The sequence below is a fragment of the Gasterosteus aculeatus genome, chromosome 12 (genome assembly GCF_964276395.1).
Source record: "Gasterosteus aculeatus chromosome 12, fGasAcu3.hap1.1, whole genome shotgun sequence".
In the NCBI taxonomy this organism is placed as follows: Eukaryota; Metazoa; Chordata; class Actinopteri; order Perciformes; family Gasterosteidae; genus Gasterosteus; species Gasterosteus aculeatus.
The window spans coordinates 4,443,162-4,583,577 of record NC_135700.1 but is presented as its reverse complement, the minus strand read 5'-3'; the positions used below and the strand labels follow the sequence as shown (position 1 = coordinate 4,583,577).

Sequence of the window (140,416 nt, the reverse complement as noted above, 5' to 3'; positions counted from 1 at the left end):
AATATTGACAAGAAGCAAGGGTTTGCGATCAGGAAATACCTGTTGACCCAAACCGGACAACATTATAAAAATGTCCTTCGAGCCGGAGTTGAACCAGCGACCTAAGGATACCTGCTAATTGCACATTGAACATCAGCCTACATTCCTCCGCTCTACCAACTGAGCTATCGAAGGGTAAAGAAAGAGACCTGCATTTTAGCGTGTATATTGAGGACGGAGCTGCCGATAAACCAAAGCTTTTTTGACAAAGAATGAATGGATTCTTAATGAGGAATATTGATGAGAAGCAAGGGTTGAGCTTGTTTTACAAAGGATGGATGGATTTGTTATGAGGAATATTGATGAGAAGCAAGGGTTGAGCTTGTTTTACAAAGAATGGATGGATTTGTCATGAGGAATATTGACAAGAAGCAAGTGTTTGCGATCAGGAAATACCTGTTGACCCAAACCGGACAACATTATAAAAATGTCCTTCGAGCCGGAGTTGAACCAGCGACCTAAGGATACCTGCTAATTGCACATTGAACATCAGCCTACAGTCCTCCGCTCTACCAACTGAGCTATCGAAGGGTAAAGAAAGAGACCTGCATTTTAGCGTGTATATTGAGGACGGAGCTGCCGATAAACCAAAGCTTTTTTGACAAAGAATGAATGGATTCTTAATGAGGAATATTGATAAGAAGCAAGGGTTGAGCTTGTTTTACAAAGGATGGATGGATTTATTATGAGGAATATTGATGAGAAGCAAGGGTTGAGCTTGTTTTACAAAGAATGGATGGATTTGTCATGAGGAATATTGACAAGAAGTAAGGGTTTGCGATCAGGAAATACCTGTTGACCCAAACCGGACAACATTATAAAAATGTCCTTCGAGCCGGAGTTGAACCAGCGACCTAAGGATACCTGCTAATTGCACATTGAACATCAGCCTACATTCCTCCGCACTACCAACTGAGCTATCGAAGGGTAAAGAAATAGACCTGCATTTTAGCGTGTATATTGAGGACGGAGCTGCCGATAAACCAAAGCTTTTTTGACAAAGAATGAATGGATTCCTAATGAGGAATATTGATGAGAAGCAAGGGTTGAGCTTGTTTTACAAAGGATGGATGGATTTGTTATGAGGAATATTGATAAGAAGCAAGGGTTGAGCTTGTTTTACAAAGGATGGATGGATTTATTATGAGGAATATTGATGAGAAGCAAGGGTTGAGCTTGTTTTACAAAGAATGGATGGATTTGTCATGAGGAATAATGACAAGAAGCAAGGGTTTGCGATCAGGAAATACCTGTTGACCCAAACCGGACAACATTATAAAAATGTCCTTCGAGCCGGAGTTGAACCAGCGACCTAAGGATACCTGCTAATTGCACATTGAACATCAGCCTACATTCCTCCGCTCTACCAACTGAGCTATCGAAGGGTAAAGAAATAGACCTGCATTTTAGCGTGTATATTGAGGACGGAGCTGCCGATAAACCAAAGCTTTTTTGACAAAGAATGAATGGATTCCTAATGAGGAATATTGATGAGAAGCAAGGGTTGAGCTTGTTTTACAAAGGATGGATGGATTTGTTATGAGGAATATTGATGAGAAGCAAGGGTTGAGCTTGTTTTACAAAGGATGGATGGATTTGTTATGAGGAATATTGATGAGAAGCAAGGGTTGAGCTTGTTTTACAAAGGATGGATGGATTTGTTATGAGGAATATTGATGAGAAGCAAGGGTTGAGCTTGTTTTACAAAGAATGGATGGATTTGTCATGAGGAATATTGACAAGATGCAAGGGTTTGCGATCAGGAAATACCTGTGGACCCAAACCGGACAACATTATAAAAATGTCCTTCGAGCCGGAGTTGAACCAGCGACTTAAGGATACCTGCTAACTACAGATTGAACATCAGCCTACAGTCCTCCGCTCTACCAACTGAGCTATCGAAGGGTAAAGAAAGAGACCTGCATTTTAGCGTGTATATTGAGGACGGAGCTGCCGATAAACCAAAGCTTTTTTGACAAAGAATGAATGGATTCTTAATGAGGAATATTGATGAGAAGCAAGGGTTGAGCTTGTTTTACAAAGGATGGATGGATTTGTTATGAGGAATATTGATGAGAAGCAAGGGTTGAGCTTGTTTTACAAAGGATGGATGGATTTGTTATGAGGAATATTGATGAGAAGCAAGGGTTGAGCTTGTTTTACAAAGGATGGATGGATTTGTTATGAGGAATATTGATGAGAAGCAAGGGTTGAGCTTGTTTTACAAAGAATGGATGGATTTGTCATGAGGAATATTGACAAGATGCAAGGGTTTGCGATCAGGAAATACCTGTTGACCCAAACCGGACAACATTATAAAAATGTCCTTCGAGCCGGAGTTGAACCAGCGACCTAAGGATACCTGCTAATTGCACATTGAACATCAGCCTACAGTCCTCCGCTCTACCAACTGAGCTATCGAAGGGTAAAGAAAGAGACCTGCATTTTAGCGTGTATATTGAGGACGGAGCTGCCGATAAACCAAAGCTTTTTTGACAAAGAATAAATGAATTCTTAATGAGGAATATTGATGAGAAGCAAGGGTTGAGCTTGTTTTACAAAGGATGGATGGATTTGTTATGAGGAATATTGATGAGAAGCAAGGGTTGAGCTTGTTTTACAAAGGATGGATGGATTTGTTATGAGGAATATTGATGAGAAGCAAGGGTTGAGCTTGTTTTACAAAGGATGGATGGATTTGTTATGAGGAATATTGATGAGAAGCAAGGGTTGAGCTTGTTTTACAAAGAATGGATGGATTTGTCATGAGGAATATTGACAAGATGCAAGGGTTTGCGATCAGGAAATACCTGTTGACCCAAACCGGACAACATTATAAAAATGTCCTTCGAGCCGGAGTTGAACCAGCGACTTAAGGATACCTGCTAACTACAGATTGAACATCAGCCTACAGTCCTCCGCTCTACCAACTGAGCTATCGAAGGGTAAAGAAAGAGACCTGCATTTTAGCGTGTATATTGAGGACGGAGCTGCCGATAAACCAAAGCTTTTTTGACAAAGAATGAATGGATTCTTAATGAGGAATATTGATGAGAAGCAAGGGTTGAGCTTGTTTTACAAAGGATGGATGGATTTGTTATGAGGAATATTGATGAGAAGCAAGGGTTGAGCTTGTTTTACAAAGGATGGATGGATTTGTTATGAGGAATATTGATGAGAAGCAAGGGTTGAGCTTGTTTTACAAAGAATGGATGGATTTGTCATGAGGAATATTGACAAGAAGCAAGGGTTTGCGATCAGGAAATACCTGTTGTCCCAAACCGGACAACATTATGAAAATGTCCTTCGAGCCGGAGTTGAACCACCGACCTAAGGATACCTGCTAATTGCACATTGAACATCAGCCTACAGTCCACCGCTCTACCAACTGAGCTATCGAAGGGTAAAGAAAGAGACCTGCATTTTAGCGTGTATATTGAGGAAGGAGCTGCCGATAAACCAAAGCTTTTTTGACAAAGAATGAATGGATTCTTAATGAGGAATATTGATGAGAAGCAAGGGTTGAGCTTGTTTTACAAAGGATGGATGGATTTGTTATGAGGAATATTGATGAGAAGCAAGGGTTGAGCTTGTTTTACAAAGGATGGATGGATTTGTTATGAGGAATATTGATGAGAAGCAAGGGTTGAGCTTGTTTTACAAAGAATGGATGGATTTGTCATGAGGAATATTGACAAGATGCAAGGGTTTGCGATCAGGAAATACCTGTTGACCCAAACCGGACAACATTATAAAAATGTCCTTCGAGCCGGAGTTGAACCAGCGACCTAAGGATACCTGCTAATTGCACATTGAACATCAGCCTACAGTCCTCCGCTCTACCAACTGAGCTATCGAAGGGTAAAGAAAGAAACCTGCATTTTAGCGTGTATATTGAGGATGGAGCTGCCGATAAACCAAAGCTTTTTTGACAAAGAATGAATGGATTCTTAATGAGGAATATTGATGAGAAGCAAGGGTTGAGCTTGTTTTACAAAGGATGGATGGATTTGTTATGAGGAATATTGATGAGAAGCAAGGGTTGAGCTTGTTTTACAAAGGATGGATGGACTTGTTATGAGGAATATTGATGAGAAGCAAGGGTTGAGCTTGTTTTACAAAGAATGGATGGATTTGTCATGAGGAATATTGACAAGATGCAAGGGTTTGCGATCAGGAAATACCTGTTGACCCAAACCGGACAACATTATAAAAATGTCCTTCGAGCCGGAGTTGAACCAGCGACTTAAGGATACCTGCTAACTACAGATTGAACATCAGCCTACAGTCCTCCGCTCTACCAACTGAGCTAACGAAGGGTAAAGAAAGAGACCTGCATTTTAGCGTGTATATTGAGGACGGAGCTGCCGATAAACCAAAGCTTTTTTGACAAAGAATGAATGGATTCTTAATGAGGAATATTGATGAAAAGCAAGGGTTGAGCTTGTTTTACAAAGGATGGATGGATTTGTTATGAGGAATATTGATGAGAAGCAAGGGTTGAGCTTGTTTTACAAAGGATGGATGGATTTGTTATGAGGAATATTGATGAGAAGCAAGGGTTGAGCTTGTTTTACAAAGGATGGATGGATTTGTTATGAGGAATATTGATGAGAAGCAAGGGTTGAGCTTGTTTTACAAAGAATGGATGGATTTGTCATGAGGAATATTGACAAGAAGCAAGGGTTTACGATCAGGAAATACCTGTTGTTACGGCTGACTCAAGGCCGCAACAAAAGAGGGGAGACCATGCCACGAGCAACGGTGCCAAACATAAGTTTATTGTGCCTCAAACACAACTTTAAACAACAAAACCAACGATGAGGTATGAACGGCAGTATCAGTGGTGTAAAGCAAGTGTAGGGATGTGTTGTATGTGTGGGAGCAAGTGTTGGTTGTAAAAATAAAAGACATAACCGCAAATAAACTTAAATGTGCATCTGTCACGTCCTTGGAGCCCCAAGCGAGGTATGGAGCCGGACGGGCCAACCGAGCGGCATCTGATCCCCCCGTCGCCAGACCAGCGCAGGAAGAAAAACCTCATGCAGCAGAGAACCTCCCATTTAACCCCCATCGTCCCAGGTGTCCGCAATTAGGCCTGAAACGAGAGGAGGGGCAGGAGAACGACCAGAAACAGGCCAAGGGCCGTAACACCCCCCCCTAACAAAACAGGGACCACCTACGGGTTCCCTTGAGCTGCAGGTATCCTATGAAACTACGCAAATTTTTAGGCGGCATATCTTACCCAACACATTGGAGACCGGGACAACGCGTCTGCCACCACATTGTCCCGCCCCTTGATATGTCGAATGTCCAAAGTGTAGGACTGGAGGTGGAGAGCCCAGCGCATCAGGCGCTGGTTAGGAGTCTGTAGAGTGCTGAGGAAGGTTAGAGGATTGTGGTCAGAGAAAACTACCACCGGACCGGAGCCCAGATACACACTGAAATGCTGTAACGCCAAAATAAGCGCAAGCGTCTCTTTCTCTATGACGGAGTAATTTCGCTGGTGGCAATTAAATTTCCTGGAAAAGAAACACACAGGCTTGTTAATCCCCTCATCATCCTTCTGCAGCAACACTGCCCCAGCCCTAACCATGCTGGCATCCACCTCCAGGCAAAACTCACGATCCCACCTAGGAGCCACTAGAACCGGAGCATTCGATATCAGAGCTTTTACCCTCTCGAAGGACTGCTGGCATACCGGAGACCACACATACTTCGTCTTCCCTTTCAGAAGATCAGTTAGAGGTGCGACCACTGTAGAGAAATTCCTGCAAAAACACCTATAGTAGCCCACCATACCGAGAAATCTCATGAGCTCCTTCTTTGTCGTTGGTGTTGGGATGTCATCAATTGCACATACTTTAGCACGCACTGGTCTCACCGACCCCTGGCCAACCACACGACCCAAGTAGACCACTGTGGCCCTAGCAAATTCACACTTTGCCAAATTCACTGTCAAACTAGCATGAGCTAGACGCATAAACAAAGCTTGAACACGCCCCAAATGCTGTTCCCAGTTGTCAGCGTATACCACCACGTCATCCAAATACACTGCACATCCTTCCAGGTCACGCACCACCAAGTTCATTAGGCGCTGGAAAGTTGCCGGTGCATTCCTTAAACCAAAAGCCATAACATTGTAGGAGTACAGCCCCCCTGGTGTAATAAAAGAAGCAATCTCCCTTGCCCTGTCTGTCAATGGCACTTGCCAGTAACCTTTAAGTAAATCCAGCTTAGTCACAAATTTCGCCCCCCCCACTTGATCAACACAATCCTCCATACGAGGAAGAGGGAAGGAGTCAGGCTTGGTAACTGCGTTCACTTTACGAAAATCTGTACAGAACCGAGGAGTATTGTCTGGCTTTGGGACCAAGAGACAGGGTGAGGCCCAACTAGAGTCAGAGGGAACTGCTATTCCATTATGAAGCATGTATCTAATCTCATCCTCCAGGTTTTTACGCTTCTCTGGGTGAACACGGTAGAATCTTTGCCTAATGGGCTTCGCACCTCCAACGTCTATATCATGCTTTAGTAAAGTTGTACGTGACGGCGTATCTCCAAATAGGCAAGAGAAACTTCTAATCAGTTTAACTAGCTGTACCCGCTGACCAGACTCTAGATGACCTAAAACGCTTTCCAGTTTATCTAAAGCTTCCTTATTTCTTAGCCGACCAGAAAACATAACCTCATCAGGCCCTGTTAGATCCTCCACCTCTAACACAACTGAGGACGATGGCATAGCCAAACAGACAGGACGAGCTTCAGACAACTCCACCTCCCCCTCACTCCCAAATGATGCACGGGAGACATCAGGCTTCAAAAGATTAACATGACAGAGCCTGGCCTTGGTCCTACGAGCGGGAGTAGAAATTAAATAGTTCTGATCAGACAGCTTCTTCAGCACCGAAAATGGTCCCGAAAATCTTGCTTGCCACGGAGAGGTAACTATGGGCAACAGAGCCAAAACCTGGTCACCTGGGAGAAACTCTCTACGCTCAGTTCGACAATCATAACGTTCCTTCATTTTAGCTTGTGCCCTTGCTAAATTCTTCTTGGCCACCTCCTGAGACATATAGAGCCTATACCTGAACCCATTCACAAAGTCCAGTAGGTTACTTGGAGGCTGAGCCTCCTTCCAGTTGTCCTGCAACAGAGCCAGAGGACCCCGCACTTTATGACCAAAGATCAGATCATTAGGGCTAAATCCTGTACTTTCTTGGATTACCTCTCTAGCAGCCAGCAACATCCACGGTAAAGCCTCTTCCCAATCACCCTGCATCTGAACACATAATGAGCGCAGCATGGACTTAAGTGTTTGGTGAAACCTCTCTAAAACACCCTGGCTTTGAGCATGATAGGCAGACGCCAAATTATGAACTATATTCAACTGTTCTAGTACTTGAGCAAACAATTTTGAACAAAAATTTGACCCTTGATCTGACTGAATGACCCGTGGAACTCCAAAAATAGAAATAAATTGGGACAATGCACGAACCACCGACTTAGACGTTATACTACGCAGTGGGTAGGCTGCAGGATACCTAGTACTTTGACACATCACTGTCAACAAATATCTGGAACCTGACTTTGACGGAGGCAATGGACCAACACAGTCAATAATTAGATGCTCAAATGGTTGACTTATAGCTGGTATTGGACACAGTGGAACGGCCTTCAAAACCTGGTTAGGCTTACTTGTCAATTGACAGGTGTGACACGACTTACTGTACGCCGCCACATCCCTTTTCAAACGAGGCCAAAAAAAATACAGCAGAACTCGGTCATACGTCTTCCTGACCCCCATATGTCCAGACTGGTCATGAGAAATCTGCAACACAATATTCCTATACTTTAAAGGAACAACCACCTGATAAATCGGATCACCCATAAACCCCTCAAACTGAGGCGTCCATTTTCTCATCAAGACATTATTGTGCAAAAAATAACAACACGACCGATTTCTGACCTCTTCAGGGGAACAAACCCCACCCATACAAGACTTCAAAGTGCTGTCAACTTTCTGCTCATGCATCAGCTCATCATGAGAAACAGACCAGGGGACCACAGGTAAAAGTAGGCGAGGACTGGAGGCCACACTTTCAGAGTGATCACCATCCACACGCTTTGAACGAGTTACTGCACAGGCCCTGAACACATCAGGGAAGTGTACCTCACTCTCATCAGGCTTACTGCACACCAGAGGAGTCACCGTCACTCTGGCAGGCGGAGATACATCAGCCCATACTTTATCACCGGCTATGTCGTTACCCAGGATCATAGCAACGCCATCCATCGGCAACGCTGGGCGCACGCCAACGGACACCTCCCCCTGGAAAAGATCACAGTGCAGCATCATTTTGTGTTGTGGTACCTTCAAAACCTTTAAACCCATTCCCACTACAGGAACGCTTGAGCCCAAAAAGGTGTCATTTGAAAATGGCAAAGTTGCAGCTGCAATAAATGAGTCAAACGCACCAGTGTCACGTAAGATCTTTATGCGCACCTGCTCTTTGCTTCCCACTAACGAAACAACACCTTCTGTAATGAAAGGCAAGTAAGATTTCAACTCTGAATTGCCTTCTCCAGTGATTCCAGCTAATTCCTGGTCCGTAACAGACGCAGCACACATCACCGGATTAGCCCTAGGAAACGCTTGTTTTGGACGAGACTTCAGAGCATAACAATCATTTTTCCAATGACCTCGCTTGTGACAGTAATTACAGACTTTTTCTGAATCCCCTGAAACACGACTACTTTTATCTTCAAACTGCCTACTTGCTCTTGCTTCATAAGGGCCAGCACCATTTCTTGAAGTCTGAATTAAGAAATAATCGTCAGCCAGCGCAGCAGCTTCACCAACAGACTTGACCCCACGCTCACTAATATAAGTGGCAACGCCTTCCGACACAGAGTTTTTAAACTGCTCCAAAATGACTAATTCACGGAGGTTTTCAAAGGAGGCAACCCCAGCCGCTGAGCACCAACAGTCAAAATGTCTAGCCAAATCACGCATAAACTCTAAATGTGACTTATCGCCACGTCTCCCACCTCGAAAACGCAGTCGGTACGCCTCTGGCACAAGTTCATAAGCTTTTAGAACAGCTGTTTTCACCACCGAGTATTTACCACAATCAGTGCTGCTTAAAGCTGAAAATGCCTGTTGTGCTTTTCCTGTTAACACACACTGCAACATTAACATACGCGTAGAATCAGCCCAACCTCGAACCTCTGCCAGACGCTCAAACAAGGAAAAAAATGTCTCTGGGTTCTCCTCATTAAACCTGGGAACTAATCTCAAATCACTCAAGTCATCTTGCTTCATGCTCACCATCGCGGGTCGGTCAGCCCGGAGTGCCTCGCCCTCCAGCTTACCTTCTCTGATCAGCGCCAGTCTTTGTCTCTCCACATCTAACTTCTCCCGCTCCAAATCCTGCCTCATTCTTTCCATCGCCTGCTCTTTCTCCTGTTCAGCTTTAATACGTAACAAAAGCAACTCTTTCTGCTGCTCAAACGATAAACCAACTGGGCTTCCTCTTCCCGACAGAGATGATTCACCCAAAGTGTCAACCTTACCTGGCATCAAAACCCCATTTTCCAACAATTTCGCTTTCAAATTACCTTTAACATAGTCCTTTGTCTTTCGGCTATCCCCAATATCAACCTTAAAATACTCAGCAATCCTGATCAATTGTTTCTTAGTACAAATATCTAATCCACATTCCTGTGGCGATTCAATAAAATCTTCCACCACTTCATCCATGGCTAACAAATTCACCAATAGAGACGAAGCTTAAGTGACAAATTCATCAGTACACAAAGGCTTTCAGTTTCAACCACAGCCCCAAGGACGGCGTTTCCCCGCTAACTACCTATCCCAAACGCTAACTTACTGTACCCTAGTCTTCGTGAGGCGTAGCGGTGGGTTTTTATGCATTTACAACCCGATGGTCCGGTAAAGGCGACCAGCAAACTGGCAACCCCCCTGAAACCACGGACATGCTCCCAAGCCGATGTAGGGAAAGGGAAAATGGGAAGCTCTACCCGCCGTACCTCCACACTAAAACAATAACGCAGCTAACCCCCTATTGGGACACGCTGCTAGGCCTACAAGGAAAAACGCCAGCCCACAACTTAAGTGCACTTTAACAAACTGTCACTTACCTTCACACGTCTCCAAAAACAGCCCCCCACGGCCAAAACACACGCCCAATCCTTCCCACTCGAGTACGCCAGCACACAAATTACAACTAATCAAACTCAGGCACGTCTCCCAGAGCGCAACAATTAACCATATAAGGGCAACGGCGTCACGGGATTTCCCCTCACCCGCCAATCAACACGCACGGAAAAAGTCACCATTCAAGTTCTCATATGCCCCTCAAGCGCTCATATACAAATTACTAAATCCAAACACAACGCTCACTAAACAAAACCAAATGACTAGCATAAATCACGCGGATCCCGGACGAGCCCCCAACTTGTTACGGCTGACTCAAGGCCGCAACAAAAGAGGGGAGACCATGCCACGAGCAACGGTGCCAAACATAAGTTTATTGTGCCTCAAACACAACTTTAAACAACAAAACCAACGATGAGGTGTGAACGGCAGTATCAGTGGTGTAAAGCAAGTGTAGGGATGTGTTGTATGTGTGGGAGCAAGTGTTGGTTGTAAAAATAAAAGACATAACCGCAAATAAACTTAAATGTGCATCTGTCACGTCCTTGGAGCCCCAAGCGAGGTATGGAGCCGGACGGGCCAACCGAGCGGCATCTGATCCCCCCGTCGCCAGACCAGCGCAGGAAGAAAAACCTCATGCAGCAGAGAACCTCCCATTTAACCCCCATCGTCCCAGGTGTCCGCAATTAGGCCTGAAACGAGAGGAGGGGCAGGAGAACGACCAGAAACAGGCCAAGGGCCGTAACACTGTTGACCCAAACCGGACAACATTATAAAAATGTCCTTCGAGCCAGAGTTGAACCAGCGACCTAAGGATACCTGCTAATTGCACAGTGAACATCAGCCTACAGTCATCAGCTCGACCAACTAAGCTATCGAAGGGTAAGGAAAGAGACCTGCATTTTAGCGTGTATATTGAGGACGGAGCTGCCGATAAACCAAAGCTTTTTTGACAAAGAATGAATGGATTCTTAATGAGGAATATTGATGAGAAGCAAGGGTTGAGCTTGTTTTACAAAGGATGGATGGATTTGTCATGAGGAATATTGACAAGAAGCAAGGGTTTGCGATCAGGAAATACCTGTTGACCCAAACCGGACAACATTATAAAAATGTCCTTCGAGCCGGAGTTGAACCAGCGACCTAAGGATACCTGCTAATTGCACTTTGAATATCAGCCTACAGTCCTCCGCTCTACCAACTGAGCTATCGAAGGGTAAAGAAACAGACCTGCATTTTAGCGTGTATATTGAGGACGGAGCTGCCGATAAACCAAAGCTTTTTTGACAAAGAATGAATGGATTCTTAATGAGGAATATTGATGAGAAGCAAGGGTTGAGCTTGTTTTACAAAGGATGGATGGATTTGTTATGAGGAATATTGATGAGAAGCAAGGGTTGAGCTTGTTTTACAAAGAATGGATGGATTTGTCATGAGGAATATTGACAAAAAGCAGTGGGTTTGCGATCAGGAAATACCTGTTAACCCAAACCGGACAACATTATAAAAATGTCCTTCGAGCCGTAGTTGAACCAGCGACCTAAGGATACCTGCTAATTGCACATTGAACATCAGCCTACAGTCCTCCGCTCTACCAACTGAGCTATCGAAGGGTAAAGAAAGAGACCTGCATTTTAGCGTGTATATTGAGGACTGAGCTGCCGATAAACCAAAGCTTTTTTGACAAAGAATGAATGGATTCTTAATGAGGAATATTGATGAGAAGCAAGGGTTGAGCTTGTTTTACAAAGAATGGATGGATTTGTTATGAGGAATATTGATGAGAAGCAAGGGTTGAGCTTGTTTTACAAAGAATGGATGGATTTGTCATGAGGAATATTGACAAGAAGCAAGGGTTTGCGATCAGGAAATACCTGTTGACCCAAACCGGACAACATTATAAAAATGTCCTTCGAGCCGGAGTTGAACCAGCGACTTAAGGATACCTGCTAATTGCACAGTGAACATCAGCCTACAGTCCTCCGCTCTACCAACTGAGCTATCGAAGGGTAAAGAAACAGACCTGCATTTTAGCGTGTATATTGAGGACGGAGCTGCCGATAAACCAAAGCTTTTTTGACAAAGAATGAATGGATTCTTAATGAGGAATATTGATGAGAAGCAAGGGTTGAGCTTGTTTTACAAAGGATGGATGGATTTGTTATGAGGAATATTGATGAGAAGCAAGGGTTGAGCTTGTTTTACAAAGAATGGATGGATTTGTCATGAGGAATATTGACAAGAAGCAAGGGTTTGCGATCAGGAAATACCTGTTGACCCAAACCGGACAACATTATAAAAATGTCCTTCGAGCCGGAGTTGAACCAGCGACCTAAGGATACCTGCTAATTGCAGATTAAACATCAGCCTACAGTCCTCCGCTCTACCAACTGAGCTATCGAAGGGTAAAGAAAGAGACCTGCATTTTAGCGTGTATATTGAGGACGGAGCTGCCGATAAACCAAAGCTTTTTTGACAAAGAATGAATGGATTCTTAATGAGGAATATTGATGAGAAGCAAGGGTTGAGCTTGTTTTACAAAGGATGGATGGATTTTTTATGAGGAATATTGATGAGAAGCAAGGGTTGAGCTTGTTTTACAAAGAATGGATGGATTTGTTATGAGGAATATTGATGAGAAGCAAGGGTTGAGCTTGTTTTACAAAGAATGGATGGATTTGTCATGAGGAATATTGACAAGATGCAAGGGTTTGCGATCAGGAAATACCTGTTGACCCAAACCGGACAACATTATAAAAATGTCCTTCGAGCCGGAGTTGAACCAGCGACCTAAGGATACCTGCTAATTGCACGTTGAACATCAGCCTACAGTCCTCCGCTCTACCAACTGAGCTATCGAAGGGTAAAGAAAGAGACCTGCATTTTAGCGTGTATATTGAGGACTGAGCTGCCGATAAACCAAAGCTTTTTTGACAAAGAATGAATGGATTCTTAATGAGGAATATTGATGAGAAGCAAGGGTTGAGCTTGTTTTACAAAGGAGGTTTTACGACGGTGTAGTCGTGGCGCAGGAGTTAGAGAAGGTGTGCTGTGAAGCACAAGGTCGGTTGTTCGAGTCCAGGCTGACCATGTTCCATTTTGAAGTGTCGCTGAGCAAGACACCTAACCCCTAATTTGCTCCCTGCTCAAAAAGCCATGGGTTTAAAGTGTAATGTAAGTTGCTTTGGATAAAAGTGTCTGCTAAATGAACTGTAATGTAATGCCTTGTTCAAGGGAGTTTCAGTTCAGGACATCTGTGCGGTGCCGAGTTGGTCCTCACTGCTCACTTTTGTCCGTTTCTATATGCTGGACGTTTCCGCTCCGTGCGTGGCACGCGCTGTTTTGCTGTCCTGATTGGAACGGATTATTTTTCCCTGAGGTTGGTGGACGCTAGATAAGCTTGTTTGGCAATAAGGGAGCAACCACATCCCATACTAAGACATCGAACGAAGTATTATGAAAGAGAACTTCTCTGAGTAATATGAGTGAGATGTCTCACCAGACAACTCTTCTTGCTTGGGCCAGTGAGAAGAGGTGCTTATCTACCTACTTTTGTTCAAGTAATTATTGCACACTTTCTGTAAACCCTATCAACTTCCATTCACTTCTTTAATATCCCTTCGTTTGTCTGCTATATGATATATTTAATTGAAATTGCTGTTCGGAACCAATGATACATAAAGGGAAACCTTGAAAATGATCAGGGGTGCCCAAACTTTTTCACACCACTGTATTTAACAACAACATACATATACATATATACATATATATATATGTTGTTCTTAACGCAGAGACACTGCTGAGGCTCGAGGGTTCAATCCCATTCAAACAAAGTAAAGTACTTTATTAAAGAAAAATACCAAACTGTTGACTTGCTTTAGCTCTCTGATGTCATTATATACAGAACATCGTTGGACCGTCTCCTTTATGACGTGTTGCCAATAACCAATCCCAACCCTTCAATGAGCAGAGCAAGGCATCACCAAAGGCAGGGTTTGAATCCCAGCTGGACGTTAAGAGACGTGTCTCACTGAGGGACATGGAGGACATGGGGAGATTAAAGGGACAGTTTGTAGCATTCGGGGAGAATATATTGAGTGTAATATTAAAAAGGGCAGTTTTCTATCAACTGAACATGAGAATCGTTGTCTTTTCGTCACTTCTGGGATTCATGTCCTCGTCTACTGACGGGCGTGACGGTGTCCTTCGTCCTCCTGCTGGTCGGCTACAATCCGTTTACTGAAACCTCCACGCCGGCCCGCCCGCGGCCTGATGGCCACTTCTTCTTTGAACGAGGCTCGTTTTGTCTTAATGTCCGGCCCCAACCAAGGATGTTAACCGCAGAAGTCGTCCTTCTGTCCTCTAAGTTGACCTCAATAAGAGAAGATATTCAGACTCCGATACTGAACCGTGTCCACCAGCTCCGCTGCATTTTACTGACATGTTTATGACGACGTGTCCACTTTTTATCTACTGTATGAATTATTATATGATTATCACTACTCAGTATATTAGAAAATGCTGTTTATAATTCTGATCCAATATTTGGAAGCTCAGTTACTACAATGTAACGATAAAAGAATAGAACCACAGAGGGTTTGGTCTATAGTTTTACTCTCTGACGTTCTCTAATCTACAATTAAATACAAATATGCAGATGCAAAAAATTCATTCAGAGGGAATATTTACTCCTGTTGGCAGCTCAGCTGATTTTATTACCGAAACAAAAAGAGAGGAAGTGATCTGATCGCTAAACGTCTCTGAGCCTCACGGACGTGTAAGAGGAGGAAGCAGACTCGCATCTCAGTGGTGTTTATAAGTCGCCAGAATTCAGTTTGTTTGTGCACCGTGTGTATATAAAGTGTAAATGTTGATGTGCATAGTTTTTCTCTTGGATGTAATGTAAAATATTGACATTGATGTGAGTAAAGGGAATGTACCACAGCGCCCATTAGTGTTTTTGTATCAACCCACAAACACACATTATCTTGTTTAACCATAGATCACATTTCTTTATTTTAAGTGGAGTTATGTCCTCCGCTGGTTGCCAGGCAACCGCTTCATGACGAAGACTTGAAATGACAAAAAAGGAAGGAAGTTCTGTGGTGTGAAAAAATGCATTAAAAATTAAAATTAAATTAAAGTGACACCAAAGAAGTTAAAACACTATATGAGTATCAAACAAGATGAAACTCTTGATATTAAAAGTTATAAATGCCTCGAGTCAAAAGGTGTTATGACCAAAACAGTTTGTTGCTTAACAACATAACACCTAAAGGTTTATCATTCATTACGTCATGTGGTCAAGTGATGGAGAGGTCAGGTGGAGCCTGGAGGCGAGTGGACGCCAGCTCCACCTGGACGGGTTCGCTCTTTGGAGGCAGGTCCCAGGGAGTCGCGTCCCCCCAGGGAGTCGCGTCCCCCCAGGGTCTGCTCCGAAGGCCTGAAGGGAAAGTCGTACAGAGGGACGCCCAAGTTATGCAGCTTCTCCTTGCAGGTCTGCAGCAGCTCGTCGTACTCCTGCAGGTCCCACACACACAGACCCACAACTGTCACTCAGCTGACTGCGACCAACTGTAACACTTACATGAATACGATGAAACCCTTTTTCGATGGACTGACCTTACTGTCTCGAGCCAGGTCGCCCTGTAAGGCGTCGATGGTGGCTTGTTTGGACTTCAGCATTTCCTGCGAGCAGCGAAACATCCAGGAGGTTGATCAAGGAACAACACAAGGAATGAAAAGCAGCTGAGTGTAGAACCTGCCGGCGTCCCCTGCAGTGTGCTCAGCTGTTGTAGCCGTGACATCATTTAGGTGGATTAAACCAAAACGATCCGCCCCACCTGGAGTTCGTCCGCGGCCCGGGCCCGCGCGCTCGGCTCCACGTCGGAGGTGGCCAGCGCGGCGAACAGCTGCGCTTCCTGCTTCTCGGCGGCGGCGGTCAGCGCCGCCAGCTTCCTCTCCAGCAGCAGGTGCTTCAGGCCGCTCCTCCGCCGCACCTCCTGGATGGCCTCCGTCTGCTTCTCCAGCAGCTCGTCGCGCTCCCGCTCCACCTGAGGGAAGCCGACGGGGTGAGCGGAGGTCGGAGGTCAAAGGTGAAAGGTGCAGTGGTTTACCTTCTCGAAGCCGCACTGCAGCAGCTGGTGCTGCAGGGAGAGGTCGCGCAGCTCCTGGTCCAGGACCTTCACTCGAGCTTTAGACGCCTGAAACGAGATGTTTTAGGGCTGCTGGGCTCTTTATTTTGTGGTAAACTATTATCAGCTAATTCTTGGTACACCGACTGTCATCAGTCTTAAAAAAGTCTAAATGTAAGGGTGACAATTGTACAGTTTCATAACTAAACATTTTAAAACGATGAACCATTCTGACTATGACGTGAAGTTAATGCTCGTGTGCTTTAAATCTCAGTTAATTACAGAGATGTTGAAACTAATGTGAAACCAGGACAAATGTACTTAAACATCTTTTTAATTTAATACCACATTATTTGATCAGCTTGAGACCAAAGCGTGTCGTCTTTCAGTATATTTGTAACTGTTTTATAGTGAAGCTTGAGTCTGGGAACCCACCACCATCTTGCTCTTGGCCTCTTTGTGTTCTTGCAGCTGTTTTTGTAACTCCAGAAGCTTCTGCTGGGCTTCCTGCAGAGACGTCTTCAGAACTTGGTTCTCCCGCTGAGCTGCTGAAAGCTCCCGGTCCTTTTTCAGCTGAAGCTTCCTCGCCTGCCCCAGTTCATCCTGAGGGAAAGCACAGGGGCCGTGTATCGCATAAAACAAGCGTCCCCTAAAATGAAGTCAGTTTATGCGTCAAATAGGTTATTGCAAATCTATTTTGAAAGCCAAATTCAAAACATCTTTGTCTTTGTCAAAACATATTTTATAAACTTTTCAACAAATTCACATATGTTATTGTGAGACATTTCTCAAAAATGATCAAATATAAATTGAAACAATGTGAAATAAATTTGACTTTTTTGCACAGGGAACCTTTACTGTGCGGGCTAAAAAACATCCATTTTATATTTATATTTATACAATGTTCTGTGAACATTTACCATTGAATAGTTCAACCAATCTAGAGCCCGAAACAAATCTACTAAACAAAGTAAAACTACATCAATTGTGTCACATTTATGGCATTTAGGCCATGACGAGTTAGTTTGTATTTCGATCTGTTCAGCTTTCCGTGTCTGTACCTTCAGCTTGGCCTGATCCTGCTGCAGTTTTTTCTGCAGCTTGGAGTAGTGATCCACTTTGTGTTCGAGAACCGCGTCGTGCTCCTCAGTCAGATTATCAATGCGCTTCTTCATCCTGCAGTTGATTTGGGAGACCTCGTCCTGCCGCTTCTTGGCCTCCGTGTCGGCCATCAGCTGCCTTTGCTTGTGATATGTCACCTGCAGCTCTTATTTGAGAAACAGTAGAAGGGAAAATGTTAATTTAAGTTTAAGATAGGAGTTCGTGAACTTAGGACACTGGATTTATTCACCTGTGAATCTTTTCTCATAGTTGTTTTCCAGCTCCATTAACTCCACTTGGTGCTTCTGTTGGGAATCAAGACAACGGTTCTTTGGTGAAGAGACTAAATTATAGGTCTCAAACTAGAGAACATTTTTGAAAAAGAAGCGCGTCTCACCAGCTGCAGCTCCTTGATGAAGTTGTCGTTGTGGAGCTTCTTCTCCATGGAGTCGGCCTGCAGGACGTGCAGGTCGCTACGGAGGCCGATCTCTGACTGCATGTGCTGATTCTTGACCAGCCCGGCCGATGCCACGCCGTCTGCCTTCAGCCCAAAGAGCGCGTTGTGGTGCTCAGACAGTACGTGCTTCAGCTTCTGCTTGTACACCTGGATACCGGCCGCCAAAACGTGTTGTATAACAAGTAAATTTAGAAAAGTAAGGAATAATCCAAGGTATTTTTTATGTTCAATTAAACCTCCATGCAAAAAACAAGTATACGACAAAGTAAATGTATTTTTACATCTGGATATTTAATTTATTTTTCTTTGGTTTTGGTTACTCTCTGTTTCTCTAAAGCTTGTAAGTTAAAAGGCTTTTTGAACGTGTGTCGTGTGCGTGCGTGCGTGCAGCTCACAGTAATCTCCACTTGGTGGCGCGCCTCTGCCTCCTCTCTCTCCCTTTGTCTGTTCCTCAGCTCAGCCTTCTCCTCCTCCAGCTTCCTCTTGGAGATTTCCCAGGAGGCCTGAATCTTGTCCCTCTCCAGCTGGAAGTAGCTCCTCTCCTCCCGCTCCCTGTCCAGATCCTCCCGCAGGCGGACAATGTGCTCCTCCAGCTGGAAGGCCGAGTGGACATCAGTGTGGGTTTTGTGGGGCCAATCGGTGCTCCTGTACAGCTCTACATGTATTATTATTGTCCAGATATTCTATTGCTGACGTTCTCCCTAACAGAGTCTGATCTTATTTTAATTTCTAGTATATAATTCTTTATTTTCTCCGTCGTAACATGGCTGCAGAGTGCATACTCGGCCTGCAGTAACTTATATCTACTTTATACATGTTTCCTGGCCGAATAGATAATCCAGCACCACCTTTGTTACTGCTTTTCTGTAACATTTTGTGAAGCGCGTTGATGTGGATCTCTTGGGGTGAGGAAGCTAAATTGGATATTCTGTGTTCATCAGATGTTTACCTCATGCGTGACCCTGAGTGGAGATTATGCTGTTAAATCGTGTTAATCATGTTAGATCGTGTTGCAGGTGCGCTGTGCATCCGTCTCCCTGTTACCCTGCTGATATACGATACAACATTGTTCTCTGCCCCTTGTGAGCTGTACTTTTGGTATCACACATAAGATAAGGACCGGGATCCTTTTACTGCACAATGAGAACTTTCACTTTGGTACCACAACACGCTTTAACTTAAGTTTTGAATGCAGGACTTTCACTTTCACAGTACTTTCACAGTGTGGTATTAGTACTTTACTGAAGGCTCAGAATACTTGACTGATACTTGAAGTGAGTATTTTTATAGTGAAACCAACACCAACAGATTAGCACCCTGTTGTTTTAAAGAAACGGTTAAAGTGAAATAAATGTATTTCTTAAAGTCAGTGAACCCAGTTTCGTGGCTTCGAGGCTAAAGTTAGCTGTGTTAGCATCGGCTAACAGCTCTGACCTGGTCCCTGGACATCTCCTCCGGGGACAGGCCGTCCACCACGGTCTTCACGGCCTTTTTGTTTTTGGTCTTCGGCGGCTGGGGGTGAAACAGATCGACATGTTTCTTCACAATAAAAGTCACTTCCAGTCAATGCTAGCTAACCTAGCGTAGCTTAGCCAGTTTAAGAAGGTAACATCTGGCTGCGGCCACGATATAATAGACTCTTTTTAAAATTAAAATAATTGACTCACCATTGTCAGAAGTCCCACTCGCTCCCGTGTGTCTCTATTGGAAATAAACGGTAGTTTGTGAGCTAACACGACTCCTCGGCTGGAGGCTAAACCCGAAGGTACACAGGAGGCGTTGTCATGGCGACGCCTTTTTTTGTGGATAAGTAAAACTTTATTGACTTCCTGAGATCAGGCTGACACATGAAACAGGGCGAGTAATAAACAAATAAAATAAGTACGAAATACGAAGCCATTTCTTAGACTGGAGCTACAAGACATCCATCAACTACTAACTACCTGTTTGTTTGTTTATTATAATTGTTTTTTAGCTGATTTTACGGGTGGTTTTAAAACGCAAGTAAGGAAGTTCTGTTGTGGCTTTTCATACTCAGGTAATAAATTCAATAGTGAAATATATGTTAATTTCTGGTTAAAAAACAACCTGTGTCTATTTTAGAGACATATTCTGTGACTTTCTTTGCCTTTTTAACGGGATAATTAACAGGAATATGATCGCATTTTTTGATATTCAAATATTTTTCGAACGAAACCAAAAACGATCTTAGCGATCAGTTAATAACAATCATTGCTACACAAGTGCCAACTGCAATGTGGAGATAATTTAAGTGTATATATTGATATTCTTTGTATTTTAAGCGACCTCACTACATACAATGCCTGTTCTGAGTAATTATAGTAATAATAACAATAATATAGTCCTATTATAGAAATGCTTTCTATAAGTAGCTTTATGTTTGGATTGAATCAAAACAGTCTAATGTAAATATTCTGATTGCCTGAATAATACAATAATAAAATAGAAATTCTAAATAGAATCTTATGAATCTGATCATATTTGTTGTTGACATTTGATTAAATTATTTATAATGAGGTTCTCGGACCACTATAGCATTAAACCAACTCATTTAACTAACGGCTATCTAGGTTAGTTAGCAGTTATATTTCTCTAATCAATGTTCTCAACGTCCAAGACCTTTTTTCTGTTAAACACATTTGCACAGTGTGTATCTAAATGTGTATTTTTCAATCTAAAGTGTCTCAACGATCCATTGGTTGTCCAGTTGAGCCTGAACGATGTCCGTCCTGGCCAGTGGCCTCCAGCAGTCCCGTGGACGTGGAGGTCACGCGGAACGAGTCCCAGCTCATCAGAGCAGAATGCAGGACGGCCGTCACGGAAATGGACACCGCATGGCGGCGCATGCAAAGCGCTGTCACCGAGCGGCTGGGTGAGTGAGGGGGACACAAGGGGGACCCAAGCCATGGACCCGTGTGTTTCAGCTACAGCTGGATGCACGGAGGGGGACCGTAGTGGGAATCCTTGATCCTCGTGCTCCTCAGATCAGCGAGTCAGAGACATCCAGTTTCTGAGGAAGGATTTGGAGTGGAAGTTGGAGCAGATAACCGGGGAGGCGGACGACCTCTTCAAGATGTCCAGCAGACTGGCGAAAGCCCTGGAGGCCTGCAGACGACGGCGCTCCAGTGGAGCGGAACGTCCTTGTCCGCCAGAAGCCAGACGGGGGACGAGCTGGCCAAGGTGGGGGAGAAGGTCGTGGGCCTTCAGTGAGGACGCACAGGCGGGTCATCGCGTCAGCAGTTTAAGAAGCAGTGATCATTTCCCCTCTAATTCACCATAGAGTGAACTCGGCTGACGAGGCACCTCCTTCCCTCCAGATTCTGGTCGAGTTCGCCAGCCAGCAGCGGATGAGCGAGGATCTCCTCAGGGCCATCACAGGGAACCAGCGGGGGCTGAGCTGGGCCCAAACCCTCCTGGCCGTGCGTCGCCCGAGGCCTTCCAATAAGCAGTGCCACGCCACGGTGCAGCAGCTCCACGCGCTCATCGAGACGATAATGAAATAATAATTCATTAAAACGTGTCCCACACATCTGTATTCACTGAGATCGTTGCCATATTTAGACCAGGGGTCACCAAACTTTTTTCTCTGGGGGCCACATTATCGTTCCTGACTGTGACGGGGGGCCGGAGCCGGGTCAGCTATATAACATAGAATTGTAGGACCCAGATCAAAATGACCACCAGCAGGCCTCGTTGTGTAGTAGAGATTACTAGCCTGGCACAGCCATCCCCACTACTATATCCCCACTACTATATAAACAACTACTATATCCACACAACTATATCCACACAACTTATCAACACAACTATATCCCCACTACTATATAAAAAACTACTATATCCACACAACTATATCAACACAACTATATCCACACTACTATATCCCCACTACTATATAAACAACTACTATATCCACACAACTATATCCACACTACTATATCCCCACTACTATATAAACAACTACTATATCCCCACTACTATATCCCCACTACTATATAAACAACTACTATATCCCCACTACTATATCCCCACTACTATATAAACAACTACTATATCCCCACTACTATATCCCCACTACTATATCCCCACTACTATATAAACAACTACTATATAAACAACTACTATATCCCCACTACTATATCCCCACTACTATATCCCCACTACTATATAAACAACTACTATATCCCCACTACTATATAAACAACTACTATATCCCCACTACTATATCCCCACTACTATATAAACAACTACTATATCCCCACTACTATATAAACAACTACTATATCCCCACTACTATATAAACAACTACTATATCCCAACTACTATATCCCCACTATATAAACAACTACTATATCCCCACTACTATATAAACAACTACTATATCCCCACTACTATATAAACAACTACTATATCCCCACTACTATATCCCCACTACTATATAAACAACTACTATATCCCCACTCCAAAACCCCCACTATATAAACAACTACTATATCCCCACTACTATATAAACAACTACTATATCCCCACTACTATATAAACAACTACTATATCCCCACTACTATATAAACAACTACTATATCCCCACTACTATATAAACAACTACTATATCCCCACTACTATATCCCCACTACTATATAAACAACTACTATATCCCCACTACTATATCCCCACTACTATATCCCCACTACTATACAAACAACTACTATATCCCCACTACTATATAAACAACTACTATATCCCCACTACTATATCCCCACTACTATATAAACAACTACTATATCCCCACTACTATATAAACAACTACTATATCCCCACTACTATATAAACAACTACTATATCCCCACTACTATATAAACAACTACTATATCCCCACTACTATATCCCCACTATATAAACAACTACTATATCCCCACTACTATATAAACAACTACTATATCCCCACTACTATATAAACAACTACTATATCCCCACTACTATATAAACAACTACTATATCCCCACTACTATATAAACAACTACTATATCCCCACTACTATATAAACAACTACTATATCCACACAACTATATCCCCACTACTATATTCAATTGAGATCATAATGTAATAGTTTGTGTGAATAAACACCAAAGGTAAAACATCGGAAGAATAAACGTGTACGTGACGTTTCTTTGTCGCTTTGCATGCTGGTCCGTGTAGTCAAATGTAGTTCTTCCTCCACTGTCGCCGCAGAGCTCAGTTGCTACGTCTCTAATGAACTCTTCGGGCTGTGCAGCCATGGAGACAGCCGAGGCTGATAGCGGAGGTTTGTAATTCCGTTCGAACATCGCACACAGATGCTAAACTCTTTGGTCCTAACGTGGTCGAGTTACACGAGTTAACGTTAACCAGTGTTACCAAGTTAGCCGTGTCAGCTAGCTAGCATGCTAACGCGCTCTGCCTCTGTTGCTATGTTCCTGGCGTTATACAGCCACTGTTGCCACGGACGTTGGTGTTACATCTTCACGGAATTACATTGAGTCTCATCTGTCCTTCTCAGGTAACAAGAGGACACCGTGTCCCTTATATGGCTGTAAGCGAGTGTACTCGGACACGAGGGCTCTGGAGAGCCACGTCAGAGACCATGAGATCTCCGCTCAGTCTCTACCAGGTGAGCCCATCAGGTCCACAGATACTTCACTAGGTTTTTAATGCGACCATCAACATGTTAGAAAGGAACCATCACTGTTGGCACAAACGTTTAATAAGTTTCCCTAACTCGATCTTGAGGAAAAAGCAATATTGGTGTGAATTGTTTTTTTTCCCAAATTAAATGAGTTATATTGAGCTTTAGCTAACTCATGTTCATGGTTAACATCGTCTCACCTCAAATTAAAGGACTTTTGAGCGAGAGAGAGAGAAAAACAACACGAATATTAATATATACATCATATATGAAAATCTGATTTGGACAGGTTTCTGCAGCTGCTACAGACTCCACCACTTGGCCCTTTTCAAGATTTTGAATGTGGCTTCATTTTATTTTTGTATTTGTGTGATAAGCGCTGAGGAGGGGGCGTGTGGGGTGTGAACATTGTCTCTTTTCCTCACCCTCCAGGAAAGGTCCTGTTGTGCTCCACTTTGGGATGCAGTGGTTCCTTCCCAGATATGCAAAGACTGATGGAACACATGAGGCATCATCACAAACCCAACATTTTCTTCCTGTGAGTTCTTGGTTTTCACTCTTCTTGCACTCTCATGTTGATCGGTCCATGCAACGCGTCGCTTCTTCCCTCCCCCAAAGGTGCGAGAGCTGCCGCACAAAGTTGCGTTCTTACCGGGGCCTCCTGACTCACCTCCACACCTGCTCCAAAGTGTCCCGGGGGAGGCCAAGGACGGCAGACCCAGGGCCCCCCCCGCCAAACGCCGCCGTGACCGACCTGGACGAGCAGCCCCCGCTGCTCGACCGGTTGTCCACCCCCCAGCTGCCGCCCTCCGAAATCCCAACCACGGAAGGTTCCTTCCTCGCCGCCGTTCTGGAGGCGGAGCCTCCCCCTCCTCTCCACGGCACCTCCTCTCCCCTCCTTGCGCCACCCCAGCTCAAAGAGGCGGCGTCCCAGCCCTGGGTCAAGAGCGAACCCTCCGATTTTCTCCTGCCTTCCAACCCGGATGGCCACGACCGCAGCGGCGAATGCTCCGGTTTACCACCCGACACAAACCAGGTGTCCTGAGCCCGTCCACGTGGAGGCTTCGGTTTCTCCTGTGACCACCGCCGTCTGGAAGAAGAGTCTGTGGATTTAGCATAGGTTTAGTGTTTAGCTCCGCCAATGTGGCGGTGGTTAGTCATCGGTTAACGTGTTGGTGTCAGCCAGCTTTGAAATGGCACATCTGCGGGTGGTTCAGTTGGTTACAGTCTTGACATGATGTGGCTAAATCTCACACTGCTGCTCCTCGTGGGTAAAGTGTTCATGTTTCTGCCTCTTAAAAGGATCAGTCATCCAATCCAATGAAAAAGACCGCAACCAACAAGGTCACCATGCACATTTATTTATAAAAGACTCCGTATTGGCTGGTGGAATCAGTGAAGTTGTTGGGACTGTTTGCATCAGTGGAATTAATCCACATTTGGGACTCTATTAAATCAAATTAAACGTGTGTTTATGGTGATGAAGCAACAGTGTGCGTCACTGGATGATGAACTGAATGGCTCAGAAGAAATCACACGTACACACTGGTTTGTCTATGTCATGTGATTAATTTACAATAACAGATTTTCTTTAAATAACCAATTGACTGGAACATTTATCTTCTCCAAACACTAACAAGAACGACAAAATAAAGTTTTTATTTTATTTTATTATTTGGGTCAGTCAGAATGAGTTGATACAAGCACTTGGCTGCTCAGAGCCCAAAGCGTGCTGGCCACACATCCAACACATGCTCCCCAACAACCATCCCCGGGGGGCTTTCGCCCGCCGTTACACTAGAACTCCCCCGCCGAGCAGCGAGCTTTGTCATTAACACATCGAGACACTAGCACACAATGACGGTCCCACTTGGTCACCAACTTCTGAATTATTAGACATTACCACATGCAGACTGAGGTGCACTTTCCCACAGAAACAAATCCCATCATGAAGGAGCGTCATTGTCGATACTCCATTAGAAAGAAAACACATGGGGGGGGGGGCTGTCACACTGATCTGTCATAACTTAGCTTTGACAGCATGAACCACCCTCCGTTCAGATTTAGTACACATTTTCAAAATGATTATTTATTTTACAGCCCTGCAGTTGCCACCTGTTAATTTCTGTTAATAAAACCGAACCTGCTGGAAATTAATGTGTTTTTTATTTCACATGATGGCAGGTTGAGAAAAAATAAAATAGTAAACAAATGCATGAAAAAAAAACAAGATTAAGTGCCAGCTGTCCAACCTCTAGATCAGGCAATGTTGATTTGTTTTATTATCACAACTATGTTCAGCTCAGTTCCCCTGAGGCTTTAAAAAAATCTGTTCTGGTCAACGGCGTAGATCTTTCCTGCCGGAAGCTTCCGGAAAAATAGACTGTTGCCTCTGCTCATGTTGCCCTGGACAGAAGAGAAGATACAAGGGTTTAGTACCGCGACACGAGGCAATTATAACTACTTAATTCCAAAAACACACGTGACAAGAAATCATTTAGCACGAATCGGTCATCTCTGTTGCTACAGAAGTTGTCTTGATTGGGGACAACTGGGTAGAGACGTGAGCAAAGCGCTAGTAGCGGTGAGCTAACCTACGGCCACCGAGACCCTCAGGCTGCCCTCGTCCGAGCAGAGGAATGTGCCGTTGTGCCGTCGCTTTGTAATTCAAAATAGAAGCCGGCCTGGCGGGAGATCTTTATGCCGTTATCTGTACCTACTTGATCTCTGCCCTCTAAAATATGTCCTGGACCAAAAAGCACGTCCACGTGGCGCTTACTGAGGACAAGAAACATCTGCATCCCACATGTGTGGACAGGTGTCGGGGTGCCATGCGTTTACCTCTCTGCTTAGATGCCTCCAGCAGTCCACCCAGGTGGGACACACCGACGCGTAGGGAGGCAGGCCTCCGGCCAGCCTGCAAGGGCAAAAAGAAACCAACTGTGTTCGAGTCGGTGACGTGCAGGGATCTGCAAAACAACGCCCGAGCTGCAGACTCACCCGCAGTTGTTGACAGCCATGAGGTTCGACACCAAAACGAACGGGTACGTGAGCATACTCGCGAAGAACTGGAAGGAGAGCAGAGCAGAGCAGGGCGATCTTGATTGAAACGCAAGCTAAAATGTTGTAAACAAACAACGCACAGCGTCGGTTACACGTACCCCGGTCACAGCCTGAGAGCAGTTCTTGATTTCCCCTGTGTGACTCATCTGGAGAAAAGAACAGATCAAACAGTGGATTCCGAATCGGTGACCAAAACAGCGACCCGCAATCGTCTGAGCTTCTTTTTTGGTTAAAAAAAGGGTCAAACACTGAGTGGAATTGCAATGTTTTTTCAAGTCTAAAAGAATTTTGAATGCTACGTTCATTATAGAAACAATTTGCAGGTATTTCTAAATGATTAGCTTTTATTACTATATCCAATATTGAAATAAAAAAGGTCATTACCCTCCTGCTTTGTACGAGTTGGAAGCTCTTTGTTGCATTACAAACGGTCACAAAAGCCTGAACTGAGCCGAGCTTTGTGAGAGAGGAATTGCTTTGCATACCGAGTCATCAATGGCGTATGTGTTGATGACGTGAGCCAGCAGGTTACAAATCCACAGAGACAGAACGTCACCGAGCAGGCGAGGAATCAGACCACTGAACGAGGAAACACAGCAGCATTTAGGCTTTAAAACATAGAAAGTATGAAAGGCACCGTTGTAGATGAATAAATCAAAGAGTCTGTTATTTTGGGGGCTGATGAGTCATCACGCGCACCAGGGATGGAACTTTTTACGCTACGGCCTTAACTTAAAAACATGTCTATTTGAAAAAAAAGAAAAAGAGAGACTTACAGAATAACTACTCAGTGTTTAACAAAGCATGTGGAGAGATGTGGCCCTTGTGGTTGTCAGTCGTTAGTAGCAACATAGTGTGTACTGGACACATTGATAAGCACCAGGCAAAACTACCTCCTCGAATTCTAAGCGAACCTTCGAGTCAATGCACAAACAATCGGATGTAAAGTGACGAAAAGAAATAAGACCAGGAGTGTCAAACTTACGCGAAGAAGCCCAGTAAGCCTTCTTCTTTGTAGACCGTGACTACGGAGTCAAACACCCCGCTGACAAAGAAAGAAATGCATGAACATTTGTAAGTTACAAACGACTGATTGTCTTCTCATTGAGGTCGTGGGTCTAGAACATGGAGACTGTACCTGTATTTGGTTTCCCTCCCAATAAACTGGACCATACATCGCAAAGTAATCACTGAAAAGCAAGTTGGAGGGAAGAACAGACTTGACATGCTGACTAGTGTCTCTCCAGCCACACACACACACAAATGTCAGATTTAAGCGAAACTACTGCTGAACAGCATTGCCTGCATAACGCTGTAGCGGGCGTGTAAAAGCTCACCATGGAAGGGATGTGTGACAATGGTGGCGCAGGATCGGGCGATCATCTCTTTGGTTGTCTGTGGAGGAGAAAGCAAGCAACTGAGGTGTTTGTGTACGGTGCGTAACAATAGAGCATTATTCCACACATGAGCCCCGCTCGATTCTCAAAAAGTCATTAGAAAAGGGCCGAGTGCAGAGAACTACAGGATACAGTGGCGACTGATGACACTTGGACACCATGTGTAGAATAGACGTAATGCGCTGCAGCGCAATGAAGACGTTACCTCGTTAACAACGTGCTGTATGGATCCCTCCGCAGCCTTCTGCTGACCTCCCAGCGCCTGGTCGACAGAATCAGACCTCAGCTCCAACCGGCTTTGCTCAATATTAACCTTAAAGTTTAAACAACACGACCGGGAGAAGAAGCGCTTACCTGGAGCGTCCCGTGTTCTTGACATTTCTGAAAGAAACTAGAGGTTAACATGATAAAACTGCCCTTGTGAATAAAAGACATTTACATTTACGTGAATCTTACTTTTGCACCTTAAAATAAATGCTACGTATGTAATGATGTACAAGTATCACATGCTTTCATCTGAAGAATACGCTGTAGGACAACATACTTCCCATGGTGCACTTCTCATGGCCTACCTGCAAAACGTTGCTGTGAACAATGGTGCCGATGGAGCCGGCGCACAGCCTCGGGCCGATCCCTTTGAAGAGACCCGCTTTTCCATCGATCTTCATGATGTGCTTGGCTGAAACAGTTGGAAAACAAACGGCACAAGTTAGACACAGCCTAAAAACGGCACAAGTTAGACACGGCCTAAAAACAGCACGGGGTTCATATCAAGGGATTCATGTAATTCGAAACACTATAAATTGAGATCACAGATTGTTAAGTTTGCAAACTGTTGATGAACACGTATAAAACTAAAGAACCAGGCTTTAAACCACACTCAATATCACAGGAGACAGCTGGACGCCACAATCTGGGAGGTGTTTAGGACAATAAATAAAGCGCTGTACCGACTGTATGAGAAATAATGAATGTTAGTTTTAAACTTGTTTGTTTATTTGAATCATTACAGTTTTTAAGCTTTAAGAAGTGCATCAACTTTTAGGGGTGTACATGTGGTAGGACAGGAAAAGGAGTGGCTGTCAGTTGTCAATCCGGTCTCCAAAAACAGGTCCAACGCGGCTCAGGGTGGACAGATTTGTCTCACTAGAAGCACGAGCTACAATAGATCAGACACCCACGGAGAGACAGTGAAAGCCGCCCTTTGTCCCTCCCACTTCAGAGTGCTGTGAGGAATGTCCCAGAGACCCACCGTACGCGAACAGGCCGGGCAGCTGGTAGACTTGTCTGCCGAACAGGTTCCTGCCCAGGGTGGGCGCGAGCGGCTCGTGTCCCACCTGACAGCACACACGAGAACCACCGTGAAACACACCGGGACAAACACGTGGGGTCTTCTTTCACACACTTTGACAACCTTTGTTATTTTGGTCTAAATGTTGTGTTCACTTCCGTACCGCTGACGTCATATGCCGACGTAATGATTATCGGCGGCTTTAGCTAGCTAATTAGCAAGCTACTTTAGTAGGCTAAAGGACGCCGGTCGGTAAAGAGCAGAAGACGTACTCGCCACGTGCGTTATTACTGCTGTACGAGTGTGTTATTCAAGACATATAACTCAATGCACCCAGAACATGTTAAACAATGATAACATGCAGGTTATAGCAAAGAAAGAACTATTCGCTGGTCCGACCTTTCACTTCCTGTTTACGCGGGTCAACAACGCCCACTTTGAAAGAATTAAAAATATGACTTTATATCACTTTGTCACTTCGCTAAAGTGTTTTCAAAATGTAGCAACATAGAGGTTGTAAGGTGGGATCGCTGCTGGGCTGACAGCTAACGCCAAGTAGCGCTCATCTCCCCACGACAACACGAGCTCGTTAGAAAAATCAGATGTATTTGAGTTTCTGGGAACTTGCCAGAGGACGTGCACAGAAAATGAACACAACAGCACGATCGTTACAGTATGAACCGTGAAAACCGTCTGTCCCGCCTCACTTCCGCCGGGAATGACAGAAGGTCACAGGGACAAGAGACAGATCGATCGTGCAGTGAGGGTTCTTGTCATAGCGAGTGCTGCTGTGCGTTAATCCCACATCCGTCCCGAATTAAAGAGCCAATGGACGTTAACGGAGGGGCTTCAGTTGTGCTCATTGATTCAGTCACAGTCGAGGCTGTTTTCTAAGAGCATTAGCGGTTTCTTCCTCAAGCTGCTAGCTAGCTGGCTCGTGCCGTATTTACGTCATAACCGCTAGCTAACCGTGACCCGAGCGGCCGCGTCACCCGGGACGTCTCCTCCAGGCCCGAACGCTCGTCCCCTTACCTGGATCAAGACTTTAATGTACATCAGAGGGTGGGAGAGGACGGTGAGCCCTGATCCCAGCAAAACCTGTCCACACGTGTCCGCCATCTTTACAGATACACTGGAGTCACGCGGAAGTCTTTCTCTTTCTTTTTGAGAGGAGTCGACAGCGGCCTTTTATGTTGGTGCCGCCATCTAGTGTTCTGCCCGGTGTACTGCGCGTTCATCGCCAGAAGCCTCTGCGTTTCAGTGGCCTTTGGTGTTTCATTAAATACGTTATGAAACGCGTCGCTTTTGTTATTTGGTCGCACGCTGATATTCCCTTTCTAGGCTTATCATCCACTCTTACAACACTTAAGTCCTGTGCATTGTAAATACCGTTGTTTTCAATGTGACTCCATCCATCCTTTTTTTACTTTACAAAAATCATTTCTGTCTTTCATCTTTAAATATGTTCTACTTTATTTGATGAACTTTACATCTTTCCATCCAATAAATGATAGCATTTTAATTGTGAACCATGAGATACGTCCTTTCCTTTGGAGATGTGTGTTTTATCATCATCATTATCTCTTTGTGGGAGGCCGTTGCATTTATGGCCAATGGTTCTAAAAAGGATGTGCAGCTGGCTGGTTTTAAGACTTTGATACTTAAATTCAACTATGTGCAAGTTCCTTTTTAAATATTTAGTCTTTCACACATTTAAAGGTGCTCATACCAGAATAAATAGATGAATGATTGAATATACTGTAGGCTCAGAAAACCTACACGGGTGGTGTAGCTCTGTCCAGTCAAAGTGTCTTTATTGTCAGATCTTTAGATGTGCAGAAGAGTTCACGTCTGCAGCTGCCTGCTGTTCAGAGAGCACCAGGAGACAATCTTCCGTCCTTCTGCGTCCTGTCAGGACATCCGAGCGTCCTTCTTCTGTAACGGCAGAGAGAGGATCAGGTCAAAAGGTGAGTGATGGACACAGACTGCAGAAGGCAGCAGCAGTAACATGGATATTCACAGAGGGCTCATGTGGACACTCACAGCAGCTGTAGAGCGCGTTGAGCCTGGCGATGTCGTTGCGGCTCATCTCCTTGGCGTTGCCGAAGGACACGTTGGCGTTGGGGATGGGGACCATGGTGGGCTGGTTGTTCTTAGAGAAGGCGTACCTGCAAGAGGACACGGAGCGTTCAGGGGGAACAGAAGTGCATGCTGCACACACACACACACACACACACACACGTGTGTGTGAAAACACAAAGCAGTGCAGAGGTGGAGCCGTTTGGTCTCACATGTGGTACTGCATGACAGAGCCGTAGTCGTAAGGAGTTCCCTGGTTCAAGGTGGCGATCTTGTTAAAGTTGTGCTCCATTCCTGGAAATCAAGAAGAAGAAGAAGATGAAGAAGAATCTAGTTTCATTGTTTGGTTTGAATTCACTCCGACTGTATAACTGCAGTGACACAACAAGCTCCTGCTTCATGGAGGGTCAATGTTGTGTGTCACCAGAGAGCGACGTACTGCCACTCAAAAGCAGGAAAGTAAAGCAAGTTCATTGGTTTTATCATTTCTTAATCCTGAACAAGTTTGAACAAGTGTTATCTCTTTAGAAGTGAACTCTTTCAAGATGCTACGCAGCGTTTCAAAGTCACTGAGAAACGTGAAGGGGCTGTTGGGCCAGAGACACCACCTGCTTCCCACCGCGACGGCCGACGTAGGACCAGCAGCTGGACGGGGTCAGAGATGGGTGGATGGATACGGGAGTCTGAGGACACGCTGTGGACTGTAAGCGGCTCCACGTCGTCTCTTTCTTACCCGTTCTGGGACTCGATTTGCAGCCAGTCGCGGTCGGTGCTTCTGCTGGGCCTGAAGCGGATGCAGGAGAATGAAGAGAAAGACTCCAGTCCACGCGTGATGATGGCCTGCTCACGGGAGGCTGGCAGGACCGCAGCACACAACATTCAGCTGTTAACCGTGAAACCCAGAGGACCGTGTGGGCCCCAAAATATCTGTGCGTGTGTGTGTGTGTGTGTGTGTGTGTGTGTGTGTGTGTGTGAGGGCCTCGCAGGCCTTTGTGTGGCGCTTACAGAAGTGGTTGGTGATGTAATAAGGAATGTAGACCTTCCCGTCAGTGAACTTGCCCCACTTGCAGCCTCGGCTGGTGCAGGGGTCGGCGTTTCTCTCGGCCTCGCTGTCAACGGCGATGTCTCCTCCGATCAGGACGGGGTCACCGGCGGAGCGGACTGAAACACATTACAGCAGCAGCTCAGACGCCCGTTGAAGCGCTGCTCATGAATATCTACAGAGTTCTGGAGGAACACGCGGACCTCAGCAGCTCACTCACCCAGATTACTGTTGGCTCTCTCCAGCAGCTCTGAGACAGAAAGCTCCCCGGAGTCCTTCTCTGCAGAGACACAACAACACACAGCTTGACGTTGTGTACAAATACAGCAGTCACATACTGAGCATGCAGGTACATCAGCTCTGATTATCAGGAGAGATCACGTACCTGCCTGCAGGTCCAGCGTGGGATCAGAGGGGGAAAGAAAAACACATTAGACACAAACTACATGACTTGGTGTGACGTTGACTTTTATCTGTAGCTCCGTTTCTTATAGTGCCGTGTTCACGTAGACCGGTCAGAATTAGAGATTGTGGGACAAAAGTCCATCATTGTAGAGAATGAAGCTTTGTGGATAAAGTGCATCATCATCTGAGAGAGATGAAATAATACTCAACACAGTGAACAAAGGTGCTTGATAACTCAGCACAGGCGTAAATAAATTCACTATTCAACCTCCTGACAGCGTCTTTGTGAATGTGGAGAAGACAACCGGCTTCATACGTATATATGAGACGGTTTGTGTTTTGATGGTGACAGAGGACGCTCAACGTGCATTTCTTTTCAACATTAGTCAACAAGTGTTGACTAATAACCAGACGCCTCCCTGCGCTGCCATCGCCGCTCCTCTCTCCCGTGGTCCTACCTCATCGTCGGCCCAACAGCAGGCGGACAGCAGCAGCAGAGCCACAGCTGAGAACCTGAACACGGACATGCGAGCCATCCTCAGTAGACCTGTGGGACAGAGACAGGAGTCAGCTTCAGCTCAGAGGAAAGATCCAGTGTGAGAACCAACAAGAAATAAAAACCGGCCGCAGAAAGAAAGGGCAGACTTCTGTGTTTCACATGAGCTGCAGATATTTACAGCTGAACTCACCTTGGATCCTTTGGGGGACTTGTGCAGCTCAGGTTTCCTTCCAGGTTTTTATATGTGTGTTTGACTACGTCATTGAGACCAAATATGGATTATCTTGTTTTAAAGAAAGCAGAGACCGCAAAATCCACAGGCTTATCAGTCATATAACGTCCATACACATGCATCTGAAAACTGTACAGACTGGGGGGAATTGAACACTGAAAATAAGTTGTTAGCATTCAGCAGTGTGTCTGATTTGAGAAGAAATGTTTGGAAACTTTACAGTAATTATCAAAAGGTGAAACACTATATATTTAGATATTTTGTAAATGGGTATTGCTTTAAACCTTGTTCAGTTGTATAATGTATTTTGATCAAAAACAAAAAGGAAGTTAGTTGATCACTCTCAGTTAAAGTTCACGGTTTTGCAATTATAAAAATAATTGTTCCAACAAACCAACCTTAATGCCATATCTATCGTGTAGTCCGATGAAGATGTATTATTTATGTTTTTACATTTCCAGAGTGACCCAGCAAGAATCCGCACTCTGTTTGTTGGACCCATAAGAACTATGGACTAAAAACTCCCAACAGAGGCCTAAAGACCAAATCAGCAATATGTATTTACAAGATAAAAGACAAGACTTGTGAGCCCTGTTCCCCAACATCGTTGTCATCAATAAAGTGCACAAATGACACATTCATATTCATGTCAGCGTGGAACAGCCGTCAGTGGAATTTCTTATTTGCATTTCGAAGTGGATGAGCTCCTCAGCAGACGAGATCTTCGTGTCCCGTTAGCAGGGAGGGGCAGTAGACTCTGAGACACAACACGGACTGTAGAATAGGGCATTTTGTCCAGATTGTAAAAGAAATGTAAATGTCAAACAATGGTGGTTATTTCTTTTCTGAAAAAATAATCTGCAAAAATAATCTTTTGGTTGGTCAGAAGAAAATTGTAAATTGTATGTTTTTTCTCTTACAATGTGATGTTGCTGCACCTCTTTTTATATAAAGTCAATAAAATATGTTACTAAAACACAGAACGTTTTTCTCACCAGCTCTTACAACAACACAAATGACAAATCCACAACAGCTCGCTGTGAAGAGAAGTTGTTGCAGCAGGCGGGTTACATGAAGTCCCAACTTCAACAGCAATATGTGGCGACACAAAAGACACTTTAACAAGGTTTCATTCTATGTCGTTCACTGATTTCTTAGAAGTTATGTTTTTCTTATTTTAGATCAGTGATCAATCCCATTAAAAATCACTGATTTCTGAAGACTATTCTGTTATTAAGGCAGTCTCAAACAATCCTTAATTCAAGCTTCCATTTTTTGTAAGAATGTGTTTGCCTCTTGCTCAATTAATAAATCTATCTGTTAATTTATGAAATCCTTTCACCCTGATTATTTTTCCTTTCCTAACGAGTAGATGTATTAAAAGTATAATGTTTTATATAATAGAAAGTGGAAGTACCTGAAATGTATTCAAGCTTTTTACCTCATAATCTTTGTTCCTTTTTTTAAGGCATTGCAGGAATGTATTTCAGACACACATTGCAACCTAGCCCACATTTTGGAGAAGTCTTGTAAACACTGTGAAAAGATGTCGGCACGCAGAGGGATGATGTAAATATCAGTTAACCGCATTGTCCTCAAAGGAACCACATTCATCACTCAAGTGTCAGCAGCACGACTCGTGTTCTTCTCGTGGTTTTCGTTGTCACCAAGGAGACGAGACACTTAAACTAGAAATGAAAACAGTTGAAGAATTTTCGATATAATCTTGGACAAAAAAACACCACCCTTAACAATAAAACACTTTTACGCTTTTTTGATTTTGTTTTCAACACCTAACTTGTCCCATAACAGTCAATACATTAATCCCTGTGCTTGACTTACAGTCCACAATGAGAGAATATAGGAAAATGCGCAATTTTATTCACGATTAACCCACAATTCCTCCTCTCGTCTTGAGAGACTGGACTGGTTTGCAACAGCTTGGAATCAGACGTAGGGCCAGAATCACATGATCTGTTCTACTGAGGATGAAGGCAACTTTACCAGAGTTGGCCGGCATCAGCAGGAGCGGATTTAGGCCACAAAGTGAAAAATGACATAGGCCATTAATTTAGGAAGATGACGGTATGCAAATAATTAGGCATACATTTATTCAGGATTTGCTCATTTGCACACATGTCCAGAACCAAAAGCTTAATAGTGAATAAAGCAAGTTTGAAATTCTTGTTTGATTTTTTTGCCACTTTAGAGCCAAAGGTTTTTTTTACCAAGGGAATTATGGATATCTCTTTTCATCACTCCACAAATCTGGCTATAAATGATACGTGAACAAACACCTTTTGAGATGAGAAATCAGGTTCATAAATATTTTGACCAGTGCATGACCAAAAATACATGAAAAAGTAATTCTTAAGTTGAGAAATCAGGCACAAAATCGTTTTTTTGTGATAATTTCCATACATTTTGCAGACACAAAAAATAAATAAGTAATAGATACAATTAAACTGACCTAATTGATTATATTTTTTTGTATTAAGTTAATAAGTTTTTTGGAAATGTTTTGTTTAAAGGTGCAGATGGGACATTATACCTTTGGGGAATTAAGGACAAATTATTCACAATATTCATGGTGTGTCTGTTGCCCGTCTACTCTCCGAATTGGTTGAAAGGGCCCTGAATTCTTTACTTATTTCGATTGTGTTCTTATTCCTAATTAGCTTTATATATTATTATTTTTGAATCAATAAATAAACTTAGTTAACAGATATAACGTTAATTTAACAGACTGCCAGCCAAATGTAGCTTCTAAATGGATGTTCTCCCTTTTAAGCACTTTTAATAAAAACACCCCAAAAACATTTTTAAATGAAATAAAGGTGTGTTACTTTAATCTAGGCCAATGAATTAAAATAACGAACAGGATGATAAGTGTATTCTTAACTTTGTGCCACACTGTAAATCATTGAATCAAATAACATTTCCTTTACACACTTTCCATTTTGACGGTGCCACACACATTCACACAGGCCTGGTTCGATGCTCGGGATAGGAGAAACCAAAATGTCAAAAATGACAGTACACAGGGTGGTACCGCTCCTCTGAAATGATGCGGTCCAGCAAACAAGGTGACCGGTCCACAGGAGCACGATGCAGGGGGGGGGGGGGGGGGGGGTATCTTCACGCAGCAGGTGGTTATCCAGTGTTATAATACAGGTAGGGTGTGCATAATTGTATCTGTTCACATCGACCCGAGTGTTCCATATGACCGCGCACTCAAAGTAACAGGTTAGATTTTTTTTTTTTTTAAAAGGCACCACAAATGATCGGTTTCGGGCCCGGGGGGGAACAGCAGGCAAGAAACTACGGACATCCACGACAATAGACAATGACGCGACAAGTGACACACGGCTTAAATACACAAGGGAGGTGCAGGTGATTGGACACAGGTGGAAGCTATTAGACGATCACAGGGGATGACGGGACAAGGCAGGAAGTGAAGTTACCCTGGGACACGAGAGGCAGAAAACTACAAAATACAACAGGAAGTGAACCACACCGTGACACATACAGGGAGTCCACAAATGATCTTGCTGATAATTCATACTTGATGGAAAAACTATTTATCAATACTGGATTTATGCATGTCCAACGCAATATGAATGTTGTAATGGGTGAATGGATCAATTTGATCTGTTTCTTTTTTTCCTGTTCCTTCCCGTGAACAACAACAAAGTCAACATCTTACACAAACCAAAGTCTTTTAAGCAATAACTGACACTCTATTCAGACTGTATTTGTCATCCAGTCTTCAGTTAGCCATATTAGGGGGAAGTTGGTTGTCCTTTCCTCCTATATAAGTTTGGAACACCTCTGGTAGCTTTACTTTGGTCCGGTGCTGCTGTCCTTTAACCAGTCATGATCCTCCAGGCTGCTGCGCTCGGTGTCCTCTTCTGCTCTGTCCAGACTTTTACTATACAGGTAAGCATCGGCAGACAAATGAGGTGTCAATAAGTAGATAAATACTTCTTTTTTTAAGTTACATTTCAAGTGAAATGTGAAAGTTTTTATGTAGAGAAAAGGAGATTTTAAAAATGACAATAATAATTCAAGGTGAAAATAGTTTCTAATCAAAGACGATTTGATAAGTTGCTCAAAGCTTAATGGGATTCTGTTTAATTTTATACTTACAGTGAAGTGTTTATTGCATTACCTTTTTATCTAAGGCAAGAAAATTTACCTGTTTTAACAATGATAGGAAGTACCAGTTTCCAGCATGCCCTCATTTCCAGCTACATGCCTTTTCTTTGGAACCTGCAAAGTCTCAAAGTATCCTCAGACAGAAGTTAAATCCAAGCTGGAACATACCTGGATTTACATTGAAGCAAATTTTACATCTTTCATTTTTTTGTCTTATCACAGGGTCCTTTTGAAAATGGCGAGGAGTACTCTGGTAAAGATGTGGCTACGTTTTATATGATGACATGATGTAAATACAAAGTGCTACATGAAGTAACTGATACAAATTGTTTCTGTTCTACAGGCCACACGGTTGAAGATGACGAGTTCAGTGTCTCCACGCTGTTAGAGAAGGCCAATGTTAATGTTGGTATGTTCATCACGGCAACTGCTTCATTCTTTTTTCATTAAAGCAAATAAAAACTGCTAATAATTATCTATTAAAATAAGAGAACAAAATATTAGAACGTTAATACATAGGCGTCATAGCAGACACTTACTTACTTTTGTGTCCCTTGTCAACTATGGGGCGCCGTTTGTAAAATGTCGCACGTTCTAAAATCCTGCGCAGTTTTGGTACATTCAGCATCATCATATGAAATAAAAAGTGCGACAATAGTCACTTTATCAAACATTTAGAGAGAAATCCATGTAAATTCATGAAATAACTTTCCAAGGATAAGGTTTGGCAGTAACACAAAGTTGTTAAATAAATTAAATGTTAAATCTAAATCTACATTTTACATTTAAACATTTAAATTTAAATGTAAAATGTTATATCAAAATGTTAAATCTAAATGTAAATGTTAAATGTTATATTTAAATATTAAATATAAATGGTAAATGTAAATATAAATATTAAATATAAATGTTATATCTAAATGGTAAATGTAAATATAAATGTTACATTTTTACTCTATATATCAGACTTGACGACTGAACATTACAATGTTTACGGTAATTCACGCCGCAGCAAGACAAGCTAACAAGTCTGAATGAATTAGCTCTTGTTATAGAACAGGGGTGTCAAACTCATTTGAGGTAAGGGGCCACATACTGACAAATTACACACACAAATTAAAATGCCAGCAGTTTCAGCAGTTGAATCAAGAAAACAAGGAGATGTATGTTTTTTCATTCGTCGTCATTTTGCAGGAAAGAACCTCGACGAGCCCCTGGTGATGTTTGGTGACATAGCGGTGCCTACGGGTCTGCAGAACGCTGATCCCTGCGTTACACGAGGCTGCCTGTGGCCAAAAGCCACTGATGGCAACGTCTACGTGCCCTTCCGCATCGACAATAGCTTTAGTAAGTCCTAAAGGAAAGGTTCTCTTTTCACCAGCTCTTTAACCTTATGAGTATGTGTTATTGTAGTGTAGAAGCAACTACCACAAACGTGTGTTTTAGGTACTTCAGCTTCTGTACTCTCGCCAGTGATAGTACACACTCACAGTATTTGAAGAGAGTGCAAATAATCACATTTTACTGTGATGTAGAACATGAAAGCAATAAAAACCTGCTAAAAGGATAACATGATTTTCTTTATCGTTTTTAACTGTCAAGGCCAAAGACAGAGAAACACCATCATTGAAGGTCTGCGTTCATTTGCTGCGTCTACCTGCATCCGCTTCACTCCCCTCAATCGTCAGCGGGACTTTGTGGACATCCAGTCACTCTCCGGGTACGGGCCACTACATATACAGCATACATTCATTAACACAATCATATAATAATAATGTGATTCCTCTTTACACCTCGGGTCTTACAACTTGCATCCGACTTGTCATTGAACAGTGTCAAGGGAAGCAAAGTAACTAATTTCCAATGTTGCTGCTTAATGGATTTTACTGTCTGGATCATCTAGTCCTCTCTTTCAGGTGCTTCTCATTTGTTGGACGTCGCGGTAGAGGCCAGGTAGTGTCTTTGAGTCGCCAGGGATGTGTTTTCCGGCAGATCATCCAACACGAGCTGCTGCACGCCCTGGGCTTCAACCACGAACAGACTCGGTCCGACAGGGACCAAAATGTTCGCATCTTGCTGGAGAACGTTATTTCTGGTAGGTCACAAGCTTTTATTCTGACAAAAGCAGACGGAACTTTGTAAAAGAAAGCTAGAAACAATTCATAGAAACCACCAAAATGGGGTCTCTCAAGTAGCACAAGAGAACCTATTTAATCTCATTCTCTGACGTGACAAACAGGTTTGGCCTTACTATGTGTAGTGGGCTCAACCAGTGAGTACCCGGCTACAGGGACGCTGCAAAGAGGGCAAGACGCAGATATGGAAGACCGTAAATGATGACCAATCAGTACAGCCCATGTGTTTTGTCGGGAGGGGGCCTCAGACAGAAGAAAGAATGAGAAAAATAATGGAGTTGCTGAACATTGAAGCGTGTAAACATGTTTTGATTGAAACCCCAAAATGAATTATGAATATTGATACGTTCCAGATGAGATAAGTACAAATGAAAAGATCACAATATCATTTGACTTAATCATATTAACAGAACAGGGTGTATGGTAGAAAAACCTCTGACTGATCTGTGTGATCTACAGGAATGGAATCCAACTTCAGGAAGATCCAAACAATGAACCTTGGCACTCCTTATGACTACAACTCGGTCATGCACTACGGAAGGTACCGTCTCTCATGTGTCATATGATTTTCTCTGCTGAAGCTGTTAAAATATTTAACAAATTAAGTGGATATATTCTGTTGTTTAATGCTCTCTTTTTGCTACCATCCCTCCTCATAGGTTCGCCTTCTCTAAGAACAGGCAGCCGACCATCGTTCCCATCCCCAACGCCAATGTAGCCATCGGCAGGGCCACCCAGATGAGTCCCATAGACATCCTTCGGGTGAACCGTCTTTATCGCTGCAGTACGTATCTTTTAAAACAAAACTTCTCTCCTACTAGCTGGCCACTCCCACAGTAGTGTACTTTTCCCTTTGCCCAACTGGAGGAGCAAAGCCAAAAGTATCAACCGGCCCGAGTTTAAAAATCGGAAAAACGATTTAATAACCAACAGAAGCAAATACAGTTAAAGTGAAACACCCCATTAATAGTGTAATATTTCAAGAAATAGAGAATCTCTTTCCCCACAGTGGATTCTGACCTCAAAGTGTGGATCTCCAGAGATTCTGGCCGTCTCTCCTGTGGTGTATTTTTTTTCCGAATCTTGCGAATCTATGTGATTGGCTGCACATTCAAACGTAGGTCATTGTGCCGTTTTTCGACGCCCAGGCATTTTATGACCTTCCCAACTGGCTCCATCCAGTGATCAAACCTGGAATCCCTCTCTGACCTGACCTCATCAATATTAGAATTAGGGCTGTCATCATAAACGCGTTAATCTATGCGATTAATATGGCCGAGCAGGAGAGAATTCCTTTTTATTAACAACAACATTGTATTAATTGTATTGATTAGTTAATTTTTTTTTATCTATTGACAGTCCCAATTAGAAAAGATTTAATGATTACACCTTTGGTCTAAAGCTTCTTCAAGTAAACATATTATGGCATGCATAACATCATCATTAAATATAATATGTAGTACATTCTGAGGATAACACATTACATCACATTTCACATTTCATAACATCATGAACACAATATTTGAGTCATTACATCGTCTATAATCATCTTTACAATTCGAACACCTACAGACACACGTACATACATAAGTTGGAATGAACACAGATAAAAACCTGGATTTGTTTATATCCATTACAGCAGTCGCATAAAGTTTGCCGTCTCTTTGAATTTATTTCAGATTCAACTGCGTTCAGGCCTGACCTGAAACCCATGCAGAGAAACCATTTCCTCTAGAGATGAAGGTCCGCCGTGCTATTGCCAACGCGATGTAAAGTAAGTGTCATATTCAGATGTGCCTGTGTGTATATTCTCTTTGGGAGTTTTCAGGAGCTTTTACTTATTGCTTGTTCATTATATTGTGGTAAACAATCGGTTGACAATAAGCTGTCAACATTTTCTATCAACCTGTGATGTAGGAGTGTATGTCAATTTGTACATGAGGTGCCTTGAAACTGCTTTCTTCAGTTACTGAGAGGTTGTAAGCAAAGCCCCTCGGTGGCATATGAATTCATTAAAACAATTACACAAAAGAATGACAATATATGTCTTTCATCCCTCCAACATAATGGGACTTTATGGCAATAAAGAATTATTCTTGGCATTTTTAAATGTATTTACCCAATATTTAAGCTGGTCCCAACCAAACGGCACTACATTTAAGGGGGAAACACACGATTTTTGTTGTAAACAGTACCTTTAGGAACATCAAGCCTCTTTAGTTTTGAGCATTGCCCACGTGGTGCTGGGGAGCGGGGGCCACAAGGACTTGGACTCAAACGCAGAGTCGCAGCACAGGTCAAAAAAACAACGAGAGAGACTAACTGGCACAGAACAAGCAGTCGACACAGACTAAATACACAGAGGAACGAGACACAGGTGGAAACAATAAGGGCGGGGCTTGCAATCATCGAGGGCGGCAGCCCACAAGGTGGGAGGTGTCTGCAACGAGAGGCCGGGTGAATGACAGAAAACACAACAGAAAACAAACAGCGAACTAACGTCTCAGATTGGGTGGGATGTGCGCAGATTCATGCAACAATTTGAACAATCCCCTTTTTCTTCCAACAGGAAATCAAGACGAAATGAGGCCGTGTGAAGCAACTTCTTATTCAAGCAAAAGCAGATATACGTCTTGTGCTTAATGAATTTGCTTTAATTAAGAATTTAATCAAATTAGCTTGTGCTGTCCTATGAAGAAAAAAAAGGTTCCATCAACAGAAATGTCCCCCTCCATAACTAACTGCTTCTAAGCTTGATACTTCTACTAATAATGAATAAAACATGTATTCACACATCTTACGTCAGCTCGTGTGTGTTTGTTCCATGTTTCAATGTTGAACCCAAGCATATGATCTTGTTCACAGCAATTGCCAGTAGCAGAGATGTTATTTTATGGTAAAATATTTTCTACCAACACATTACTTTCTGATCTGCCCAACTTTGCCTGTGAACAAGACTAGTGGAGGTTAAATAGGATTTCAACTCAGATGTGGATGTTTTCATGAAAAAACTTGCTCTCATATAGAATTACGGTGTCCTGACTGTGGGAGATAAAAACACTTTAAACACGTTGCTATGTGTTACTCTTACGTAACTAACAAAAATATTACGTAATAATTTTTCGAAACACAATAGGGCTTTTGTCTAACTTTCAGTTGGCTCAGGCCCTAGTTAATGTTTTTTTTCTTACATACTTTTAAATCCATATTCTGCTTCATGAAACCCTACTGTTGTACACACACTGTACACACTGATGTTATGTGCCGATTATTAATGTGATGTTGCAGCACCCTTTATTTATAAAAATCAATAAAATGTCTCACTAAAACACAGACAAATCCTTAGAATTGAATACTGAGAACTTTCTTCATCACCAGCTCTTACAACAACATAAATGTCACAAGACAAAGCCACAACAGCTCGGTTCCCACCATTTGGCAACGGCTCGCTGTGAAGATAAGTTGTTGGAGCAGGCGAGTTACATAAAGTCAGAACTTCAACAGCGATAGGTGGCCACACAAATTAAAAATTAAAATCACTTCTTTCTGAAGACAATTCCACATATTCTGGATATGTGGGTACTATGAAATGATACCTTAAAAAGGCAAAGTAAATGCATCAAATAGATAAATATGATAGAGTTATCTTAACGACTAAAACAAAGGACTAGAAGCAGCTGAACTGACACCAAGGTCCATTTCGTCATTTGGACAATATCCAGGAAGTTTGCTCCTTGGTATAACCCTCAAACACGGAACCTAAAGCAAACTGTGAGCAACGATTATGGCGTTCCACCAAATCAGAAGAATCTAGGCTAGTTTGGCAAGACAGCCTTAAAACATATAAGAAGGCTCCCCGTAACGCAAGAGCATCTTATTAATCATCATTAATAGAGAAAAATAAAAACAACTCCAGGTTTCTCTTCAGCACTGTAGCCAGACTGACAGAGAGTCACAGCTCTGTCGAGCCGTGTATTCCTTTGGACCTCACTAGTAACGACTTCATGAACTTCTTCAATGATAAGATTCTGACTATCAAAGAGAAAATTGATGGTCTCCTGCCTTCAACCAGTGCCGACCTGTCCTCAGATGTAGGAACCTTGGATGCAGCAGTGGGCCCTGATGCCTGTTTGGATGCCTTCTCTTCCATCAACCTTAATCAACTGACTTCTATCATTTCGAAGTCTAAATCTTCTACTTGTCTCTTGGATCCGATTCCGACTGAGCTGCTTAAGCAAGTTTTTCCTTTAGTTAGCAAATCTTTATTAGATATTATGAATCTGTCTTTGTTGACAGGACATGTACCACAGTCCTTCAAGGTAGCTGTAATTAAACCTCTTCTTAAGAAACCCACTCTTGCTCCAGAGGTGTTGGCTAACTACAGACCTATCTCTAATCTTCCCTTCCTCTCTAAGATCCTTGAGAAATCAGTCGCAAACCAATTATATGACTTTCTACAAAACAATGTTTTGTTCGAGGATTTCCAGTCAGGAATTCGAGCGCATCATAGCACAGAAACAGCACTGGTGAAAATTACGAATGATCTTCTACTTGCATCGGACCAAGGACTCATCTCTTTTCTTGTCTTGCTGGACCTCAGTGCCGCATTTGATACCATAGACCATTGTATCCTGTTGCAGAGACTAGAACATTTGATTGGTATCAAAGGAACTGCACTCAGCTGGTTTAAATCCTACTTATCGGACCGATCCCAGTTTGTGCTTGTAAACGGTGAATCCTCGAAGACGATACTCAACTGTATCTGTCGATAAAAACTAGATAAGACCGACCAGCTAGTTAGACTTCAAGAATGTCTTGGAGACATCAAAACTTGGATGACTGGCAACTTCCTGATGCTAAACTCAGAAAAAAACAGAAGTTTTCCTGATAGGCCCAGAGCGCCTTCGAAGCAAGCTGTCACGTGATAGTTTTTATGGATGGAATTGCTCTGGTACCCAGCAGCACCGTCAGGAATCTGTGAGTTCTCTTCGACTAGGATATGACCTTCAACTTGCATATAAAGAAGACTTCAAGGACTGCCTATTTCCATCTACGTAACATATCAAAAATCAGGAACTTCCTGTCTCAAAGTGATGCAGAAAAAATAGTTCATGCGTTTGTTACTTCTAGACTGGACTACTGTTATTGTTTGTTATCAGGCTGCTCTTGTAAATCTCTTAAGCCTCTCCAGTTGATTCAGAATGCTACAGCACGTGTATTAACAAAAACTAAGGAAAGGGATCATATTATTCCTGTATTAACTTCTCTGCACTGGCTCCCTGTTAAATCAAGAATTGATGTTACGGTACTTCTCCTCACCTACAAGGCACTTGCTGGTGAGGCACCGTCGTATCTTAAAGAGCTTGTAACACCGTATTGCCCTACAAGGCAGCTGCGCTCCATAGATGCTGGGTTACTTGTTGTTCCTATGGTTTTAAAAAGTAGGATGGGGGCCAGAGCCTTCAGTTATCAAGCTCCTCTTTTGTGGAACCAGCTTGCACTTTCAGTCCGGGGGGCAAATTCGGTCAGCTCTTTTAAAGTAAAACTTAAAACTTTCCTCTTTGATTCTGCCCATAGTTAGGGCTGGCTCAGGTTAGTCCGGACCAGCCCTTAGTTAAGCTGCTATAGGCTTAGACTGCCGGGGGACTTCTTAGGACACACCGACCTCCTCTCTCACGCTCTCGTTCTACAATAATTCACGTTTTATTAATGCACATGACTAATTCAGCTTCTTTGTGGGAGTTTTTTGTGCTTTCTCCCCAAGCAGGTCTTCGTGGATCGTAGTTCCTTCTGGACCCCGGTCCTGACACCTACCATGGCCATGCTGACGCCTGCTGCTGCCATCATCATCATCATCATTATGATTTGAAATCTAAATTACATTACTGTACTCATAAACCAACATTACCCTCTCCTAAAGTATTTGTGCTCTCCCTCCCCACAGGCTTCTGTGGATGGTGGTTCTATCTGATGGTGGTTGCCCCTGCAGTGGTCCTGCTGTGCGCCTGGCTTACTACTCACAATTACTAGAATCATTTCTGTCATATGAATTGAATGTATTATTCACTGTTCATTCTGTACACACGGCATCCATTGTAGTCTGTCCATCCCGGGAGTGGGATCCCTCCTCTGACGTTCTCCCTAAGGTTTCTTCCCTTTTTTCCCTCTTTGGAAGGGTTTTTTCACTTTTTAGGGAGTTTTTCCTGTGCCGATGTGAGGGTTTCGGGACAGAGGATGTTGTATGTGTACAGACTGTAAAGCCCTCTGAGGCAAATTTGTAATTTGCGATTTTGGGCTATACAAAAGGAAATGAATTGAATTGAATATTCTATTATTAAGGCAGTCTAAAATAACCCTTAATTCAAGCTTCCATTTGTTGATTAATGAAAACCTTTCTCTTCTCATTACGTCTCCTGATTATTTTTCCTTTCCTGAGGAGTAAATTTATTAGAACTATAACGTTTTATATAATGGCAAGTAGAAGTACCTGAAATTATATTAAAGCACATTACTGGAGTAAATGTAATTTCATTCCTCAGAGACTTTGTTTCCTGCCATAGGAAAGACCAGGGGCCGGGACGCCGAGCCAAGATGAGGCATATCCCCCCCTTTGGGAGTCCAGACACTGGTGGTGGTGGTAGACTTTTTTTTAATACTTTTTTGAGAAATGTTTTGTTTAAATGTGCAGATGTGACAATAAAAAATGGTAACTTCTGGGGAATTAAGGACAAAATGTCATCTGAAAGAAGACCCAAAATCTCAGAGATTATTTTTTCCTGTGGTGTCCATCGCGATATCTAAGTTGTAGTTGGTAAAAGAATCAATTTGACCCGTTTCTTGTGCAGCCTATCACTGACTTCTTCCATATGTAATCTGTTCCTTCCCGTAAACAACGACAAAGTCGACATCTTACACAAACCAAAGTCTGTTTTAAGCAATAACTGCCACTTCTATTCAGACTGTATTTGTCAACCAGTCTTCAGTTAGCCATATTAGGGGGAAGTTAGTTGTCCTTTCCTCCTATATAAGTTTGAAATACTTCTGGTAGCTTTACTTTGGTCCGGTGCTGCTGTCCTTAAACCAGTCATGATCCTCCAGGCTGCTGCGCTCGGTGTCCTCTTCTGCTCAGTCCAGACTTTTACTATACAGGTAAGCATCTGCAGACAAATGAGGTGTCAATAAGTAGATAAATACTTATTTTTTTAAGTTACATTTCAAGTGAAATTTGAAAGTCCCAATTACTCTTTTTATGTAGAGTAAAGGAGATTTTAAAAATGACAATAATAATTCAAGGTGAAAATAGTTTCTAATCAAAGACGATTTGATAAGTTGCTCAAAGCTTTATGGGATTCTGTTTAATTTTATACTTACAGTGAAGTGTTTATTGCGTTACCTTTTTATCTAAGGCAAGAAAATTTACCTGTTTTAACAATGATAGGAAGTACCAGTTTCCAGCATGCCCTCATTTCCAGCTACATGCTATTTCTTTGGAACCTGCAAAGTCTCAAAGTATCCTCAGACAGAAGTTGAATCCAAGCTGGAACATACCTGGATTTACATTGAAGCAAATTTTACATCTTTCATTTTTTTGTCTTATCACAGGGTCCTTTTGAAAATGGCGAGGAGTACTCTGGTAAAGATGTGGCTACGTTTTATATGATGACATGATGTAAATACAAAGTGCTACATGAAGTAACTGATACAAATTGTTTCTGTTCTACAGGCCACACGGTTGAGGATGACGAGTTCAGTGTCTCCACGCTGTTAGAGAAGGCCAATGTTAATGTTGGTATGTTCATCACGGCAACATTCTTTTTTCGTTAATGAAATACAATCTGCTAATAATCATCTATTGAAATTAGAGAATAAAACATTACAATTTGTAAGTGTTATAGCAGACATTACTGTTGGAAGCATTTTTTGTCACTTCGCAACAAAGCTAATAATCATTTCTATGGTGGACACACAAATTAAATGCCGCCTTGTAGCTGTGAAATGGTCATAGCTAGTGACATAGTATTGAATATTAATAAATAATAATAATAAAGACTAATTAAGATGGGTTAAAGTAGAAAAATACAATTTGGATTCTTGAAGTGGTTTTAACTATATATTTTTTTCCCTCAACTTATTATTGGTTTACTTCAGTAATGTTCACCTAATTGAGTTGTGCAGATCAAACACAAACATTTTTTTAAACTTATGGGTCCATCTACAGGTATATAATTGTCTGACTTACTGGCTTGCGTCTGAGTCCGAGTAGTTCTACAAGCAGCAGTTGAATCAAGGAAACAAGAAAATGAGACGTATGTTTTTTCCGTCGTCGTCATTTTGCAGGAAAGAACCTCGACGAGCCCCTGGTGATGTTTGGTGACATAGCGGTGCCTACGGGTCTGCAGAACGCTGATCCCTGCGTTACACGAGGCTGCCTGTGGCCAAAAGCCACTGATGGCAACGTGTACGTGCCCTTCCGCATCGACAATAGCTTTAGTAAGTCGTGAAGGAAAGGTTCTCTTTTCACCAGCTCTTTAATGTTATGAGTTTGTTATTGTGGTGTAGAAGCACCCTGTAGTCTGCCAGTGATAGTACCATAGTATTAGAGTACCAGTATTCTTTTTTTTTAACTAAAGGCCAAAGAGAGAGAGAAACCATCATTGAAGGTCTGCGTTCATTCGCTGAGTCTACCTGCATCCGCTTCACTCCCCTTGATCGACAAGAGGACTTTGTGGACATCCAGTCACTCTCCGGGTACGGGCCACTACATATACAGCATACATTCATTAACACAATATTATACACTCTTTACACCTCGGGTCTTACAACTTGCATCCGACTTGTCATTGAATAGTGTCAAGGGAAGCAAAGTAACTTATTCCCAATGTTGGTGCTTAATGGATTTTACTGTACTTACTTTACTTTACTGGAGGTTTCATCTAGTCCTCTCTTTCAGGTGCTTCTCATTTGTTGGACGTCGCGGTAGAGGCCAGGTAGTGTCTTTGAGTCGCCAGGGATGTGTTTTCCGGCAGATCATCCAACACGAGCTGCTGCACGCCCTGGGCTTCAACCACGAACAGACTCGGTCCGACAGGGACCAAAATGTTCGCATCTTGCTGGAGAACGTTATTTCTGGTAGGTCACAAACTTTTATTCTGACAAAAGCCGAAGGAACTTTGTAAAAGAACGATAGAAACAATTGATAGAAACGAGCAAATTGGGGTTTCATAAGTAGCACAAGTGGGCTCAACCAGTGAGTATCCGGCTACAGGGATGCTGCAAAGAGGGCAAGAGCGCCGATGTGGAAGACCGTAAATGATGACCAGTGTTTTGTCGGGAGGGGGGCTCAGACAGAAGAAAGAATGAGAAAAATAATGGAGTTGCTGAACACTTAATTGTTCAGCAACTCCAAATAAATCATGAATCTTGAAAATGATATGCTTATGATGAAGTAAAAATAACAAGACATCAATACAACAATCTCATTTGACTACCATATGAACATCTTAGTGGAACAGGTGTGTGGTAGAAAAACCTCTGACTGATCTGTGTGATCTACAGGAATGGAATCCAACTTCAGGAAGATCCAAACAATGAACCTTGGCACTCCTTATGACTACAACTCGGTCATGCACTACGGAAGGTACCGTCTCTCATGTGTCATATGATTTTCTCTGCTGAAGCTGTTAAAATATTTAACAAATTAAGTGGATATATTCTGTTGTTTAATGCTCTCTTTTTGCTACCATCCCTCCGCATAGGTTCGCCTTCTCTAAGAACAGGCAGCCGACCATCGTTCCCATCCCCAACGCCAATGTAGCCATCGGCAGGGCCACCCAGATGAGTCCCATAGACATCCTTCGGGTGAACCGTCTTTATCGCTGCAGTACGTATCTTTTAAAACAAAACTTCTGTCCTACTCGCTGGCCACTTCCACAGTAGCGGCTGGAGGAGCAAAGTCAAAAGAATTAACTGTCTTGAGTTTAAGAATCAAAATGGCAAATACAGTTACAAAGTGAAATACGTTATTAATAGGGATATAGAGAATCTCCTTCCCCACAGTGGATGTGACCTCACAGGGACCTCAAAGTATGGATCTCCAGAGATTCTACCCGTCCCTCCTCGGGTCCAGTTATTTCAGGAATGTTTTGCGAAGCGTGTTCATTATTGTACAGCCGTATGTAATTGGCTGCAAATTCAAACGTAGCTCATCCCCGGTTGTCATCGTGCCGTTTGTCCACGCCCATGACCTTCTCACCTGGCTCCATCCGGTGCTGAAACATGGAATCCATTATTGACCTGACTGATCCCTGACCTCATCATGGTTACAGAACATTCAATGATTACACCTTTGGTGAAAAGCTTCTTCACGTAAACATACTATGGCATGCATAACATCATCATTACAATATATTATGTAGTACATTCTAAGGATAACACATCTTACATCATATTTCATAGCATCATGAACACAATATTTGAGTCATTACATCGTCTAAAAATCATCTTTACAATCCGAACACCTACAGGCACACGTACATACATAAGTTGGAATGAACACAGATAAAAACCAAGATTTGTTTATATCCATTTCCGTCTCTTTGAATTTATTTCAGATTCGACTGCGTTCAGGCCTGACCTGAAACCCATGCATAGAAACCATTTCCTCTAGAGATGAAGGTCCGCCGTGCTATTGCCAACGCGATGTAAAGTAAGTGTCATATTCACATGTGCCTGTGTGTATCTCTTTGGGAGTTTTCAGGAGCTTTTATTTATTGCTTATTCATTATATTGTGGTAAACTTGCATTCATCCATTCTAAGAGGGCAAATGATACACAGGCATTTTCTACCAACCTGTGATGTAGAGTGTATGTCAATTTGTACATGAGGCCCCTTGAAACTGCTTTCTTCACTTAGTGAGAGGTTGTAAGCAAAGCCCCTCGGTGGCATACGAATACATGAAAACAATTACACAAGAGAATGAGAACGGATGTCTTTCATCTCTCCAACATAATAGGACTTTATGGCAATAAAAAAAAACATATGAAAACCTTTGCGTCTATGAATTATTCGTGCCGTTTTTAAATGTATTTAGCCAATATTTAAGCTGGTCTCAACCAAACGGCACTACGTCTAAGGGGGAAACACACAGCTTTTATTATAAACGGCCCCTTTAAAAACTTTTGTTTTAAACATTCCCCGCGATGTGCACATGTGCGCAGATTCATGCAACAATTTGAACAATTCCCATTTTCTTCCAACAGGAAATCAAGACGAAATGAGGCCACGCGAAGTAACTTCTTCTAGCAAAAGCAGAAATACATCTTGTGCTTAATGAATTTGCTTTAATTAAGAATTTAATCAAATTAGCTTGTGCTGTCCTATGAAGAAAAAAAAGGAAATGACAGAAATCAACAGAAATGTCCCCGTCCATAACTAACTGCTTCTATGCTTGATACTTCTACTAATAATGAATAAAACATGTGTTCACACATTTTACATCAGCCCGTGTGTGTTTGTTCTATATTTCAATCAAAGATACGTTATACCCAAGAAAATGACCTTGTTCCCAGCAATTGCCAGTGGCAGAGATGTTATCCTCTACCCACACATTACTTTTGAATTCACCCAACTCTGCATGTGAACAAGACTACTGGAGGTTAAATAGGATTTTATCTCACATGTGGATGTTTTCATGCTCTCATAGAATTATGGTGCCCTGACGACGGGAGATAAAAATACTTTATATACGTTGCTATGTGTGTTGCTCTTACGGATGGAACAAAATGTTCTGGCATGTATGGCATGTTCTGCCATAATTTAACATGCAGCCTCTAACATGCAGTCGAGCTTGCCGGCTATCTATCCTACTGATGGTTATTATTACCCTCATTCTCACGTCGGTGGCCTTCATTCGCTGTAGGGCCTTCCTGATAAACCCACACTAGTAGATAAGCCGCCTTTCTGGCCGTAGGCCAAACGCTCCCATACAGCAGCCGCACTCGCCTGTAGGGCTTGGTCAATCAAATCCTCTATTCATGCATTATTATCTACGGAAACAGGAGTTTTCACAATTTGCCATCCTTTTGTAATGTATACTTTGAAGCTTTTTTTTTGTCCATCCACCCTGGGTACATTTATTATTAACATGCTCTTGTGAGCGACCGGACTCATCTTGTGGACATCCATTGGGTGTCCTTATCTGATGTGAAGGGCCAAGGACTAAGGAAGTTATACGTTGTACAGCCTTCTGAGGCAAAATGGTGATGGCGTATTCAATAAATAGTTTTTTAATTTTCAATTTTTAAAAGTTTGAAATTAATATGAAAATATTTATGATTCTGCACATTAGTTACGTGAAACATTAGTTGATGAAGCACAAACAATTTAAACGGACAGATTAATAAAACAATAAGGCTCTCGCTGGAAACGGCTGCTCTTGTCCGCCTGTCGTTGTTCAACAAATGTTTCGCAAGCGAGCAAATACCTCGCGGAGACGAACTTTTGCTCGCGGATGTTTGATTTTGGTTAACTTCTCAAGGTCATTTAATCATTATGATTTGATCAGAGTTGTGATTAAAGGTTTGGGTGGGCCGCGAAAGATTTTCAGATTTCAAATTGGGCCGCGGCATTCTTGAGTTTGGGAACCGCTGCACCACAGTAAATAATTAGTCCACTTAATAGGGAGAATTTTTCCCTTTTATATAATATGTTCACTGAAACACGTGTCCTTTTTCTCACGCTTAGTAGTATTGGTACATTTCCTTCTGTCCATGTGCATGGACGTTATATGACTGATAAGCCTGTGGATTTTGCGGTCTCTGCTTTCTTTAAAACAAGATAATCCATATTTGGTCTCAATGACGCAGTCAAACACACATATAAAAACCTGGAAGGAAACCTGAGCTGCACAAGTCCCCCAAAGGATCCAAGGTGAGTTCAGCTGTAAATATCTGCAGCTCATATGAAACACAGAAGTCTGCACTTTCTTTCTGCGGTCGGTTTTATTTCTTGTTGGTTCTCACACTGGATCTTTCCTCTGAGCTGAAGCTGACTCCTGTCTCTGTCCCACAGGTCTACTGAGGATGGCTCGCATGTCCGTGTTCAGGTTCTCAGCTGTGGCTCTGCTGCTGCTGTCCGCCTGCTGTTGGGCCGACGATGAGGTAGGACCACGGGAGAGAGGAGCGGCGATGGCAGCGCAGGGAGGCGTCTGGTTATTAGTCAACACTTGTTGACTAATGTTGAAAAGAAATGCACGTTGAGCGTCCTCTGTCACCATCAAAACACAAACCGTCTCATATATACGTATGAAGCCGGTTGTCTTCTCCACATTCACAAAGACGCTGTCAGGAGGTTGAATAGTGAATTTATTTACGCCTGTGCTGAGTTATCAAGCACCTTTGTTCACTGTGTTGAGTATTATTTCATCTCTCTCAGATGATGATGCACTTTATCCACAAAGCTTCATGTTCTACAATGATGGACTTTTGTCCCACAATCTCTAATTCTGACCGGTCTACGGGAACACGGCACTATAAGAAACGGAGTTACAGATAAAAGTCAACGTCACACTAAGTCATGTAGCTTGTGTCTAATGTGTTTTTCTTTCCTCCTCTGATCCCACGCTGGACCTGCAGGCAGGTACGTGATCTCTCCTGATAATCAGAGCTGGTGTACCTGCATGCTCAGTATGTGACTGCTGTATTTGTACACAACGTCAAGCTGTGTGTTGTTGTGTCTCTGCAGAGAAGGACTCCGGGGAGCTTTCTGTCTCAGAGCTGCTGGAGAGAGCCAACAGTAATCTGGGTGAGTGAGCTGCTGAGGTCCGCGTGTCTACAGACGTCTGAGCTTCAACGGGCGTCTGAGCTGCTGCTGTAATGTGTTTCAGTCCGCTCCGCCGGTGACCCCGTCCTGATCGGAGGAGACATCGCCGTTGACAGCGAGGCCGAGAGAAACGCCGACCCCTGCACCAGCCGAGGCTGCAAGTGGGGCAAGTTCACTGACGGGAAGGTCTACATTCCTTATTACATCACCAACCACTTCTGTAAGCGCCACACAAAGGCCTGCGAGGCCCTCACACACACACACATACACACACACACGCACACGCACACGCACAGATATTTTGGGGCCCACACGGTCCTCTGGGTTTCACGGTTAACAGCTGAATGTTGTGTGCTGCGGTCCTGCCAGCCTCCCGTGAGCAGGCCATCATCACGCGTGGACTGGAGTCTTTCTCTTCCTTCTCCTGCATCCGCTTCAGGCCCAGCAGAAGCACCGACCGCGACTGGCTGCAAATCGAGTCCCAGAACGGGTAAGAAAGAGACGACGTGGAGCCGCTTACAGTCCACAGCGTGTCCTCAGACTCCCGTATCCATCCACCCATCTCTGACCCCGTCCAGCTGCTGGTCCTACGTCGGCCGTCGCGGTGGGAAGCAGGTGGTGTCTCTGGCCCGCAGCGGATGCCTCTACCACGGCACCGTCCAGCACGAGCTGCTCCACGCCCTGGGCTTCAACCACGAGCAGACCCGCTCCGACAGGGACAACCACATCAGAGTCATGCTGCAGAACGTTGTGTCTGGTAATGCAGCGGTTCGTTATTCTGGTATAGTAGAGAGGAGAGCCAGTGAGCTGCAGACAATTCAGTCACAAAGGAGACTCGGATTAGGCGCAGACCCGATACTTACCAAATACTTCTGGTGCGCTTCTGAAAAGGACCCAATGAGCCCTTCACATCTTTCAGTAACTTTAAAACACTTTGTAGCTTCCGGAAAGAGTTCACTTCTAAGGAGAAAACGCTTGTTCAGGATTAAGAAATGATGAAACCAATGAACTTTGTTCAATCTCCTGCTTTTGAGTGGCAGTACGTCGTGCTCTGGTGACCCCTAGTGGACAGAAAGAGACAACACCACTTCCTCAGCAAACCATTGACCCTCCATGAAGCAGGAGCTCGTTCTGTCCCTGCAGTTATACAACCAGTCAAATGTAACTAGATCCTTCTTCTTCTTGATTTCCAGGGATGGAGCACAACTTTAATAAGATCGCCACCCTGAACCAGGGAACTCCTTACGACTACGGCTCTGTCATGCAGTACCACAAGTGAGACCAAACGGCTCCACCTCTGCACTGCTTTGTGTCTTCACACACGTGTGTGTGTGTGTTTGTTTGTGCTTCTGTTCCCTCTCAACGCTCCGTGTCCTCTTGCAGGTACGCCTTCTCTAAGAACAACCAGCCCACCATGGTCCCCATCCCCAACGCCAACGTGTCCTTCGGCAACGCCAAGGAGATGAGCCGCAACGACATCGCCAGGCTCAACACGCTCTACAGCTGCTGTGAGTGTCCACATGAGCCCTCTGTGAATATCCATGTTACTGCTGCTGCCTTCTGCAGTCTGTGTCCATCACTCACCTTTTGACCTGATCCTCTGTGCGCCGTTACAGAAGAAGGTCGCTCGGATGTCCTGACAGGACGCAGAAGGACGGAAGATTGTCTCCTGGTGCTCTCTGAACAGCAGGCAGCTGTACATCAGCTAAAGATCTGACAATAAAGATATTTTCTCTGGATACAGCTCTCTCTCTTTGTATTTGTTCATCACATGTGTGTGTTTTCCAAGCATATTCAATGTATTTATTCTGGTAAGATCCCAAGTGGGATGAGCACCTTGGAAAAGTCTGAACGACTAAATATTTAAAAAAAGAACTTGGACGTATAGTTCAATTTAAGTATCAGATCCATTTTTAATAATAAATAGATTAAACACATAATAAATTAAATAGATAATAAATAGAGTCCTTCATACTCGCTGAGACTTTTTATCAAACAAATGATGTTAGGTAGAAATGTTACGATAAACATGTAGCACCTCAAACCGATGATGGGCTGTTTAGGTCCATTTCTGTCTCACCCAAGACCACGCGTTTACGTTCCCTCACAAAGAAGAGTTTACTAACTCCTCTCTCCAAAAATTATTTACCCTTTCGGGGACAATACAAGGAGAAGAAGAAGAAGAAGAAGGAGAAGGAGAAGACGCCGTAACAAGAGTAATATACTACCCGCACCCTCACGCTTCCAAAGCGGCACGCTGCGGTCCTCGGGTGCGTTGCAGCGGGATCCTCGGCAGAGCAACACGTGGGGTAAAAAACAAAGTGTCCGGTCCACGGACGGACCACAACCACGCGTCATCGTCCCCAGCAGCCCCGTGAGTCCCCGTAAGTGACGTGACGTCATCGGTCATAGCCCCGGGGGTCCATCCACTCCCCACCCCACGCTTAATCAAATCCCGCGGGATTTACGTCAAGTCCCGCTACACGTTAGTTTTTATCCTGTCTATCCTTATTATTCTTTCATTAAACAAATATAAATTAATGGATTGATGTTGTGTTTGTAACATTCAATTGATGGTCAGCTCTTAAGGATTTTTCATGACAGTTCAAATGTGTGTGTGTTTGAGAGTGTGTGTGTGTCTGTGTGTGTGTGGGGGGGTTGAGTGTGTAGGCCTCTCTAGTTTATTTCTTTAATTTTGCTCTAAACTATTTGTAATGTTGTTCTGGAGCCTGACATTCTGTTGCCCGTCTGCTCTGCACTCAACCCTCCAGGTCCCACACACCCATCATCTCACCTTCACTCACTTGTAAGCCTGCGTTTTTGGTGTCACCGACAAGGAGAAGTTCTGTAAAACGGAACCACTTCTGGTCATTCAAATCGAAACAACCAGGCCCTGGAATGCTGTCTGGCAGCAAGAGAATCACTTCCAGCTCGCGATGTGATATAAATGCTTGGTCTAATGTAGATTATCAGATGTAGTCATATGCAATACATTTTTGAAATTTAGTTTCAAGCAGCAATTTGCTTTTATTGAAAGTAATAATGTCAGGCTGAGGGGAAGGCAGGACTCAAACGCAGACGTCAAACCAAAAAAGACTTTAATAGTCAGAAACTCCAAATGGGCCAAGGGGCCAAAATAGAGGCAGGAACCGAGACCATCCAGAACAATCAACAACGTGACAAGTGACAAGAGACACACACGGCTTAAATACACTAGGGAGGTGCAGGTGATTGGACACAGGTGGAAACAATCAGACAATCACAGGGGATGACAGGACAAGGCAGGAACTGAAGTTACCCAGGGAGACAAGAGGCAGAATTAACAAAATAAGACAGGAAATAAACCCACACCGTGACAAATAACTTAAAAAAAAACAGGTTGTGTCTTCGCAATTAAAAACAAAACTACGCTTCTAAGTGCGCTGATAATAAACTAACTGCGTTTGTGTTTGTAGTCTTTATTTACAGCTGGCTCCAAATGATAATGCCAAAGACTTCAGATAACAGTGTCCTACATGTGCAGCACTTCAGTGTGAAGTCGGTGTGGGGAAAGAACAATTAACGTGGTGTTTGTGTGTAAATTTGTAATGCAATAATAGAAAAAAAGTTAATATCATTTTCCCCAGAGCATTTGCTTTTGTAAGAGATGTGAAGTTTTGTGTTTCATGTATATCTCCAAAAAGAATGTGGTTTAGCAGTTCCAATCTGTATTTAGCAGCACAAATGAATCTGTAATTCTCTTTGAATCATAAAGCCCAGCCAGCACGATGAGGGTATATTGAGATACATGTTACATATCGGGCGTGATCGCTGTGGATGCAATGAACCGTCCCCACTGGCCACGTACAGAATGTGTCTGCCTTATCGCCTCAGTTTCCTGCTGTGGGCAGTGGGGGTCAGATTGATAACAGCGTGTCAAGTGTCCCACACTGATAAGAGCTGTGTGTTTTTTTATGTATTTTTTCCTTTAGACAGGGTGACAGATGTTTTAAACTCAGGCTCTCCAACATAACAACATAACATGTTTAAAGGTGTTTTAAGGGAATCAGGACCGTAGAGGGATTATAAAAGATGTCACACCCGTTGCAAAACTGTTGTAATGGTGATGACATTTTAAATACAAACATTCTACATTGAGGAAAAACTCCCCTTGTTAGAAAAGTCCATGTGATCAAATCAAAAGCTGGGGAGCAACTAAATAAACTTTGAGGCAAGAGGCTTTCTCAGTTAATGGAATAAGAATTTTACTTGTAAAACACCAAAGAAAACTTCTTTGAATGGCCAAAGAATTAAAATTTCAGTTTAAGGGGAAGAGCATGTCTCAACTTCGCGGTCTGGCTAATTGAGCTGCAAAGGCCGCTTTTATCGATACAGGTCAAGGTCAAGGTGCTTGCCATAAAAACTGTTTAATATTTGCAGGATTCAAAAAGTCAACACAAATAATCCTCTAATGTCTATTCCTAACCACGATTCCTTGACCTCTGTGAAAAACGTCACGGGGTCCAGTGGTTGCTATGCTAAAGGAGCTAAGTCAGGAAGCATATAATACATTATACAGTATTAATGTATTATACATATAATATATGAATACATTATATTTTATTGGGCTAAAATAACAGTACAGTAGAGTGATATGATAAAGTCATCTTCACCACTAGTGAATATGGTCAAATACTTTTTAGGATATGTCGCCAGGAAGGTGATCATTTTAAAATTACACATTTGTGCATTGAGTGTACGCAGCATTTACAACGTGATTATATTGTTTCATGGTCAGTGTGCAGTCACTATGTGGGAAGAGTTGTCATGTAAAAATCGTTTGTAGTAGAGTTTACATATTGCATGTGTTTTGGGTTGTTTCTTCAGAAATTGTTTTTTAGCAACTACACAAACGATGAACCGTGGGATGTACTAAACTATTTCTACAGATGCGCACAAAAAAAACAGGGACCACGAGTCGACACACCTGGGACTGTCGCAGTTCTTCACACGAGTTGAAAAAACTCTGAATGTTCCATCTCGAGTGATAAAGGCGTGCTGTGGTGGACTGTATATAAACTGTCTATGGGGAACAGCAGGACACTCACTCTCTGTTGAGGATTTCAGGTAAGAACCCCGTCGGATAATATGTCACATAACTTAGATGGATTATATATTTCTGATTTTTAATTTTTCCTCAGTGTGAGTAATGTTTTCACTTCCTCACCGTCCTCCTGCTCTCTGGTTGCTGCAGGTCAGTTGCAGCCATGTTGGTCTTCTCTTGGTCTCTTGTGAGCCTGCTGCTGGTGTCCTCTTGCTGGGCTGAGGTAATATATTCCATATTTAATGCTTTATCAAGTACTGATAACAACCAGGCCTAGATTAAAAAGTACATAAAGAAAACCAGCACTGATCTTTGTACCCAAACACACTTAGGCCTCGTTTTCCGTAATCATTTATTCATCCTTTTTGGACTTTTATTTAAATTTATTTGTATTACCTATTTATTCATATATGCAGTTTTATTTTTTTGCACAAAAAACAAATTGATATGGTTAAAAGATATTATTGGTATTTCACTTTAAAATGAAAAGCTAAAGCTTACACACGTATGTATCACCACAATAATTCCTTTTACCTTTTAATTACAAAAAAGAAAAATCCTATAATATTTGGCTTTTCTCTTTTTCCATGTCGCCGTGGGCGATTACAGGGAGGTAAGAATAGAACAAAAGCCCTTCTTATATATATATATATATATATATATATATATATATATATATATATATACATTTTCAGTGAGATCACTCAGCTGTTTTGTTGTAAATGGCCATTGTACAGTTGTTGCCGTGTCTCACGTTGTGCAGATGTTGCCACCGCTGAGGACGAAACCTCCAGGGAGCTTTCTGTGAGCGAGCTGCTGGAGAGAGCTAACAGAGACCGCAGTGAGTAGCGCTCTTCTCCACCTTAACGGTTCTGTTACGGAGGCCATGTTGTTAGACAAGTTGACACAACAGAAGGGTACCATTGAATGCAACACCACAACAACAACGTACAACTAAATCATTACACACACAACAGCATGTAACATCCTGTAACACGTCACCAATCTGTACGGAATAACAAATGAATAGTGAACTGCTGTGTAAATCCAACGGACCCCCAACACCCGCGTTGCTCTCGCAGACCCCGACTTGGACGAGCCCATCCTGATCGGAGGCGACATCGCTATCAAGTCTGAGGCCGAGAGGAACGCCGACCCCTGCACCGCCAGAGGCTGCCTGTGGAACAAGTGGACCGATGGAAAGGTCTACATCCCCTACTTCATCGCCAACCAATACTGTGAGCAGGGATTCTTTCGTTTACATTCATTCTTTTTGACCCTCCCTTCCCTGGGAATATTTGGACCTCATGAGTTGACCTGTGGAGACTGGAGATGTTTTATTTCTCTGTGAGGACCTAAAAGGGATACTTATGATAACAACCGGGGGCTGTCAGTGAAAAGTGCATTGTGTAATTCCATTAACATTACACAACATAAATCATTCAGGTGAAGTTAAAGCCGTGCAGCAGGAGATTTTTTCAACCTGTCATGTTTCTGCCGTCAGCCTCCCGAGAGCAAGCCATCATCATTCGTGGACTGGAGTCCTTCTCCTCGATGTCCTGCATCCGTTTCAGACCCTACCAGAACGGAGACTACGAGTGGCTGAGCATCGAGTCAAGGAACGGGTAAGACTCCGGCCGTGAGCTCACAACTCATCCTCATCCTCCAACAATTGAGACCTTCAACCGTGGGCCAGCACTTCCCTTTGCAATCCCACGAGTTCTGAACCCCGCTGTGTGTCTGTGCATCGACAGCTGCTACTCGTCCGTGGGTCGCCAGGGCGGCGCTCAGACTGTGTCTCTGGCCCGCAGCGGATGCCTCTACCACGGCACCGTCCAGCACGAGCTGCTCCACGCCCTGGGCTTCAACCACGAGCAGACCCGCTCCGACAGGGACAACCACATCAGGGTGCAGTGGGAAAACATCATCGAGGGTTAGGCAGCTCATCTACTTCACCACTGGTCATTTTAAGTCTTTGGGGTCGTCTTAGAGGCAGAGACCACTGCATTGTTCAAGGATGAAAAGATCAAAAACACTATTTTGCCCTCAGATCAATGTGAAAATAGCCAATTAGAAGATCTGCCCGGCTCTACATCGAGAGGCTCTGACCCTGCGGACTGTTTACTACATTTTGTCTTGAAAAAGAAAAACAATACTGCAGACTGGAATTAAGATCAGTAGATGATCAAAGCATAGCTGTATTGGTCAGGGGGAGCACTGAATGTTACAATTTTGGCACTGATGTTTGCAGAAACGAAATGTAGATCTTCTCACTTGCCTTTAAAACGGGAAATGTCTGTCATTTTAAATGTACGTTTACTCTCATATCTCCGCAGACATGAAGTACAACTTCAACAAGATTGCCACCCTGAACCAGGGAACTTCTTATGACTACGGCTCGGTCATGCAGTACGACAAGTGAGACCAAATGGCTCCACCTCTGCACTGTTTTGTGTCTTCACACACGTGTGTGTCTGTGTCATTTAGTTATAACATTTCCTTTTTATATAGCTACTATCACTTTGGAGTTGTAGTGTTTCTTTCTAGGAACACTTAGGGAAGCTACTGGCCTGAATGAGCAGTTGTTCATCAGGGACTCTGGAGAAGTAGCAGAACCAACAGGGATCTGCTCTTAAACAAGACCATGTGACACAATAAAGAACCACATTCTCTCGATGTATCGGGGATTGTTTCCATTAAAACCCAATCCTAAGCCGCCATGTAATGTGGTACCGCTGACTCTCCAGGTACGCCTTCTCCAAGAACAACCAGCCCACCATGGTGCCCATTCCCAACAGCAACGTGCCCTTTGGACAGGCCACCCAGATGAGCCAGAATGACATCGACAGGCTCAACAGGCTCTACCAGTGCTGTAAGTATACGCAAATGTATAAAAACACCAAACCACAGTAAAACTTCATTCCCTGTAGTCCGTGAACTAAAACTTTTCAATCTGAAGAAGCCACGCAGTGGGACTGCACTGCATTCTGCAGGGATGTCTAAGCGTTGCTGCCCCACTGCATGCAGCTGGTGGCCTTTTGGAGTCATGGCGGCGGCATCCCAGGTTGGAGTGGAGTCCTCATGGGGACTGTGCTGCGTGTCATGCCCCCCTGTCCCTCTCTCACTATCAAAATCTAATAGAAATGAAGTATATTTCTATATATGTAGTATGCCAGCATTGTCACAGTTTAAGGTTCACATATGGTAAAAGGCTCTACAATAACAGGTTGACCGACTGCATCTGGAAGACATAACAACAGACCAATCCATTGACAGTGTTCATAAAAGGAGAACATATATTTTACACATTTTCTAATGGATTTGGGGCATGACAGATTGGTATTTTCCCAATATTGGGGGACACACGACCCCCCCCAAAGAATGCGTGGTTACGCTATTGAATAGGGTCAAAGTTCAATGATATCACAAAGTAGTGAGTGCCAATTGAGTGCATACTGTATTCAACAGTGAACACCTTGTGAGGGAAGCTGCAGCATATACTGAACAAAAATAGAAAACTGTTATCGATGTGACACGAGTGTTGTTTTGAGAGAGACTTAATGTGAATTGACCTTTGTATGACCTGTCTTTTGACCTGTCCGTCGTTCTGCTCCATCTTAATGACACACTTTTTCATTCTGCAGAAACTGGAACTTTGCCCCGTCTCCCTGATCATCAACATCAGGAGCACAGTGATGAAACAGATGAGGTGTTTTGCAGACCGCTGCTTCTACTGTTTGATAATTCAATGACAAAAGGCATGGGCACTTTGTAGATTCAGAAGGTGTTAAAAACTTAAAAACACCCTTTCATTTCTATCCTCATATCACATGAAACAATGTCAACAATTGCAATCTTCTGATCCAAAAATAAAGCGACCTTCATTCATTGGCCTTCATTCATTTTCTGGCTATAAAATATGAAGCAGCAGCGAGATGCTGATTAGCATAGCTTAGCTCAAAGAGCTGTTTAACAGCACCTCTAACAACTACCAGTGTATTTTGTTTGTGTTTATCAAGTTAGGAGAAGTGACTCGCCAAAAGAAAGCAAGGTGGATTTCCCAAAGGTTAAATAACTCACACGTATTCACATGTCTAGTGACTCAGTGGTCCTTCATAGTCTCAATCTCTAGTTTCCATTGTTATTCAATACAGCATCAAACATTAAGGTCCGTTTAAGATTAAAAATATAGCCCCCCCAGACCACCACAACACACTTGCTGCCCGATATCGGCAGAAAAAACATTAAAAGGCTGTAATTTAAACCTGCCAAGCTAGACTGCAGACCACCACCTGCAGAATGTTGAATGATCATTTTGCTGACACATTACTTTCACATTAAGTTTATTATCTGTGTTTCATCCTCAGGTCAAAATATGAAATACCATTAGCATTTTTTGTGATTTTTACTTCTTTCTTTCGCAAAAAAGGTTAATCACATCCGTCTTTTCACTCCCAGAGTTCACGTCTCATCTGTAAAACGTCCCGTCGACGTCAGGGGGTTGAAAGTGCGTCCTCCACTTTGTCGGCAGTCAGGTTGAAGTCACAGCGCCTCAGGGCTTCCACTAGCTCCGCCGCGCGGGCCGCCGCCCCCCGACTCTTCCTCCACTCCTTCAGCATCTCCCTGGCCGTCTCCTCCAGGTCCGTGTGCCTCGTGGAGACCGACTCCAGCTTGACGTCGCTCAACCCCAGCCTCCGGCCCAGCCTGCGCCAGGGCTTTCCCAGGTTCCCCGCGATCACATCGGTGGCGCTATCCAGTTTATCTAAAGAGAGGGAAGGCCAGAAAAACAATGTGTGGGAACAAAGCATTATTATACAAAATGTAAATGAGAAACTTGTGATTGGTACGTTATGTGCATCATCTCTATCATTATCATGGTAACAGAAAATACTATTTATGGATGGCTGGCTGGTGAACTATACGTTTAACGCAATATATAGAAAGTTGTTAGATATTAGTTTAGTTTTAAACACTTATACTTATATACACGCATCACTACGTACATTTTTGGTGTTTTAATTATTCAAACATTTTGGTTGTGTTAATGCACAAATATTGACACGCAAAATTGTGTTTAATAATAAAAGCCTGTTGAAATGAATCAGCAGAAGGACGACATCCACAACCTTTTAGACTGTGAAGTGGTATTGTGGCATTTTGCTCTCATTGGAGCCAAGTAAGACTGCAAGTTTAGAAAATCACTGATGAATGAGTGGTGGGGGGCTTCGATAGGCAATGACGCCATTTTACTCATTGCTGTGAATTAACTAATCATGGGGAGTACAACGTAGCCTTTAAAAAAATGTATGGCCAATTTTATCATAATCCAGAAAAGAATCATTGAAATATAAAGAGAAATGTTCCAGCTCTACTGACCACTGTCTGACAATCTTCTAGGCGCCAACTTGTACAGTGTTGTGTACACTAGTACACATCCGATCTATCCTTTGCGGCCCGGCGTATCTCATCATGTAGTGCGTTATTCAAGACGGAGGCAGGTGAGCCGGCAGCGGGGGAGGGGCGAGATCACTTTCAAATGTAAGTAATAGAATTTACTCAAATGTAAACCGATTTAAATGTTATAATACTTAACATCATATCTCAGTATATAAAAATGGCTTAAGCTACGTGACGTTGGTCACCAATGTTGAGTTTTTAAATATATAAGACGCTAGAACAGCAGTCGGTTACAGTCAGTTACATCGGAGAAATCAAGACGAAGGCTCTTTCCAAGAAGATGAAAAGAGCTTTTTGCATTGGAAGTAAAACAAACAAGCGAAGAACTGAGCAGAGGAATTCATCCACGTGTCAAACGAAGGGGGGTGAGTGACAAACGGACCACTAAAGCTTTTCTATGCTAAGCTAGCTGCTATGCTACTTCTATCTCAACATCTACCCTGTAGTGGACCACCACTATGTCCCCAAAAGACAGTGGTTTGGAAAACATCCTGGCTAAATGTGGGAGATTGTTGGCACTTAAAACACAGTCGTTAAATGATGGAGAGTTGAGAGCACGAGGACAACAGGAAGAGTCGCTAGTTCAACATGTTTTCTGCCTCCACGATGATCAAATGTGTGTAGTTTTGTGTTCAAAATAACATTAACAATTAAACAACATTGTCTAAAATACACCCTTTCTAAAGTGATTACTCATTACTTGTAAGATTTACTCTTTAGAAAAAGAAAAAAAAACATTCATTAACAACAACACTGTAACAACAACAACATTCATTAATCGCCATTAATCGAATTGCGAAATTTGCGATTAATTGGTTAATTCCTTTTAATCTATGGACAGCCATTGTTTAGATTAACGTTGTACGTGGTATATATATATATATATATATATATATATATATATACATAAAAAATCAACTTTCAATGCAAATAAAACAAACACCCTGGTGTGTAAAAGCCTCTAGGAAGTGTGATTCATTGTTGGAAACCCTGGTCTTGATCATTACTAAAAATAAGAGAAAAAAAAAGACTGCAAAATAATGTAATTATTAAATGAATTGGTAAATGTCATCCCGTAGTGATTAGAAATGGGATTGATTTTTTTCCCCTCACGCCCACCGCCACGGTTCAACCAAGTGAACCCAAGTTGCATTGTGGGAAACGTAGGATGTTTTGGGGGAACCATACTGTGGACTAGTGAAAGTAACCTACACATATAATCACCCCGGTTGTCGTGTGAACGCTGGGAAGTGTTTGTCAAACCCATCTAACATCTGTATGCGCGGCTGGATAACGCAGCGTGTGATCAGAGACCGCGGAGCCGCGCGCGCGCGCCGCGGGCTCGAGCCTACCTCTCTCCGACGGGTCCGGCTGGTCGTCACACGGCGCCGAACCGTTTTCAAAGTTGTCCAATTTGTCCGAGAGGTCGCTTCGGTCAATGTCTCTGAGCAACTTGGACAGAAACTCCGTCTGCTCACTTCCTAGTTGGCGTCTCTCCGTCAGCACCTGAAACAGCAGCGTCCCGCTCGTGATCTTCTCCAGCTCCCTTTTGCCCACCAGGTCTCGCACCAGGAACTTCATTTTACTCAGCTGGTCCTCGGTCAGCTGGTTGGAAATGTCCAGCAAAAGCTTGTTGAACTGGAACGAGCTCATGTCGCCTCAGACGATCGCTCCGCCGAAGAAGCCGACGCTGTGAGTCCCAACCAGGAAACTCCGGCTTTTACTTTCACTTCCGGTTGGTGACGTTCCTGTACAAGTACAATCTGCACCAAGCTCATCTTAGAAACTGCACAAATATACACTACAAACAAAAACAAAAAACAAATGGCCACACTGTAAATGTCAATATCAAAAAGAATTTTATTGCCAAATGTATCATTTATTTATATTTATTTTATTTATTATGTATTATTTATATTTATTTATTTTTATATATATATATATATATATATATATATATATATATATATATATATATATATATTTAGACATATATATATATGTATGCAAACTGGGCCCATTCCCAATCCCCACCTGAACCCTCAGGAATTGAACGGTTGAGTGTGAGAGTCTGTAGCTGTGTCTCATTTCATCAGCTGCATGCTCTGAGGACACAGTCATAAATTACTTCGGATGTCCCATTACATTGGCTCCTCTGACCGCGGCTGAGGGACGCAGCCCTCTAAGCGCCAGTTTTGAGGACACATCAATGCGGCCCAGCATGTCCCATCATGCAGTGCAGGACGGAGGCAGCGGGGAGGCTGGAGGTCACTTTTAAAAGTACTAGAATTCCCTCAAATATCAGCATATCTTAGTTTATAAAATTGCTTCAGTTACGTGGCGTGGTAACCAATGTTGTATTTTTAAACACACATGACGTGATAACAAACTGCTCTGACATACACCCCCCAGCCCCAGATGCAGGCTGTCCCCCTCACCTGAATCCCCCTGCGTCCTGTCCAGTAATGTTACAAATGTTGAGAATAAAAACGCACTTCCTTGGTTGCTTTGGTCCTTTTGTTTTGTGATTATAAACCAACTATAGATTCTGTTTTAGGGAGCAGGAGAAACCATCAAGCGGAAGGGGAAAACAATGTGCAGCTACTGTGTATATATATACCTATATATATATTTTATATAAAATGGATTTGCTGTGTCCAGTTGTACAATCACTACACTGGTTTAGTTAACATAACTTATGAATGATAACATTTCAAAATAAGGATACTGTTGTGGAATATTTCAATAAACTAGTTCGGGAGAAGCGAATGAATTCACCACTACATTACATAATTCCAAACAGATGAGGATCAGCGCCTCTAAATCTGAGGCCATGGTTCTCAGCAGCAAATCGATGGATTGCCTACTCCAGGTAGGGAATGTGTCCTTACCCCAAGTGAAGGAGTTCAAGTACCTCGCGGTCTTGTTCACACGTGAGGGGAAGATGGAGTGTGAGTTTGGCCGGAGAATCGGAGCAGCGGGGGCGGTATTGCACTCGCTTTACCGCACCGTTGTGACGAAAAGAGAGCTGTGGTCAATCTTCGTTCCTACCCTCACCTATGGTCATGAAGGATGGGTCATGACCGAAAGAACTAGGTCACGAGTTCTAGCTGCCAAAATGGGTTTCCTCAGGAGAGTGGCTGGCGTCTCCCTTAGAGATAGGGGGAGAAGCTCAGCCATCTGTGAGGAGCTCGGAGTAGAGCCGCTGCTCCTTTGCGTTGAAAAGAGCCAGTTGAGGTGGTTTGGGCATCTGGTGAGGATGCCCCCTGGGCGCCTCCTTAGGGACGGCCAGCTGGGAAGAGGCCCCGGGGAAGACCCAGGACTAGGTGGAGAGATGATATCTCTGCACTGGCCTGGGAACGCCTTGGGATCCCCCAGTCAGAGCTGGTAGATGTGGCCCCGGGAAAGGGAAGTTTGGGGTCCCCTGCTGGAGCTGTTGCCCCCTGCGACCCGACCCCTGAAGATGGATGGATGGATGGATGGATGGATGGAATTGCAAACAAACCAAGTTACCCATTCAGAAAACAAATTATATTTTAATGTAAAAGCACTAACTTGATACGTTTTTATAGTTTCCAAAAATAATTCAGAAATTATAATAATATTAGACGCGATTGTTTAATCAACTTCTTCAAATTATTCGTACATTCACTTTTGAACCAGCTTTCAACATCTTTTCGCTGTTTGTTCCTGAAGTCCTGATATGTTTCCGACTTTTCTTGTCCAATTACAACTTTTAATTTGATCAGTCAGAGCGTTTGTGTTGCCTCTCTCTCTCAACAGTGCAACCTACGGCCACACCGCTTACAGACCCGGCGCGGTTTACGCTTCCACAACAACCCGGTCGGTTGAGGCGGCTTAACCAGCGGAATCAGAGCAACGCACACGGCGGCCGTTAGCCAGCGAGTGTGACCAATTTTAATGTCCAATTAACAAATGCACTCTAAGTTGTACTCTCATTTATTTGGAGTTGGTATACAGAAAAGAAAAAAAACTCAAAATATTAGACAAGGACAGATTGGTTACACGTGCATAGACACTCATGAAATGCGCATCGACATACATTATAGTAGATATCCGGCATGTCACAACTTGCAGTGTTAACTGATGTTGTACATTCAACATGGCAACAAAAGGACGTCTTGCAGCCAGAGACAACTCCATCTATGAGTGAGTATCAACGCTAACCCTACGTGCACACAGAGTATAAGATTTGATCAAAGAAAAGTGACATCCTGGAAAGAAGTAACGGCCTTTTGTGGCTCCCTTCCAAATACAGCTAATACGTTCTGTATTGATGTATTCTACATGATTAAAATGAAGACACTACAGAGTATAGATCACTGGTCCCTTGAGGGCTGATAAAACCTCAACATGTTCAATCACTCAAAAATGCATCGTCACAAAATGATAAAAATAAAAAAAAAGATTCAAAACATTCACAACAAGTGATTATACATTACTGTAGTAAAAATAATAAGAATTCATTCTGGCAGTCAGAGTTGAGGACTTAAATCTGGGAGTAAGTAGATATGTACAGTGGAGAGGGGCCGGATTTGACACATCACTGCGTGCTTGTGGCTCCTATCGTTCAGTCTGCAGCACGTTTCCGTTCTTCGAGGTGGGATCCAGTCGCTCCCGTGTGTTTCTTTTGCAGCTTAATAAATACGAAATATCATTCAGTCTTTTGTGCTTGAAAAGTTGACAGCAGTCCTGGTTTAATTTGTATCCCTCTGTGTGACGAGTGGAACGCTCAAACCAGCCGGGGAGGACAATATAATACAGGGTGGGAGAGTCGCTCCATAACTGTCCTTGTTCTGCTTTCCAGAGTAATCAAGACAAGGAAAATGAGTCCTTTTAAGAAGCTCCTGATCCCTCAATCCCCTTTGTCCCAAGATGCAGTTCTCTAATGGCACACGCTGCATGCATCGCTACACTTTTAATATTAAGTTCTATTGTTAGTGCACAACTTCAAAGCTTAAAACTCTAATAAATGCAGCTGAGCATCTCAACGATATGCAAAGGTGTGAATGGCTTGTTTTTAAATGTGTCGGATGAAAAATCCGTCAACATGGACGGGGATTAGTAAACTAATCTGCTTTGCAGATTGTCCAAAACAGACAAATAGGACAAGTGAGTTACAGAATATTAAATGCTGGACCCTCCTCTTGTTTACAGAATTTGATTATAATTATACATGCATTGACAGATTTTGCATCCACCAGATGGCAGCAGACGCAAGACGAAAAAAACACTGATACTTCATCACTTTTGAAAGTGTAACTTTGGTATTTGAACTTATTGTCCCAAGCATTTGTGTCAACATGACCAACCTTTGAAATGGGTCCGGTATTGAGGGAGAACGCTGCAGCAGCTTGGGGGAAACTCCTCACCAGCAATGTACGACTTGTCCCCAAGTGCTCGCTCAGGTTGTAATTATCAGATTACATGATGGACAGAACTTTTACTTCATCTGGTATGTTTGTTATTGCTTCACACCAAGTCTCGCTCAAGGAGAAGTCCCGTTATGAAATCTCACTAGAGTAAAAACACAAGTTTGAGAAGTGATTTTCAATGCTGCAGCTGATTGTTTTGTTGTTTTTTTACAATGGGATTGCAGTAAGGGACATAAAGCGAAATAATAAAAAACCTAAAAGAAAAGGTTTCATTTCGCCAAAGAGTTCTTGCTCTTTGATGGTTGTCAGAATAATTATTTGCAATTGGGGATTTTGTGCAGTGAGAATATTGTGTTTTTTCAGTTTTTTTTCACTCCCCTGAAGAGGCAAAAAAGAAAGACATAGATTACTAAAGACTTGAGTTGAGATGGAGAATGGCGTCACTTTGTTTGTGCTGTAAATCGCGCCAATCGGAGTTTTATTAATTCCAGTTCATTGGAAGGAATAATAATGTGACTTGTGCTTCCAGGAGAAAATGCCACCGAGCACAGACCCACAACCCGAACAAACGTAACAACCAGCAGAGTGGAGTCGAAATAAAAAGTCCGCTGAACACAGCAGGTCTTACAGATCCCAACAGGCCGACGACGCAGCACATTCAAAAAAGTACATCATTCAAATTCCTGCATTTGTATATAATTGTGCAAAAGTAAAAAGATTTCTGCGCTCAAAGTTTCTGAGCTCAACAGCACGCGTCAGGTGGAAACTCTTCTCAGAGGTACCATCTGGACGGAGGCGATGGCATCGCAAAGGACCCCTCCCACCCCCTCCCACCCCCCCCCCCGAGTCAAGTGAAGCTAATGGCTTGTTCCCCTTAAATACACTATATCCAATAAATAACGTGTAGTGATCATCATGTTATGACGGCCCGGCTTTGAGGAGCCGATTGAACCGCTTAAACTCTGTAAACGGGCGACCCGTTGGCTTCCCGCTCGTGGTGCTCGTTCTCCCAGACGACGTCCTGCGCGGCGGGCCGCGAGCGTGCCCGCGGCGAGCTCCGATTGGCCGACGAGTGGGAGGCGAAGTTGTCGAGGTTGTGGTTGTCGCGCGCTGCCAGCCTTTTTCCCTGCTCCTCCTTCATGAAGAGTTCCACCATGAGGATCTTCTCCTTGTGGATCTGCAGGCTGATGTCCTTGGGGATGTCCGGGATCAGCCAGTCCACAAAGTCGCTCATCAGCATCACCACGTTCTGCACGGGACGGAGAGCCGTTCAAGCACCGCCGAGTGCAGAATCAACACAGCCGGCTAATCCAAAAGCTACCGGTCAAACCGGGGTCCAGTCCTGAGTCTACTGAAGCAGTTGTTTTGAGTTTTATAAAGGTTTCATTTGTAACAGAACGGTGTGCTGTTCGTCTCAGAGACTAATGGGAGTGATTATTGATTTACAACATTTTTTTTCCAAACACAAAAGCTTTACGCAATCATGGACGGGAAAAACAGGAGCCCACAGAACACGTGAGTTGTTTGCAGGTTTGTTTGCTTTGCCCACACAAAATATGAATGGCCGAGGTGACGTGTGCGGAGAGCGTGTCGAGGCGTGCAGCATGTGTGCTCTGGTATTGATGCGCGTGTGTGTGTGGTTTGAAACCTGAAAGACAACAACGAAGGCGAGGCGGGCGGCGAGGACGGCCCAGAACTCCTTGGACAGTTCGTACGGTGTGCTGGACGAGGGGGGCTCCCTGTAGTCCTTATACCTGCACACAGGAAGACACGGTTGATCGACAATATTACAAAAGGAGAAATAGACACGATAAGCAATTGCTTGGGAGATTATGGCCTGAGTGTCATGGCTTTTAGGATTCGGCCGGCTTGGCTTGTGGTGAGTTTACAGATGACTGACAGTTCTGTCAGTGCCAAGCGTGTGGGTGGCCCAACATGACAACACAAAAGATCCCTTCCAGAGTGTTTTGTTTGTACTGTCGAAATGTGGCGCTACAACATGGTGGACCCCTTGAAGAGGACCTGCTCTCTATCTCAATATAGACAGCGGCACAGGAAAGAAGACTCTCCTTCACACCGTATTCCAATTACTGCCCATTGATGCCCTACAAATGCTACACAGGGGCCTTTTATATCATTTGTTAGAACGACAATCAGTGGCCACGTTAAGTCTCTTTTTTATTGGTAACTTATTTAGTAAAGGTTGGGTTCCAAATGTAAATAGTATAATGGTTGAAAACCTTAAAGCCTTACATCCAGGACGTGGTCAAAACCCGACATCCCAACCCGCTCTGAATCTGCTAAACTGCTCGTCCCTCCCTCACTGAGAGCAAAACACTCGACTAGATCACGACTCTTTGCTGTCCTTGCTCCGAAATGGTGGAACGAGCTCTCTGAAGACACCAGGACTGCAGAGAGCCTTCACATCTTCCGCCGCAAACTAAAGACAAACCTCTTCAGACTCTTCCTCGACTAAAAGACTAACAAATTATAGCACTTAAATTGTACTTAAAAAGTCGCTTTGGATAAAAGCGTCAGCTAAATGACATGTAATGTAATGTAATGACTGAGAGGAATAGAATATGGTTGGGAAAGGAGAGCACTCGTAAGTGTTCAATAATATAATTGTAATGTTATAGGTGCAATAAACACCACAGCAATTTTTGACATTCTCTGTGGGAGAAGAAAAATGTTAAGTAATTGTTAACGTTTGTCTCTCAGGTGACCCCCGGTACCAGTAAAGCCCCTCGCTGTGTGCGCTGGGCACGTTTTCAACAGGTAAAGCACAGAATATGAGCTTATGTCTCTTTGTTGTTGAATTAAATATGGTTGAGATTCAATCGCAAGTTTGCCAAACATGACAAACGTACCCTATAATTAGGGAGAAAGCCTTTGAGCTTGTTTGAGCTTTCAGGAATTTGTTGGTGACATTGAAGAGGCCTTAGCAGAGTGGGGCTAAGGGGAATGATACAAACCGTTGTACTGTGAGCAATGAGCCATTCTCTTCCCTTTGGCTGTATATGCTGTTTAGCATAGATTTGATTTATTTTCTTGGAGTGTGAAGTTTTTATTATGAAACTTTCTTTTCCTTCCTTCCTTATGAAACTTTCTCTTCATTTGAGTCTTTTGCATAATGAAATAAGTTCTGCATGTATTAAATGGTCGTTTTTGGAGTTGAACTGTACCTGCAGATTTCCACCTTGTAGCCCAGGTGCATCGGCTGGATGGGGTCTGTGCCCGGCTGGAAGTCGCTGACGTTGAAGTAAGACAGAGTGTGGTTGACGAAGCCGTGCATGGTGCCGTCCACGCTGTACATGTACTGGTAGACCAGCCGAGGGATGAAGTCCGAGGTGAAGGAGATGACAAAGGCCTGGGGGGGACGCAGAGCTTACTTAAGCCTCGAGAAGCTTACCGTGTTTATGACGTCCAAACCGCGGGTTTGAAGGTAGCGTACGGACACGAGACTTACGTTGACGATGACCGCCACCTTGCTGAGACCTCTCAGGAGGTTGTACCAGATGCCTGCAGAGAGACGGAGAGAAACGGTCTTCAGCGATCACCAGCAGATGGCACAAGCACAGAAGTGGAAAGACTCCGCTGTGTGTTGTGTGGTAGGAAAGTTTCTATTACGTTTAGGTTGGATTAACTGAGCTGCTTCACGATAATAGTGTTGACCATGGACCATGTGTTCCTGATACTTTAGCAGCCAATATATTGAGCCGAGCAGCTGTTTAACCGTTGTGCACAGTACATGTACTCAACCTTAGATCTTCCAATCCTCCAAACTATGACAAAATGTGATCGGAGTTGTAGAAATGTGTCTCGCTACTTCATTGACTTCCTTTCAAATGTTTTTTGCAACGGTTTCAGTTTTAATGGGTCTTCATTTGTCCCTTTTATCTCTTATTTTGTACTGCTCCAATCAATTTAGGTGTCTCTATTGTTGTTTGTGTGCTCTAAACATAAGTGAATAAGATTTGAAGAGGACGTACGTGTTCATTTCCAGGTTCACACTTTTCTTTTGTTTGAATATTTGTGTGTTAGCACGCCCCATTTTAGCGCGTTTCAAACGAAGTGCGTTGCTAGGGAACAGCTTGGGTCCATGTTTACTTCCTGCCAGCTAATGTCAATCACATTCACTGCAACCAAGAGATGCAGAACTATTTACCCCTTCACTGCAACTAGAAGAGAATTTAGATATGAAGAAGGTTTAAAACTGTGAAAATGTATAATATTGTGACATAATGGTACAGAAATGCTGCTGGCTTGTTTAAAAGGCACAGTTTCGGGGAATACAGGTGCCGTTTAAAAACGTTCACAGTGTTGATATAGTATTGAAACAACGTTTTACGACGTCATTATTTTATCCTCTCCACCTAAAACCTTTTAAGGCCTGGCCTGTTTTCTGGCATCTGCTCCAAAAATTGCATGCACATCCTAAAACGCTGTAACTACATGGTCTATTTGGAAAATATTTGGTGTCATGATAAAAGTATCATATATATATATATATATATATATATATATATATATATATATAATCTTATTGGTTAACTCTAAATGAAGATGGCATATGACAAAATTGAAAAATGTCAAATTCGCCTAAGAAAAAATACCCTTACCGGGTATGAATCCCTTTAAAACACGGAGATAAACACTGTCACTTTGATAAAGTGAAGCAGAACCAAGTTCGAGAGGTTTTAGTACAATTCTCTTAAGAGTTAAGGGAGAGGAACGTGTAGAGCACAGCACGACGCCTAATGTCTGTTGTGGTGTGCAACATTATCATATTACTTTTTAATGAGTGCCTTTTTTATTCTATGTGTCGAATTATCGGGAACCGTGGGGCTTCACATTGAAACCCATCTGAGGGTAGTTTCATTTCTAATGCTGGGAGCCCACACACAGTGAGCGAAGTTTGCTCTGCATCTGCTCTCCTTGTCCGGCTCAGCGCTTGGATTTCTTCACCTTTTCGACGGCGGTGTATCTGAAAACGTCCAATGGAATAGACATTTCATTTCAGTCGGGGCTGACGGACACCCACCGATGTCTTTGGCTTTGGCTGCGATCGGCCTGCGCAGCTCCATGACAAACTTCTTGGCGTCCAGGCGAATCTCGATGATGTTATTGAGAAGAGCGAAGAGTGGCGCCAGAGGGAAGGACGCAACGAAGAGAGTCACCATCCCGAACTGGATGACTGGAGACACAGACGAGAAATCACATCAATAAAATAGAGAGAGGGATTTTAACTTTCCTGTTTTAATGAGCAACGCCAGTCGCGGCCTGGTGAGATCATGTTTTTGGCCGTTGGACTGTCGGTCTGTCCAATGGTCATCTCACATGACGCTGGAACCACCACATTCATTTGTGCTTATTACTGAATGTTGCAATGATGATGGTTGTCAGTTCTTGAGGAGCAGCGTCTCGCCATGTGCTAAACAACGAAGCTAATGCAATTAAACTCACGGGACGACCTACAATCTGCTATAAAGAAGCATAAAAAAAAAGTCAAGATGAAGCATTAAACCGTCGGTTTCAACTGCACCTAGCTGGTGCAGACTGCACATCCTGGAATAAAATCTGCTGTTTGAGACGGTCAATTGTGGTTTGCATTTATTCAATCAAACATCACAGCAGTGTTTTTTGCAGACACACCTGGTGGCTGCCACTGTCTATGGGTTCTTTCATCATAACCGACTCATTGCTCATTACACTTCCATTACTAATGTCAAAACATCGTCGAGTGCACTGGCGAAATAACACAAATATCAGGTCAACCAAAAACTCATTAGTTTAAAAGATGAATTAAATCAATATGCTTGTACACTACATATCACACAGGCACCACATAGTTTGTTACACATGACTGACCTCTGTGACATTTAATACCATCTATCAGCACTGAGCCGTTTGACAAGAAATCGGTTGCGTGCTGTGGCTCTGTTGGGAGGAGAGGTAGGAAGCAGCGTGGGGCAATTGTGAGACGCAGCAGTCGGATTTACACTGAACGATTTTATGCTCCGCTGGTAGCACTTGCTTTTACACAATAAACACGAAACAGAAAGAACAGAGTGCCGAGCTTGAAGTAGCTTTAATCATCTCTCTCAGTTGTATCGTCATGAGCTTCTACCAGGCTCTCTATCATCTCCTTCCTTCAAGGGATGAAATGCTCAACAATATAGATCCAAAAAGGGCAATTACACATCCCCAACAGCCACGAGACGCCACCGGCCAAATTAAAAGCTGTAATCTGCTCAACTTCTATTAACGCACGCGTCCACAGGCTCGTACAGAAGTCTCCACTGCACATGAAGCTTGACCTATCCAAGGTTAGCACGTCACTCATTGATCAATAGACTGTGTGCTGGGAAATTAGATTAGACTTTTTCATTAAATCCGGGGTTAACCACAGTGTACTTCAACGTGGACAGATGAAGCAGGAGCAAAGACACAGGAGACCCTGAGTGCGTTTCATGTGACTTGGTGCATAGACGGTGATTATTAAAGCGGTTTTCTGTAAGTTTTCGCGGCCAAGGCTGTTCAAAAAGGCTGATATTCACTCAGGCTCTACTCTGAGGAAGGGTAGAAGACATACATCACTTCGAAGAAGACGAGGTTGATTTGCTGTGAGCAAAACATCAGAGCAGCAATAAGAGGACAACACTACAAACCTTGCGTAAAGCCAGTCGGTCATACAAGGGTTAAGGTGTGACAGGTTCTGGCATTCTCCTAAATTTCCATCTCCAATTAAACCCTTTACTGGATTCTACATGAAATCAATTGAATTTAATTGGCTTCTCGGTAGAACGCCCACGGTCGGTTGTGGATGAAACCAATGACAGATCTTACTCCGAGGGTTTGAGATGAAACCCTTGGAATAAAAAAAGGGTTCTTGGTACAAATGAGGGGTGGACAGGGTTCCTATTAGTAATCTTAGAAGGTTCTGAATAGATGGTCTCTGTAGAACCTCTCACAGGTAGGAATCTTGATAAAGGTTCTACCAGGAACAAAAGCCAAAGAACACTATATGGTTCTGTATGGTTCCCACATGTTTTAGCACCTTTGTCTTTTCAACTGTACAGGCGAAAATCCAAAATGAAATTAAAAACCGTGACTTGTATGTGTGGGGGTCTTGACTCACTCATCTCCATGTACTCGGGGCTGAGGCCAGTGAAGGGACCCAGCATGTGGTCTTTCTCGTGGCGCTGCAGCGTTTTGTTCACCTCTTCCTCCAAGTCAGACTTCCTCCTCCGGAGCAGTTTTTTTAGCTTCCTGTGTGGAAGCAAATCATATAAATCCCATTAAAAGTCAGAGGTGTTTCTGTCGTTCAGCCCAAGCTGATGGCAATGTGGTGGACAAAATAATAGAAACACCCCTCCCTTAAACAAAATAGTGAAATTAATTTGTACAACCTTTTTTATGAAATCAATTTGTGGGACTTCAGGGGGATATGTTTGATATTCTTCTTAGCGGGACATGCCGACTGAGGGAGGTGGCAGCAAAGAGTGGAAACCAAAGCAAAGGCAGAGAAAATGTCTGCAGCAGGGGGTTGTTCCAGTTCCCAGGTAAGTGTGTCTGAATAGCAGACGGGCTTTCCAATGAATCATCGGCGGCGCATGTATAAATGAGTAGGTGTCCATAATTCGATCTGTGACTCGCTGAACCCACGTACTGTTGTGTGTCAGCGTCATGGGGGTGGGGAAAGGGGGGGGGGGTGGGTGTACGTCGGAGCATGTTGCGTGTGCGCTCTTCACTCACGGTATGCCGATCTCAAACAGGTTGTTCTGGATGAGCTGCTTGCCCAGCATGGTGATGCACAACTGGATGCACAGCTCCATGAGGCAGCCTGCGTGGGCGCACTGCAGGGAAAGGACGTGAACATCTGTCAGAGAGTGAAGTCGAACATGAGGCAGTCGACTGCGGAGGGAGGGAGGGAGTTCTGAGAGTTGACAGTGCGTAAAGTAAGCAAGCAAGACAAAATAGATCAAAATTGCTGCTAGAACACCTTCTTTTCAGACCACATGATGTTGATCATCACATTTCATCAAGTTTCATAAATGCATCTGCGACGGTTCTGATGATATTGCGGTGAAACAATTCACAGAGAGACGTATGAAGACTAAAGTACTCGAGTCTGCCTCAGTGGTACAGTAGTTACTCCACATTCTGATAACATGACACGCATACTCACAAGGTGAAAACAATACCGGCTCTGCCTGGTTAGCTGTTAACTCATCCGACATTCAGTCAGGGAGCGGCTTCATGGGTCTCGGGCGGATCAGGAAGCTATCTGATCGCTTAAAAGCTAAGTGTAAATGCATCCAAGAAGCATTCAAGGCAGATTGAAATTTGATTGTCCGAGCCGCCTCTGGAGGAAGTTATCCACTCGCCGTCAAATGTTCTTAATACACCAACGGCCAGAGCTCCACTGAAACCGACCTTTCTCCCTCTATCTTATTAAAGTCGTTATTTCTACCAATACATCTGATCAGCTCAACCCTGAATGATCTGCGTGGGTGAGGTTAGGGTTGTACTGAGTACGTATTAAAGCTTGATCTACGTTCTTACTCTGAGCCAAAGAGCTCTGGGGGACATGATCCTTCATTGCCAAGAACACAAAATGTTGTTTATTTTCATTCAATTCCACAAGCACAGTCTGCCACGAATACGCACCAGAGCACAAGTGCGGATTGCTCCCCTGCTGAAACCAGTGCCCTACTAATGCACGATTTCCTCCTAGTGGAGCGACATCTAAAGTGTATAATAAAGTCAATGCCTTCAACAGGAACCAAAAAAAAGACACAAAATAAGTGTGTGTTCAGTGTTAATTACCTCTTCCATTCTGTACGAGCCGACCACGTACAGGTAGCTTCCGGGCCGCCCAACAAGCCTGTGAAACAAACACGACCATTACATGTTACACTTGAGAGGAAAGCCGCTGGCATACGGCAGTGGTTTTGGTCAAAAGTGTAGCAGACAATTGTTCAACACAGAAATTCACAAATAAACAAGAGCAGTGAGAAGTCCTGGTATTACCTGCCCCTGAAGAAGGCCAGATAGACGATGGGCGTGAACGCATTGACAAACTTCAGCACAAAGGTTTTGAAGATGAGGCGCTCTTCGTAGTTCTTGTCCGTCTTTGGAACCTCTGAAAAGGAGACAACATTTGCCTTCAACAGCTCAATGCATTCAGGGGGCTTTAGGTGTTATTATAAAACCCCGTCGGCACTCTCGCTAAACCACGTCATTGGCGGTGTTTACTTTGCAAGATGTCTGGTTGTAATGTCCTCCATTAATTCTATTATTTTTGCCACAACAAATTGTAAAACAATAAGCTTCTCATTTTCCCTCATTAGAAAAACTTCTTTAAATATATAAATCATTTTAATTTCTAGCTTCAAACATTGTCGCTGGGAGGACTTTTCAGTTTGCGTTCAACACACATACTGTGTGTCTAAGTCAAAATCCTGCTCATACAGACCGCGATTTGCACCGCGGAGCTTTGAGCTTTAAGCTTGTGCTACTCAGGAACAGACGCGTGGATCAATCTTGCCTTTCAGGGGTCAACAATGGAAATGGGACTGACCCAGTGTGGTGAGCCAGCGGGCGATGGCCCCGTAGATTTCATCCATGATGATGATGATGATGAGGTTGATGATGGCGGCGGTGGTCTTGACAGTGGCCCGGATGTTGGACCGCGCTACAGTAGAGGTGCTCATGTGCAGTGCCGCCTTGATGCTGATCCTGTACAGGATGACCCCGAAGACTATTGCAAACGTCACGAGGATCTAAAAGTGTAAAGTAAGTAAGTAAAATTTATTTGTACAGTGCTTTAAAATGTGAATAGACATTAAAACAGCCAATATAAAATACAAATTATCAAAAGAGTAAAACGCGTAGGCTACCCAAACGCCAGCCTGAACAAATGAGTCTTCACTTAAAACAGTCCACATTCTCAGCAAACCTAATGCTGGTTGGTGGAGTCTGGGTGCCATAGCTTCAAAGGCTCTGTCCCCACATGTCTTCAGACGCGTGCGTGGCGTGGATAACAGATTTTGATTGACAGACCTGAGAGACCGGGATGGGGTATGTAAGGGAATTATGTTGGCAAGATAGTCAGGGGCCTGACCATGTGGAGGAGGAGAAGATCGCCAACGTGACAATGTGTGGACGCCAGGAAGATGCCGCTTAGGTGTCGGCCCCAGAAAACCCAGGCTGGGTCAGTTATGGACCCTTTTGTTACACTGTGTGGGCTTTGGGTTGGAAAATGCTCTCACATCATTTCAAAGCACAAATCCTTAAAGCTACGTCAAAGTTTCTCCTTTGATAACTGAAAGAAAACCTGAGAACTAGAGCCCAACTGTGCACTAAAGTGTACTGCTTCACAAAAGAAAGGCGAGGAGACGCGACGCCGCGGAGACTCACCATGAAGCCCATCATCACCACGGTAGTCAGGTAAGCTGGCATTCGGTCCGTACAGGTCAGCTTCACCTTCTCGCCCTGAACAGACACACACAACTTTGTCAAGAACATGAACACATGAAGAATATCTCAAACGCAAACCGCACTGTCAGTTGTTTAGTCGTGTGTCACGTGTCTTTGTCAGCAGCCGCTCCTAATGCCGTAGGTCACACACACACACACACACACACACACACACACACACACACACACACACACACACACGGCGGTAGTGATGCACAGTTAAATGCACCTTGAGCCATCATGTCACATCCAAGCATCCTGGGAACTGGGTCAGAAAGCTGAGAGGCGTGTGTGTGTGTGTGTGTGTGTGTGTGTGCGTGTGTGTGTGTGCTTGCTGAGATGTAAGATGTGACCTTGTCACTAGACAGAAGTCAAAAGGATGATAATCCATTTAGACATGCTCCCGTTAAATGTGTCAGTTGTGGTTATTTGTGTTCAACGTACAAAGATGTTTCATCTACGTGTTGTATACGTTCAAATTTTCAATTTTTCTATCGTAAGGATTCCGATTTTCATTGTTAGTCTGGCAATAATTTAATTTGTCATTAATCTAAATAAACGGATATCATCTTGTGCATGCAACTACAACTGTTCTCTCGCCTTAAGTTACCAGAATGCAGCAGCTTGACTGGTTATTAACATTCTTAAATTCTCCCACACTCCTCAACTCCTCCGCTCTCTTCACTGGCTACCAGTGGCCGCCCGCGTCCACTTCAAAACATTAGTGCTCACGTACTGTGCTGTGAATGGATCGGGTCCAGTCTGCCACCAGGACATGGTCAAACCCTACATCCCGACCCCCAGGCTGCTCTTGTAAATCTCTTAAGCCTCTCCAGTTGATGCAGAATGCTGCAGCACGTGTATTAACAAAGGATCATATCACTCCTGTATTAACTTCTCTGCACTGGCTCCCTGTTAAATCAAGAATAGATTTTAAGGTACTTCTCCTCCCCTACAAGGCACTTGTTGGTGAGGCACCGTCGTATCTTAAAGAGCTTGTAACACCTTATTGCCCTACAAGACAGCTGCGCTCCATAGATGCTGGGTTACTTGTTGTTCCTATGGTTTTAAAAAGTAGGTAGTATTTAACATAACGCTTAAAACTTTCCTCGTTGATACCGGCGTTAAAGTGTGATCACACTTGCATTCTCTCTGCTGACCATTAGGGGGCGATTCCACTGGTCGTGGTCTATGTCTATGAGGAAAGGAAGCTACTTCTCACTGCCCTGATCAGCGGATCTCTAAAAGATAAGCACTGTTGTTTTATTCCCATTTCTCTGACTGTGGAGTAACGCTGTCATCGCTTTTACCTTCGGAGTGGAATTGTCCTGTCTCATTGTCTTTTTCATAACCCGGAACTCGTACTCCGCTCGGTTGTGATCCTGGAAATAAAAATATCAGTTTGGATGTTACAATTACAATTAGGCAATACCCGATATGTTATACAAAATGTTAAGTGTTATTCCAGAATCAGCAGCCTGTTTGCGTGAAGGTTTTGCCAAACGGCGTGTTTAAGCTTGAGTAAAGCATCATGTGCAAGAAAAGGTAAAAAAAAATGCATCAACCCAGTTTGCATGAAGCCAAGAGGCATGAGGGGGAAAATATCACTGAAAGATAAGAAGTTCAGGAGTTAGATGGTCACTTTTAGCCCGATGTTCCACAAGTCAAGCTGACGTGTAGAAAGACGGATAAAGTGAAGACGGAGACAAAAAGACCCAAACAAAAAAACTAAGACTTCAGGATGTGGGCTATTCAATGATTGCTCTCATTTCATATTCAAACGCAATAATAATATTTCTGTGCTTACTGGTACTGGCTGCTTTGCCTCAATGTAATGAGCTGTAAACCCAACATGGACATTTTAGCACCTTGAGTTGACACAGGAGGAGATTGAAGTCCATATGCAACGGCCCTAAACCTGCATTCTCCTTAATGGCCATCAGGGGGCGCTTCTTCACGTTGCAAAGTCAGATTGTATGGAAGTCTATGAGGAAACGACTTGTCATTTGATTTTATTACCTCATAAACCTTCTAAATATGAGGCTTTTGTATACAAAGTCATTTTAGTTCAGATTGTAAACTCCAAAAGGCTACTCATTTAACACGTGATTCAACCTCTTATAAGGCACAATTTAGAACCAGCGCTCTTGCAGCATTGATCTTTTGGTCTCGTTAGAGGAAAAACATTGAGGCATATGAGAAATTTGTTTGACAAATCACTGTCTTTCCAGCTAATATGTCCACGTGGGCCCAATACAAAGTCAACAATATCGGAAACGTCAACTCTCCAGGAGCAAAACTCATCATACCGGCTATATCCATTATAAAAAAGAATGTGAATGTTAAAATGTAGTGTCCACATGTTCTAGTATGTTATTCACTTTGGCTCAATAAACTGTCAACTGCGCTGCCATCAACGCAGTGTTGAGCGGCCACAGGGAAGACCAGCGTTAGAACAAAGAAGAAGAAAACAACTACAGACCGGTCTCTCTTCTTCCCTTCTTGTCCAAAACCCTTGAACGTGCTATCTTTAATCAACTCTCCTCTTATCTCCACTGTAACAACCTCCTTGACCCCCACCAGTCAGGTTTCAAGGCAGGCCACTCTACAGAGACTGCTCTCCTTGCTGTCTCTGAGCAACTCCACACTGCTAGAGCCGCCTCTCTCTCCTCTGTCCTCATCCTTCTGGACCTCTCTGCTGCATTTGACACGGTCAACCACCAGATCCTTATTTCCTCCCTTCAAGAACTCGGTGTCACAGGCTCTGCTCTCTCCCTTCTCTCGTCCTACCTTGATGGCCGCACCTACCGGGTAACCTGGCGAGGATCTGTGTCGGAACCGTGTCCTCTTACTACTGGAGTTCCTCAGGGTTCCGTGCTGGGTCCCCTCCTGTTTTCGCTTTACACCAACTCTCTTGGCGCTGTCATTCGCTCGCATGGCTTCTCTTACCACAGCTATGCCGATGACACCCAACTAATTCTCTCCTTCCCTCGCTCGGACACCCAGGTGGCGGCTCGGATCTCTGCCTGTCTAACTGACATCTCTCAGTGGATGTCCGCCCACCATCTGAAAATCAACCCCGACAAGACTGAACTACTTCTCTTTCCCGGAAAAGATTCGCTTACCCAGGACCTGACAGTCAACTTTGGAAACTCTGTGCTAACGCCCACTTCGACTGCTAAGAACCTCGGCGTCACACTCGACAACCAACTCTCCCTGACTCCCAACATCACTGCGACAACGCGATCCTGTAGATACACGCTCTACAACATCAGGAGAATACGTCCCCTTCTCACTCAGAAGGCAGCGCAGGTACTGATTCAGGCTCTTGTCATCTCCCGCCTGGACTACTGCAACTCCCTCCTGGCAGGTCTCCCTGCCACCGCCATTCGACCTCTGCAGCTCATTCAGAATGCAGCAGCTCGACTGGTCTTCAACCTTCCGAAATTCTCCCACACTACTCCACTCCCCCGCTCTCTTCACTGGCTACCGGTGGCCGCCCGCATCCAGTTCAAAACACTGGTGCTCACGTACCATGCTGTGAATGGATCGGGTCCAGCTTACATCCAGGACATGGTCAAACCCTACATCCCACCCCGCACTCTCCGCTCTGCATCTGCAAAACTACTCGTCCCTCCCTCACTGAGAGCAAAACACTCGACTAGGTCTCGACTCTTCGCTGTCCTTGCGCCGAAATGGTGGAACGCGCTCTCTGAAGACATCAGGACCGCAGAGAGCCTTCACATCTTCCGCCGCAAACTAAAGACACACCTCTTCAGACTCTACCTCGACTAAAGACTAACAAATTGCAGCACTTAAATTGTACTTGTGACGTCACTCATCTATAGCAAATTGTAAATTCGCTTATTTGAGGAAATTGCACTTTCTTGTTTCTTGTTCTCCTGAGTTTGTACCCTATGGTTGAATGCACTTATTGTACGTCGCTTTGGATAAAAGCGTCAGCTAAATGACATGTAATGTAATGTAATGTAATGTAATGTAATGTAACAAACCTCAGAGACCAAGAAAGAATCTAAAGAAAGGGGGGAAAAAGGCGACGTGAGACGGCAGCAAAGGGATTAAAGGGGCCGTCAGGTAGAAAGACCCTAGGCAGCTGGACGTGGAACAAAAGGTCAGTGTTATCGACCGTAGAACCAACCTCAAACTGCCAGGCAAAAAAAGGAGAGATGGTGAATTAAAGCAAATATAAAACAAGTCGGATCCAAACCTTATGCTCCTCCTGTGAAACACACCACAGAGAGAGAACACACAACACAAAGAAGTCAGTCGGGGGCTGTCTCTGAAGGTTAAAACACTCCATCGCTGGCAGGCAAAACAGAACACAATGGAGGTGGGGGATTGTTCTCTTGCATCGTGATTTAAAGAAGCCGGCCCGAGGCAGTGATGTCTGAGTGGGACCGTGTTTGCTGAGGGCTGACTCACTGCAGAGCGCAGACGAGGTGCGTTCCCACGCTGACCTCCATGTCGCCCTCAATGCTCTGGAACTTTTCGGGTAAGTGCATTGAGGAGCGTCTGCACTCTCTCACGGCGTTAATGAACGCCATGGTAGCGATGTGGGCGTTGAAGAGACTATTCGGTTTGCCAAACGCCGTGCAGAATGTGCTGCGGCGTTGGTCCCGATTCAGCTCGGCCCCACCTGGATGCAAACCTTTTCAATGTGTGAATGGCGTCACTCACCTCTTCCTCCTCTCCGAAGCCCGTCAGGTCCCAGATGTAGTTGAGTCGCATCTGGCGCCGCTTCCAGTGCTCCATGAAAAGAACGGCTGCGGAAGCGAGCAGACACAGCAAACTGAACGCGTTACCCCGCGTGACCATGAATATAGAATATATCTTTCAAATTGTCAGTCTTTCTGCACTCGTGGTGCCAGTTATGTACAAATATGGTGAACAGGTGTGAATTCATGAAGCTCCTTTACAGCGCTTCACAGCTAATGGATTCAAACCATACGAGAGAGCCAGGGGGTGGGGGCAATTTATGAGAAAACAACGGCTTAATCTTAAAGTGCCAAATAAACAAAGGTTTGAATAAACGTTCTTCACACCCTTAGTACAGATGTGCAACATTGCAACACTGCAGCCATTGCCTCTAATCTTACCATACGACTTTAATTGTATTGTTTTGCAATGACAACAATCCCACATTGTTTGAGCAGTGCATGATTCAATCTCCCAATACTTTGCTACTGTAGTCACTGGCTTCCAGCTCGGAAATCTAATTGGAATGGATATGGAAATCTAATTTCTCTTTATATCCATGAAAAAAAGCTCAAAGGCTTTGAATCAAGCCCTCTGTTAGTGGACAACTCGCTGTCTGTTTGGGTCTTTTTCATTGGATGATTTGACAAACAAGGCAACAGTCTGCAGCATGCAGGGATTTTTGTTTTGTACTCGTGCTGCTACCGTTGTGATTTCTAAAAACTACATCGAGCTTGATGGAATTGTCCATCGTTGGGTCCGCGGCATGTTAGTCCAGATGGCCGGCATGCTGGGACTCGGTCAGACACCGGCTTCATCCAAACACACAACACCTCCCCTGGTCTGCAGCCCTGCTGCTGCTAACAGATGGCAGCGTGGCAAGACGCAAAGAAGAGGAGCGGCTCTGTACGTACCCAGCAATTACCTTTGGGCTTCCTATTCTACATTCCACGTGAGCCCTAAGCTGCAGTGTTTGTTCCGCCAAAAGCTGTGTTTAAAGGATCTAATGGGCGTAATTTGACTCTGGATGCTGTTTGTATCATTGGATGATAATCCGGCCTCACACCAGGGGGTCTGGTGCCGAGCACATGACACGGCAATACAAATTCTCCTTAACGGATCTACGCCATTTTCTGTCCCAACCCCCTATTCCGTTGATCCAGCAACCATCCTACGGAATACTGGCAGAACATCTCTTCAGATCTCACCCCAGAGGGCCATGAAGATGGAGAAGAAGACGGTGGCCGGGTTGTCGAACAGGTGGCTGGCTCGCGCTGTGCCACACGCCGTCACCAGCTTCCAGTAGCTGCAGGCGCGGTCGCAGAGCGGACACATGGTGATGTTGTTCCTGGGGTCACAGATCTCCATACTGACGAGACAGGGACAGACGAAAAATAGGAATGATTGAAAGGGTCAGAGGGTCAGTGTATGCCTCTGTGTATGTGTGCATTTGCTTTGCATACCTCAACATTAATCCAACCCTAATTCCCAGGTATTGTGTAATGCAAACTCAAGGGGTTGTCATGTCTACCACAGTCCCGTGGTAAAAAACACACCGAAGCCTTCAATATTCCCACATTTAGGTGTTTGCTTAATTGGACTTCTTTGCGACACTTAAAAGAATTTTATTAAATTTACAAATCAAACTACTAATGCTTCATTTATTTTGACATAACGCGTTCCACCTGTAGAGTATTCAACATCTGTGTAACAATCCAATGAATGTCTTAGAAGGAGTTTGTTTTTAGGCTGAGTAGAATTCTTACACACACACACACACACACACATGCAACGCAACATGAATTTTGGTTAATAAGTCAATATGGTTCTAAACGTATCAAGAAATCCACCCATCCCTTTTAGTTGAGTGACCGGGTCATCTACTTTTCCCACTTCAACAGTAATGTCTTCCCCTCGTGTTTCCTGCTCAGCCACGGTGAATTCCAGCAGTGTTTCTAGCTTCTGGCAGTAGCTAAGATTTTTTTTTGGGGGGGGGGGGGTGACGCGAGGACACGAGTCCTTGCAGAAGAATAAATCGTTTGCATGAGTGGTTCTTTGAGGGAAGTAAACCCTCAGAGGGGCCATTTGAATGTTGCAATGATGTTTTGGAGGCAGCATGCACTACGGTTTGTTTTTCACTGCTGACACTGACCGAGAGGCGGGCCGTCCCACCCCCCAGGACAGGTTACCAGTCACTGACACACAGTGTGGGGACATAGAGAGACACATTCGCAGCTTACAGCCAGTTAACCCCCCTGCAGGTGTCTGCGCTGTGCGAGGAACACACCACTGGTATTTGGGGCAACATGGAAACATGCAAACGGCCTCAATATTCTTCTGTTGTTTCTTTTTTTCCTCCTGTTTAATATTATTTTGTAACTCAAAGACAATGTATATGTCACACTGTCTTCTAATTTGATGAACTGATGAAAGTAAATGACTCCTTGCAATGTGATGCAAAGATTGGACCTAGTACAGTACGTTTTTTGTAAAAGCTAACTATGGATTATGATGTAGAAAAGGCAGGTTTATGCCAACACATAAAATGACATATTATATACTGTGAATCTAGTACTGCACATTGATTTGCAGCAGTGCCCACTGTGGCATAACACATTTATATTAGCACAAAAACAAAGAAAACTGAAAAAGAGCTAGACTTTAACATGATACGAAATTAACAAAACAAGATATTAATGAATGTGGCCCCACATCAGCGAAATGAATGTATTCGGTTGTTCTCAGCGCAAACACGTGTCCACTGTGCGAGGCGTAGTGAGTAAGTTGCAGTTTAGTTACGGGTCATTATGAAGGTATTACTGCAGATGAATATCATCCCGTTGCCAAACACTACAGTGCCGTGTACACGAGTATGTGTCACAATAAACCGAAAGCTTTTTGCCAAGCGGTTTGAAGCAAGTCATCCTGTTTTCCATACGGATCAACTGGTTTCAACGATGATTATGAATGAATTAACAAGCCCACCCCTGTTTCACAGTAAAAGTGTTGTAACAATTTGTGCTGGGATAATGTTAAAGCAGCATTATGTTCATTTCGTATATATTGGTCCTGTTTAGAGTCAAATAAACCATAAAGCGGAGTAAAAACAACCCAGGTTGCCGCGGACATACAGGTGTGTCTCAGTCTCTCCTCCATCTTCTAAATATGGTGGCTTCTGTTCATTGTTTGCTATATGAACAACCTGGTGACGGCCTTAAACCAAGCTGCCGACGGCTAAAACGGCAGAAGTCAAGGCTTCAGAGCGGCAGTCCACAAAGTAATGGGTCACAATGACCTCGTCCGCCTTTTATAGACAGTCTGTGGAAACGGAACGTTTCAGACCTCAGTAATGAGGCAAATCAATATGAACTTAGTGTCAACTGAATTATGTCTGCTGATGACATGTAAGCGTCCATTTTCCCACAGAGCAGTGAGCAGAAGAAGTGGTAAAGCTTTGTAGAATTGTATTTGACCATTTACCGCCAGCTGGCTAGTTAGATAACTAGCGGATAACCGTGCAGCTGCAAGAGTATAAGTAACAAAATGAAGGGCGGTTTCTGTAGGAATAAAATGATAGTGTGTGTGTGTGTACCTCGGTATGTTACCGTCGACGGTGGCACAGCCGTAGAGGAATACGATGACTCCAACGATGGCTGCAGGGATCAGCATTTGAGTGTAGACTCCTAACCAGGCAAAATATAGTCCAACCTTCTCCCCAAAGTACTTCCTGTCGAAAGAAGCCCGTGATGTTTACATCATTTACAACATTAGTCCATAACTGTCAAACCCGTCATAATACCACACCCTTAAGTTAATGAGTCTTTAGCTTCTATACGGACAAGTTCAGCTAATTATTTGCATTGATTGGAGAAATAAAAAGCATCTGGGCTTAAAGTGTGACGTGAGATGGATATACAGGCAGGGCAATAAGTCTTTGGACTGTCACACAATTTTGCCTTTCAACGCAATTAGGAATGACTTGAAGTGCAGCGGTGAACATTTAATGTGTAAACTTTCAGCTTTAATTCAATAGATAAGAAAAAATCCACTTGATCACTTGGCGGATACAGATCCCCTGTTGTATAGTAGCTATGGCAGCTAATCTACTAGGCTAGTTATTCATTTTGCCACAGTGCCAAAAATAATTCCACCATCTCTGAAGTTGGTTGGTTGTTTATATTGTATCATTATCAGAGATTAAACCGTGTAACGGGTGATGGTGGGGGGGGGGGCGTACAGATCCCTGAGGGATGCATCTGAGGGAGACGCCCTCAGATGCATCCCACATTCCTAGTCTTTTCCCTGGATCACACGCAGCACATGACTTGTTTCTGTGGAAGAGCTTCAGCGGATCACTCTGAGACAGTCCTACGAGATCTGTGATTCTCCTGGTGGGAGTGACGGATCTGACCTGATGAGTCCAATAGGCTGGTACTTGTAGAAGACGCTGTAGCTGGCCCACTCCTCGTACAGCAGCTGTGAAGAGAGGCAAGAGTCGGTAATTATACGCAATTAGAGCAGGCGGCACAATCGTCCCATTTATGGGGAAAGCAGCTGTTAAAGCAAACAAATAATCCGTCCAGTTTTACTGGTTTGCTTGATGAATTCAGTATAGTCTAACAGGAAGTTCACAAAGATGGTGGTTAAGGCTGCAAATAAGCAGAATATATACGTTTCAGTGATTATCTAATTAACCAATTGATCCATTTTTTCAGTTGCAGTATTAAGCGGCTTTGCTGGGAATGAAATGCAAAAATAAGGCTTTTAATGTGAAAATTGCAGGAAGTATAAGAGTAATCGATTGAGGCTGATAAAAAGAACGACAAAGTGGGGGAGGAATGAAAAAGTGAAAGTGAGAGCAGCGGAGAGGCTGTTGTTGCTGTGGAAACATGCTGAATTATTTGGAACTTAATGGACCCGGCCCTTCATTAGCTGCTAGCCTTTCCTCGTTTATGGTGATCAGATATTATTTGCCCGCTGGCTTTTATGGTGATTTATTATTCATCACAGTGATGCACTAGAGATACAGTATATGCAGATATATTTTCAATTACATTTGAATAATGTGTTATTGATGCAGTGTATCCGTGTACTTGCTGTCCCAGGCAGCAGTGACGAGCTCGCGGTGTACAGGGAGATAACAAACCATCCAAAGAAGGTGCTGGATGACGGAAAATCAATGCAAATCAAAGACTAACCTGGGGGCCGTACCATACAGCCGCTTTCATTTTAAAGGGAGGCCTGGTTCCAATCCGGCAGGGATTTTGGTCAGGTCATGAATTCCAAAATCCCATCGATGACAATCTCAACATTGACTGCTTCCCCATTCTCACTATAGAACCTTTGACGGCAGATCTTTTTTACTTGATGAGGCCATGACTTTAATAATGGCTCACAAAGTCAGTTATAGGGAGACAGCTTGCAACACACGGTAAGCCAAAGGGGAATGCAGTCATTATGAGTATTAGCTGACCTACCAGTCTGTAAGCATTTTGTGAAGCACTCCGTTCCACCTCAAAATAGTTGAGGGAAGGGAGCTAAAAGGTCCGGAAGGAGGGACACGTTGTGCGTTTCTTTCGACTGGGGTTGGCTGTCTGAGCTCGCACACACTCGGCGTGCGCAGAGCAGAGGGACGATTACCTTGTGGCTTTAGCCTCCAAATCCGAGCTGCTCGCTTGTGAACTACGTTGGACCAAGGAAAAGAAAACGTGTAGGCAGGCTGAGCTCTCTGCTCTGTTGGGAGATGAGGCGACTTAAACCGAGTAACAGCAGAAGATCTTAAAGTAACGCTGCAGGGCTGATTCATGCGGCCCAAAGGCCACAGGCACTCATTGGCCCGTCTTGCAGATGCTCGAGTTGTATTTGGTTGTTCACAGGATGTTAGAAAAGCAGTGCAGGTAGATTTGTTTTGGTAACGTTTACGGAGTGAGATGGCACACGCAGATATTTCAATTGAAAAGATGCCGCTTTTGATATGATGGAGTGTGAGGAGACAAATCAAGTTTTGACCATTTGAAAAAGAAAATTGGCCCTGTGAGGATTATGGACACTTTTCTAAACCATATCCTCTCGTTTACTTGTCAACCTGCAACTGCTTTCGTATTTCCAGCTCTGGTGAAACACGCCCGAAGCGATGCACGATTTTTAATCTCACACGACTAAAGCACATCCTGGTACCTTGCCCCCCCCCACACACACACACACATTTGTACTTACAGGCAAACACAGACCCAACTGGTACAACTGGTCTGCCTGAATTTGAAAATATAAAATCTGTAATTTAAAAATAAAAGATAAAATATCCAAAAATTCAATTTCTTGATTCTTTATTAAGTGAAGAATCAATGTATATTTTCTTTAAAACAATTCAAGAGCTGAATCTACTATATCCAATCCAAAAATACTTACAACAATGTATTAAAAAATGAGTGGGTATTTGTTGTAGACCAAAACCACATTTTCAGGTTGAATTTTATTTTTCAAATGCTCCATAGAAGAGCATTAGTCAGGATTCGTTCTAAATAAAGATGGACTTCAGATATATCTGAATGCTTCTATTAATTGATTACAGAAGCATCCATGTGCAGTAGTATAATACTACAATGTCTCGCATAGAACGTACGACATTGAAATGCATCAAGATGTAGAATGGCAACTTTTTTGTCTTGCCTGGCAAATCTTTCCAAATGTAATCCTTATTTATTTGGTTAAATAACTTAGTTATTTGGATGAATAAAACCAACAGTTTGTCCTCCCAAGGTTCATTTTGTGATTTTTAGTTGTGACAGAAAGCAACCTGTGTGCGTGGCTGTAAAATGCAGCAGTCGTGACAGATTGGTCGGCCTCTTGTCATAGTTGATCAGCTCAACACCTGCTGATTTGATCAAATAAAGATTCAGGTCTTTCGTGGACGTTTTTCACACAGCGTGGCAACAACACAACTGTGCTTTCGGAAGCCATTCTAGAGCATATGAAATCAGGTCCAATGCTGACCAGCTGGAGGAAGCTCCTTTTGCACCCAAAATGCACCAGATGCAGGATCACACATCCACGCGAGTAATTTGGTATATCAGCTCCTGGGAAATTCAATATGTTAAATTATGAAACTATTTTGGTTAATGCAGATTGTTTCATCACTATCCTTCACTCTGTGTGTCTCTCTCTTCCTCTGGAAGATCCACAACTGCAAACTTGAATTTTATCTATTTTAATAAAACTCAGGAAAGACTGATGTTCTCCATCAGTTCATGTTTCATATGAGGCCAAATTCCTGCTCGCGCTGCAAAATGGTGAAGTTCAGTACTAAACTAAGCTTAAATGTATGGTTTAGTTGAAGGTGTTCGTTGACATGAAACCGTGCATTTGAGCTCAACGTCATTAATAACAAAATCGTGTATAATTTATGACGTTCCACTGATTGAGCGCGTTCTTAGAGGTCTTACCAAAACAACACTGATCCCCGAGTATGTGCACGCGTGTTTCCAAGCACAATTTACATGCAAATCACTGGCGTGTGATCCGGTCTGTACACTGACGATCATCATGAGCTCGGGTCCTACTGCTAGTAGGCAAAGAGCACATTAATCACTGTGAAAAGCTTATTTTATTCTCCAACACACTCTAATCACAGGCAGAGCAGCGAGACCTTTAATCACAAGAGGCAAATATTCAGAGGGTAGATTAAAGATAATGTTCTCATTCCATACGGAGAGCAAAATCTGTTTCTTTAGATGTACACATGGGATTATATATATATATATATATAATGTTGATGTGGAGGCACTTGCAAGCACAGAGCTAAAGCTTCTGCTGTTGCTTGAGAACAAGACGAGAGGGAATTATTAGGCCGTTGCCTTAGTGACACACGGCCCACAGTGTAATTATGGAGAGCGTTAGCAGGGGAGGAGATGACTTCAGACTCAATGTGAGCTCTTAGCTTCCCTCCCGCCGCCTGGTTACTTTCTCTGTAGTTGCTGAAGGCTCAGAGATGCACGTGGCATTAGCGTGGTAGCTTGTCATGCGTGGTAGGGTAGGATTCATTGAGTGGCATGTTTCTGTCTCTAGAGGAGCACTGGGTCGCATTAAGGGTGAAGGAGCAGACAGAAGGCTCTTGTGGTGGCGGGCGTGGTTGGGCGTAGCTTCCGAGGGGACAGAGAGAGGGATTGGTTCAGGCCAGGAAGAGGCCTCCGTTGCGGGGAAGTAACTAATTGTGTCTCTTCCTCCATATAAACACTGCAGTTAGCGAAGAGGCGTCTTTGGGAAGACAACGCCAGAGAGGAGACAGCCTGGGTTTCTCCGTCATCGTTCTTGTAAACGGCTGAATGATACTATTATAATCACTACTAAATGCTGCTATGATGCTTTTATAATCTCTATTTAAGCATTGCCGCTGCAAGGAATTGTGGGACAGAATTATCTCCTTTCCTTTCGTAAAGGATGGTCCAGTGGTTCCTGTGCTGAAGGAGATAAGGAAGCACTGACGCTCCTTTGCATTTAGAGGATATGAAGCTCTTATCATAGCGGCTACTTACACTCATTTCACTCATTTGAAGATTTAATTAATTCAAGACGGAGGCAGGTGAGCAATCAGCGGGAGTTCATTTTTTAAGTTAAAAAATAGAATATCTACCTAGCTTGTCTGCAGTTATTAATGAAAAGTCACTTTAATACCTTGACTAACCTCTTTTTGAGGCTGTGACGGTCTTATAGATAAAAGTGAGCTCCAGTAGACAAGTTATGAACCTGAAATATCACTTTCTAAGTCAGTAACGCTACAAAGGTTGGGAATATATACACAAAGAAACTGAACTAGGTTGCTTTGCTTCTTTTCTTTGTGGTGTGATAAACTAACTTGACATTTTGTTTGGTTTTACGGAGCAGGAAGAGGCAGCATCGAGCTGAAGGAGAACGATGTGTGTGGTGACGTTCAGCTACAGTAGCTTACACACGTTCTGTAATATCTTAAGTTAGTTAAAATAGCTTTTATCCTAAATAAGGAAAAATAAAAAGCCTTCACGTACAAGTTAATAAATGTGTTTGTCGTGGTCTTTTGTGGAGTATTGATTACTTTTAGCTGAAAGTACATGGCTTAACTTCATATATCATAATCCGGAGGTGAAAGTTAACTTCCTAAAATAAATGAAATAAGATAAGATTGCAGTCTCTGTGTATTTTTGGATTTTTGTGGGTTATTAAGGCTTTCACTGTCAAACCCGACAGGTTGCTAGGCAACGGGATCAGCGGAAGAAAAGTTAATGCGCCTCCCCCGTAGGCCACACCCATTGCAGAGACCCCTCCGTTCAGCCTACGCGGCTGTTGGAGGACCAGCCCAGGTCTACCGCCAAGGCTGCTGAAGGCTGCGGGCTACAAAGACGCAGCTCAATAAACTGAGACACAGCTACTGTTTGCCCCGACATACTTAAGATAATAATAATAATAGCACAGTTCTGACCTCATTTGAGAAACCTGCCAAGTCAGCTATCGAAACCCCTGAAGAGGATGAAACATCTCATTGGCTGAAACGCACCAAAACGAGGACACCATACCACTGCTCTGGTTGCTAGCCGAGGTTGCCGTGTCTGCGCGGTACAAGTGGATTTGAGTGGCTGTGCTGAACGTGAAGGCAGTGCGGCGTAGTTTCAGGCCGATGATTATCTGTTCATTGACGAGAAGTGTTGCTGTGTTGACGTCGGACTCAATGTATTGAGGGGTGGAATGGATCAACTTACCTTCCTGTCGTTGGCTTCTGCGTTCACACCCTCGATGTCTCCCTGTAACGATAAATACACTTTTTGGCCCATCATGCACATCATGAATAAGTGCTTTAATTTAACCTTAAAATACAATTTGCTAGAGCAGCAGACGCTTGGGTGATTTTCACATTACAAACGGGCTGAATTATAATTATTCTCTTGGTGGATAAGCAGCAATGTATCGACCGTATCGGCCGAGTCCAGCAGGGGACACAAGGAAGTGGGATGGTGATACTCACATCGTGCAGAGGATAAGCAGATGTGTAGACGCCGTTCGCCAGCAGACTGGTAATCCCTGTGATGAGGCACATTCAACGGGATTATAATCTAGGAGGAGACGCATGCAGCAGGGTAAAACTAATACGCAGTCAGAGCCAGAAAGGACTGTTGTTACATTTCCTCTTTGCAGTTCCAATGGATGACTTCTTGGTGAAGAATTACATACATGGAGGACGTTTTTTTTCAAGACGGATGTGGCATCATACACTGTGTGCACAATTATTAGGCAAGAGAGTATTTTGACCATATCATCCAAGCTGTTTTAACTTAAAATTGGATTTAAGCATATCCAGTGATGTTGTGTAATGGGGGAGGGTGTGGCCTAAGGAGATTAACACCCTATATCAAGGTGTGCATCATGATTAGGCAGCTTCTTTTCCTCAAAATGGGCACAAAAAGAAATCTAACAGTCTCTGAAAAGTCAAAATTCATACAAGGTATTTTAGTGGGAAGCAGCACTTTAGAAATTGGGAAGATGTTGGGACGTGATCACAGAACGATCAAACGTGACGCTACCAGGAGCCCATTATCCTCCAGTGCCTCCATATTCCAGAACTGCAACCTACCTGGAGTGCTCAGAAGAACAAGGTGTTCAGTGCTCAGAGACACGGCCAAGCTAAGGGAGGCTGAAACCCGACCACCACTGAACAAGACTTATTAGGTTGAAATGTCAAGACTGGGCGAAGAACAATCTGAAGACAGATTCTTCAACGGTTTTATGGCCTGATGAGATGAGGGTGACTCTCGGCGGACCAGATGAACCGGCCTGTGGCTGGACCAGTAACGGCCACAGAGCTCCACGAGGTGGAGGTGGGGTTCTGCTATTATAAAAGATGACAGAGTTGGACCTTTTCGGGTTGAACATTGACTAAAAATCAACTCCCAAACCTACTTGACACTTTCCTTAAGCAGTGGTACAGGAAAAGGTCTGTTCTCCATCACATGCATCGGAATAACGGCGTGGCCAGTTGAGGCCTTAAAGGTGAAAAATAATGACATGCACCCCTCCTCACCTGACCTAAACCCTGTGTAATATAAAATACAACTTGCCTAATAACTGTGCACACAGGGAAGAGTTGTAATGGTTTGGTACAGTTAAAGGAAAGCAGGAAGCAAACCTTGAAGAGTAATTTTGGTATATTGGAACTTTGCCCATCGTTCCTATTTGTGATGATGAGAAGGTGTCTGGTGAAAGTAAGTACGGTCGTCAAAGCAACATTCAAGACTGGTGCCAAACTTGTGAACAAAAGCAATCTTCTGTAATTGTTTAGAAATGTCAAGAGAGACTAGAGTTTGCCACTCACACAACAATTGACCTTCAGGTGGCGCATGTTAGATTGTCCTTGTGAGCCAAGATCGAGAACACTTTGAAGCAAATGTGACTACATGTTAAGTAGACTATGTGGACTTTCTCGACCTTTAAGATATGCCCTTTTTAAGTTTGCCTTATATTTACTCACGCTTTTCCCCATCAAAAAATAACCTGCAATTCTCAGATGTTCTCCAGATGACTTCACCTACACGACACTCAAGAGGCTGTTGACCTCATGCAAGGCTGAAGAATCGGACCAGTTATTAATGTGTAAATGACGGAAGCAGCACACAGTTAGCTTTAACAAAATGGCAGCATCAACAGGTTTCTTTCCCTCAGGAGCATGAATCTGCACGTTAAGTCGGGAGGGACAGGGGCAGACTTTATATTCCAGCCATTCTGAGTAAATCCAAATCGGAGTTCACTAGACTTGTTGGTCAGAGAAGACCTCTGCTGAGGTGGTAATTAGGCTTTACTTATGAGCGCAGCACCTATATTAATGCAATATTGATGTATTAGAGTGACAGGCAGAGATCTTACCCATGGAGTATTTGGCTCTAGTGCATTTAGTCCTCTTCAGTACCTCGTAGACCTGTCGATACAAGAAAGCAGTGACTGTTTTACTTGTTTAATAGCGCAGGTGAGGCGAGCTTTGTCGTGTTCGTGCTCAGGGAGGCTGAGCGTTTTATCGATGGGAGCTGACGACGGCACTGATTGAGGATCCAATCCAGTAATGAGAAGCCAATCATATTACCGAGTCAAGCCCTGCGAGGTGCGGTGTGGGTGGAGGCGCGTATGCCAATGCAGCAGCACACACACGCAAATGAGCAGAATTCATTGGTTTTTCATGGGATTCACAAAGAAGCAAGAAGGTCTTAGTCAGAGGAGCGATTCATGGTCCATGCGAGAGGAGGGGGATTTACAGACATGAATAAAAGATGTCATACCCAGCCGTCATTGTGCTGAATAAAACAGTTTGTAAAGGAGCTACCTTAAGCCAGCCGATCTGACGCCTATGTCATGAACTGGGCACCTTGGTTTGTGGCCGCTGTAACGGTTGAAGAAGTGACATGCTGAGTGTTAAACAGACACTTTACTTAGAAGTTTTGTTGCTAAAACCTAACCAAGGAGTTTTGTTGACTAAACCTAAGCAAGTAGGTTTCTTTCCCCAAGCTGAACAGATTTTAAACTGAAGTTGTTTCCTGTGAACCCGGAAGCTTTATTTTGAAAAGGTCTGTACACTCACGGAAAGAGGACATTGACAGGCTCATAGCTTGAAACGTAGTGCCAGTGTCTGTAGTGACAAACGGTCTTCTAATAGAACTAATACTTACAATTGAGTTCCTGGTCTTGCTGTCAAAGAACTTGTCCCGGTCAGAAAGATCAAATCTGGGGAAGAATATACATGTGTTTTACCATGTTCTTCTTTAAGTATGAGAAAGACAAATAGAGGAGAACCAAGATGAACAACACTCACTGTATAGCAGATGCATGTGCTGAGAAATGTGAATAAAACTAATACCAAGTGGCATGATGTAGGTTGATACACAAGTACAATAAGTGCAATGTCAAGTGAAAGAGATACAACAAAAAGGATGAGATAATAGAAAGGTCTGTCAATCATGTTGCAGATAGTTCCTTTGCAACCGAGATTTGCATCACTGCACGTACTGTGTGTACAGCGATTTCTGAGATGTTTAAGTTGACCAAAGAATTTCTCCCTCTCAATCAATTGGAATTGGTTTCCTAAATCCGGCTTCAATAGATGCCCCATGAAACGAGCTTCCTGTGACACAACTACCCTATGAGATCAATTACCTCCTTCCACGCGCTCACTCCCTCCTCGGGACTGTTTATGGTCACTCGCTTCCTTTTCTACTCTGTTATCGGCTCTGTGCTTGGCCTACTTCTTGTTCTGGAAGCAGCCGCAAAAACTACACATCTTTAGAAATGCATTTCATATTGGCGAGCAGTAACCTCACAAGATAACAGGCAATGGAAATATATAAGATAAATAATAATACATATTAATATATACAGTATATATAACTTATCAAATATCTTTCTTCATTTGTCTATTTTAAGAAAACCAATTTTGTATCCGTAAAATGCTTTGAATTACCCATAAACCCCAAACCTGATAAATACAATTTTGAATAACAATAAGTAGGAATATATGTATAATATGACCTCACACTTGACCTCAAATTGCACTCAAAACTATGAAAATAGATATGAAAGACCATCATATTATTTGGTGCAAAGGACCATTGTTGATCAGTGATAGGAACGGAAACCCCTGATTAGATCTATGATGCAAGCTTCTGATCAGTGTTACAATCCAAACTGAGTTTCAACAATCAGACGCACCATTAATGTTACTGCAACCTTAAAAGATGCTTAATTGCATGTAATAGCATGCGAAACGCTCAAAATGAGAGCGAACATCTGTTTATCTACAGACATTTGACTGTTTTATGGGAATAAAATGTGTCAGTTTAACCCTTAAGCGTTAAAAGGTAACATGTTGCCCTATTAACTTGCATCATAATGTTAGTTTCTTAGCATAGCTTCCTAGTTATCTGCCGTGGTTATAAATGGAGGTAATTACGAGGAGTGTGTGCGCACTGAGTGGGCCGCTGCTGTCAGTCACTTTCTACTTGTGTGGCTGGTGCTGCTCGTTGGCGCTGAAAAAGCAGAGACCTTTTTCCGTGTTGCCCCTGCTTCCAATGTGAGACTGGTCTAAATATGGAAGCAGCATGTGGAGAACAGACAGATTTGAAATTGATGGGAGTTAAACATTTGAAAGCCACTCTACACTATATAATCTGTGACTAGGCTTAATCTCATGGAACATGCCGGCATTGTTATCAGATCCGACAAAGACGAAGTGATGGAGAAGATGTGGAGGGCGATCTCCTACTGGCTGTTAGTCAGAGATGTAAATATAGCTGCCCACTGCCCACTCGCTCCTCCATATGTCCCAGCAGGCTGACATTTATGCGAAGGCATTCTTCTTCTCTGATCACTGCCTTTGGAAGTGTGTCGGGACTCAATAGGAAGCGTCAGTAGAGTCAGAAATTTATGTTGAGAAATGTAGAGGACTTGTGATTTCCTCGAGGAACCAAGAGAATGTCTCACTTCAGCCTTCGTGTCATGCTGTTAAAGGACTTTTTGGGGGGTTAAATTTACACCTTTGTGGTTGCGACAGAATGGAAAAACACTATTACACTACAAAATGTGACAAAAATGAATGAGCTCTAAAAGCTGGGGAGAATTTCACCATAGTCTTGGTATCTCACCAATCCTGAAATATCAGACTGAACTGTGAGATAATCATGACAGTTTGGTGGGATTTTCTTTCTCGGATGTTCAGAATTGGAGTCGCCTATTCTGCCTCTTTCCGGAAATTCTTATCACACAGTGCACCATAATACACTGTACCACATTTATGATAACGTTTACACCAATGGGCTCACACTATTCCTCTACCAACCTGCATAAAATTGGAGACTCTAGACATCCGTGTACTGTGTGTTTAACCACATCCAGGTTCCTTTCTTTGATATCAACATATTATGGCTATAAGCTGTAAACACAGATGTTGTGATCCACTGAGCAAGCAAACACTTACTTGTCCAACATACACAAGGCAACTTCAGCATTTATGTTAAAATGTTTTTTGGGGCATAAGAGGAAATTCTTCCACTCTTCTCCTTTTAGCTCAGTTTTGCTCTCCAGCAGCTCTCTTTAGCTGCTGAAGGATCCGCTGTGTAAACACGGCAAACACAACGTCCTCAATCAGTGGCCCTGTGCATCTGAAGGCCCCCTTTAAATAAGCCTTAGAGATCCGGTAAGGAGCTCGGACGTCTGGGCGGAACTTGGAGTTGAGACGCTACTCCTTCGTGTCAAAAGGAGGAAGCGGACGGGCAAAAAGGAGCAAGTGGAGGTGGTTAGGGCATCTACTGTAACTAGGATGCATTCCACTGGACGTTTAAGGCGCGCCCAACTGGTAAGAGAGCCCAGGGAAGACCCGGGACACGCTGGAGGGATTATGTCTCCCAGCTGCCCCGGAACCCCTCGGAAAATGTGGCAGGCGAGAGGAAAGTCTGGGTGAGCCTGCTGCCACTGCAAACCGACTCCAGAGACACACAGCAAAATGGATGGATGGATGGACGGGTCAACATTACTAGACGGTCAAAGCAACGGATTCTAAGAGCAGCAAAGTCTGCATTGGGCATCGAGAAGGGCGCCTGGATGGCTAAAACACACTTATTTTCAAGTTAAGCAAACCAAATAGTCAAACCTAAAAACTGAGTAAAACTACATTGGAAGTTTATTTTGAAAAGACGATGTAACTAGCGGAAACTGACACGCTGTCCCTGATACTTAAAGATGAGGCCAGAGAGTTCAACTAGGCTGGCACAGTTTAACTTCTCCTCATAAAGCGGTTCGTACAATAAGTCACATGCACAGGAAACTACTTAGTTGGATTTAGACTACCCAATTACTTAGCTAGGCTCAGGCAAAGTTCTTAATGGTCAACACTGCACCAAGCTACGTGACAAATAGACAAACATTGACTTCTCCTTTTCTCGACATTCTAAACCATGTCGGATTGTATCACAGTATGTAGAGATCATAGGACACCTGCTCAAAGTTGATAAAAAACGTTTTTTCTAGGTATCTACTGTCTGCAGCAAAGCAAAAGGTGTTCTGCCATTCTGCATGTCTGGGAAACGTTACAGTCAGTTGGCGCTTTCACTCACAGATGCTGTTTCTCCCTGGAGAAAGGGTGAGACAGCGATTTGACGCTTTGTGGCCGGTTGGCGTCCACTTTTGGGTGGAGAGGAGCAGTGACTTTGTGAATGAACAGTCGGATCTTCTCCACCACGTTACTGCCTTGCTTCACCTCGTAAACCTGCAGAGGAGGCAGAAGACACTTTATTGACCTGCGTGTTTGTAGAGTGTAATCGTATAGTTTATTTTCAATAGTTAAAATACCCGGGTGTTTAGATGTGATAAGACAGCAGAGGTAATTAGTCAGTTTTTCTATTAGGGGCTATTTCTATGAGGCTCTACTTACTCTCTTTGACAGCACTGGAGGGTATTTATTTCTTTTATTATTGGTTTTTATGTTCTTTAAATGAGCACAGTTATTGTCTGGCAACCATTCGGAACGAGCTTATGTTTCATAAGGCTCATTTGAAATGCTCCAAAAGGACACTTTAGGTTTGCATTGGCCAAGTTAACAGAGGAGATATTGTTCATTCATATTAGTGAAAACAAAAAGGAGCAAAACTCGAGCCTTGTTGGACCCTTTGCCTAACACAAGGCATGAAACCAATATCTCTTGTTCAAATGTACTTAAAAATAGAAGATAAGATTTAAGGTTTCGTTCATCTAGCCCAGAAAACGTGTGCTCTGACAAGGTGCAAATTTGCTCGGTTTTGGATTTTGTTGGTATTTATCTAGAGAAATACACACGGATCCTTTGATAATCCAACATGGCTGGTAATTATTGACAGAATCAGCTGGTGCTTAGTGTTTTGTGCCGGTATCCAATACCTCTAATTCTAGTTAACTATCTGGTACCCTGTAGTGAGGTTTTCAAATGTTATGGGATTCCTTCCATAATCTCGTCCCGAGGCTTGTGTGAACCGGTACCACAAACCTGCCCTTTGTTGTGATGCTACGCGAATACAAATCACAAATTAACGTGAAACATTGATTCTCACACTCAGTAGTGCAGCTGCTGAGAGCCAATTCGATCAGGACATGAAAGTTCCTCGGGAAACGGAGCGTTGACTGATGGGAGCAGTACCTTCTTGGTCGGCATCTTGAGCTTCATGAACTCGGCCTCCCGACACAGAACGTTCCAGGGAGCATGGACCTTCAGGAAGCCGATTCCCGGGATCTTACTCTGGAATGCAACAAAGTTTTGGACATGGAAGCGAATTCAGATTTTCCAAACATGTATAAACCACAATTGCTAATGGATTTGAACACAACATTGCAACCCGGAGAGCACTAAGTGGCTCTTCTGGTGGATTCAGATCTATACTGTCTGGAAGAGTCCAGTTTCCGGTCACCAAACTGCATCTACTCCAGCAAAAATACATCTTTATTGCTGCATATGGGATCTTTTTCTCTCTGCAGCTACTGTTATGTAAAACCACTCATCTACTGCCAGACTCACTTCACACCCTCCAGCTCGGCACACTGACCTGTCTGGATACAGAACCAGTTCGAACTGGCTGACTAGCTGCACACATCACGGAGCTTCATCATGTTTTATTTCCGTCTGTGGACAGTAAGCATGGACGGATGAAGTGAAACTTTTGTTTAACAAGGTTGCTGCAGGAAAGATTAATATGCTATAAATTGGAATACGACAAATGAGGTTTAACTGTGCCTTTAAATGAGGGTTAAATTCATCATAAAATACACACTGCTTCTAAGAAGTGTATCATTGAAGGAAATAAAGGCTTTTCTAAATAATATTGCGTGTGTGTGGAAACGTAATCACAAAATGGGGCTCCAGTTAACTAACTGCATTTTAATGGTTTCAAATAATAAATGTAACCCCAGCTCACTGTTGTAGAAATTGCATTAACACTAAGCACAGTAACTTCAATTAGATGAAAATTCTGGAACTGTAATTTTGTGTCAGTGGTATGAAGAAGAAAATGAGTGGGATTACATACTAAACTGTCCTACATTTAAATATAATATGGATTTGCAGAAAGACTAACGTTATTACTTTTGTCTGAGTTAATATAGAGCGCTGTCCTAAAGTGAGTCCTAAAACCAGGAAATGAGGGACTGTTTCTGTTGTGGAAATGGATTTCTCGAATAATATTTTGGAAAGATTCCTAAAATAAGGTGTACGGTAAGTTTGAAAGATGTCAACGTGATCCCGTCCCAAAGTGCACCCGCTGTAGCTTGTCTATGGCCTGGGATTTATTTAGCTCTGGTTGCTGCAAATAAATCCTACAAAGCTGCCAGTGGAAAGTTGAATAAACCCATAATCCATATAAACATCATGTATCATCTAACTAAAAGTCTGTTGCTCGCACACTCAGGCGTCCATATTGACGTGCCTCCAAAGTTTCAAGTCATTTAGTGAAAAAGCATTGCTGAAAGCCTTTTTCAGAACGTATTCAAAAACCGCATTATGTCGCAGAGCTGCTCATGCACTTTTTTAATGGATGATTCACTGCATGAAGAGTCAATTTAGCTCCATTTGTCTTTTCTAGGGCTGACTACAAAATGACAGAACGCTCTGCTTCTCCACTAAGGAAAAACAGAAGTATTTCATGGTCAAGGTTCCAGTCGTGCAGCACAGCGGCGAAACACATCCCAGGGATAATTTCTACGAAATATCAGCGAGATAAGATCTGAAAATCAGGCGTCAGCTCAATGCCCAGCGTCAGTTCAGATGACAAGTGTGTCAACACATTCAACTTCGATCAATCAGCCTTAAGAAATAAACATTGTATGTGTATTTCAGTATACAAATGTATACATTATTAAAGGAATTCGTTCAGATAAACTAGAAACTAGTTTTCCATTGGCAGCTTACACAATTGAATTTCTAGCTTTTCTGAATTTTTTATTACAAATAACTGCATCGGTTACAATAAACATAAGTGAGGAAAATATAAATTAATATAACACCGCAGCGCTGGAGTGAATCATAAATATCATAGACTTTTACATTAATGAAGGTTAGATATAGTAAATTAAAGAGCTGCACACTGTGTTCGATTTCCCTGTGATATTTTGTCATGCATACAAACGCACACACAAAGAGGGTCATGTGATGCACCTTCTGTTGCTGACTGTGCACGCCGTCACACACCGAGTCCTGTCTTCAAGCTGAGCCCACATGTACGACATAACAAACTATTTCAACCTCCTCACAAACCGCTAAATCCCAATTTACTAAAGCGGACTGTGGATCCAGAACGCGTCACAGGGATCCCAAATGGACCTGAAGCACAAGCTCATGACAGCAGCTATTGGACAACAAGACGCACGTCTTCTGTAGGGGCCAGACCATCAGGAAAACACACTACGCAATGAGGAATTCAAAGGTTATGGAACTAGAACTCTAAGCTATCGAGACAGAGGAATAAAAACAGAATTCATGTTTCCGGGGTATCGAGTCCGGTCACCTTCAGGTGGTCCACTATCAGTCATACGATCCGATACCTGCGTTCACCAAACCATGTCAACTATCATGAACGCCTCAGAAAAACATTCGAAACATAAAGAATAATTCACTCTTTGCCACGTCAGGGACTCCCGCTTGGTCTGATGACGTCGGCAAACCCCCGGAATTTCCAAACAAGTTGTCCCCTTTAAAGCAAGGAGCCATTGTTTTCTAAAAGGACCACCAATTTCAAGTTGTGAATTTGCCACCATCATGCTTGTAAGCTGCATGGGCACTGTGAGGGAATGCATAGTTGGTTGACGCAGGAACCAAAGCTACAAAATACCACTTCGCTTTCAGCTCTCACCCCTTCGTCTTTTTCCAGCTGCAGCCCCGTCTCCAGGAGGTTTTCCTCAAACTCGTCCCGCCTGAAGCGCTTGTCGTCCTCGTTGTAGTCCGTCCGTTGCTCCTGGGCGGCGATCTCGGGGTCTTCCTTTGGCTGCAGCGGCGCGCGGCTGCTTCTCATGCTCATGCTGCGCCGGAGCCGGTGGATGAAGCCGTTGTCGCCGAACCTGGAGGGCTGGCGCCGGATGCTGCTGGGCTTCTGGATGTGGTACGCCAGCACGTAGTCCACCCGCCGCCGGCCATCAGTGAAGTAGGGGCCTAGCCGGGAATACAGAGGGGAGCCCTCATCCGCGTATAGATTTTTCATGGGCTAAAAGCAAGACAGACAGAATGTAATAGATTACTTCATGGGTATAGTAACATCTATTCTTAAAGAAATATTACGAGGCCAAAACTCTCCAGTACTGGATGATCATCAATATGTGAGCAGTAACCTTCAAGGGGATTCGCTTGGCATAGATTCCATAACACAGATGAAAACAGAGCTGAACAGAGTAGTAGTAATATAGTCAACTACTTGTAAAACGAGGTGGCAATATAAAAGCTTTACAAAAATGTTTTCCAGTTCTACTCTTCTGTCCCCAGGCTCAAGTCATGGTTGAAAACAGAGGAGACATCTGTTTGGCAGCAGAAAATTTCCCATTCAAAATAAAATTAATTTGTCAATAGAGCGACCGTCGGGGATCCCGAAATCCCCAAAGTCCCCATCCTGCATGGTATGCGGGAAAGTTCAATGCCAAGATACTTTAGAGGCCACCGGGCGGTCTATCCACAGATAACCAAGAATGTTGACACGAAGTGGCCTCTAGTTGTAGAAACATTTGGAAGAAAAATCCAAAACTAAAACCAAGCCGAAAGGCGGTGTTGGCGCACTGTGTGGGGAGGGAGGACTCCCTTCTCTGCAGTACCTACAGCACTCACACTACTACAGTCACTCGGTCAATGAAACAGCAGCAGCAAATTGAGAGGACAACCTTTCTACAGCCTCTGAAGGTGCCAGATCCAAAAACGGTGGCAAAAAAAGCTCAAGCTGCTCTGGACAGAACAACCAGGAGCCACGTGGCTCCTGTCAGGTCCAAGTCGGCCAACAGGCCTGCGGTTACAGCAGCTCCTGTGGTGGTGAAAGACAAATGGATAACCACGAGAACCAGAATGTGTCAAAAAGGGCGGGGGGGCGCGTAAAAGTCAAATTATTTATAGCTCTTTTTTCTCATCTTTATTTTTCCCATTTATTTATCTTCAGTTTCATTTTCTTTGTTTATGGATTGCATGGATTTTATGGTTTGATTGCATGTTTTTTTTGAGGCGTCTGTGGATGAGTGGGGAGCACAATCGTCCTCCGATAAGAGGGTTGTCGGTTCGATCCCAGGCTCTGCTAACCCGCATGTCGATGTGTCCTTGGGCAAGACACTTAACCCAACATTGCTCCTGTAGCTGCGACTACAGTGTGTGAAGGTTAGTTACTGATGGGCAGGTGTCACTGTGTGTGGTTCTCCTGTCATCAGGGTGTGAATGATGTCATGTAGTGTTAAAGCCCTTTGAGTGGTCAGAAGACTAGAAAAGCGCTATACAAGTACAGTAAATTTACCTCACAGGCAGCCCACAGTGCTGATGTGCTGGTCCGTGGTATTGGAGCCCCACAGGGAACTGTCCTGTCTCACTTCCTGTTCACCTCGTACGCCACTGACTTTCAGTACAGCGTTGGAGCCGGTGACACCAACAGCTTTAACAGACTGGTGAAGGAGGCCAGCTCCATCACTGGCTGCCAACAAGAGCATCCTGAACAGGTGGTGGAGAGGAGGACACTGAAAAAACTGTTGTCCATATTGGACAACCCGGGCCACTCTCTTCACCACCTACTGCAGCGGAGCACCTTCTTCAACAGATTGATTCAGCTCCGCTGTCACAAGGACAGATACAAGAAAACATTCCTGCCAACAGCAATAAGACTTTACAAACAAAACACCTCTGGCTAAATCCTTGTTTATTTGAACACCACTTAATTTAATTTTATAATTGAATACATATTTCACCCCACTGTACATTCTCCTTTCACTTAATTTAATATGTTGTGCTCTGCTATTTTATTCTACTGTGTATATATTGTACATTTTTCAATTTTCATTTCATTTACTGTACTGCTGCTATTGTCCACAAGTTTCCCCTTGGGCATTAATAAAGTGTGGCATGGGGTGGAAAAGGCCCGTGGAGATAACGCAGTGCCCCAAACGAACATGTGAGCTGACATGCCCTTGTGTTTTGTAACACAACCAGGAGAGAAGCTTTCTGTGAAGTTCTCTGCCCTTCAAAAAGAAAGACCCTCCTCTTCTGAAATGATACATCGCAGCATCCACACTAATCTCTTTGTTGTTTACAACAAACAAGCTGTGTCTCAATGCCTCCAGAAGGCTTCGCGGTAGACATGTAGCAGGATGGATTTACCGTTATCACGAAGAGCAGTTTAAACCCACGACCAACGTCAGTTACCAACGTCATGTAACTTCAGTGATTTCATAAACTGCATGCTGGGATCTGCTGGGCCGCAAAAGGACAGATCGGACGTGTCCTACAAACTGGCTCCTGGAGGGCTGCGTCGCCTCGACCGCGTTTCAAAGGGGCCGACGGGACGGGCGAGTCGCAGCGGAAGTGACCCATGCGGTCGACGAAGGCGTCCTTAAGGATGCAGCTTAGCGACTTTGAGACACGACTACAGCCTCCTCTCCGCGTGGTCTGCACACACCTAAGCAAAGCCCCTATCCTCACTGGATGCTAACTGGCCCGTGCTTTGGCTTATCCGGACCTTAGACTGCATATAAGAAGTGGATAAAGTCATTGTGACGTTAACCGATGGATTGCCTTTGGTTAGGCTGTTTTGAATAACGGAACTGGAAGGTTTCAGCCTCAACGCGGAGAACGATCTGGCAGCAAGTGCGTGAGTGACTGGGGTTTAAATAGTGAAGGGAGTGCGTAGGGTAGACAGGTGAGTGTGATTGGGCTGACCAGGTGGACGTGACTAGCAGGTGATCAGAATGAACTGATTAGCTGTGACACTGACGTCTTTCTACAGTCACCCCTTGCTCGTCGGTTGAGAGAAGGCAAGTTTGAAGACGCTTTAGCATTGGCTTCACACAGCAGAAAATTGAGGATTTCTTCCAAACGCATTACTTGAGGCTTTATTAGATTTTTGTAGTTAGATATACTGGCCTTGTGACCATTAGTAAGATGTAAGACACAGTTAAGAGGCCTTACTTTTTGAAAGCAGCCTCTACAATAGAAAAATATCTGTTTAAATGACAGCAATATGAGATCTACAAAACAGGGAATCTGGGCACTACAGTATTACTGCACAATTAGAACAGGACAATAATGGGCCTTGATAAAAGCATATTCACACGATAAGGAGATGTTCTGTGCTTGGAGGATTTAAAAGGGAACAGCTATGAATATTAGATATAATAAAGAATGAGCTGCCAAACTTGACTCGTTAATGGCGGTGGAAGAAAAAAAGATTACCGTCCTGATCAGTAAATGTGGTCGTTATGTAGCCTGACGATAGAAATGTGACGTCCTTGGAGCACAACCTAGGATGTAGAGTTTTCCCGTTTTATTTTACAATGCGTTTTACGGTGTTTTTTTTAAATAAATAACAAATAAAACCATCCGTCTGACCTTGTCCAACCATATTCTTCTTGTTAAAGCGGAGTCCTGCCACTGGGTGAACTAAACTCCAGGCTATTTGTGCTTGTAACCCTGTCTGTGTGTCTGTGTGTGTGTGTGTGTGTGTGTGTGTGTATACGCGCCAGCTGAGGTTATCTGTCAAAAAAAACAAAGCTCACATTGGTCAAACACACAGAGATCCTCCACAGCTTCCACTGACCCGCGGCAAGTTAACACACAGTATAAATATTGGTCTGTTCATCACACTGTATAAACTCTCAAGCGATAAATCTGTTTTGATAGGTTAGATGACAATTTCTTATGCTTTAGGGGAAATTAAGTTACTATAAAATCAGAACACCACAGGAAAAAAAAATACCAACCGTGGCCTTATATAATCATATAATTCTAAAAATTTGCAAAAAACAGTTTTCACTTTGTCATTATGGGTTGTTGTGTGTAGAATGTTGAGGAAAATAATGAATTTAATTTTGGAATAAGGCTGTAACATAACAAAATGTGGAAATAATGGAGCGCTGTGAATACTTTCCGGATGCACTGTATGTTTTAGAGTGTGTTTGTTTTCAGCAGTTGTATATGTCTGAGTTTGAATGGTGCAGAGCTAAATGGCAGTGAACCAGATTACAGCTGTGTGAATTGTATTTGGTCATAAACTAAAGTATGGGACAATAGCTTTCAGAGAATCATCAGGTGTCAATAGTTAATCTTGGTGGGAACACTATGGTCTGATCCAGGTTCCATGGACGTCTATTCCATAGGCACATTTTGCAGTCGCCATCTTGGATTACTGCCATGCCATATTGTTTTTTTGTTGTTTTTTAAATTAATGAACGAATGATCATATTTGGAGTGAAGTAGAGACGCAGTATACGGCTCCGGTAGCGGCAGCGACCTGTCAATCACAGCAAGCCCGAGAGAAAAAGCATACTGTGCTCTATGGGCCGCTGGATTCTAAATGGACCACAATTTAGCAAATGAACATCATGCTGTGATGAGAGACCATAGATTGAGACCCCAAGAATAAAGTGAGAAAAATTAGTACTTTCTCTTGAACTTCCATACAGTCTGACTTCTTATTTCAGTCAGAGGAGTCGCCCCCTATTGGTTTGGAGTGAGAATGCAGTTTAAGACCCTCCTGTATTGGCTTCACTTCTCAGCCCCGGAGGTTGCTGTCTCCCAGGTAACAGAAAACAGTATGTGAATGGTTTAATAGATCATTTTAAGCTGCGCTACGTTTCCCCCTCAGCCGTCGTGTTGTCTGGTCTGACTGTCTATAAGTCTGTTTAAAAATGGCCTTTGTTTTCACATGATTAACACAGTAAATTGCAGACATGAGTTTGGAGTCTTGCATGAAATAGCAGACAAAGTTAGCGACTAGAACACAGTTAAAGAGCTGATATTTTTTGGAGGAGACTTTGCAGTATGAAATGTAGAGATATGGGAGTCTGACTACGTCACGTACTCTGCGGGAATTTGCGTAAGCCCTAAAAGAAGCCGGCATCCAACACGGATGTTTACATCGTGATAGAGGGACAATTACGCGACGATATATGTTGAAGATAAGCCCGCCGCCAATAAAAGAGCCATAAACTCTGAACTGGGGAAAACTAATATTGACACAGCAGGCGCTGCGCTGAAATGAACAGAACAGTGTGTGTTCATGTGTGTCTGTGACTGTATGATGAGGGTCTTGTGCATGTGAATGTGTGTTTGTGTATAAACAGCCCTTCTTCCCCAAGCGCACACACACACACACACACACACACAGCCCTCGCTCGTCAGGAAGTAGTCATAGCTGCAAAGGCCAGAGGTCCCTTCTCAGAGGGCGAATGAGGATGTGGTGGTGTATGCATCATTCGCCAATAGGAACTTCTTTCTCACTAAGCCACGGGGAAATGAGGTTCTCCTCTTCTCTGGGCTTCCACATGCACACAGCCACCCACGCACACACACACACACACACACACACACACGAGCCGTAATAAGCTCAGGGCAGAGACAACCCAGCAGTTTAAGTCAATATTGTTTTTCATAGCAACAGCCAGCTGCATGTAGCTGGAACAGTCCGTTTTCTTTTGTATTGTGAAGGCTTCAAATCAAAATTTTACCTTCAACAACTTGTAAAGGCCATAATAAATCTGGCATACGTCTCCCAAGCCCTGAGAGAAACCCCCCTGAAACACTTCATCCCACAAGAGAAAAAAAGAAAGGCAGTTTTCATTGTGTTGCAAATTTGGCACCAAAACTTCCTCTGAGCCCTCCGACTTAATAAGTATCTTTTGCACCAGTGACCACATATATTAATAAATTATGCAAATGTTCTCTTAAGCCCTATTTCATATGCACTGAAATTGGCCATGGCTGCTTTTCTGTTTGGCCCAATTTAGGATACAAGTAATATTTAGTCCTAATCCTGAAATATTTTCTCAGCCTCTACCAAAACCATGATATAAATATGATTATTAAATGATATTATTATTATATTATCATTTTCAGATATTTTAGAGATTTCATATGATTGCAATGATTAATCTGAATTATCTAATTTTGTAAAATTCCACAATATAAAGTTAATTATGCTGAGACGCAACGCATCTTTTTTCTTCACTTGAACTACAAAACCCTTTTTTGCCATTTGGGGGCTGGTAAGCAGACTATGACTTGTTAACTGCTCCTAAAGTCAATATGGGGCACTTGTGAGCAGACGGTTGCCAGATCCCTGTATCATGATAAACAAAGTTTTAAGGAGAAAACAGTTCCCTCCTGACGAGCATTGTCGTGTCTGGATTTGTTTACTCTGTTTGTCCTGCTGTGCACTTGAAGGGTACTCGCCCATCGTTTTTTGTAGCTGCCTGATTAGAGAGAGCTGCCGAGCTTGAAGGATATCCTTCAGCTCAAGTAGCACTTCAAGTGCTGCTCTCCTTACAGCCACTTCACTGCTATTATGCTCAATATTCTGTTGCTTCCCTTTGACATGTAAAACCGATTACTTCCTGTTCCTTTGAAACTGGGTGATTTTATAAGGAAATGCAAATACTGCGACGGCCCCGATCCGGCTGTGTTATTATACGGAGCAGAGCACTGTAAATACATAGAGGTTGAATCGACAAATTCATTGTATTAATGCAATAAAGAGAGTACTACATCTACTACTAGCGGTAGAAATGTGTGATCATGACTACTGGTAGAATTACCGATTGTGAGATATTAGTACAATAATATAAGTACAATAATTCCAGTTGAACGCTTGCCATGGATGAAAAAAAAAAATCACGTCATGCGCAGTCGACTGCGGGGGCTAACGGAAAGCTAATGCTAATGCTACTTAGCAATCCGCATTTAATTGAATTCAAAAGTAACCCTGGCTGACTTCAATCAGTGTAAATCATCCAGTAAGGTAGTGAACAAGAATGTGTGATGGTTCCCTCCTTCTGACCGATGAGAGGCAGTTGTTTTTTTTACATTGACTTGTTTTGCATTGACGTCATGCAGCGCTTTTGTCGGTTTGGTTACCGCTACCACTCGTTCGCCCAGCTACTGCACGGCAAGTTTGGGAGCAAAGGATGTTGTAGGTGTACAGATACTACACCTTTAGTATACCGGTTTTAGACTATAAAATAGGTTAAATATTCACAATTCATGATGATGTAAGATATGTTTAGAGAGATTACATATTAGATGATATTACATATGTATGTACTACATATTATATGATAATGATGATGTAATGCATGCCATATTATGTTTACTTGAAGAAGCTTTAGGTCAAAGGTGTAATCATTAATGTATTGTGATATTGATCAAGTTAGGGTCTGATTAGGTGAGTGAGGGATTCCTGATTTGGTCACCAGATAGAGCCAAATAGGCAGGTTATCGGCGTGGACGAACGGGCAGCGCAGACCGACCTGGTTGGAGTAACGTTTGGAGACGCAGCCAATCACATCAGGCCGTAAAATAATGATATAGGAAAAACAGTACCGAAGGATTCAGAAGCTCCCGGAATTCCATACTTGAGGGTTTTAACAGACAGGGAGAAAGAGATTCTCTATTTTTAAACTTGAGCCATCTGATTCTTTGAGTTGCTTTGAGACCTTACAGCTCTTTGGAATGATTTGTGCACCACATCACTTTGGGAATTCCCAATAGTCTCTGCGTTCATGAACATTTCCATAAAACAGAAATATGTCATTTCGAAGTGAACCGTGCCCAATGTGCACTGCCTCGCATAAGTATTGAGTGCATATATTCACCCAACATCTCCTAACAAACATCTGCTGCGAGGAAGTCACATCATTTAATACCAGTATAAATACACCTGTTCTTTGAAGGCCTCAAGAGTTTGTTAAAGACCATTACTGAACATAGAGCATCATGAAGACGAAGGAGCTCACCAATCAGCTCAGGGATAAAGTTGTAGCTTAGTATGAAGCAGGGTTATGTTATAAAAAAACATTTCACGGAGCACCATAACATCCATCCTCAGAAAAATGGAAAGAATAACAAACCTATCAAGAGAAGGCCCTCCAACCAAACTGACAAGGAAAAGGTGAAAAAGGAATCAGAGAAGCAACCAAGTGGCCCCTGGTGACTCTGGAGGAGCAGTAAAGATCCACAGCTGAGGTGGGGGAATCTGTCCACAGGACAACTAGCCGTGTACACCACAGACCTGGCCTTAATGGAAGAGTGGCAAGAAGAAAGCCGCTGTTAAAAGCGAAGCACGAGAAATCCTGTTTGGAGTTTGCCACAGCTAAGTGGGAGACACAGCAAACGTGTGGAAGAAGGTGCTCTGTTCAGATGAGACCAAATTGGAACTTTTTGGCCTCGTTGCAAAACGCTATGTAAAAATGGATGGAGCCAAAGACGGGACAATCCTTGAAGAAAACATGATGCAGTCTGCAGAAAACTTGACACTGCGGCGGAAGTTCATCTTCCAGCAGGAAAATGTCCCTAGATCAGGTAGACCGTCATTCGTTGGTCAATTTAAAAGTAGCTAGCGAGCCCAAAAGGTTTGGGCTCACCTGGTTTAGATCAAAGCATGTTAATGTTTTAAATGGCCCAGTCAAAGCCAAACCTCAATCCAATCTATGGCAAGATTTGAAAATTGGAAAGTCTCAACCAATCTGACCGAGTTTATTGCCAAGAAGAATGGACAAATGTTTCCATCTCTAGATGTGCAAAGCTGGTGGAGACATCCCAAAAGCTGTAATTGCAGTGAAAGGGGGTTCTAGCAAGTATTGATTCCGGGGGGGGGGGATTCATAAGCATCCAGCAAATGTCAACTTTTTTATTGTTTTTGTTACAAATAACAGGTATTTTGCACCTTCAAAGTACTATACATTTTGGGATGATCAAATGGCAAAAAGTCTATTTATTTCTATTTTATTTGAATTCCAGTTTGTACAAAACGGGCGACTACTTATGGAAGGCACTGTACCTGAGCAAACAGAGTATCAATCATTTCCTAACTATGCGAAGCCTGAATTGTGAGTATATTTGCCTGTATGTGCTACCGACCATTTATCAGCCTTCCCAGCCCATTAAAGCTTTCCTCAATACTGAGGCAATTCACTTGACGGCAGGATATCATTCAGTTTTTATGGTGTTCCCCATCTCCGTGTGAGCAGGTACACAAATTGTTGTGTGAAAATGTTGCATCAGCACATTTACTGTGCGTGTCAACAAAATCTTAACGAATACTTTTCCCTCCCTGACACAATATTTAATTAATGTGTGCATTAACAGCAACATTTACAACCTGGGAAATTATTACTTACTTACTAAGCTACTTAACCTCAGATCAAAGCTTTCTAAACTGCTACTCACGGGACCCACGTATTACAGTAGAAGACATTTTGTGGGCCGCTAAAACTACACATTGTACTCAGTAAAATGCAATATTTATGAACTGCAGCTTTTGACCATAGATGGTTGGGATACCGGCAACCCAAGCCCAAGTTTAAGCACCAGATTCTTTGTTATTATGGGAGATTTTTCTAATATTTCTATAACGCACACGTGTACAAGTAGCAAAAGTCTTTAAGATATAACTGTTGCATTCTTATAAATAAGGGTTTCAATTGGGTTCTTCCAGATTGCGGTTGCACAGCACCACAACAGCCCTGCCCCTTCACAGGTTCTGGATAAAACCATAGTATAATAAAAAGGTTTCAGGTAGAACTCCCTTGATGGGTTACTTTTAGTACAGTCGAAAAGTGGAAAGGTTCCGAGTAGAACGAGCATAGAAGGGTTGTAGAACCTCACACAGTGGGTTGTGCGCGGAACCTTTCACATACGGTTCCTGGCATAACCCTTTATGTTGGGTTAAAAAATATCTACAACTCTGTCTGCCCATGTGCCAAGGCTACAAACTGGTTCACAAACAATTCAGATATTTATTGCATCAGCGCTTTCTCAACAAAACAAATCGGGAGCAAGTGTGAAAACCAGTTTGAAGTTCAAGTAAAACAACCAATGACGTTTTATTGAAACTCCACGTTTCTATTCAGATTTCTGAAGGGGATACAATAAATGTGCAAATGCAAATGGTAACACTGCTAAGGACATGTTCTCGTACTGTTAGTGTTTCTGAAAAACAACTTTACAAATACCTAATTATAGAATACAAGCCCCTTACATCATTCATTATTAAATCAATTTATGTCAGCGTTACTAGAATGTCCATTACACCCCAGGCCTTTCTGCTTCATCTCACAAATATTTTCAGCTTTCCTCAAGGTAAAACATTTCCTGTCCCTACCCCACAAATCATGATAATGACAACATAATGTAATGTCTTACTATGGACTCGTTGCTCATGGCATCAGTGTTGATAAAGTCCACATCCATGTTCTTCTCCTCGCCAGCGACTGGCAGGTAGTTGTCGTTCCTCCTCATCGTTCCAGACACCTTCCGCTGTGGGCTACACGAGCGTTCACAAGCCAGAGCAGGAGAACCTGGGGGAGGAAGGAGGGGAGGAATGTCACAAAGATCATGCAGGCTGAATTTAATGCCCGTTTTTTTTCCAATTCCCTTGAAAAGAGCCAATTTTAATGGACTCATTCGGAAATAGGCCGTAACGGGGATGAAGAAAGGCCGCTATGTCATGCACAGACTAGAAGAGGATGTAAGCTGGACTCTGGTGCATAGACTAGTGAGGGTGCGCCGTGAACCGCAGGGTTGGCGGTTCAAACCCTGGCGGCTGCACGTCCCATGTCGAAGCATGACCCCCAACCCATAACTGCTCCTACTGTGCGGGATACGTTAAATGAAGAACATAAACCATGAGTTAAAAATGTAAACCCATGGGTTAAGAATGCAATGTAAGTTGCTTTGGATAAAAGGGTCAGCTAAATGACATGACATGAAATGGACCCCTGAAAGGTCAAAACCCCCACCCCCCCAGACTTAGAGGACAACTCAACTCAGAGAAACAAACTGTTTTGATTTAAATCAATTTTATTATACTGTATTTGAATGAAATATCCCGGTGGCCTCGGTGTGTTGTGCTCCCGCAATATGAAGTAAATAAAACATCAAAACAGTTACAGGGTCCGATTTGGCATACACTTAATACAAAAAGACCTGCTTGTTCCTCTTTGCTCTTTGGAACCCAATCCATCCATGGACAGAGCTGTACATGAGATAAGATTTTATCCTTTTAAATAGTTTATCACTTTAGTCCGACACATAGTGAACAGGTTATATCTAACCATAGCAGGCCCTCCACATATCCTGCATAAAATGTCGAAATAATTTAAAACCTTCGGTGAAAAGCTGTCACTATGGATACCGTTGGATGTCTCGCTTCATCAATTGTCGTGCTCCGTTACGTGCTGCTCCTGTGTTATTAAACCAGAAGTCAGACCATAGGCTTTTTGTGCACCGATCCAGCTGTCACATGGTTGATTCGATGTTATTACTGAACAATTGCAGCGGAGTATTTTCTCCAAAATGGCTGATGGGTTTTTAGTTAGTATTACCCTGAGGGACCACAAATAGAATTTCAACAAGAACCTGTAATGCAGCTGTTACCAAATAAAATAACTCTGTCACAGATGCAACAATAAACAGACAAATATAATAATATAATAAACTGCTTATCAGTTTTTCCCTAGAGCATAAAGGCTCCTGAGTTCCGAGGCTCGTCGTCCCGTCCCAGTACCCAGGCGGGTCTCAGGTGCCGTTGAATGTCGCATTCAGAAGTAGCTAACCAGTTTGCATGTTGTTTTTTGTCCTGCAGTATCAGACCCACAGAGTACACGTGACTCGTTTTAATTGGACTATGGTTATTAGGGGTGGGGGAAAATTTTTCTCGATTGTCTCCGGAACGATTCGGAATCGATTCAGAAAAGTCAATAATCAGAATTTTAAAAATGAAATTAGTTCGCCTGCTGCAACAGTTTGTTCGGCCGCTATGCACGCATGCGCGTCTAGTGCGCCCAGCGCGCATGCGCACTAAACGCACATGCGCGAATGTTTATAAACAAAGTTGAAGCGGCACCAAAATGGCTGCAACGGAGAGCCCTAGACGTATACGACCTGCACCGGCTTCTTTAAAAGCTGCCGTATGGCATACCCATAACAAAATGGGCATTTTGTGTTTGAAGTATTCTTATCATTGACGAAGAGCAGCTTTTTCTTTAATAGTTTAAAAGAAAAATGAATCTGTATTATCATCATGTAATATTTTTTTTACATAGGCTACTTCCATATTGTGTTGAAATGCAAGCTGCATTGGTTCTTGCATTGTTGATAGTAAATCATATTTGTGACAAAGATTTTTTTTTCTCTTATAAAAAACTCAAATTCAGATTTGAGAAAATTTAGAAAATCGAGATGCATCGATAATCTGTTTAGAATCAATAATCGGTTTAGAATCGAATCGTGGACCTCGGAATCGGAATCGAATCAAGAGGTGCCAGGAGATTCCCACCCCTACTGGTTATGGTGTTGGGCCTCGGGTTTCCACCAAACCCTGCTTGATCCGCCCCAGACCATAAGACGTCGGTGGAGTTTCCCTCCCGACTCCAGTTGAGCCCGAGGAGCGCTTTCTGTTTCCATTTGACTATTCGCCTCGTTTTTGTTTTTTTTGTTCACTTCCCAGATTGTATGGGAAATAAAATCATTTGGCTACAAATCAAACTGCTGTGCTTGTGCATTTGGGTCCACCAACCCCTAACAACAATACAGTTAATAATCAGTTTTTACCTGCTCCCTTAGTGGGCCACAGTCTAATAATCAAGGAATTCTACTTCCTCCAGAAGCCTTGACGAGAACATACAAGCTTAGGGCAAAACCAATGTTGCCTCTCTTAAAGTCTCTTAAAGAACGCTGAATACGGCTAAATTAAATGTCACACGTTTGTTTTTTTTAAATCAGCAATAGACAATAGCAAAAGTGCTTTTTAGACCCGCCTTCTGCAGGAAATCGTTTTGCCCCGAGCGCAGTTAAAAGACAACAGGACATGCGTATGACAGGCAGAGACGTGCAAGAAAAGCATATATTTTACGCAGATATATTTAAAAAATATTACTGGGTGCATTTCATATTTCAGAAACACCAATATTTACATATTTTTGGGGGGCACGCAAGGGCATAAGAGTGCTGGAATTTGTGAATCAGCTTCAATAGAATATTGAACCAAGACTTAGGGAGAAGCTGCCCAGCCCTTAGCCCGCTATGGGTGGATGGGTCCTCGCAAACAACGACCCATTCTTTGTATCTAGAGGGGAAATGAATCACCATATCAGCGTGGCAGTGTACATAACTCCCAGCACAAATGTCAAAGAGTCTATATCCCTTCTCTACGGAACTATCAGTGAACAGTCAGCTTCCTCCATCACGGTGGGAGTTTTCAACCATTCAAAAAACTAAAAAACTCTTTTCTGAAATATCATCTTTGCAACACTGGGTAATACAAACATCCATAGCGCATACACGGTTACAACCAGCATCCACACTAGCTAATGAGATCACATGGCTATGATGCAAATGTATCTTTACAGACCAACTGTTAAACAGGGTGCCTTGTGTTTTGAAGCAGATCAGAGTAAGTGATTTAAAGGCCCGATAGCTGAAGACTGTTTTGACTGCATACTGTACATGGGAACATGTTCACGCAAGGCTCCTTTGAATCTGGGGACATAGGAGCCTTCAGATCAGCTCGGGCTACCTGTCCCTGGCCATCAGTCAATCGATGTGAATGTACAGAAAATCCAGAGCCAATGCACAGGCACAGATGACACATGCGGCGTATCTGTGTGTGTGGGATCAAATGACATAGTCATGATTGAATAGGTAATCCAGGAATTAAGATAAACTAAGCAGGTATATTAGGAGGGTGCCTTCATTCATGCTTTGTCCATCTGTCAGATGGAGACCCACAATCTCAACCTTTGAAAACACCTGCTACAGAGTATAGTGAAGCCAGCCTGTGGTCTTTCTTGCCATCCATGAAAGAAAGTCCGCTCAAATTGGGGCTGCCATTATGATCTTGCAGATCATAAAAAACCCTTTCGCTGACTACTACCATGTTCCTGTAGGAAAAAGGGGGTCAAAGAATCCAGGAAAGGTCCTCTCCAACAGATTTTTCCCCCAGGCTTTCAGAGTCCTCATCACCCTGCTGCCTCCAAGCTCAAGATAGAAATGAGGCGTTTTAATCCAACCTTAACATGCATCTGTTTACCTTAGTTGCTTATTCTTCAGGCTTTTTTTTTTACTTGTAAGCTTCCATCCTTCCGGCGATCAGTCTCAATGTCAGTGGATCCATTGGCTCCAGAACTTAAGTCTGTGTTTGTCCTGCTCACGAGAATTCTGTTTATAGTTTCATAAAGTTTACACACTGCATCGCTTAAGCCAGCATTTTGTTTGTGGTCCCACAAGTACATGAGTGTCCAAGTGTTGAGCCCATCTCGACTCAGACTCCTCTGTGGTGGAGCGTCATCTGCCTCCCTGATAGGGTTTCATTCCAGATGTTATGATCTGGAGCCTTTTTCTCCAGGACATTCAGACTTTCCCCATTCGGTGTTTCAGACTTGAGTGCATCTTATATGTTTCCAATCTATCCGTCCCATGAGAAGGGACCCCTCCTCTAATGCTGCTTTTGAGGTTTCTTCAATTGTTGACCGGTATTAGGGTTTTTGCAGAGTTTCCCTGAGCTGAATCGTGGGTCTAAAGAAGGGGTTGCTTCTCTATATGCGAGCTGTACACATAGTAAAGCATCCTGAGGGCAAACTTGTGATTCGTGATATTCGTCTTTATAAATAGAATTCGTTTGACTGGTCTTTTGACTTTTGCAGCATTGATGAGAGAGCTCCAGTAGAAAGCTTTTTCCTGCTTCAACTTTTCTTCGCTTCCGTCATTAAGATTCTCTCTCCAGTCCCTCTCAAACAGTACACCTGCATAGGAACACTATGCTGCTGCTGCTGCAGTCACTTAGCTTTGATACAACCATTTCAGCAGCTATCTGTTCACAGTACAATCCTTTCTCTATGGAAGAACATCTAAAACCAAAGTGATGTGTCAGTTAGTGAGGTAAAACCACCTGTATGCATTGGATACTTCAAATGATGTAGCGTTTGGAGCAATTGAACTAAAGGCTACACGTGGCTAACTTCAGGTTGCCAACCAGATCTTTCTTATCTACAAGAGAAAAAGGTAGAGTTTATTATGCTCTATGATGTCATCTAGTACTGGTCAGGTTTTGTTGTGAGGAGAGGAACGACAATTTGAAAATCCGCGAATACGACGATGGCTAATCAGTGTTAAAAAAAGTTTCCAACGTTCTCTCAACCGGATAGACATTTAAATTGAGTTTTGCTACTTCCATTCAGCTTTTATAATGCAGTACTTGCACAAACATGTCGGTGGGACGTGTACTGTATATGGTGTATGTGACTTTTCATGTGACTCATGCAGTAAGTGTGCAAGAACCAAACAGGCTGGTTTCGTTCCCACAGATTAAATACCTGTAATAATAATAACTTACATCACCGTACATCCACTTTATTGCACTGCACAACTTGCATTAACCCAAAAATGGATAATTATAGAATTTTTGTTCTATGTCTGGTTAAATAGCGCACATGAAATGTATTATAGGTCGTGATTTAATTGATGTAGTTACAGGTATTCCACAAGGACACAACCTTCCCCAAAGGCACGTCGATTTTGGCAACACGTTTGAACTGTAAATCAGAATTAACCATTACATTTTTATATTACATGTCATTTAGCTGACGCTTTTATCCAAAGCGACTTACAATACGTGCATTCAACCATAGGGCTATAAACTCAGAAAACCAAGAAAGTGAAATTTCCTCAAATTTGCTATAGAAAAGATGATTAAGATGAAAATGAAGGAGGGAGGGAGGTAAGGACTCATAACTTTACTGTTTCAAGTCAATGTTCTCATTTGCAGCAGCCTGTTTTTTATACAAATTGAGATCATTGCATCTGAAGTATCCCTGTGTGATTAATGGGCTCCAGATGCGAGAGAAATCCTTCCAAAGGAACATCTGGTGCCATATTGGTGCTCTCCTGTGCGTTATCAGCAGCAACACTCCACCTGGAGCAACCACGGTGTGTTAAAGGACGTCCGCGTCAACACCAAAGTGCAAACGGACGCATAGCATCACCAGTGCCCACATGGGGATCATAATCCTGCGTTCATTGCGACTTTTGGGTGGAAAAGTGGCAATCAAAGCGCTCTTACCGGGCTCCACTGCGCCATCACGACGACTTGCGCCACCGAACAGCTCATCGTCGCTTTCATCCTGTCGCTCCATCGGGTCTAAAAAAGCCGCTCCGGGTCCAGATCTATCTACTGTGCCGGCGCGCTCTCCGCTACAGCATCTATCCCTCGCGCGTGTATTCCGTGGCTTCACAGCATCCTGCGCTGTTGCGTGGAAACGCTGAACGGACAGCTGCACCACTTATTCATTCTTATGGAGCCGAGGAATATATTTGTCAAATTGTTCGCTCTTTGAAGGAAAATATTTTCCCAAAGAGGTTTCCAAATTTTGTGAGTTGTTACCTCAGTGAGATCATCACAGAAGGCTTGAACAAATCCTGCCTGAATGACATCTCCGTCAGAATGAGACCACTGTGTGCTAAAGCATCTCGTCCGCGCGTGAGGGCGTTCTCTATCTCAATGGGATGAACCACTCGAGCGAAAGTCGTGCCAAACACCGTCTAGAATGATGCTGCATTCGCAGCCCATAGGAAAACACGGGAGTGAAGGCCACCTGTTTCACCTGGCATCCGCTCATTTTATATGTTATTGCTACAGGAGCTGACTTATTGTTTTGTCAATCGGGTTTGCAATTTTCCTAAAAATAACAATATGCATCGGTTGTTGGGAGGTATGACTTCAGTTTATAAAAATATAAAGTTTTCAAAATGTGCAAAGTAGATTCAAGATATGTATTGTCATGTGTGCAGTTTAACAGGTTACTCTTTAAAACAAAATTCTCTGGAATTTCTTTTTTTTTTAATTCATGGTGGGTTGAGGAGTCTGAGGATTAAGCAAATAGCTTCAGGAGGTGTTGTAAAAGGTGCCGAATTCCAAGCATATCTATCGCGACTACACGGCTGCAGTAACCATGGCGACGGCTGAGCCTGCGGCTAGCAGCTAGCGGTGCTACCAGTGTAAACCGAAGGGACAGTGCTAACAGTGAGTGAAACATGCGCTTTTGCTACACTGAAGGCTCTGGCGTGGTTCTGCAACTGCGGCTTTTTGCGCAGTTGTGTCGACGGACTTGTTGTAATTCATGGTTCTAAAAGGGTTCCGCGTGTTGTAAAGCAATTCACCGCCAGAACAACAGGTGAGGTTTGCAGAGAAATTGGAGGCCATCCGCTTGTCCTTATAGTCCGCCAATGACGGGTTGTATAAGTGGTCATATTTCCGTATTTCAACAAAAGCTCTTCAATTTCATTCTCTCTTTAAAAATCTTCCTTTTAAATATGCCGGTATTGTGCTATGAAACTGGAAATGTGAGACTCGGTAAAGGACGCAGGCAGCAGACCAATCACAGACTTGCGGGCTGCGTGAGGCTTGCGTAGCTTTTGACACTAGTCTACAAGCACACAAGGGGCTCTTGCGTGTGCGTGTGTGCCCGCGTTTCTCTAAAAACGCATGACCATTAGCTAGGCTTTACTGTTGGGAGCATTAGTCACTAAAAAGAAGTTACCAGGCCAGTGGGACAAGCTCCCACACGTGTAGGTATGACCGGCCTGGCAAAGCTCCGAAAAGCTCCTATTACAACAAAGTGACCTAATTATTCCTCCAGTATATCTGTACATAGACCACTTGTTCACTTCATCTAAACGTTATTTATGAATATATCAGCACATCTTAAGATGTTTGCCGCCAGGGCTGTTTATCCTATTTTTCTATCAAATTCGAGGAGGGGGATACACGAAATAAATACTCTTCCAGTGTATGTTACCGTGAGGCGTGTGGGTATTGTGACGTCCGACATCTCCACAGGGCGTGAACGCAGCATTGTTCTCCAGAATCACTGCGCCAGCTGGTGCCGCCCACACGCGCTGGACTCCTCCAGCGGGCGCAAGGTGAACGGAGGCGCACGAGCGGGCAGAGAGGAACCTCCGGACCCTACCGGGTCAATGCGGACCCCCTCCTGAAGGAATCCGCTTCTAATGGTCTACGCGGAGAATAGTAGACCCATGACGTCCGAACTATCTGCAGCCACGTTCCGACACAAACAAGATAATAATAATAAAATAAATGGGGTTTTTTCGGTACATTCTTTATGTCGCTACCTGTTAAGCGGTGCGAGAGACGGCGTTTCCAGGATGAGATGTGGAGCGCGCAGTGTATTGATATCACAAACAGCCTTCACTGGGAACCACTATTGACAACGAGCATTCACATCCACATGTTGCCCGCGCGCACGAGTCTTTTAGTCAAACGGCGCCGAATCGATCGAACGCGCTCGCTGTCAAACCGCCGCTCGAGACAAACCGCACGAATCCGACTGTACCCGAGCGAGTAAAGGAAACTCAAGAATCACGTGCACGTTGTGTTTTTATACCGACGTACCAAAATGATGCCCAATTAGAGGACCGTGTTCATATTAAAAGGGTGTCTGACTCGTTTTAAAGCGCCGCATGATTTGCAAATGGATAATTTACCTTTTCTCCAGAGTTGAAGTCAAGCAGCTTGGGTAGGGAGATGGCCAGCAGCACGCACAGGTAACACTTCCTACTCACCTGTTTGAGACAGTGTGCGCAGATGGGTGGAGGGGGAAGTGCTTCCCAGGTAAATTATCTCCTCCCACACAGCGACTGCGGGAGAACGAGAAGTCATCGGTGCAACGTGACAAAGGAAAGACGTGGGACTGCTTATTGTCCGGGGAGCCTGAAGGCCACACATTCTAAAACAAAGCCTATAAAATACATCCAATCACGTCTGCCCGCCTGCAATTTTTGTGGATGATCAGAGCTATTTATTTTTATTTTGTGTATCTGAAAATGACCAGGGCACTGATTTCAGCCAAGCTTACAGCCAAGTCTTCCCATTGCAGACCAACATTCCCAAACTGGCGTGTGTGGACTTGCAGTAGACGGCCAGGAAGCTCACAAACACACACACACCCCACCTCTAAACTCCCTATGGAGAAATGAATGGTTAAAAAAGGTTAAATAAGGACACACAATTTGCAGAAGGGCCAGACTGTCAATTCAAAATGCAAAGCGATCAATTTGGCAGCAAGCATACACGACTTGAGCAAACTTATCAAATAACAAAGTTCTCACCGAACATATCACACATTCAAAGTGTGCGGATCAGGTCACCTGAGGACACAATGTGGGACTTACCTTTATTACTTCTACAATATAGTGACAATGCGTGAGACGGCGATGAATTAGAACAGTATGTTAAAAGTTCAGAAGTCTCTCCTGATGGAAATGTACATATGGGTACAAAAATCAGACAGAGTCCCTGGGAGTTGGGGGGATGTACATGTTCATCAGACACAGCACTTGCCCCCTTTATGTGTGTGTCTGCCAGCGGTCCGTGTGGCTCTTTGTGGTAATTTGAGGTCATTGGACCATTGGTCTATGGTCATTTGATATCTCTTAGTGGTCATTTTGTATTTCTTTGTTGTTCTTATTGGTCCATTGTGTCCCTTTGTGGCAGTGTCTCCATGCATTCATTCTCTGTAGGTTTGTCATCATTTTGTGCATCTTGTAGTCATTTTCTCCTAGTGGCTGAGAGTCTTTGTGCCCCTTTTTTTGTTGTCTTGTGTACTTGTGAGTGATTATTTTAGACACCTTCGGGCCCTGTTTCTGTGCCCTATTCATCCATGGGTTACATTATTATTTCAACTTAAACAATGCCTTTTGTTTGTACCTAAATCTCCTTGTTTCACAACCCTGATCTCATTATAGTGTGCATTTCTGAAGCGTTTTGAGTAAAGCGGTGCTAGAGTCAGACAGGAGCTGAACTGTCCTCACGAGGTGTGCAAAGCCACAGGAACTCAAGTCAAGGCATGAAAGGCACCGTCAGGTGGATATCGAGTAAGGATCTAGTGTGGAATTTTGCATGTGCTTACAGTCAAATAAAGCAAATAAAAAGCTTTCCTGCAGGGCACTGAGGAGGCTCTTCCTGGAGGAGTGTGAATACGTTTGTCTCGCCGCTCACTTGCGAGGGGAACTCATGCGACTGCATCCATACGGTCTTGATCGATCCGTGCGTTCAACGTAAAGAGTGAATTTAAGAAAGGGAGAAAACCACAGGAGGGAAATCAGGAAGTTGGAAGTCTCGGACAACAGGTTCAGTGTGTGTTTTGACGCGCTCTGCCTGCTCCTGACACACAAACACGCACAAACAAATGAAAACAAAAGAGAACAACATTTCCCAAATTGGTGTCAGTATAGACACTTGTGTGGGCCTGTAATTCAGGCCTCCCCAGTGCAGCGGGTGCGTGCCAATGCAGCACTGGGGAAAGGATCGGTGCATTTGCATTAGCTCAGTAAACCTATTGTTTCTAACAAATACCAAGAGTTTCACAGCCCTGGGTGTTGTTATGCACACCACACCCAAACCTTTATACGGAACCATGAGAAGGGACTGCAATGACCAAAACACCTTTCTGTTTACCACATTATGTTTTTTTTTTCTGTGTAACTCTTAACACTAACATTTTAAAAAAAAGGAAATTAATTAAAAAATGTGTAAATAGTTATTTTTCAGGAATGCAGTTCAGTTATACAGTCGGCAGCAAAGATGCAAGAAAAGTAAACTCTGAAAAGATCATAAATCTCCATCTATGTATAGCGCCGCTGCTCTGTGCAGCTCTTCACCCCACATAAGCCCTCTCAGGCTGCCTGCGAGTGTATACATCGTCCCACACACATGCATATTTCCAAGGAAAGTCTTCGGTGCCGCTCTACTAAAGGTCGGCAGAGCCCCTTCCACCCTGTGAGTCATAGCTCTGGTGCTGACTCACTGATGACACTGAACACAGAGTTGTAGCATTCAAAAAGCGGTCTGCTGGAGTAAAATAGAACTGTAAATTACATCAAAGTTTCAGCAGAATTGTCTGCTGCCTGTAGTTTTATCACATGGCGGATTCCATGGGAGGACCTGTTGGCCTTTCATCCGAGCAGCAGCTGGTTTGCGATGTAGCCACTTGATTTATAAAGCCGGCTGCATTAACACAAGGGCACAGTCATTTTTGTCTCCGTGTAACACTGCGGTTTACTAACCCAGGCGCACTAGCTTTCCTTGGCCGAAGCCGGACTTTTGCGCCGTGACGCACTTTCCAGCCTTTGATGGAATTGTCTTCGGCAAGACAAAACAAGACACGTCCTCACAACTGGATTATGTATTTAGTTAGTTAGTAAGGAAGCTGCACTCAGACTTACAGATGGATGCATTTGTTGAAAAACCTCATGATTTTTTTAGACGCAAAGGCAGAAGTGATAGTGTAACCTTACCGGTGTCACGACCGGACAATGGCCCTCAACCCAAATCCTCATACCATCAAAGCTGCAACCCATTGTTGTGTTATTATTATTGCATCTGGCAGGATTATGTTAAACACACCCCCTTTTTTTATCACCATCTTCATTTATTTATATTTCTTAAGGATGAGAGATGGCAAAAACAAAAAGAAAAAGAAATAAGGCCATTGACGATGGAACATACTGTTCGCACATACTTGAAGGGTTGGCTGACTCTCAGACTGAAGGTGTGAGTGTCTCTCACCTCCGTGTGCTCACAGCTTCTCATGAGAGAACAAATTGTCCTCTGGACGTTTGATGGATATGTGGAGAGGAATATTTAAACCAGTAACAAAGCATTTCTGTGTTTGTTACCTCGACGCGATGTGAGCTGTGAGACTGCTTTGGATCTGTGGTTTTCAGTGGAGTGCATTTTTACATTCAATGACATTAACGGTTGAGAGATTGTCTACTGCCACCCAATGCAACATTTTTTGTGCGGCCGTTACTCTGTGAAAAGACAAGGGACACTGGTAGTTTCAGGAATTTGGAAGTGTGTTTTAAATCAGGGTATCTTTGTAAATTTTTTGGGTTAAGTGTCTTGCCCAAGGACACATCGACATGCGGGTTAGCCGGGCCTGGGATCGAACCGACAACCCTCTGACCCCGCTCGCCCACAGTCGCCCATGTTTACAACAGCCCCGAATTGTGTATGCAGAAACACACAATGTCATATGGTTTGCGTCAGGGAAGCATGGGTTAGTTTCGGCAACAAAACCGCACGGTTAAAGTGTGAAAAGAGATCATGGTTTGTGCTCAAATCCCCCAGAAACATTTGCACAGCGGCTTCTCACCATGAAAACACATGTTCATACAGACGTGTTTTAACAGACGTATCTTTTTACTTCATATTGTTTTAATTTTGCTTGCACATTTTTATCTTATTTTATTAGTCTGCAACTGAAGTCCTCCGGGTGAAACTGTTGCTCGTGGGGACACCTCTCTAATCAAATCCACCTTTAAAGGATCAACGGTTTCACCCCGAAAAAGAGACTACGCTGCTCATGACAATGAAAGAAGCCCCTGTGGTCTAAATGAAAGATGCATGTCAATGAATCATGATGTAACCGTGCCTGCTAAGTTAGGATATTAAGTTATGAAATGATAACGATCCCGTCGGGAGCGGGGAAAGAGGGACGGGACCCCCTAACCCCGACCATCTTAAACTACCGTTTCCTGTTGTGACTCCAAAGAGCAAACTGTCTTCAAGCTGCAACATTGCAACTTGTGGCACATGAAAACAAACCAGTCATTGGTGTGTCCGTGACCCTGTGTGTTCATTCCTCAATCGCCTGTTTGCACCAAACCGGCTTTTCCAGTCGTGTCGCAAGGCTGTACGGGCATCCGCCATGTCTACATGTGTGGCCTAAGACAAGACGTCTGGACTTGTGAGGCAAGTACAGATCCTTCTCAGGGCACATCAATGGCTGTCGTTGTGGTCTTCTTATCGCAGATTGTTTCCCAGTTGTGCTCTCAGCCAATGAATGTTCTCTCTAACTGCATCTGTCTGCTGTTTGGTGGTGGGCAGGTAGTGGACAGTGTGTGTGTGAGGGGGGGGAGGACCTGTGATAGTTTTCTGGTTTCTCAAACTCCCCCTTTGTGCATGAGACAAACACTAACATATCATATCAGCCAGACATATGGCTCCCGTGAGAACTTCAATCGGACTGTTTGAGTAAGGTGTGGTCTTCCTTGTTTTCTGATATTGATGATAAACGGCAAAAACGGATGAGGCACACGTTCACTGTTATTAGTGTTATTAGAGTTTCCCCTTTGGCTTTCTGGGCATTGTGTCAAAAATACTGAAGGAACAAAGCAATTGGACTTTGGGTTCCTCTACATATAATTCTGAGTTCCCGATTTAATTGTATTGTTGCATGCGAGTCGATGGTATAAATCTTAATGTAACAGTGAGCGAAGAGTTAAAATCCAGCATGTATTATCACTCATACTGATTCTTGTACAATGTTCTCTTGTATTTATCTCCATCCCAAATTTAACAACGCACGTCCCGTGACAGATGACTGGTAACACTAATATTAGTCCTGGATGCCCTATTTAGCATCAGTGTGAACGAGACCTGGGTCAAGCAGCCCTCCTCACACCAGTGTCCCCAGCAAAAATAACTCCATTAGCTGATTCCCATGCACCAACCTCCCTGCTTCCTGTTGCCCCCCCACGCCTCCAACGCACACACACGTATACACGCACACACACTTCCTGTCATGACAAGGCTGAATTTAAAACAGGCTGTTAGTTTGGACCCCTCCGCAGCCGACAGCGAGATTAGGGGCATTTTCTCACAGAGGGGGACAGACCGTGGCGTTCTGGGGGGCTGGGATACGACTCGGCAGCCTTGTGAGGGGGATTCTCTCACAAAGCACGATAAAACGGATCGGGATCAAGTTAGGATGACTTAGTCCACTCAGGCTGCAGTTTCTGCCCCCCTGACGTTGATGCCAAAATAAACAAATCCAGGTTGCCAGCTTTACGTTTCTGTCACTTAAAAAAAAAGATGATGGCAAAGCTCCTCACAGCGAATGAAACAAATACCTGCTTAACCGTGTGTGTGTGTGTGTGTGTGTGTGTGTGTAGGTGTGTGTGTGTGCACTCTCTTATGAGGAAGAAATGCACGTTGGGTAATGTTGCAGGGTTGAAGGCAGGACACGGTTATGCTCAGAGTGAGAACTAGGCAAGTGAATTTTTAGCGATTTTAAAAAAGAAAAAACCCAGCCCAGTGTCGCCAACACCTTTCTAATGAAAAGTTGATAAATCTATAGGCCGACCTCTGGAAGATGAAGAAAAAGCAATTCAAAGTGAATTTGAACCAGGATATTGTCAATCTGGATTTACAAATGGATGTGTTTCCTCACTTAGCAGGTGTGGGGCCCCACAGTGAGGCCAGAGAGAAAGTCCCTTTGCTTTGCACATGACTCAGATGTCTGTAAGTCAAGGATTGCAAGAGCTGCTTGAAACAGATGAAAAGATTAAAAAAAGGCAGCGTTCTTATAGATTAAATACACTGTGCAAACGCCCAACGACACTGTGGCATCTGCTTCGTCAGCGGCCGTCTTTCAAGTTTCAAGAGTTTATCATTGGGTCATAGAGTAAGAAATGAAGCTCACTTCATCCAAACTAAGAGTAAAAAAGACAATAATACCAGAATGTTTAAGAAACGTATATAACGAAATGTAAATAGGGATGCTGGGGACAGTCAAAAAACAGAGAGTTGCTCAACGCCCCAGATACAGGCGAATAATATTACTCATAACTACATAAACATTTAGCTACATCAAATTAAATTAAAGATAATCTTTCACGTGAACTCAAATGACCCAGAAAACATCAACATTGCCCTTGAATTCGAGCTCAAGGGAAAAATAATATTTTATAGCACCTAACATGTTAAGTCTCAAAGTTCCTCATTTTGGGCAAGTACAAATTAATAAGGTAGAGCAACATAGACTTCCCATAAAGGGAGGAATGTGCTAAAGCTTTGTTTTTGCACCCTACTTCTGTTCCCTGTGTTTGTCTTCGGATCACGTTGCCAGATCCGTTGTGTGAGAAGTGGGCTTGGCTTCGGTCTCTCTGCAGGAGCAGCGACACAAAACCTGGCAGTCCGGACGAAAAGCAAGTGGAGTCAAGGCTGGTTCTCACCCTCATGTTGTGATTGTTATATTTCAGCAATGCTGACTGAACCATTCGAAACACTGGGACACATCATTTCCAACGAATCGAACGTTTAGCAATTGAAATGATGTTCCTCCCTCGCGAGGCCCGGGAGGCATTGTGACTGTGACAGCCCGCTCGCGGGTCGGCGTGCGAGTGGAAAACTACTGTCTGTCAGGACCACGCGCACACAGACCTGCCGTGCAGGTTTGCGTTGAGTGGTGCTGGTGGGCGGGTGCGGTGAAGGGAGGAGGGGTCATCAAATCATAACACTACGCTGCTCGGACCTTTTGATAGTGCCTTTTACCGTAAAAAACAGAAAAAGGAAACACTCGTTTTCTCGTTTTTCGTTTTGAATCCAAAAGGAGAAAACGGAAGTGGACAGTCGTTTTCTCGTTTTTTGTTTAGAACCAAATAACGAGACAAACTCACAACTTTTTACTCCGTTAATCCCTTTGGGGGTTTTGCCAATAAAACGAAAATACGAAGCGGCGCCGCTAAACCGGAAGTACGTCGATTTTCACAGTAAGAGTCAACGCAATGGAACGTGTTTATGCTAGAAATGCAATTTCAACAATTAAATTGTCGCAATCTACAGCACACAGAAATGCAAATGCATACATTCTGCTACTACACAACAGGTTTATTGTTTAACTGTGTATTGTGTGTGCATTTTCAACACAGACAGGGTACACACATGTATACACACATACATATAGACACATACATACCCATAGGCACAAAGAGAAATGGGGGGGAGGGAAAGGAGAGAATAAAAAAATCAAAAAAATAAAGGGGAGGGTCTGGATGGCTCTGTACTTTCTATAACGAAATCAATCCTCAGGCAACGTTCACGTGCTCTTCTCATATACTGTCGTTGATGTGTTGAACTTCTACCAGCATTTCTGAGACTCTTGCGCCGCTCTGTGTCCAGCTAATGGCATCGCCCCTGCTTCCATCCCTGTGCAGCATATCACATTGTCTATTATTGTGTCTACATTGTCTACGTGGAGACGGCGAGACGAATCACTGAGAAGCAATGAGGATCTCTGGGACTTGAGGACAGCTGTGCAGGCTAGCATGGGGTTTGTGTATGCGTTATCATTTAATGAAAGGGAAAGGGTAATAAGAGTTCACCAAGAATCAAAATGACATACGTGTTGAAAAATAAATAAGAAAAATTGTATTTAACCATGACGTGTTGTAGTTATCTTTTTGGATTAAAGTTGTTTTTAAGTTAATTCAAAAAAGATTTAACGTATAATGTATAAAACACGTATTGAATGAGTTGAGAGAATACATGGCAATGCTTTTAGTAATCGATTAAGTACTTAATAATCGTTTCAATCATCTAGTATGTGATGATTTGCTGCTATTTTCGCCATACTTGGTCCCCTGAGTATTTTTGTATTTCACAAGATATTAAAACACATTGTCTAAGATTTCTCCTTTTGTAAACATGTATGGGTACAACTAGTTAAGAGTCATGAATCCATATGTCCTCAAGTTTAGCGAAGTACCATCACAGCCTGACGTCTTCAAATTGCTTTCTCAATTGCTCAATTCGTAGATTCATCAAAATAGTTGGCGAGTCGATTTCTGTTGATTGACTAATCAATGAATCTTTAAAGAATTAATAAATGTGACGGATGATGTGACCCGAAGACCGACAAATGGAGCGTTCGACCAGGAGGATGACGTGTAAATTACTCCGCACCTTTATAGGTCTAAAGTTTAGACCTATATCTTACGGAGGTTTTCAATCTGGAGAGTTTAGACTCTAAACTCTTGTGAAGATTGAAAGGCTTTCGTAGTTAACGATACTTTCCGAGGGTCGGATGCAGATACGCGAGCCGCCGTGACCGTTTGCCAGCGCGTTAGACGCCAAAGTCACGTGACTTAACCTGTGACGCATTCGGTGCACACGTCTCCGAAGCTGGATGGAAAAACAGGTGGCGCATAGAATGTTATGACGTCACACAAAGATGAAAGGGAGGGGAACGCGTCACAGCCTACGTCAAAGAGTTCTTAAGGCTCCAGAAGGCATCTTGGATGCATTCTTACTTTGGACAACCAATAGAGTGGACGTGTTTGAAGACTTCCAAGCGACATGGCAAAATCACAATTCCGTGAACTGAGGCTTCTATGGGAGGAATCGGCAAAAATTGATCTGCACTTGGGAACAATAATCCTGAGAAACGTTGACGAGAAACATCTAAATCAGCCAAGGATTTCTAAACTGGAGGCAGATGTTGAAGTGCTACTTGAGGAACACCGAACTATGAAGAACCAGATCCTGATCGGTGAGAGGGTCCTCATCAACGTCACTGAACGTCTTTCTACAACAATTGATGACCTTCAGAATCAAGTTGAAAGATGGGACAGAAAATTCTCGGAGCGAGATGAGGAAATGGAACTACTTAAACAGACCAATGACCAATGTCTGTCAGAGATCCAACAATTCAGACTGCAGGAAATACAGGTAGATAGCAGAGAGGAATTCATAATCTATGTTGAAGACCCAGACTCATCTGAGTATTACAGTGACGAAGGGTTCCTCTCAGAGACGGATGAGACAGAGGAGACACCGGTTGGGGCCAGAAGTTGGTGGTCTGACCTCGCCAAAACTGTGGTGACAGTAGGATGTATTGTTGGCATAAGCATCGGGTTAATGCAGCATTATAGGACAAAGGATTAGCACTTTAATGCCTAACAGCTGCAGTTCAGACTTGAATTACAGCCAGTCAAACTGCCTCCTCAGGCTGCCAGACCAATTCTTTTGCCAGAGCAATTCTTTTATGTCCAATACACCTCATCGCACCTCGTCCCTTCTAATCAGGTAAAAATACTGTCACCAAATATCACTATATTTAAATATGGCTATTGGTTTATTCAAAAGACAGATGCAATCAACTGCAACTCAGCAGATGAACAAAATAAGACATCCCCTTCTAGCAGGTTTTTGCATGTATGTGTGGTTGTTTGCCGCCATATGTACCTGTGAGTGTGAATGAAGACCTCAAACCCAACGTGAACTGTGAAGATTCATGTTAAGTTAGAGGTAAAGAGAGTGAATTTATATTTGTATATACAATTGTATGTATGTATGTATGTATGTGGGAATGTGAATGATGACATATCGCCCAGTGTGAACTGTAAAAGTCATCATCAAACCTATGTAGGTTTTTCATTTATGTGATCTGTGATAGCTCATATTGAGTGAGAGGTAAAGACAATGCGTATGTATGTGTGAATGGGAGTGTGAATGAGGACCTCAAACCCTACGTGAACTGTGATAGTTCATGTTAAGTTAGAGGTAAAGATAATGCATTTATATTTGTTTGTTTGTATGTGTGAATGTGAGTGTGAATGAGGACCTCAAACCCAATGTGACCTGTGATGGTTCATGTTAAGTTAGAGGTAAAGATAATGCATTTATATTTGTTTGTTTGTTTGTGTGTGAATGAGGACCTCGAACCCGATGTGAACTGTGATAGTTCATGTTAAGTTAGAGGTAAAGATAATGCATTTATATTTGTTTGTTTGTATGTGTGAATGTGAGTGTGAATGAGGACCTCAAACCCAACGTGAACTGTGATGGTTCACGTTAGGTGAGAGGTGTAGATAATTCATGTATATATATATATATATTTGTGTGCATGGGAGTATTTATGTGTGTCTGTCCAGCCTGATCTCCAAAACCTGTTCGTAAAAATGTATACAAAAATCTTGAACATCCAAATTTGTAGTGATACACACTAAATAAATACAGACTGCAACTGATGACGTCACCCCGTAAACACACTTTGTGAAGTCTAACGAGGTTATGATAGCATTTTTAGCGAGAAATCAATGTTAAATTGTAAGTAGTATGATTGTGGCGTAATGGTTTCTTATCCTGCCGACAACAACAAGTGTGGCGTTTGCTGATGGACACAGAGAAAACACTCAGGGATTTTAAGATTTCCGACAACGGCACTTGGGACAGGCCCAAGAGCTTTTTAAAGCACACAGGTTCGTTCCACTCAGTAGGCAAGGGCTCGTGGTTCCCAGTTTACAAAAGCATTTTCATTCAATAAATATATATAAATTACCATTAAATCGAACGTTCATCACAAAATAAGAAACGAAAACTAATTGCTAAGGCCTAATGGTGAGAAGGGCCGGTGAAGGGGAAGGAAAATTAATAAAACAAACTTAGAGAAAACAAACCAGAGTTCACCCAGTGATAGCACAAAAATCCAATGGGACACGACACACGAGGAAGACCACCACCACTCACGCCACCGGCGCCACCATCAGCCTAGTGCCGCTAGGAAGGATAACCAAAAAGAAGGTTACAAGAGAATTAAACCAAAAATGTACAACACAAAACAGAAAAAGAAAATAATCCACATAAAAATCGTCCTAGGGCCGCCCTAGTGGTCGGGCAAGGCGCAGTTAACTGTAGCAGGACAATCCTATTTCGCTACTGCTACACAATACTAACCCCCTCAAAAAATCCAACATGCCGGAGAGACGTTCACTCAAGAATCCAACATGGTCCGCCATGTGGTTCACTCAAGGGGCGTGGTTAACCCCCGCAGTTCGTATGTATTGTTACTAATTTGTATGTTCAAGATTTTCGTACACATTTTTACGAACAGGCTTTGGAGATCACATTGGTCTGTCTGTGTGAGTAGGAATGATGTCCCCGTCACCCCTCCTTACTTTTATTCACCCACTGTCTCTCTCCTGATCTCTCTCCCTTCCTTGACCTCTCACCCCCCCGTGACAAAAGTCCAGCCCCTCCCTCAACTCCTTCCCCCCCTACTTCTTTCGACTAGCATCCATCCATCTATCCATTTTCAACCACTTATCCGGGGTCGGGTCGCGGGGGCAACAGCTCGAGCAGGGGACCCCAAACTTCCCTTTCCCAGGCCACATCTACCAGTTCTGACTGGGGGATCCCAAGGCGTTCCCAGGCCAGTGCAGAGATAAAATCTCTCCACCTAGTCCTGGGTCTTCTCCGGGGCCTCTTCCCAGCTGGCCGTCCCTAGGGAGGCGCCCAGGGGGCATCCTCACCAGATGCTCAAACCAAACCAAAGCCAAACCAAACCAAAGGAGCAGCGGCTCTACTCCGAGCTCCTCGCGAATGGCTGAGCTTCTCACCCTATCCCTAAGGGAGACGCCAGCCACTCTCCTGAGGAAACCCATTTCGGCCGCTAGTACCCGTGACCTAGTTCTTTCGATCATGACCCATCCTTCATGACCATAGGTGAGGGTAGGAACAAAGATTGACCGGTAGATCGAGAGCTTTGCCTTCCGGCTCAGCTCTGTTTTCGTCACAACGGTGCGGTAAAGCGAGTGCAATACCGCCCCCGCTGCTCCGATTCTCCGGCCAAACTCACACTCCATCTTCCCCTCACTCGTGAACAAGACCCCGAGGTACTTGAACTCCTTCACTTGGGGTAAGGACACATTCCCTACCTGGAGTAGGCAATCCATTGGTTTCCTGCGGAGAACCATGGCCTCAGATTTAGAGGTGCTAATCCTCATCCCGACCGCTTCACACTCGACTGCGAAACGCTCCAGTGAGAGTTGGAGGTCACAGACGGAAGATGCCATCAGGACCACATCATCTGCAAAAAGCAGCAATGAGATCTGCAGCGCCCCGAACTGTAAACCCTCCTCCCCCCGACTACGCCTCGATATCCTGTCCATGAAAACCACAAACAAGATTGGTGACAAGGCGCAGCCCTGGTAAAGGCCAACCCCCACCGGAAACGCCTTCGACTTCGAAAACCGCATTGTTCCTCTTCAATCCTTGGTTCGACTATCGGCCGAACCCTCCTTTCCAGCACCTTGGAGTAGACTTTACCCGGGAGGCTGAGTAGTGTGATACCCCTGTAATTGGCACACACTCTCTGGTCCCCCTTTTTGAAGAGGGGTACCACCACCCTGGTCTGCCACTCTTTTGGCACTGTCCCAGACTTCCATGCAATGTTGAAGAGGCGTGTCATCCAAGACAACCCCCAACACCCATTGCTTTTAGCATCTCTGGACGGATCTCATCAATCCCGGGGCTTTGCCACTGCGGAGTTGTTTGACTACCTCAGTGACCTCCACCAGGCCAATTGACGATGATCCCTCGAGTGACAACAAAGTGACGAGTGAGAAATGACAGTTAAAGTGACATGTGCAGTATGAAGGGGAGTGACCGGTGGAATGTCAGAGTCAGACAGTGGGGGACCAGGCTCTGTTCATGAGCCCGACCCAGACGGGAAGAAACTGTTTGTGTGGTGGGAGGTCTTAGTCTCCTGCCAGATGGGAGGGGCACAAACAGGTTTTGTCCGAGGTGAGAGGGGTCGGCTACGATCTTTTTAGCTCGCTTCAGAGACCTGGAAGCGAACAAGTCCTGCAGGGACGGCAGATTGCAGCCGATCACCCTCTCTGCAGAGCGGATGACACGCTGTGACTGGAGGTGCAGCTGTTGGTGTACAGGGAGAAGAGCAGAGGGGAAAGAACGCAGCCTTGGGGGGAACCGGTGCTGATGGTCCGAGAGGCTGAGACATGTTTCCCCGGCTTCACGTGCTGCTTCCTGTCAGACAGGAAGTCAGTGATCCACTTGCAGGTGGAGTCGGGCACGTGCAGCTGGGAGAGTTTGTCCTGCAGCAGAGACGGGATGATGGTGTTGACGGCAGAGCTGAAGTCCACAAACAAGATCCTGACGTAGCACTGCATTAAAAATGGGATTTTTGGTAGTATGCGGCACTGTAAATTGTCGTGGAATTTCAGGTTTGCGGCAATTTGCGGCAATTTGCCAATTTGGCTCTGTAGGTTAACTGCAGGGGGTCCAGGAGGGGGTCAGTGAGGGACTTCAGGTGGGTCAGGACTAGCCGTTCAAAAGACTTCATGACTACAGAGGTCAGGGCGACGGGCCTGTAGTTATTGAGTCCTGAGTGCAGGTTGACTTTTTCCCTTTTTCCTTTTCTATCCTCTTCATTTGTTGTGGCTTTATGCTACATGTATAATCACTGTTATAGTTGTATACTATACGTGGGTTATCTAAATCGATACAAATGCACGGAGACGAGGATGCAGTACACGTTAGGTAATTTACTGGCGCTCAAATCCCAAAACTGTCAGGCATGAACAAACAATTACAGAACTCCGTCGTAGTGACAGTCAAACACAATCGAGCACCGAGTACTCGATCCAATATACCACATCATTGATCATGCTACTAAACATTTCTGAGCTATGATCCTTGATCTCGCCTTTGACTTCCAGGTCATCTTTGAAGCCTTGCATCACAGTGTCACCCACAACGGCCATGACTTCAGGCATGTTACTGGTACTTAGATTGTTCAGCATGGCTTCTGTCAAGACCGTGACCCTTTTTAAACACAAACACAGCAGCCGGACGTAACAGTGCACCTTTGCTACATATTGAGCTTGTTTTTTTTTTTCAATGGGCGAACCGGAGAACCTGGAGAAAACCCAAAACCAATAACCTTGAGCGCGTACCTTAGTTTAAGTGTGTCACTGTTTTCTAGCGACGTTCATGGCTGAGCGCATGCAGCTGACTAACCGGCGCATGCAGCTTCTTCTTCGCTCTGTTGGTGTCATGTAATCTTTGATGGCAGAGATGATGCAGTTTTCTACTGCGACATCCCCTAATTTCAGCACCATTTCTTCATTGCCAATCTTCTTGAGAATAGTCTTGTTGAGGTCATTGATGTGTTTTTTTTGTGAAATCAAAGTGCAGGTTGACTCTTTCCACAGTTTTTTCAACAAGGCCCTGCATGAGGACCAGGATTTCACTTTACTGATCACCCTTCGCAGTTCTTAAAATAACTGTGTAAAGAGCGTCGCCATGATTATCTCTGCCTTTACTCTTTCTATCGCTGGGTTGTCTTGTGCAGGTCCTGCAGGAGACTTAAGAGGAATGCTGCTCTGGTGGTCGACAGCCGGTGCCGGTGTGAAAATGTTTACTAAAGCACTTCTCATCCTCTGACCCAGTGGGTCGACCTGAGTTTTCAGCCACCACCGTAAAAGCCCCGTAAAGTTCCATATGCTGTGCCATATCTCATCGTACATGTGAGCATTTGCCCAGGGTGCGTTCATGGTGCCGTCAGAACCCTCATTTCTCCTTGGTCCTGAGACGTCCTTGGGCGGCAAACTGCCCATCATCCGTTGGAAGATCATGTTGGTCAGCTCCCGTGTGATGACCAGGGATTTGCTTTTTGAATTACCTTCAACATTGGAGGCATACACTTCTCTTTTCCAAATTGTGTTTCGTCATCATCCAATGTCAGCAGCTTGGGGAGGATGTCCTCTACGTCCTTCATCAATACGGGGCTAAATTCCATGTCTGAGTCCTTCCTGAATTTTCTCTTCATTTGATCCAGTATGCGATTAGCCAGTGCAGTGTAAAAAAGCCCTTGACACTGCTTCCTTGTGCTTTCTTGTCTGTCCCCTCCGATTCCTGCAGTTCTTGGAGGAACAGTTGTTTTCAAGGAGCTGTCGTCTGACATGTCGTCTAAGAAAGGAAGCATGGTCTCATTCACCTCCCTCACAATTACTGCTTCCGGAGATTGGATGCTTTTCCGTATCAGTCTGGCCGCCTGATGGGACGTTCTTGTGGTTCTCAACAGCGTCTGAGGTTCCTGGAGACTCGTCATCTGTCCCACTCAGGTCAGACACCAGCCTGTCTCTGAAAGTGGTTCTCTGACTCCGTTCTGGAATTGTGAATTTCTGATTCATCTTTACTGTAAAACTTTTGATCATTTTTGCGGCATGATTAATCATTTGGTTGAGTCTTGTGGGTGGAGCAATGTCCCCAAACAGCAAGGCAATAGAGGTGTTAGAATTGACTCTGACTCTAACCTCTTCATTGATGATGCTACTAAACATTTCTGCGCTATGATCCTTGATCTTGCCTTTGACTTCCAGGACATCTGAGAAGCCTTGCATCACAGTGTCACCCACAACGGACTTGACTTCAGGCATCTCTCTGGTCCTTGGATAGTTGAGCATGGCTTTTGTGAAGACCGTGACTATTTTTATGTTGATCAACAGCACTTTGATGGTGGTGGTGCTGTCTGGGAACCCTAACCCACCGACTGACAGCTGATATACTGTCAGAGCGATTATTGTCGTTACAAAATGCGTCACAACTAAAGAAGTTAAATGGATCAGACTTTTTCTCAGCTGTGAAAGAAGGTGCAATCTGGACATCGCTATTCGTCGCTGACGATTTACTTTGTGTGTGTTCAAATGGACTGGAGGACGTCAGCTGACGTTAGCATCACCGCCAGCGGTTTAATTACAAAACAAAACTAGACCAAAACATAGCAATCAAACGTGACGTTGAATTGTATAGCTGTATGAGGTCTGTGTTAAATCAATTCATGCATTCTTTACCTAACGTCATAAAACAAAATACGAAGCGCAGCAGTTAAATCAGAAGTACGCACGTTAGATTTTCATAGTAAAAGCAGACGCAACAGAACGTTAATATGATAGAAATTCGTCTGTGATGCAAGCGTAACATTAGAAGAAAGGGTATTTTATGAATATAAATAAATCATTTGGCCAATGGTAGTGCGTCAGCAACAGTGGTTGACTACACGCAGATTCATTTTCATTCAGCTGCACAGCAATACTCATATTCTAATTCACTGCCATGACAGTCATGTTTAGTTGATAGCACTTGGAAATGAATATATAACCTGATCCTGAGTATCTGGCGATAGTGATAGATCCATTTCTACATTGGTATGTTCCTACATCTCTTTTTGGTTTTGGTCCAGCCACGTATAGAGTGACTATTGATTAAAGTATCAAAGCATTTCTTTAAATGATTTATATTGCTATTATATGACATAGCGATACACATTTTCTGAGCGCTCGAGCCGCCATTCGAGTTTCCAAGGCAATTTAAAATTACGGAGAGTTCCAACAGTCCTTGAACGCAGCACCCGCGTGCTCTGATGAAGTCTGTCCCCTGCTGTGCGAGATGAAGTGGAAGCCCTGGGGAACACAGCAGCAGCTTCGAGTCCTTTACGTTAGAGGGTTGAGTTCTCGAGTCTCGGGGTGGAAAGATCTTCAGTCTGTGCACCTTTTAGTTAAATGGAAAAAAGCACTGTGGTCGAACCTCGTGCAAAACGTTACATGCTTCAAGAGTTTTAGGTGAAGTAGAGCATCATCAAGCCTCCAGGTCACAAACCAGATGTGCAACTTTGAGAAACTTGCATGCTAGAGGACACTGACTTTGAATGAATTGGTAAAATCACAG

General features: G+C 43.6%; 11 protein-coding genes across 17 annotated transcripts; 6 read left to right on the top strand and 5 right to left on the bottom strand.

Moving 5' to 3' along the window:
- Positions 1-15,210: 15,210 nt before the first annotated feature.
- On the bottom strand, positions 15,211-20,324 carry drc4 (dynein regulatory complex subunit 4). The gene is made up of 11 exons (XM_040167971.2): positions 19,579-20,324; positions 19,346-19,423; positions 18,307-18,504; positions 17,852-18,058; positions 17,705-17,759; positions 17,415-17,620; positions 16,789-16,956; positions 16,336-16,422; positions 16,063-16,272; positions 15,842-15,907; positions 15,211-15,739 (listed from the first exon to the last, which is right to left on the bottom strand). Exons 1-11 carry the CDS (start codon positions 19,579-19,581, stop codon positions 15,539-15,541), a joined length of 1,479 nt encoding a protein of 492 aa, XP_040023905.2. The 5' UTR covers positions 19,582-20,324; the 3' UTR covers positions 15,211-15,538.
- Positions 20,205-21,466, top strand: LOC144385319 (tektin-1-like). 2 transcript variants are annotated; one of them, XM_078085288.1, is made up of 4 exons: positions 20,205-20,502; positions 20,613-20,804; positions 20,917-21,112; positions 21,250-21,466. In XM_078085288.1, the coding sequence occupies exons 2-4, from the start codon at positions 20,653-20,655 to the stop codon at positions 21,433-21,435; spliced, it is 534 nt and encodes a 177-aa protein (XP_077941414.1). In that variant the 5' UTR covers positions 20,205-20,502; positions 20,613-20,652; the 3' UTR covers positions 21,436-21,466. The 2 variants fall into 2 exon arrangements, with proteins under 2 accessions (XP_077941414.1, XP_077941415.1); XM_078085289.1 differs by having other exon boundaries at positions 20,346-20,502; positions 20,640-20,804.
- A 1,576-nt stretch (positions 21,467-23,042) lies between these two features.
- On the top strand, positions 23,043-25,747 carry znf414 (zinc finger protein 414). The gene is made up of 4 exons (XM_040198385.2): positions 23,043-23,234; positions 23,469-23,579; positions 24,027-24,132; positions 24,213-25,747. The coding sequence occupies exons 1-4, from the start codon at positions 23,183-23,185 to the stop codon at positions 24,637-24,639; spliced, it is 696 nt and encodes a 231-aa protein (XP_040054319.2). The 5' UTR covers positions 23,043-23,182; the 3' UTR covers positions 24,640-25,747.
- On the bottom strand, positions 25,245-30,576 carry mtch2 (mitochondrial carrier homolog 2). Its single transcript, XM_040198318.2, has 13 exons — positions 30,378-30,576; positions 29,307-29,391; positions 28,627-28,733; positions 28,409-28,435; positions 28,260-28,316; positions 27,995-28,052; positions 27,796-27,847; positions 27,643-27,702; positions 27,143-27,236; positions 26,756-26,803; positions 26,595-26,662; positions 26,436-26,511; positions 25,245-26,000 (listed from the first exon to the last, which is right to left on the bottom strand). Exons 1-13 carry the CDS (start codon positions 30,462-30,464, stop codon positions 25,914-25,916), a joined length of 906 nt encoding a protein of 301 aa, XP_040054252.2. The 5' UTR covers positions 30,465-30,576; the 3' UTR covers positions 25,245-25,913.
- A 223-nt stretch (positions 30,577-30,799) lies between these two features.
- LOC120808288 (hatching enzyme 1.2) lies at positions 30,800-33,625 on the bottom strand. The gene is given in 9 exon segments (XM_078085287.1): positions 30,800-31,280; positions 31,389-31,513; positions 31,637-31,813; positions 31,995-32,069; positions 32,158-32,278; positions 32,430-32,585; positions 32,687-32,750; positions 33,330-33,418; positions 33,561-33,625. Coding segments are annotated over 8 exon segments (798 nt in total). The 5' UTR covers positions 33,408-33,418; positions 33,561-33,625; the 3' UTR covers positions 30,800-31,278.
- A 3,495-nt stretch (positions 33,626-37,120) lies between these two features.
- Positions 37,121-51,394, top strand: LOC120813545 (low choriolytic enzyme). Of its 2 annotated transcripts, none has more exons than XM_078085284.1 (10): positions 37,121-37,541; positions 37,983-38,013; positions 38,104-38,169; positions 38,955-39,107; positions 39,363-39,480; positions 39,677-39,855; positions 40,355-40,436; positions 40,555-40,679; positions 41,575-41,669; positions 42,465-42,695. In XM_078085284.1, exons 1-9 carry the CDS (start codon positions 37,479-37,481, stop codon positions 41,628-41,630), a joined length of 873 nt encoding a protein of 290 aa, XP_077941410.1. In that variant the 5' UTR covers positions 37,121-37,478; the 3' UTR covers positions 41,631-41,669; positions 42,465-42,695. The 2 variants fall into 2 exon arrangements, with proteins under 2 accessions (XP_077941410.1, XP_077941411.1); XM_078085285.1 differs by lacking the exon at positions 42,465-42,695 and adding an exon at positions 51,155-51,394 and having other exon boundaries at positions 37,340-37,541.
- On the top strand, positions 44,830-51,394 carry LOC120832214 (low choriolytic enzyme). The gene is made up of 10 exons (XM_040198330.2): positions 44,830-47,044; positions 47,498-47,528; positions 47,619-47,684; positions 48,233-48,385; positions 48,526-48,643; positions 48,846-49,024; positions 49,451-49,532; positions 49,651-49,775; positions 50,506-50,600; positions 51,155-51,394. Exons 1-9 carry the CDS (start codon positions 46,982-46,984, stop codon positions 50,559-50,561), a joined length of 873 nt encoding a protein of 290 aa, XP_040054264.2. The 5' UTR covers positions 44,830-46,981; the 3' UTR covers positions 50,562-50,600; positions 51,155-51,394.
- A 998-nt stretch (positions 51,395-52,392) lies between these two features.
- LOC120832232 (hatching enzyme 1.2-like) lies at positions 52,393-55,453 on the top strand. Its single transcript, XM_078085286.1, has 9 exons — positions 52,393-52,823; positions 52,965-53,054; positions 53,634-53,696; positions 53,779-53,934; positions 54,084-54,204; positions 54,293-54,471; positions 54,908-54,989; positions 55,098-55,222; positions 55,331-55,453. Coding segments are annotated over exons 2-9 (807 nt in total). The 5' UTR covers positions 52,393-52,823; positions 52,965-52,975; the 3' UTR covers positions 55,333-55,453.
- A 3,195-nt stretch (positions 55,454-58,648) lies between these two features.
- LOC120832224 (high choriolytic enzyme 1) lies at positions 58,649-62,685 on the top strand. 2 transcript variants are annotated; one of them, XM_078085283.1, is made up of 9 exons: positions 58,649-58,820; positions 58,948-59,020; positions 59,578-59,638; positions 59,880-60,035; positions 60,302-60,422; positions 60,552-60,730; positions 61,134-61,215; positions 61,545-61,669; positions 62,442-62,685. In XM_078085283.1, coding segments are annotated over exons 2-9 (786 nt in total). In that variant the 5' UTR covers positions 58,649-58,820; positions 58,948-58,960; the 3' UTR covers positions 62,444-62,685. The 2 variants fall into 2 exon arrangements, with proteins under 2 accessions (XP_077941409.1, XP_077941408.1); XM_078085282.1 differs by lacking the exon at positions 58,649-58,820 and having other exon boundaries at positions 58,948-59,638.
- A 438-nt stretch (positions 62,686-63,123) lies between these two features.
- fadd (Fas (tnfrsf6)-associated via death domain) lies at positions 63,124-66,437 on the bottom strand. The gene is made up of 2 exons (XM_040198397.2): positions 65,607-66,437; positions 63,124-63,559 (listed from the first exon to the last, which is right to left on the bottom strand). The coding sequence occupies exons 1-2, from the start codon at positions 65,905-65,907 to the stop codon at positions 63,291-63,293; spliced, it is 570 nt and encodes a 189-aa protein (XP_040054331.1). The 5' UTR covers positions 65,908-66,437; the 3' UTR covers positions 63,124-63,290.
- A 1,761-nt stretch (positions 66,438-68,198) lies between these two features.
- On the bottom strand, positions 68,199-123,726 carry ano1a (anoctamin 1, calcium activated chloride channel a). Of its 4 annotated transcripts, none has more exons than XM_040204075.2 (26): positions 123,589-123,726; positions 115,234-115,388; positions 104,720-105,067; positions 102,019-102,117; positions 100,964-101,115; positions 97,529-97,583; positions 96,735-96,786; positions 94,843-94,898; positions 94,580-94,621; positions 89,263-89,327; positions 88,444-88,578; positions 86,060-86,220; positions 84,834-84,919; positions 84,364-84,375; positions 81,446-81,517; positions 80,076-80,150; positions 79,237-79,438; positions 78,687-78,798; positions 78,483-78,540; positions 77,409-77,509; positions 76,792-76,922; positions 74,695-74,847; positions 73,120-73,172; positions 72,836-73,020; positions 71,299-71,404; positions 68,199-70,899 (listed from the first exon to the last, which is right to left on the bottom strand). In XM_040204075.2, exons 2-26 carry the CDS (start codon positions 115,327-115,329, stop codon positions 70,606-70,608), a joined length of 2,901 nt encoding a protein of 966 aa, XP_040060009.2. In that variant the 5' UTR covers positions 115,330-115,388; positions 123,589-123,726; the 3' UTR covers positions 68,199-70,605. The 4 variants fall into 4 exon arrangements, with proteins under 4 accessions (XP_040060009.2, XP_040059992.2, XP_077941407.1 ...); XM_040204058.2 differs by lacking the exon at positions 123,589-123,726 and adding an exon at positions 121,148-121,539; XM_078085281.1 differs by lacking the exon at positions 84,364-84,375.
- Between the last annotated feature and the right edge of the window lie 16,690 nt (positions 123,727-140,416).

What these genes read in the sequence shown, in the direction of transcription:
- drc4 (XM_040167971.2), bottom strand. An exon ending in GCCACCAAGTGGAGATTACT is followed by an intron (nt 18,059 to 18,306) that starts GTGAGCTGCACG and finishes GCCGGTATCCAG; the next exon opens with GTGTACAAGCAGAAGCTGAA. An exon ending in AGGCCAAGAGCAAGATGGTG is followed by an intron (nt 16,423 to 16,788) that starts GTGGGTTCCCAG and finishes ATCTCGTTTCAG; the next exon opens with GCGTCTAAAGCTCGAGTGAA.
- LOC144385319 (XM_078085288.1), top strand. Translation starts at nt 20,653, where the DNA reads ATGTCCGTCCTGGCCAGTGGCCTCCAGCAGTCCCGTGGACGTGGAGGT. An exon ending in CGCTGTCACCGAGCGGCTGG is followed by an intron (nt 20,805 to 20,916) that starts GTGAGTGAGGGG and finishes CGTGCTCCTCAG; the next exon opens with ATCAGCGAGTCAGAGACATC. An exon ending in CGGGGGACGAGCTGGCCAAG is followed by an intron (nt 21,113 to 21,249) that starts GTGGGGGAGAAG and finishes CCTTCCCTCCAG; the next exon opens with ATTCTGGTCGAGTTCGCCAG.
- znf414 (XM_040198385.2), top strand. Translation starts at nt 23,183, where the DNA reads ATGAACTCTTCGGGCTGTGCAGCCATGGAGACAGCCGAGGCTGATAGC. An exon ending in AGCCGAGGCTGATAGCGGAG is followed by an intron (nt 23,235 to 23,468) that starts GTTTGTAATTCC and finishes TGTCCTTCTCAG; the next exon opens with GTAACAAGAGGACACCGTGT. An exon ending in CTCCGCTCAGTCTCTACCAG is followed by an intron (nt 23,580 to 24,026) that starts GTGAGCCCATCA and finishes CTCACCCTCCAG; the next exon opens with GAAAGGTCCTGTTGTGCTCC.
- mtch2 (XM_040198318.2), bottom strand. Translation starts at nt 30,464, where the DNA reads ATGGCGGACACGTGTGGACAGGTTTTGCTGGGATCAGGGCTCACCGTC. An exon ending in TTCACAGCAACGTTTTGCAG is followed by an intron (nt 28,436 to 28,626) that starts GTAGGCCATGAG and finishes AGTTTCTTTCAG; the next exon opens with AAATGTCAAGAACACGGGAC. An exon ending in GGGAGGGAAACCAAATACAG is followed by an intron (nt 27,703 to 27,795) that starts GTACAGTCTCCA and finishes TTTCTTTGTCAG; the next exon opens with CGGGGTGTTTGACTCCGTAG.
- LOC120813545 (XM_078085285.1), top strand. Translation starts at nt 37,479, where the DNA reads ATGATCCTCCAGGCTGCTGCGCTCGGTGTCCTCTTCTGCTCTGTCCAG. An exon ending in CCGCATCGACAATAGCTTTA is followed by an intron (nt 39,108 to 39,362) that starts GTAAGTCCTAAA and finishes TTAACTGTCAAG; the next exon opens with GCCAAAGACAGAGAAACACC. An exon ending in GACATCCAGTCACTCTCCGG is followed by an intron (nt 39,481 to 39,676) that starts GTACGGGCCACT and finishes CCTCTCTTTCAG; the next exon opens with GTGCTTCTCATTTGTTGGAC.
- LOC120832214 (XM_040198330.2), top strand. Translation starts at nt 46,982, where the DNA reads ATGATCCTCCAGGCTGCTGCGCTCGGTGTCCTCTTCTGCTCAGTCCAG. An exon ending in AAATGGCGAGGAGTACTCTG is followed by an intron (nt 47,529 to 47,618) that starts GTAAAGATGTGG and finishes TCTGTTCTACAG; the next exon opens with GCCACACGGTTGAGGATGAC. An exon ending in GACATCCAGTCACTCTCCGG is followed by an intron (nt 48,644 to 48,845) that starts GTACGGGCCACT and finishes CCTCTCTTTCAG; the next exon opens with GTGCTTCTCATTTGTTGGAC.
- LOC120832232 (XM_078085286.1), top strand. Translation starts at nt 52,976, where the DNA reads ATGGCTCGCATGTCCGTGTTCAGGTTCTCAGCTGTGGCTCTGCTGCTG. An exon ending in CTGTTGGGCCGACGATGAGG is followed by an intron (nt 53,055 to 53,633) that starts TAGGACCACGGG and finishes GTTGTGTCTCTG; the next exon opens with CAGAGAAGGACTCCGGGGAG. An exon ending in CAAATCGAGTCCCAGAACGG is followed by an intron (nt 54,205 to 54,292) that starts GTAAGAAAGAGA and finishes GACCCCGTCCAG; the next exon opens with CTGCTGGTCCTACGTCGGCC.
- LOC120832224 (XM_078085282.1), top strand. Translation starts at nt 59,305, where the DNA reads ATGTATCACCACAATAATTCCTTTTACCTTTTAATTACAAAAAAGAAA. An exon ending in CTTCATCGCCAACCAATACT is followed by an intron (nt 60,036 to 60,301) that starts GTGAGCAGGGAT and finishes TTCTGCCGTCAG; the next exon opens with CCTCCCGAGAGCAAGCCATC. An exon ending in TCGGTCATGCAGTACGACAA is followed by an intron (nt 61,216 to 61,544) that starts GTGAGACCAAAT and finishes CTGACTCTCCAG; the next exon opens with GTACGCCTTCTCCAAGAACA.
- fadd (XM_040198397.2), bottom strand. Translation starts at nt 65,907, where the DNA reads ATGAGCTCGTTCCAGTTCAACAAGCTTTTGCTGGACATTTCCAACCAG. An exon ending in GCCGGACCCGTCGGAGAGAG is followed by an intron (nt 63,560 to 65,606) that starts GTAGGCTCGAGC and finishes CCCTCTCTTTAG; the next exon opens with ATAAACTGGATAGCGCCACC.
- ano1a (XM_040204058.2), bottom strand. Translation starts at nt 121,220, where the DNA reads ATGGAGCGACAGGATGAAAGCGACGATGAGCTGTTCGGTGGCGCAAGT. An exon ending in TGATGGCGCAGTGGAGCCCG is followed by an intron (nt 115,389 to 121,147) that starts GTAAGAGCGCTT and finishes TTCCTCCCCCAG; the next exon opens with GTTCTCCTGCTCTGGCTTGT. An exon ending in CCGCTGGCTCACCACACTGG is followed by an intron (nt 78,799 to 79,236) that starts GTCAGTCCCATT and finishes TCTCCTTTTCAG; the next exon opens with AGGTTCCAAAGACGGACAAG.